At 37.3% G+C, this 121,786-nt stretch overlaps 1 protein-coding gene across 4 annotated transcripts; it reads right to left on the minus strand.

The window, feature by feature from the left end:
* Positions 1 to 25,544: 25,544 nt before the first annotated feature.
* LEPR (leptin receptor) lies at positions 25,545 to 111,302 on the minus strand. 4 transcript variants are annotated; one of them, XM_047873630.1, is made up of 20 exons: positions 111,058 to 111,302; positions 110,673 to 110,717; positions 94,956 to 95,014; positions 90,257 to 90,586; positions 87,357 to 87,480; positions 70,211 to 70,419; positions 65,465 to 65,610; positions 63,308 to 63,452; positions 56,085 to 56,375; positions 55,810 to 55,927; positions 52,933 to 53,132; positions 50,974 to 51,122; positions 49,571 to 49,730; positions 49,369 to 49,451; positions 47,992 to 48,208; positions 45,661 to 45,843; positions 44,151 to 44,246; positions 42,447 to 42,552; positions 41,204 to 41,279; positions 25,545 to 26,372 (listed from the first exon to the last, which is right to left on the minus strand). In XM_047873630.1, the coding sequence occupies exons 3-20, from the start codon at positions 94,993 to 94,995 to the stop codon at positions 25,545 to 25,547; spliced, it is 3,501 nt and encodes a 1,166-aa protein (XP_047729586.1). In that variant the 5' UTR covers positions 94,996 to 95,014; positions 110,673 to 110,717; positions 111,058 to 111,302. The 4 variants fall into 4 exon arrangements, with proteins under 4 accessions (XP_047729586.1, XP_047729589.1, XP_047729588.1 ...); XM_047873634.1 differs by lacking the exon at positions 25,545 to 26,372 and adding an exon at positions 27,549 to 29,644 and having other exon boundaries at positions 111,058 to 111,299; XM_047873633.1 differs by lacking the exon at positions 110,673 to 110,717.
* Between the last annotated feature and the right edge of the window lie 10,484 nt (positions 111,303 to 121,786).

The following is a 121,786-nucleotide window of genomic DNA, read 5'->3' on the forward strand; positions in this document are numbered from 1 at the left end:
TCATAAAAGTGAAGTGGCATAACGCAGACTTTTGAAAAGTGGGGGACACCTGTAACGTCTGTTTCTAGCCACTTACTTGAGATCATTTCTCATGGCAATGGAAAAAGAGGTTGGAGTGAGGGCGGGGCAATTACGACGGGGGAGGAGGACTAGGGAGAGAGGTAGTGGCAGGAGATCGTGGGTGAGGCCGGAATGAGAACAGGTAGGGACATGAGGACAGTGCCAGATCTCTAGACTCCAGAGACAGCAACATGCCAGCCCAGCCAAGCTAGCGATGGCATTAGGAAGGCCAAAGAGTTCTGCCCCTGTCTCCAGACTGCTGATGTGGGTTGCATTACTGAAACACAGCTGCCCTTTTCTGCCCTCTCATCTCCTGCCTGGGACACCCACATCCATCCTACCCACAGCAAAAAAGTCCCACGAATGTAGGTCTCTGCTTAGGGAACTTTTTTTAGTTAAAAAATATTACACCAGTAATAAATATTCCCTATAGAAAAATATTCTCATCACCCTCAGACAAATATTGTTTGATATTTGGTCTTTTACCAGAAATTTTATATTCTTGGCATATGTGTGAATATATGTATTCCCCAGATTCCGGGTGAAAAGACGATGGGCAGTGTTCTAAAGTCGTTAATGGATAGTGTCCATTAACCATTTCCCTAACTGTTCCTTGAACAATATGGAGTCTAAGTCTGAGAACCCTGCTGACTTCGACGACCCACCTAGCTGAGGCCCTGGTATAACCAGGTCAGCTGCTTGTAGACTCTCTAATGGTACACACACCCCAAATGAGGGGACTTTCTCTTGAGTAAGTCCATGGGCAGAGTTTTAGCCAATGGAGTCCTAGTTTTAGCCAGTAAGAAGGCCCCAAATCCTTGGGACGATTTCAGGCTCTCAGTATGTTCCAAATGGGTGGACTGCAGGGAACAAGCATTTTGCAGGGGACTGGGGTGGCTGGGGGTGGTAAGACGGGGGGCGGGGGGGGGGGAGGTTTGGTGAAGGAGAAGAAGGAAAAAAAGTTAAAAAGTCTCATTTGAAAAATGCCCACAGGCGACAGTCAGGCACAGCTGCACCCCCCATTGAACCATTCACTTCCTTTATTGTTTTTAAAGTTTATTTATTTGGGGGAGAGAGAGAGAGAGAGAGAGAGCGCCCACTGTGAGCAAGGGAGGGGCGGAGAGAGAGAGGAGAGAGAGAATTCCAAGCAATCTCTGCCTGCTGTCAGCACAAAGCCAGATGTGGGGCTCGAATCCACTAACCGTGAGATCATGACCTGAGCTGAAATTAAGAGCGGGACTCAGCCGACTGAGCCACCCAGGCGCCTCATCCATCTCCCTTATATCAGAGGTTTCAAGGACCCAGGGGAGAGGCCTCCCTGCCTGCATCCTGTTGGTGGGCTGGAACTTGAGACTCTGAGGCAGAGGTCCTTTACTCAGAACTTTTCTGAAACACCTGAAGAAACGGACAAGCCAAGGGTCTAAAACAAGCTCCTTCAGAAGAACTGCAGGGGACGCTGCATCATCCTGCTGGCCTGAGCTGGCAGAGTGAGCTGAGCAACGACAGTGTGAAGCTACTTTTTGCCTTGCCACAGACGACCAGCAGGGGGCAGCAGAGCACAACGCAAATCGGGACCAGCCCAGGACGGTTTCCTAAACCCTTGGAGATTTGGAATCCAAGGATCCTCTGTCCTCACCCACAGCCATTCCAGTTTTCACATCCCAGTTAGGAGAGCTTTCCTATGAGAAGCACACTATTTGATAAGCTGCTTTCGATATTTATATGCCTTTAGGCCCGATTCCTTTCCTTACTCAGCCGCTTACTAGTCTTGACTTGTTGGAAAATTTACTAAGCCCCCATTTCCTCGCTGGGGTTATTAACCATTATGAGGATTAAAATAAGAGGACGGTGTTAAGTCACCAGCCAACACTGGCCATAGGAAAGTCCTCAGTAAATGCCAGTGATCTTGCCCCATCCAAGACAACATAAAGTGGGATGAATAAAGAGGTCATCTATTATAAGGAGGTGTGTCATTTCAAATGTTTAAAAGAGAGAATGACTCTCAAGCCAAAGTTTTTTTGTTGTTAATTTATTTTTAACTCCCAAAGCAGTGTCAACACTTCTTTGTCCTAAACATTTCCCTCAAAAATTTTGTTCAGTGTCATTAGGTGAAAATTTACCAAAGACCTACTAGGTACCAGGCACTATCATAGATACTGGAGGTACAAATATAAGTAGAACACTTGATTTGTTAATATTTCCTTGAAGATATTGTGTCTCTATTTATGTTTGTGGTTTTCTTTCCTGTAGTAGCTTTGTCTGGTTTTGATATTAGGGCATTTTAGCCTTTTAATATGAGTTAGGAAGTATTTTCTCCTCTCTTTATTCTGGAAGAGATTCTGCAGAATTGGTACTATCTCTTCCTTTAAGCTTTGTAGAATTCACCAATGAAAACCTCTGGGCCTAGAGGGGTTTTTTTTGTGGGAAGATTTTTAAGAACAAATTCAATTTATTTAATAGATATAGAACTAGTCAGTTAAGTATTTCTTTCTTACTAAACTTTAGCTATTTGTGTCTTTAAAAGAATTGATCAAGTTTATGAAGTCTCCAAATTTTGATTGTGTGCTACTCTGAGCTTTTGAACAGACAGCACAATGGGCAGAAAATAATACCTAGAAATTGGCTGCCTTTGAAATGCACCTGGATTAAGATGTGGTAAGGAGAATTGTGATTCTGAGATTTTTTTTCCCTTGATAATACTGTTTATTGTCCATTGACCAAGTCATCACTCAAGAATGATACAAAGCATGAGAGACATACACAGTTGCTTGTCAATGTTCAACAGCTCTTACGTGTTTGCAGCACAGGAAAGTCACAGACTTCATATTCCAGCAAAAACACATTGCCCAAAAATTAAAAACAAAACAAAACAAAACAACAACAACACAAAAACAAAAACAAGCAAAAACAAACACAATCAAACAAAGCTTTAAATTATGGCAACAAGTCTGATATTTCTTAGTACTTATCAAGCAAAGATTTGGAAATAACTACAATGTAAACTTCATTTTCAATATTTTGAGTTGCATGCATGAAGACAAGAATGGCTTCTGGCAATTCCATATGTATTGTTTGGGGAGGGAAATAATGGACTTACTTTGTTTCAGGCACTGTCCTAGGCATCAAGGATATATCATTGAGAGAACAATACCATGCCCTCCTAAAGCTTAAAAGCTTATATGGTAGTGAAATATACAAACAAGAAAGTAAGCAAAATAAACATTAATATAACTTTAGTTAGAGAATAGTTTTTTTTTAATGAAAAGAAAGAAAATGACCTGAAAAGTCACAACTTTAGAATAGTTTGGTCTTGAACGGTCTCTGAGGTGAGGAAATTAATTCAAGCAGAGCCCTGCCTGAAGTGAGTCAGGGACCCATGCAAACATGGGGAGAACAACATTTATAGTTGACAGGTACTAAGTGAAAACCAGACTGCCATGTTCTGAGAATCTGACTTTACCATGTTCTTATCCAGGTTAATGTATTTGACCTCTTGACAAGGATTTTGGTGTGTACTTCTTTGTATATGGGTTTTCTTTAGCTTTGTTCTCTTTTTAGTGCAGCTCATTTATATATCTACACATTCCTGCCAAGTTGGAAGAAATGTAGTTTTATTTCTACAAAAACACCAAACTTATGAATCTCTACTTTTTTCAGCTGAGAGGAAACTAAAAAAATCTCTATGCTTCCTTATCTATTCTTTCCCTCTTTTCCCACACTTCTCTTTGCAGAAAGCTAACCTGTATGGACTGTATCAACAGAGTTCCATGCCTTCTTTCCCTGGTTGGGTTTGACTAATTGAACCTCTGGGAGGAAAGTGGAGTGAGGGGAGGGGAACAACATAGAGGTAGTTTTTCCTTTGGTTCTCTCCCTGTCTAGAGCTGAAAGGCCTCCAGCTTTCTGTGTCCCTCAACTTCAGTTGAGCTCACTGCTTCTCTCAGAGTGGCTCTTTCTTTTATTATGTTCTCTGGCGGGAGCTCAGTGCACTCATCTTTTGGGGCCCAGGGGTGGTAGCAGTTTGGCTGTTACTTCGTTGACATCCTTCTGAAAAAAGAGAGTCCAAAGTCTTAGAGAAATAGGTAAGCTGGAATGGATCTATTATGTGCAACCTGCTCAACCATCTTTGTCATACCTTCCTCTAAAGACCAGAGGATACTCCTTCACCAGTTAAAAAATGTCTACCTGAGGTGGAGGAGCCAAGATGGAGGAACAGCATGGAAGTTTTTTGTGTGTCTCGCATCCATGAAATACAGTGAGACCAACACTAAACCATCCTGCACACCTAGAAAACTGATTTGAGGATGAACACGACAATCTGCACAACCTGAACCACAGAATTCAGCAGGTTAGTGGCACGGAGAGGTGAACTTGGGGAGTGAGAAGCCACAGCAGGTAGGGAGCCGCTTTTGCTGGTAGAGAGAGGACAGAGACAGCGGGGTGGGGAGGGAGGATACGGGAAAAGCACCCCTCCCCAAAAGCAGCTGGAGAGAAAGTGGAAAATTGGAAACAGCCACGGGGACTAAACTAAAAAAGGAGAAAGAAGAAAGGAGAAAGGCGAGGGTTTAAATTCCATTAAGACTGTAAACAGGGGGAGCACAGAGTCTGAAACTCCGCAGCTCAGCTCGATACCTGGTGGTGCTCTGGTGGGAAGGGCGAATCCCCAGGAGCAGGAGAACTGGAGGTTCTCAGGACACATGGGAAAAGTGGTTCCACTGGTGGAAGTACATTTGGTAGAGACTGTTGAAGCCACCTGGTCCCAGCAGACCCCAGAAAATGGCCACATTCGCTGGTGCTGGAACAAGGTTGTTAAGGGTGAAGCCTGGTGCCAGATGTGTGTTGTGATCTTCCATAATCCCTGAAACACTGTTGCTACAGTATCTCGCAAACTTTTTCTGGGGCGGGCTGGCACCTGGCCACAGTCTTGGGACACCAGCAGCAGCAGGGCCCTGTGAACTCTCCTGGGTGCGGCCAGCATTCAGCCATTGCTCAGTGAGACCCTCCGCAGAGGGGCGGAACGGGTCAAAGCCGCATTCCTTCAGAAGTAAGGGGCCGGAGAAAACAGCCACATCTGAGACAAAACTTGGGAGAGAGGTACTACCTGGGACTTGGTCATGGACAGTGAAAAAGCGGGGAGTGGACAAAAGCTGAAGACAGGACGGATGTGCGATTGCTAATCGGGGAGAACAGAGTTCCAATACTAGAGACTGGGTAGCTGGGTGATGCCATTTTCACCGCTCCTACGCATGTGCATACGCACCTACCAGTGCTGCAACAATCCACCTCAGTAGGCTAGCAGCGCCATCTAGTGGAGAGTGGAGCCATTACATGGAGTCCCGCCCAACTGGGCCAACCTCGCTCTTCAAGAACACAAGTCTCACCGCCTGCTTAGTTTATGGACTATAAAGCGCTTCATAGTCTGATTTCTACGGGAAAACAAAGTAATTTCAGTCATATTTGAATCTGTTACCAGGTCCATCTGTTGAATTTTCTTTTCTTTTTTTTTCCCCTCTTTTTCACTTCTTTTTCTTGAATACAGAAAGGGAAAAATTCAGTTTTATTTTCAATTTTTATTAAAAATATTTTTCTTTAATTTTTTTACTATATTTTTTACTTCTGTGTAAATTTTTTCAAATTCTATTTTACTTCCATCATTTTATTTTAGTCTACTACAGTGTATTCACTTTTTCAAATTTTCAAATGATTCCCTTCTTTTTTTCTTTTTTCTCTTTTCATTTCTTTTTTCTTGACTACAGTAAGAGAAAAAATTCATTTTCATTTCTAATTTTTATTAAAAATATTTTTCTTTAATTTTTTCTACTATATTCTTTACTTTTGTGTAAATTTTTCAAATTCTATTTTACTTCCATCATTTCACTTTAGTCTACTTCAGTGGAGTAAATTCTCAACTAATTTGAGAATTACTAAATTACTAAATTCTCAAACGATTTCCTTTTTTTTTCCCACCTTTTTTCTCTAATCTGTCAAACCACTTTCAACACCCAGACCAAAACACACCTAGGATCTAGCATCATTTATTCGATTTTGTGTGTGTGTTTTTAATTTTCTAATTTTAATATTTTTTTTAATTTTAATTTTTCTACCTCATTAATTCCTTTTCTCCCTTCAAAATGACAAAATGAAGGAATTCACCCCAAAAGAAAGAGCAGGAAGAAACGACAGCCAGGGGTTTAACCAACACAGATACAAGCAAGATGTCTGAACCAGAATTTAGAATCACGATACTAAGAATACTAGCTGGAGTCAAAAACAGACTAAAATCCCTTTCTGTGGAGATAAAAGAAGTAAAAACTAGTCAGAATGAAATAAAAAAATGCTATAACTGACCTGAAATCATGGATGGATGCTGTGGCAGCAAGGATGGATGAGGCAGAACAGAGAATCAGCAATATAGAGGACAAACTTATGGAGAATAATGAAGCAGAAAAAAAGAGGGAGATGAAGGCAAAAGAGCATGATTTAAGAATTAGAGAAATCAGTGACTCATTAAAAAGGAACATCAGAATCATAGGGGTCCCAGAGTAGGAAGAGAGAGAAATAGGGGTAGAAGGGTTATGTGAGCAAATCATAGCAGAAAACTTTCCTAACCTGGGGAAAGACACAGACATCAAAATCCAGAAAGCACAGAGGACTCCCATTAGATTCAACAAAAACCAACCATCAACAGGGCACATCATAGTCAAATTCACAAAATACTCAGGCAAGGAGAGAACCATGAAAGCAGCAAGGGAAAAAACGTCCCTAACCTACAAGGGAAGACAGATCAGGTTTGCAGCAGACCTATCCACAGAAACTTGGCAGGCCAGAAAGGAGTGGCAGGATATATTCAATGTGCTGAATCAGAAAAATATGCAGCCAAGAATTCTTTATCCAGCAAGGCTGTCATTCAAAATGGAAGGAGAGATAAAAAGTTTCCCAGACAAACAAAAATTAAAGGAGTTTGTGACCACTAAACTAGCCCTGCAAGAAATTTTAAGGGGGACTCTCTGAGGGGAGAAAAGATGAAAATATAAACACATACATACATACATACCGAAAGAAACAAAGATTAGAAAGGACCAGAGAACACAACCAGAAACTCCAACTCTACAAGCATCATAATGGCAATAAATTCATATCTTTCAGTATTCACTCTAAACGTCAATGGAATCAATGCTCCAATTAAAAGACACAGGGTAACAGAATGGATAAGAAAACAAGATCTATCTATATGCTGTTTACAAGAGACTCACTTTAGACCTAAAGACACCTTCAGATAGAAAGTAAGGGGATGGAGAACCATCTATCATGCTAATGGTCAACAAAAGAAAGCCAGAGTAGCCATAGTTATATCAGTCAATCTAGACTTTAAAATAAAGACTGTATCAGGAGATGCAGAAGGGTGTTATATCATAATCAAGGGGTTTATCCACCAGGAAGACCTAACAGTTGTAAACATTGATGCACCAAATGTGAAAGCACCCAAATATATAAATAAATTAATCACAAACAAAGAAACTCTTCATTAGTAATACCATAATAGTAGGAGACTTCAACACCCCACTCACAACAATGGACAGATCATCTAATCAAAAAATCAACAAGGAAACATGGATTTGAATGACACACTGGACCAGATGGACTTAACAGATATATTCAGAACATTTCATCCTAAAGCAGCAGAAAATACATTCTTCTCCAGTGCACATGGAACGTTCTCCAGAATAGACCATATACTGGGACACAAATCAGCCTTGAGCAAGTACAAAAAGATCAAGATCATACTGTGCATATTTTCAGACCACAATGCTATGAAACTCGAAATCAACCACAAGAAAAAATTTGGAAAGGTAACAAATACTTGGAGACTGAAGAACATCCTACTAAAGAATGAATGGGCTAACCAAGCAGTTAAAGAGGAAATTAAAAAGAGAATGGAAGTCAATGAAAATGATAACACCACAACCCAAAACCTCTAGGACGCAGCAAAGGCAGTCCTAAGAGGAAAGTATATAGCAATCCAGGCCTTCCTAAAGAAGAAAGAAAGATCTCAATTACACAACCTAACCTTATGCCTTAAAGAGCTGGAAAAAGAACAGCAAATAAAAGCCAAACCAGCAGAAGACAGGAAATAATAAAGATTAGAGCAGAAATTAGTGCTATTGAAACCAAAAAAAAAAAAAACCCAGTAGAACAGATCAATGAAACCAGAAGCTGGTTCTTTGAAAGAACTAACAAAATTGATAAGCCACTAGCCAGTTTGATCAAAAAGAAAAAGGAAAGGACCCAAACAAATATAGTCAAGAATGAAAGAGGAGAGATCACAACAAACACAGCAGAAATAAAAATAATAAGAGAATAGTATGAGCAATTATATGCCAATAAAATGGGCAATCTGGAAGAAATTGACAAATTCCTAGAAACATACACTACCAAAACTGAAACAGGAAGAAGTAGAAAATTTGAACAGACCCATAACCAGTAAGGAAATCGAATTAGTAATCAAAAATCTCCCAAAACCAAGGGTCCAGGGCCAGATGACTTTCCAGGGGAATTCTACCAAACACTTAAGGAAGAGTTAACACCTATTCTCTTGAAAGTGTTCCAAATAATAGATATGGAAGGAAAACTTCCAAACTCTTTCTATGAGGCCATGGTTTTGATTCCAAAACCAGACAGAGGCCCCACTAAAAAGGAGAACTATAGACCAATTTCCCTGATGAACATGGATGCAACAATCTTCAACAAGATATTAGCCAACTGGATCCAACAATACATTAAAAAAATTATTTACCACGACCAAGTGGGATTTGTTCCTGGGATGCAGGGCTGGTTCAGTATCCACAACACAATTGACATGATTCATCACATCAATAAAAGAAAAGACAAGAACCATATGATCCTCTCAATAGATGCAGAGAAAGCATTTGACTAAATACAGCATGCTTTCTTGATAAAAACTCTCAACAAAGTAGTGATAGAAGGATCATACCTTGAGATTATAAAAGGCACACATGAAACACCCAACGCTAATATCATCTTCAATGGGGAAAAACTGAGAGCTTTCCCCCTAAGGTCAGGAACAAGACAGGGATGTCCATTCTCACCACTGTTATTCAACATAGTATTGGAAGTCTTAGCCTCTGCAATCAGACAACACAAAGAAATAAAAGGCATCCAAATCCGCCAGGAGGAGGTCAAACTTTCACTCTTCACAGATGACATGATACTCTGTACGGAAAACCCAAAAGATTCCACCAAAAAACTGCTAGAACTGAATCATGAATTCAGCAAAGTTGCCAGATATAAAATCAATGCACAGAAATCAGTTGCATTCCAACAATGAAGCAACAGAAAGAGAAATCAAGGAATCGATCCCATTTACAGTTGCACCAAAACCCATAAGACACCTAGAAATAAATATAACCAAAGAGGTGAAAAATCTATACACTGAAAACTATAGAAAGCTTATGAAAGAAATTGAAGAAGACACAAAAAAATGGAAAAAGATTCCATGCTCCTGGATAGGAAGAACAAATATTGTTAAAATGTCAATACTACCCAAAGCAATCTACATATTCAGTGCAATCTCTATCAAAATAACACCAGCATTCTTCACAGAGCCAGAACAAATAATCCTAAAATTTGTATGGAACCAGAAAAGACCTCGAATAACCAAAGAAATCTTGAAAAAGAAAACCTAAGCAGAAGGCATTACAATCCCGGACTTCAAGCTGTACGACAAGGCTGTAATCATCAGGACAGTATGGTACTGGCACAAGAACAGACACTTAGATCAATGGAACAGAATAGAGAACCCAGAAATGGACCCACAAACATATGGCCAACTAATCTTTGACAAAGCAGGAAAGAATATCCAATGCAATAAAGACAGTCTCTTCAGCAAGTGGTGCTGGGAAAACTGGACAGCAACATGCAGAACAATGAACCTGGACCACTTTCTTACACCATACACAAAAATAAACTCAAAATGGATGAAAGACCTAAATGTAAGACAGGAAGCCATCAAAATCCTCGAGGAGAAAGCGAGCAAAAACCTCTTTGGTCTTAGCCACAGCAACTTCTTTCTCAACACGTCTCCGGATGCAAGGGAACAAAAGCAAAAATGAACTATTGGGACTTCATCAAAATAAAAAGCTTCTACACAGTGAAGGAAACAATCAGCAAAACTAAAAGGCAAGCAACAGAATGGGAGAAGATTTTACAAACGACGTATCAGATAAAGGGTTAGTATCCAAAATCTATAAAGAACTTATCAAACACAACACCCAAAAACAAATAATTCAGTGAAGAAATGGGTAAAAGACATGAATAGACATTTGTCCAAAGAAGACAGCCAGATGGCCAACCGACACATGAAAAAATGCTCAACATCATTCATCATCAGGGAAATACAAATCAAAACCACAATGAGATTCTGACTCACACCTGTCAGAATGGCTAATATTCACAACTCAGGCAACAACCTCATGGAGGTTCCTCAAAAAACTAAAAATAGAACTACCCTACAACCCAGCAATTGCACTACTAGGCATTTACCCGTGGGATACAGGTGTGCTGTTTTGAAGGGGCACATGCACCCCCATGTTTATAGCAGCACTATCAACAATAGCCAAAGTATGGAAAGAGCCCAAGTGTCCATTGATGGATGAGTGGATAAAGAAGTTGTGGTATATATATACAATGGAGTATTACTCGGCAATCAAAAAGAATGAAACCTTGTCATTTGCAACTAGATGGATGGAATTGGAGGGTATTATGCTAAGTGAAATTAGTCAGAAAAAGACAAAAATCATATGACTTCACTCATATGAGGACTTAAAGAGCCAAAACAGATGAACATAAGGGAAGGGAAACAAAAAGAATATAAAAACAGGGAGGGGGACAAAAGAGAAGAGACTCATAAATATGGAGAACAAACTGAGGGTTACTGGAGGGGTTGTGGGAGGGGGGATGGGCTAAATGGGTAAGGGGCACTAAGGAATCTACTCCTGAAATCATTGTTGCACTATATGCTAACTAATTTGGATATAAGTTATAAAACAAAAACAAAAACAAAAAAAACCACTGTCTTCCTCAAGGGGCACCTGCATCTGGAAGAGCTGTGGTGACTGTTTTCTGAGGCTGAGGCTGGAAATGACCGTACAGTATGATGCAATGGAATTGGGTTCCTGATTTACCCACATGCTTACTAATTTATTTGATGAAGGATACTGGCGTGGGAGGGGCTAGATGATGGCACTTAAGAATCAGTGGTAAGGTGGCACAAATAAGGAAGGTAGGAAAGACAGGAAGTTAATCAGAGTGTTTAAAAGTAGCCTTAAACTAGCCAAAGAAAGAAGATAGATAGGAAAATAAAGAACAAAAGAATAAAGATTAAAGCATGAGAATCAATATCTTTTTTCATTGAATTTGGGAGGAAAGCTGTCTACATTTTGTGCAGTCATCTACTTGGTTTGAAGGACTTGGGTGGGAGCTGTCACCCTTCTGGGAGACCATCAGTTTCTAGAGGATAAGAACCCTCAGCTTGAGATCTGGTAGGAATACCCACTGCAGCTCCCAGGTGGTTAATGGTGGCATTTATCTTTGCAGTTGTCCTTAGATGGTGGAGGAGCTCCAAGGGCTTCCCCTTGGCCTTTCCAACCATAATGGCCCCCACTCCTTGGGACAGAAAACAAACATGGTGATTCTGACAGTTACAAACAAAGTCTATTTTCACTATATAATCTGGGACTGGGTAAAGAAGCACAAGATAAATCTGAGGCTCAGGCCAAGACTCCACCTCTCAGTGATCTCCATAAACTCTATCTTGTGAGACACAGGGGTGTTTCTGATCTCTGGGAATCAGTGTAAATTCAGACCCAGTATATAATCATCCCTGGAAGAACTGGGAATTTCCCTGTCCCCATTGCACCATTAATTTGATAAATGGCTACAGTTGTTCTCAGTTGGGAGTCTTTGGTTCGGCAAACTGACTTAGTTCTAGGAACTTGGTAAGAAGCTGTGAATCTCTACAGTGGGTCCTCATGTCTTCTCAGCAAACCCCCAATTTTCTTCCTATATATGTCAAGCAACACCTTACGAGCTTGTCCATCTACTTCATTTTTAGAGGCCCTGGGATCAGTTATCCACGACTGCAGAACACTGTGGTTAGAACAATCTGGCAATTCTATATTCCCTATCAAGTTAGCAGGTATGATACCACAGAAGAGGAAAGAATATTTTTGGTTAAAGATCTGAGGATGAGCTCATTCTTAGGCTAGAACATGAGAAATGCCTGAAGATTATTAGAGGTCCCACTATTTGGGTTTATTGATTTCTAGGGAGAGGTTATGAATTTGTGATAAGGATTAAGGTTTACATTGTAATGTCTATATCAACAAAATATTTGCAAAGTTATCCTTTCACAGAGAAATTTCTCCTTGTGAGTTAGTCAACATCTTTATTATTGTCTGATACAGTCAGTTTACCCACATGCTTACTAATTTATTTGATGAATCTCACTCTGTCCTGTGTTCCATTTCTTTCTTATCAGTATCATACGGTGGTTCCTCCAGTGAAGGTCTATGCATGGTAAACGCTAAGTACATTGTTATTTTCTCTCATGACACTACAGATATTATTCTATTCTGGTTTCCACTCTAGCTTGTCTCTGTCATTCTTTTATAGATTGTTATTTTTTCTCTGGTTTCTTTTAATATCTTTTCTTTGTGTTCATAGTTTGGAAGCTTCATCAGATGTCTGGGTAAGGATTTAGTTTTATTAACAATTAGGGCCTGTGGTTCCTGCATCTTAAAATTCATGTTTTGCATTTCCCAACCATGATGCATGAGCACCTACCTTAGCCAAGTCCTAGGGAATCGACACCGTGTACAGGCGAGTTCGTCTAGAGAGCTGATGCATACCCTAGCTATGATAAAGCAGACAACACAAACCTATAAAAACACCGTCCTGACCTGATTCAAACCAGGTCATCCAAAGCTAAATTTCAGCTTCCACTAACATTTTGCCATTACTACAGAGCCAAAGGCTACATTTTGCAATGTGTACATTCCTTGGCATATGCCTCCCAAAAGATGTTACTCCTTAAGTACATTTCACAGGTAATTGATCCTAATTTGTTAGCTATACAGGATTAACATTACATATTTATAAGGGATTTTTACTTTATAAAACTAATTTTCTCATGTGTAATGCATTAGAGTCATATATTTTTCTGGCTTTAGGTGTATATATTTCTGACCACGTTAAGGGTGACACAGCTGACCCACATCTCTTATACCCCCAGGTACCCTCTGGCATGAATCTCTTCCTTCTAGGCCTGATATTTCTCCCTAAAACTTTTCTCTCTCTTCTACTGCGCTGTAGTCCCCACAGCCATAGCACCTCTGTTAATCTCCTTATTCTCCAGCACTCTTGGCCTATACATCTGGCTGAGCTATTGACTCCAGCTGTAAATCTCAACTGGGAGCAGTTTGTTTGCCAAGACTTTATGACCAGAGAATGCAGCACAGACAGTGTTGTACCAGGCAGTGCTGGGCACATTTTGCTGACTTTGCTGCAAGGAAAAACGAGGGAACTGGAAGCTGTTGATTTGCTACAAGAACTCCAGTGGGTCAGTTGCCCTGGAGAAAATAATTAACATTTTTCACCTTGGGTGCCCTCTACTGCAGATGTATCACATCCCAGTTCAGGAAGAATAACCACCTCCCATGAACCTCTCATCCACTCATCCACTTCACCAAGATTTCATTTCCTTACAGCATTTTTCTACTTGAATGGCCTCATTTATGAAATAGGAATCATCCCTTCCTCAGATGTTTTGACAACACTGGGAAGTTTGAAGGCTGTAATGATGTTGTATGTCAGGGGTCTGGGGATGCTGTAGAGCAGACGGCACTCAGGAGGACCTTCTACCTTAAGTTCCCTCCCACTCCTATCCCAGGGAAGAGGCAACAGGTAATTGTTTCCATGGTGAGAGACAGTGACAAGAACCACAGGCATCTAAGCATAAAGACCAATAGTAGTGCTGGAAATTACTGAAACTAATTACTCTCTTCTTCTGTTGTCTAGACTGGGGAATGCAGAGAAGCGCTTGAATCTACACCTATTCAGAAACAGAGATGCCACAAGAGGCAGCCTGAGTGGGGTTGGGACAGAAATAATGAAGTTACCATCGTCTGGCACTGCCTCAGGCTCCAACTGACACCCAGCTCCAGCTCCAATCTCGAGTGGAAGTACTTATCCAGATAGGTAGGTGCTTGTGGATCATGGAATATGGACTATGAAGAGGGGCTGGAATATGAAGAGGGGCTGACCTGGAGCCCAGGCCCTCAGTCTAAGGCAATTAAGAGTGATTTTTTTTTAAGTAAACCTAAAGTATCCTCATCTGTTTTGTGAAATAACATCAGTTCTGCAGAGGTGAAAAATTTCACACTCAGTTGCAACCAACTCAAAGTGGTGAGTAGGGAAGATTCTAGCACATAAAAATTTCTTGAGTTTGGGAGATTTGTGGTAGGTTTGAAATAGTAAGGTTGATAAAGTGTCTCTCTTGCAGCTTCATTGTTCCCAGAATATTGGGAAACACACCACAGGAAATCTAGCTGGGTAAGGTTATTTTCTGAAAATAAATACTTATTTTCTTAAAATGGCATAAATATTCTTTGAAACCAAAAGAGCTTCTCTTACTCAGAAATATGCAACATATTAAGGTATAAGATGGGGTCTAAGACTGAATAAAGTACAACCCGAAGGTATCTGCATACTTAAAGCAGAAAGTGGGTAGACTAGATATTCTCAGACAGATATCCCACTGCAAAACAGCTACGGTACAATAAAAAATTAATGAAATCTTCAAGGCCAAAAGTCTTGGACATAGATTGAAAAATTCTTGAAACCAGAAAGACATGAAAACCAAAATTTGGATAATAAATTCAGAAAATAAAAATACAGAACACCCAGGTAAATTTGAGTTTCAAGGGAAAAAAATACATATTTGGAGGGGACATGTTCATACTAAAAAAAACTTTCATTATTTATCTGAAAATTGAATATAACTAAGTGGTCTGAATTTTATCTGACAACCCTATCCCAGGGCCAAATGGTTAATGCTTATATGGCACTGGGAAATGAGGCTCTGTCATTGCAAACAATGGGAGCTAATCTGAGAGCTTCAGGAAAAAACTAGGACCCTCATTCTGTCCAAGGAAACCAACATAAAAATTTGCCTGTCTTTCTTACATCTCTAGGTAAAGGAAAAAAATATGTAGCTCTAATAAGTCTCTTCATGAGAGATATGGAACTAGAATTCAAATTTGTACTTACAGTGTGTTGAATGAAACTGTAAGCTGAGAAACTAAAGTTCTAAAAGATTGGTAGTACCCTGATGCCAGGCAGAAGAATATGCAACCCACTCTAAGGAAAGGATCCTTAACTCAGATCTCTTAAAGATTCCAAAAATGAACTACAGCCAACTGATTCCATAATTAAAAACCCACAATTTAAAAAATATATATATAAGAGTAAACAAGTCACTATGAGTTAGAGCTAGCAGAGATAATCAATTTAGAAGAACTAGGACTTCATTTTTTTTTCAACTAGGATTTCAAATGTTGGCATTATCAGTTACAGAATATAAGACAATTACTAATAAGTTACATTAAAAATAGATGTTGAGATTTTTAAAAAATTTTTTGATGTTTATTCATTTTTGAGAGAGAGAGAGAGAGAGAGAGAGAGAGAACAGGGGAGGGGCAGAGAGAGAGGGAGACACAGAATCTGAAGCAGGTTCCAGGCTCTGAGCTGTCAGCACAGAGCCCAAAGCGGGGCTCAACCCCACGAACTGTGAAATCATGACCTGAGTCAAAGTCAGCCACTTAACCAACTGAACCACCCAGGTGCCTCAATAAAACTAACTCACTAACTAACTAACATTGACAAAATATAATGAAAATGACTAAAAATTAATAACTCAGGCAACAACAGATGTTGGCAAGGATGTGGAGAAAGAGGAACCCTTTGGCACTGCTGGTGGGAATGCAAACTGGTACAGCCACTCTGGAAAACAGTATGGAAGTTCCTCAAAAAATTAAAAATAGAACTACCCTAGGACACAGCAATTGTATTAATATGTATTTACCCAAAGGATACAAAAATGCTGATTTGAAGGGGCACATGCACCCCAGTGTTTATAACAGAACTATTAATAGCCAAAGTATGAGAGGAGCCCAAATGTCCATCAACTGATGAATGGATAAGGAAGATGTGGTATGTATATACAATGGAATATTACTCAGCAATCAAAAAGAATGAAATATTGCCATTTGCAACAACATGGATGGAACTAGAGTGTATTATGTTAAGCAAAATAAGTTAGAGAAAGACAAATATCATATGATTTCACTTATATGTGGAATTCAAGAACAAAACAGATGAACATAGGGGAAGGGAAGCAAAAATAAGATAAAAACAGAGAGGGAGACAAACCACAAGAGACTCTTGAATACAGAGAACAAACTGAGGGTTGCTGCTGGGGTGTTGGGGGGGGGGATGGCCTAAATGGGTGATGGCTGATAGGCATTAAGGAGGGTACCTGCTGGGATGAGCACTGGGTGTAATACATAGGTGATGAATCACTAAATTATATTCCTGAAATCATTATTTCACTCTATGTTAACTTGGATTTCAATTTTTAAAAATGACTAGAAGACTTGAAGAAGAATTCCTCAAATTAAAAAATAATGTCATTGAAATTTGCAACTCAATAACCATTTGGTAAGGCTAGGCTACTCTAACAAAAACACCCAACAATAATTCAGTGTCTTAAAGGAGACACGCTGATTTTCTTCTCACATAATAGTCTAGGGGAATATTTGAGGGACACATTAAACTCCACTTCATTTGGCCATTCAGGGACACAGTTTCCTGCTTCATTATCCTCTACATCCTTATTTTCATCTACATTTTGGGGAGTGGGTGATCATGGGTTCCAGCTAGTCAGAAGGGAGAAGAGAGAACAGAGGAGGTATGACTAGATCTTACATTTCCATCCTGGAAGTGGTATACATCTTATCCAATCATGTTACATGGACCAGAACTTTGACTTAAGTATGCCCCTTTGCAATCTACCCTCTCACCTCTCCCAACCCACCCACTCCAGGCAAACACTGATCTACTTTCTCTAACATTACTTTGAATTTCCTCGAATTTTAAATACATAAAATCATTTGGCAAGTACTCTTTTCCTTTTTTGGTCTGGCTTTTTTCATTCAGTAAAATTATGCTGAGATTCACCCATGTTACTGTGTATATTACAGATGAAGTATTTTAACTGCATTTCACAAATTTTGATAGGCAGCTCAATGCTGCTTTAAGAACCAAACCTTTTCCATTTTCCCCTCTGCCCTCCCCAGCATATTGGCTTGGTTTTCTCATCTCTGTGGTTCTGATACTGTCATCTGCTGTTCCAGCTGACTTTCGCTAATGGGGTCTGTGTCCTTGTGTAAGTGACTTTGTCAATAGCCATATGTTCCCTGGAATTTTGATGTCCTCTGGGTCTAGGTTGAAGGTGGATTTACCCAGAGACTATTCATAGTTGCTTCCATGATGTACCTTAAAGCCTCAACCAATCTGGGGCTCTTGAAAGTAAATATTCTGTTTCTTTTTCTGGACCACAGAAGTGGTATAGATTCCAGCCCAAAATCCATGTGAATGAAAATCTGAGGATAAAAATCTGAGTGGATACAAACTTGAGAGTATGTAGCTTTTTTTTTCCTTTTTATCTTTTCAATTTGGTCAGAATCAATGGCTGAGATAGGAATATAAGCCCTACCATCCTTCTCTGCAGGGCATGATTTTACTTCTGAGGTCTTCTATTTATGAAAGGTCTCCCCACTCTTTTTCTTCTGACATGTTTCCCTCTCAAAACTAGGCTATAGGTCATGGAGATCAGTTGACTCCAATGTTAGCATACTCCTCTGTACTTTACCTATTATTCCTTCAATGCAACCATACATTAAAATGATTTTTTTAATCTAGTGATTTTTTTGGATATGCTATAATAGGGTAGATTTCTCATCTAGTGTATTGCTGGATAAAGAAAGCTTTTAGGTTACTTTTGAGGAATAGATACATATATGCAAATAATAGCTATTTGCTAATAGATAGTTGTTTTCAGATGTTGCAGTGGGAGAATTAAAGCAGTATCTTCATGTTCTTTAAAGTGCACCATCATTTCCAGATGTTCTATACCTGAACAAATTTGATAACCACTGGTACATTAAAGAGATAAAAGCAACAGTGACAAATATTGTCAGAGGGCTAGTCCTTTATATGATAACCATATATTTTGTTTGTCAAAACTAGGACACTTATAAGAGTGAAAGGGGTCATTATATATATATATATATATATATATATATATATATATGTGTGTGTGTGTGTGTGTGTGTGTGTGTGTAAAGGAAGACTTGGACAGGTACAGTGGGATGCATAATCACCCTACTTATAACCCCACATCTAAAGCATGAAGTTTAGAGCACCTACACATTACTATTCCACAGTATCAAAGGCAGATTCTTGAAAGAATTTAACACTGCAGGTATGATATGAATTATTTCTATTATTTAGGAAGATACAAGTAACAGTTTCCTCCCAAAGTTTTTAAATTGACAGGCAATGTTGGGCATCTAAATACCATTGTAATAATACTTTTCAATACTTTTAACTACAGTTGAAATGCCAACAGGATTATTTTTTTACAAAAGCTTAATGACACAAAAATTGCTCAGGAAAGAATATCAATGAAATATAATGAGCAGGGCTGAGGAATCCAGCCCTCCAGATATTAAAACATATTGAGTAGCTGATGGTAATTAATAAACTTGGTACCAGATGAAAACAGATTGAATAGTCAATGAAAAAGAATAGGAAGCCCAGAAATAAACACAAATATACTTGAGAATTAATAAATGATAAGTGTGATGGGGCACCTGGGTGGTTCAGTTGGTTAAGCATCCAACTTCGGCTTAGGTTAATATCTTGCAGTTCATAAGTTTGAGCCCCATGTCGGGCTCTGTGCTGACAGTTCAGAGCCTGGAGCCTGCTTTGCATTCTGTGTCTCCCTGTGTCTCTGCCCCTCCCCCACTCATATCAAATAAACGTTGAAAAAAAAATTTAAATAATGAATGATAAATGTGACATTTTATGTGTGCGGGGCGGGGGGAAGGGCGGGGGGGGAGGGAAGATTGTTCTCCCAGAACCAAATTGTGTTGTGACAACTGAGTAGCCCCTTGGGAAAAATAAAAGCTAGATAATCATTCCATTCCTTATACCAGAATTAATTCCAAATAAGTTAAAAACATTCATCCCCAAATAACAGCACAGAATACCAGAAAAAGTAGTTATTAAGCAGTCAGAGTTGATCCACAGGACAAGAAACTTCTTTAGGATGAAGGGAAATTATCCCAGATGGAAGCACAGAGATGCAAGAAGGAATAGACTGCACTACAAAGGGCAAATTTGAAAGACTATTTACTGCTATAAGCAACAATACAACAACACTTTAGATGTTTATGAAATACATGGAAATAAGATATATGACAAAAATAGCAAAAATGGCAAGAGAGGGATTAGTTAAATATTACTTAAAACCGTCACATATTACAGAAGCACAAACTGAAACCACGAGAAACCGTTATACAACCATCAGAATGGCTAACATTCAAAGGCTGACACTATCAGTGTTGAAACAGCAGGACCCTTCTACATTACCGATGGCAGTGTAAGTTAGTTCAACCATTACTTTACAGTATCTATTAAAGATAAATTAGGACCTAGCCTGCATTCAGCAATTTTACTCCTGGGTAAATTACTCAAGGGGAAATGTGTAAAAAGTCACGAAAGGCTTGTGTACTTTACAGTATATAAGCTGTATCTCAATTAAGAAAAACTAAGATCACATATGTAAAAAATAATTACAAGAAATCAACAAACTGATAATAATTCAATAAGGAATAGGCAAAGAATATGAAAGTAGAGAAAACCGAATGGCTTATAATGTGAAAATATGCTCAACTTCATTCAAGATGAAATTAACACATCAAAAAGATACTCAGACAATTTGAGTTGATTTCTTACACTTGCAACCAATAGTCCTGACAAGTAGATTTGCAAAACTATGCCAAGGCAATTATATACACAAATGTTCACTTCAGCATTGCACATAAAAAAAAATAGTAAAAAACAAAACAAAACAAAACACAAATGTTTGCCAATTGTACACTGTTTACATAAATCATCGTACTTTGATACAGAGGGACAGTATTAAACCACTACAAATAATGAAGTAGGTATATGTGGGTTTATATGGAAATATCACCAAGATATATTAAGGGAAAGGGGTAATTTTATGACAGCAAGCGAAATACAATTGCAACTCTATAAATTTTTCAAAAGATATGTGACTAATAATAACAGGATATTTGGGGGAATAGGAACTGAGGGTTGGGAGGGGAGAGACACTTATACTTTTTATCTTATAGTTCTCTGTACTGTTTGAAATTTTTCCAGTGTGTATTTTGTTCTATTCACATTTTAAAATCAGAAAGCAGGAAATAGAATGTATCTGAATACTAGCCCTCAAAGTGGTTAGAAATTCAAATTGCTTGAAGTCTAAATGACAAATATTCACAGATCACTAAATCAAGATTTCTTAAGGAAATAAAGAATCGAAACAAAGAGCTCTTTATGTTTAAAATGAGTAATTTGTTATCACAAGTGGCTATGATGCCAGGAAAAATCTTGTGTGGGGTGATGTATTGAGTAGATACCAGAGACGGTAACAATAAAGGGAAATACTTGCATCTAAAATGTTTTCAAACCCCTTTCAAAGCCAAGGCATTATATAAGTATTTTGAAGATATAAAGGCTAACAATGTATAAAAATTTTATATTAACTATTGACATAAACTACAAAGATTACTTCTTTATATTTTCAAATCTTTACTAAAAGCAATCATACAATAGATGAAGTAATTCTAAAATAACTTAAATTCATAATAACTCTATTTGGACTTTCCATTTCTTAAAATTCTGACATCGTTCATGACTTATAATGATAAAAAAATGAAAATATTCACAGTCGTAAATTATCTTCCTTCTTTATGACTTTAGGAACATAAAGGAGAATTAGACTAATTACATTTTATAAAATGATTCTCAACACTTACAACATTTATTAAAGTACCAATGGTGACTAAAAGAAAGTAACTGATACCAACTTTAATGACATGTTTTTATTTATTTATTTTTAATTTTTTTTCAACGTTTATTTATTTTTGGGACAGAGAGAGACAGAGCATGAACGGGGGAGGGGCAGAGAGAGAGGGAGACACAGAATCGGAAACAGGCTCCAGGCTCTGAGCCATCAGCCCAGAGCCCGACGTGGGGCTGGAACTCACGGACCGCGAGATTGTGACCTGGCTGAAGTCGGACGCTTAACCCACTGCGCCACCGAGGCGCCCCAATGACACGTTTTTAAAGTACAATATCTGCAATCTAGGTATTTCACTACAAAATTAGATATTTTCCAAATTCTTTCTCAGTTCCAGGGAATGACCATTATTTAAAATATCCTGTCAAGGGCCTCACAAAATTGAATTTAATGCCAAACATCTGAAGTGTAGTTAATTTTGAAAAATAGACATCTTCAGCAGCTTTCCAAAATAAATACTGACTGATAAACTTTGTATAAAAATAATTTGTGCAATATAAACACCCATGGAAACCATTTTTGATGCTCATACAAGCAACAAGTAACATGACTCAGTCCTAATGAAGACCTTTGTATTCTAAATTGCCACCCCCCCACAACCTTGTGACTGCGTGCAGGCGTGCTTTATTGTTTTAATTTAGTTGTGCGAGATAAGGCAAAACTACTGACTTCTCTAGTTTCCTTTTGTAAATGCTTCTTCACATTTTCTTTGGTGACTATGTTTGCATTTTTTTCCTCAAACGCAGTTTTTCATAATAGAGTGGACAATTTTGTGTTTTACATCTGACAGTGTGGTTTCTCAATAATAATCACTTTAGAAGGGTCCTTAACTATCAAGATGACCCTCAAAAGATGAACAGTGGAGCACATTTCTTTTTAAAACTACAGGAAGGAATTTGGAAAGAGGTCTTTTTCCATCCATGTCTAGGTGACATATGGTTGCAGCATGTCTTGATCCATTTAGCACGTTGTCCAACCCCACGTGGTCCCCATGGGCACAGCTCTGATGGCCTAGCCTGTATCCCATGCCAACCAAAGTAGTTTTGGAATCTGGCATCAGTTTGTGAAGGAAGTTTCTCTTCTCTCAGCATTTGTGTAGTCAAAGTGAATATTTCTAAGGGAATGTGACCATATGTTTGATATTTGGAAAGAGGGAGTTGGTTTTATTGGAAAGGGAAGAGAGAAGATAAACGCAGCTCATGCTTGGTGCCATAAAACCTTATTATAGGTCCAGAATCACCCACTGGTTTGCAAATTTCATCCAAGTCCTCTTACCACTTGAGACGAGGCTTAAACATAAAAGAATATCTGTTCCTATTCCTCTTGTCCATATGTAGCCCATCTCCAAATGGGAACACAGGGCTCCGTGGGAGGCCCCTGCTGTTACTGATAACCACATCTTGATTTTTCTTCTTTGTTTTAGGGGGTTTAACATAGGAAACGTATAATCTCATTAGCCCTGGCAAGTGATTTGTCTTATGTTGAACCTTGAGGCCATATCCCAAATTATTAACTTCTGAATTTCTTTTCATCAAGTTCAGATTTAGAGAGACTGGTAACTTGTGTTGCAATTCAAGGCCTTAAGAGAAATACTCCAAATTCCAGATTTATCCTAAGTTTAAAAGTGCAAATCCATATTTCAGCTCTTCTCTCCCTTAAAAAAAATTTTTAAGGAACCTTTGGAAAGAAATGGAAAATATCAGACCATCCTGAAGTATAAAATGTTCTAAATTTACCTATATTTTTATTAAAACCCACTACTTAATGACAGACAATTTTCATAAAGACCCAATAATGTATAGTGATTTATGCAGTGAAACAAACTTTCAAAAGTGAAAATCAGAGCCCTAACACACTGACAACAGATAGGATCTAAATCTATATATACCAACAGGCCAAACTCTACCATTCAGCCCTCTCCATGAAAACAACTCCCTTGGCATTTCACTACTTGAGATGTTTTCATTTGTTTTTGGAACTGTGCACCGGGATATCAATGATCTCGTTAATATATTGTTACTAAATTCCTTTAACTCAGACCTGCAGCACTACACTGGTGCTGGGACTTCTGAATTCACTGCCACATACACATAGCATGGTGAAATCATAGGCTGTTTGGAACATCTGTCACTTTCTCTTCCCCATAGTCATATAGTCATGGGTCCCAGGCCCAGGAGAATGTTGTGTCTCAGTGGACATGCTCATTGTTTAATCTCTAACTTTATGCAGAATGGAGCAAAATGTAATTCTTCTATACTGTATCCTCAATACAACTTCTATATTCTATGAGCAGCATTAAAAATAATGGCCAATTTTGCCAGAACTTCCATACATGCAATAATTTCTTTCTGTTTCTGAATCTGTAAACCACTTAAAACATCAGTGAAAAAATGTATTCTCTCAATTTATCTTTGTATAGAACTAAGGCTTTCATACCACACTCAAAATTCAGTGAGTTGATGTGAGGCCTCTACCATTCTCTTGTGAGTCACCTATCTGTTGATGAGTATGTGAGATCCTGAGATGTCTCAACAATCCTTATGGCATGAAACAACTTTATTGATTTCTAATTGGCAAATGATCATGAAGTGTGAAAAAAAATACCTGTTGTTTGGGCCCTGAGATCTTTGTCACTGTCTAGAACTTCTCATTTCATATGGCCACAACTAGAATAGAGATGGAGTGTAGGATTTTATCTAGGGTAACAGTAAAATCAGCAGGATCCTCTCTCAGGCCAAGTATGAAACTGGCGATGCTTAGCAATCTAATAGGCATATTTCTGAGTACTAAGGTATGTATTTTGATTATACTGATCATCTTGAAATTCTGATTTATTGACACTCAACATCTATCTCTGCAGGTTTCTTGATTAGTTTGTTGCTCAAAATGCTGTCTCGGAGTTTTCTTGCCATACCAAAAACTGAAACAAACAAGAAATATTAAAGTCTTTAAAGGCAAAAACAACATCTGTGTGATTCTCACTTCATTTTCACCCAGGATTATATATCCACTTAACAAATTTTATCTGCTTGTGGGTCATTTTTTTAATGGACGGCAACGTAAGGTATAGGTTTAAAACATAATCACTAGCATTAAAAGATCTGAGTTTAAATCTGGATTCTGGTTCCATTATACACTAACTCTGTGTCCTTGGGAAAATTACTTAATCTTCTAATCTTTAATAAGGGTGTTATAGTAGTACATGTCTCATACAATTATTTTAATAATTGATTGAGATAAAATATGGAAAGCTTTACCACAGTGGGTGGTTATATGAAAGAGAAGTGAGAAAGAAAACAGCGTACAAGCAAGTTGGAATCAGGGAAGACAATAATTCCAGAGTGATATACAGTAGCATTTAGTCATCTAACTGTATCAGAAAGCAACCACTGCAACATCTTTTATAGGGAAGCGTTAAGACACACATTACGTTTTCAAAATGCTTTTGTTGTCATCAAAATAGTTTGTATTCTAGTATTTCCATTCTGATAGGTAGTATCATTGCATGGTTATATTCGATACATAAAGATCAGCTTACTTGTCAGTCTTCAGAAGTACATCCCCCAGGCCAGACCTAAATCTGCAACATTTAGCAGACTGCCTACCACAGAGTAAGTGCTCAAGGCAAGTTTGTTAAATTGCAAAATCTTAAAATCATGCAGTCAAGTGGCACAAATACAAATATATCACATACTTCAAAAATATACGAGGATGCCTCTTATGTATAGACGTGTGTGTGTGTGTGCGCGCGCGCGCATGTGAATCAGCTGAAAACAAAGACAACTCAAGATAAAACAACCATACCTTTGAAACAAGTTACATCCCACAGTGTCTTTCAAACTTAGGTATAATCGAGAAGATTAGCTCTTTCTACACAGGTCTAATGTTCGCCAAAGATGGTATTTGTTGGGTTCATTTCTAGCTAGAAACAAGCCATTGGAGATCTTCCTAGTGTAGCTTGTTAATGAAATCATTAGAAGAGTCAGTCTACATTGCCAGGCTCTTGAAGACTTTCTCTCATTTTTTATCAATATTACTGAGCAATGACAGATACCTTTAATTTGGAAACACTCACTTTCAAGTTTGACTCTGACAGTTTTGCTTCCTCTCCCATATCCACAACGATGGTGGACTGTATTACATACACTTCATATGATTCACTGTAACATACATCTGAGATGTTTCTTGAATGAAATTAAACAGTTAGGTCACACATTGTGTTTTCCATTATCTTCCGAGTCTGAGTAGAACAAGTCTGAAACTGAGGCATGTAAGATACAAAAGTCTTCTGACCATTAGTTCCTAAACTGAAATGATTTTCTACAAGTTGTGAGCAAGTGTCCTGGAGGATTCTGATGTCAGTGAGTAAACAATGGGCTGGGAACGGACACAACACTTGTGACTCGTCAGTCAAAAACACACCACTCTCTCTTTTTTTGATTGAGGTGACCCCTAAATAATAGACAGACCTCTCACCATTATTTTCTTCAGGGAAATTTCCCTCAGGTTTCAAAAATTCATCCAATCCTTCTGAGAACGGAAGGTGTGGTGAAATTATATTGGGATGCTGATCTGATAATATAAAAAATGCCTGGGTTTCTATCTCCCATGAGCTGTTAGAGAAAGAATCCTTGGACAGAGAATTTTTGCTAGAGAAGCATTTGCTGACTGAACTGTTTATAAGCCCTTGCTCTTCATCAATGTCACTTGATTTAGAGCTGCTGAGTAGGGTAGCATATCTAACAGAGGGCTGTCTCCTGTTTTCATCCTCATAGGTTACCACGCTGCTCTCAAGCTCAGAGAAGTCAGCACTGTTGTGCTGGTCACTGATACAAATAGAACCCTTTTCAAGATCCGGAGTTGCCAAAAGTAGAGAGACCAGAGTTGTTGGCATCATGTCATCTTTATTTTTCCATGTTGTGTCAACACTGACATCTTCTGAAATAGCTTCAGGCTCCAAAAGAAGAGGACCAAATATCACTGATTCTGTATGCTTGACAAAAAGATGCTCAAACGTTTCTGGCTAAAAGAAAAGACACATTTTAACGCTCAATTGTATTATTATTAGTAGTATTTTTCTTCACTACGACATCATTGCAGAAACGAAAGTGTAAAAGGTTTACTACCAAAGGACATAAGTCAAGCACACATTAACTAGTTTTGGACTGAAACGGATATGTCAAAAATCATAAGGGAGAGACATATAAATTAGTGTTTAAAGTGGGATGAGATAGACTTTGGTTTGAGTCCTTCCACTTCTATGACCATGGACAAGTACATTAACTTCTTTGTCTTTTGGTTTCTTCATCTGTAAAAATGTGTTCTATCAATATTTACTTCCTGGCATTGCAGTGAGGAATAAATTAGAGAGGGTCTGAAAGTGCTTAGGTCTCAATAAAGATTGGTTGCTGCATATCTTCTGAAGAATTCCTCATGTTTTACAGCAAATTAGGCTTCCACAAACTGAAAAATTTAAACCTCAAATGAAAAAGTAATTGAAATAAAATCAAATGAACAAACCCTCTAGTCCAAAGGTAATTAGAGTATCTACGCCATGACATAAGATATGATGTAAAGGCGAACTATTTGTGACTGTTGAGACTAATCTGCCTTACACGATACTGAAAATCTACTTAAGATTACCAGAAGACAGGAACTAACACCAATTTGTTGAAAACAATGATGGTAAAAGAGATGATCACAGACTCTTAAGTCACCATTCCTTATAGATAACTTCACACAAAAATACACACGGAACATGTGGAATGAAGACAAAGACACAAAACAAATGCACATCGTATCTTTTATAAGAATGCTGGTTACATCACAACAAAAAAATCCTGCCAAGCAGCTACAAATCAAGAATCTGTGTGTAAAAAGCTCAACTCATACAATGTAAACATATTGAAAAATAAGTGCAAAATAAAGAACACTGTGGACACATCACATTGAAAAATTAACACAACTAAAGGACGTGCTACTGAAAATGTGTTCAATTTGTGAAACATACATATGATTGACCTTTTGAATTTTACAATTATTTTTTTATTTTTTTTTATTTAAAAAAATTTTTATTAATGTTTATTTATTTTTGAGGGAGACAGAGACAGAGTGTGAGCAGGGGAGGGGCAGAGAGAGAGGGAGACACAGAATCCAAAACAGGCTGCAGGCTCTGAGCTGTCAGCGCAGAGCCCGATGTGGGCCTTGAACTCACGAACTGTGAGATCATGACCCGAGCCGAAGTCGGACGCCCAACCGACTAAGCCACCCAGGTGCCCCTGAATTTTACAATTTTTAAACTACCAGAATGAACTCAAATTTATTCCCTGAAATAACAGTATCCCCAACTATTCTTCATAATGGCAAATATATTTCATATAAAAACATAATTCATTAGCACAGTTCTAAATTCTTAAATGAAATATATTTGTGATTATAACCATAAAGAATAAATATACCAAATGCTAAATATGATAAAAAATGGAATACATTTATATAGATATTAAAATCCTACATAATGACAAATATCATGTTAACACAACCTTCTCTGTTATTTATGAACGTAATATATGAAAACTGTTCCTATGCCTTTTTTTCTGACAGAAATTTATCATTAGTTTTATGATTTGCTTCAAATATTTATTTTCTCATATTGTTTTTTCTTAAACTTGCTACTCTGTGTGTCTTGAATTTCTTAAAATTTAAATGAACCTAGAAAATAAGATCACCAAATAAAGGAATTACATGCTATCAACATGAAAACAAAAAATACACACAAATAGCCAATAGCACGCAGACTCATATATGTTCTTCAGATGATGGCTCTGGCATATTTCATGTCCTCTAAAACCTTATAACTGGTAAATAATTATTGGTACCAAATAATTTACATGTCTTCAAATGCATCCAGATGGAAGATAATTAATAAGAAATCACATACCCATATATTATTGAGGTATATTTCATCAATGGGTCACAAACATTTATTAAAAGTATGTTCATTACAAAATCGTAATCATTATATGCACCTAATTTTTAAAGATTTTAGAACAGTCTGGGAACATATTAAGTATGTATTCAGCTGGTAGGAATTAAAAAATATTCTTTCATAATTTCACACTTTGATTTTACATTCTAATGATACCTATTCAAAGTCAATGAAGGGGAAAAGGACACATTGCTCCTCATTTTTAGTGTCTTTTTTGGTAACCAAATAAAACTCTGAGTGAAATCTAAATGTTAGTGATCTGTCTTTACCTAAATCTGAATATTATTTAGGTTCATCAAACAGAGGCTTTGGTTTATTTTGAATGTGAGCAACATAACACACTTAGTATGCTAGTATCATAGAAACAGCAAGGGTCTTTTTTCCAGGGAGAAATGTCCTACCCTTGCCATGAACTTGTTGGAAAAGCTCCCTATTTGCATCACTGTGTACTTCTATGCCTGCCAGAAGCTTTGGGTGGTTCAGTGTAAATAAATTTAAGAAGGAATTTCCAAAGAGGCTGAATTGGAGAATGATGTGTTTTCTCATCTGGTCAGTCTGACCTGGATATGTCAGGTCATCCTGATACAAACTGTAACTTCCATTGGCCTGTGACCAGCACAAGCCCTAACTTCTGGCTTTCTTTGAACTGAAACAGAAGTTAGCACGTAAGCCATTTGCAAGGATACCAACGATAGAAATCCCCAGATTGACCAAAGTTAGACATAAAAGCTATAAGACATTCAAAACAACACCCAAGTGGGTCAGTTTATAAGCTCAGATGTCTAGAGAAGAATATAAAATGGAAAATTTGGGATGTGAAAATATTAGCTAAATAGTTTTACTGTATTTTATAAATAGATTCATTGTGTTTGCAAAGTTATGTGTCAGAAGTTGTAGCTTTCATCTAGTTACATCACTGTCTACTACATATCTGATAATATCTAATAGGCCCATGGGAAGAGCAACAGTCATAGTTTTTAACATTTTATGACCACCATACAAATGATAAATCAAAAGCCAGACACCATGAATATTACTTGTTAAACTTCATGTGACCTGAAAAGTAAGCATATATTCAAAATGCAGTGGACTGAGACCTACATCTTGACCCCAAATTTACCCTTCTATTTAAGTTCTAAATCAGCATCATCCACTATATGTTAGTTCTCAATAGTTCAACCAAATATTTTTTTAGATTTGTCTCCCCTTCTTCAAAATGTAAAAATCTTCTAATACTCTACAGAATGTTGGGAAGAATTGGGTTCATCAGTTGTGATCATGATTAAGCTTCAAAGAATATCCATTCTCTGTTTAGATAAAATAAAATAAGAAAGCAAAACAAAAAATCAGAAAGCAAAAGATAAAATATTTCAAAAACATTTTCTCTCAGGCATGGCTTCTGGACTATCAATTCTTCTGTGATACTACAGTAATGTACCTTTTTAGGAAAGAGTAAAATTTTGAACTAAGGTAGCCTTTTCTATTTCCGTAAAGCATGCCTTAATATCACACTCTAAGAACAGTCTTGGTGACCCCAGAAAAGGAAAAACTATACAATAATAACAGAATAAGGAGAAAGAACAAAGAGCTGGAAAGATAAATAGGCGGGGAGAGTGAGGAGCAGGAGAAGTATTAGAGAGCTTGAAACAAGAAAGAATAAAAGAGTAGAGGAGTAAAAACAAAAGTTCAAAAATTAAGAGAAAGAAGAGCTGAAATAATGGACCATTATCATGATTTTTCTAATCTAGGAAATCTAATCTAATCTAGAGGGAAAAAAAATCTAAGAAACCATCTGGTCCATGAGTCTCCCTTTTTCTTTTTTTTTATAAACAAATTGGGGCTTAAAGTTACAGAGCTAATTAGAGCAGAGTGAGGACCCCAACTTAGTTCTTTATTTTCTTCCAGTCTAACAAACTTTCTATAAAACAATGGAAAAATGAAAAGAGATGCTAACTGCAAACAGGCAGGAAAACATGTTATTTGTTTTGCTTTTTCTACTTGCTGTGTTAGATTTCAGCCGATTAATTCAGTCTCTCCTCTGGCTACTTATAATTCATGGGCATATAACAAATATGAAGAACAGGAAAGTAAACAAAACTGAAATCATATTTTAGGGGAGTGAGATAGGTATTTCTAAGCCCAGTAATGTGTACTCCTAAATAGAACTTCCAACTCAAAACCACACCAGCTCTACCCACTTCTGCAAGACCAATTTCAGAGTTGCTCTGCCTCAGATCTGTGAGGCTGGTATTCTGGGAAGCTGCAGGTCTTTGAGCTTCTGCTTTGGAGGCCTAGAGCAGACTGAGGAATCTTGGATAGTCTTTGAATCACAAGGGAAAATCTATTTGGCTTTAGCTTTCTCACTTCTAAAGTAAGTTGTTAACTGGAGTACACTCTTGTGAAGAAGACAACAAAGAAGCGGGGTTAGATCCCCCTCCACCCAAAAAAATTACAGATGATTTAGATTTAGAGGAAGAAAATGATAGATTAGGCAACACTGCTAAAGAGAAAGGTAAATAACCAAATTGGTTACAGTCTTGTAAACACTATGAAATTTGCATTAGAAGAAAAAGCAAGTCTATTGTGTCATTGTATTTTCCTACAAGAATTCAACTTTTGTTTAAGATTCTGATTTATATATTTATTTCTATTTTATTTCTATTTTATTTATTTTTTATTTTTTATTTTTTTAATTTTTTTTTCAACATTTATTTATTTTGGGGACAGAGAGAGACAGAGCATGAACAGGAGAGGGGCAGAGAGAAAGGGAGACACAGAATCAGAAACAGGCTCCAGGCTCCGAGCCATCAGCCCAGAGCCTGACGCGGGGCTCGAACTCACGGACCACGAGATCGTGACCTGGCTGAAGTCGGACGCTTAACCGACTGCGTCACCCAGGCGCCCCTCTATTTTATTTTTAATTTGTTTTTAAGATTCTGACTTTTAAAGTATGAAAAGAAATGGTGTAGCACAGTATTCTGGTTCAAGATGGCAGGTTGAACACATTTCTCTCTCATCTTTGTAGAACTCTGTCACAATAAAAGTACACAAACAACAAATATATACCCACAACACAGAAGATAACCTGAGAAGGCAAGAGGGAATAAGATTTTGAATTCACTTCTAAAAGATGGAAAACAACCAGAAGAGTATAGACCAACGAGGATGAGCAAAGAAAGCTACAAACCAAAGTATCTCCAGAGCAGGCTGTGGCTGAAGAGAAAGCCAGTTTGCCCAGTTGAATCCAGTTGAGATGGTGAGTGACGAAATGGCAGGTAAAAGTAGGTAAATGAGTGAGTTGAGTGAAGAAATGAGTGAAGAAATGGCAGGTAAAAGAAGATATGAAGGAATGGGGCTCTTCCAGTTCTCTGTTGTACATGGAAGAGCCTTTATATTAGAACTACCTTCCACACCCAAATTGAGGTTTTGTTTTCAAAAGCAACTAAGGAGGTCTCCTGGGAGTTACTAAGCAGCTGTGGGGTAGTAGCGACTGTGAGTACACTTTTTCCTCAGCTAGCCAGAGCCCTATCTACCCACCCAGAGCAATAATCCCTGCCTATACACATTGGGCTCCCAATCAGCTCATCTACAGTTTCATTCTAAAGCATTAAAGGAAACAAAATAATTACTAGATATTTAGGGAAAGTCTGAGATTAAAAAAAAAGAAAAGCCAATATAAACAAGAAGAAAATAGAATCCGGGCAGAAAGGGAATTCAGGGAAAAAGGAAAAAAGAATTTTTCAAATAAACAATGATCCTTAAAATGGTCCTTCTAGTAAGATTTAAGAAAATATCATATATAAAACCAGAACAAAATACTCTGAAAAAAAAAGCTTGCAAATTTACAAATGTAATAGTAAATAAAAGTTCAACAGAAACACTAGAAGAATAGAATATGGCAAGGTCTCAATGTAAAACAAAACACAACAAAAGAACATATTAAAGTGATAAGAAATATAGAAGATCTATGCAAAGGGCTGAACATCTAACAAATACATATTCTAGAAAGAGAAAACAAAAGAAACAGGAAGAAAGGAAATCACAAAGAAATAATATAATTTCTTAGATAAGACAGAAGGCATGGAATTGAAAGTGTCTTCAAATGGTGACCAAGTTAAATGAAAAAGAACCTCCCAAGATCCATCGCTGAAATTTTAGAACACACAAATGGAGAGAATTTTTAAATGCAAGAAAACTGCAAGTAACCAGTGAGGAGTAAAAATTAGAATGGCATCTGAGTTCTCAGAAGCAATGCTGAGTGCTAGATGATGAGACAGGAATTGCTTCAAAGTTGAATTGGAAAGGTTTGTCCAATCTGGAAATGGCTACTCCACCAAACTAACGATCAATGAAGGCACAATGAAAAGAATTTCAGGCATGAAGAGACTCTGACTTAGCACATAACATTTCTTAGGAGGTTACTTAAGGATGTAGTTAATCAAGAAAGAGGAAGGAAACGAACTTAGGAAGCAGCAATCACTAGAAACCAGTTAAGGAAAAATTCTGGGTGATGGCTCGTAGAAATTATAGAAAACACCTTATCCGGACTGAAGTAGGAGGATATAGGGTTTCCTGGGCAGAGTACACTGGGAAAAGGTGTCCAGTGAAGAAGTTTGTATAATAGCAGCACACAGACATTCAAAAACACTTTGAAAGAAGCTATTAGCAGGCACCTGGGTGGCTCAGTCGGTTAAGCATCTGACTTTGGCTCAGGTCATGATCTCACCATTCATGAGTTCAAGCCCCGTGCTGGGCTCTGTGCTGACAGCTCAGAGCCTGGAGCCTGCTTCAGATTCTGTGTCTCCCTCTCTGTCCCTCCCCTGCTCACCCTCTGTCTCTCTCTCTCAAAAATAAACATTACATTTTTATAAAGGCAATTAGAAACACTAGAAAAAGCAACAACAACCCCATAAAAACTAAAAACGAAGTCAACTAAAATTTGGCACAATTCTGACCAACAGGTGAAATATTTCTAATATTTTTTAAAAAAACATTCTCCTGTGACATTGGAACTACCAAGAAATGTCATCACGTATATTACTTGTTCTTCAAGGAACAGTGTTTACATACCCATAGCCACCTAAATGCAGTTTACTGACTTTGTGTTTTTTACAATGATTATAGGACAAAACATGCTATCAATCCTGACTTAAAGCGAAGAGTTCTATTTACATAGACTGGGAGGTGGAGAGAGAAGGCAAGAGTGCTAATGTCTTTATTTAACAATAAAGCTCCCTAGAAGGGGAGCTCCTACAAGTGGCCTCTATTGATGGAAATAAATGGAATTTAAAAAGATTCTTCTGAGGTTGCAGAGTAATTACTGACAAAAATGGGGAAAAGGCGACAACACAGTATGTCGTAGGAGCGTGGGGAAAGGAGAATGGAAGGAAAAGTATGTGTATCAATAAATATTCATTATAGCCAGAAACCAATTGATCATGTCTACATTCCGTAGTGGTGTAAGCATATTATTTTTAGAAATATAAAGGTGACTTGCCAGAAAAGTTAAAAGCAAACCAGTTTAAAGTAACGGTATTTGGAAAGCAAGACTAAGGGTAGGTAGGGATGGAGGAGGATACTCTACTTTGCAACAAATGCTCTTCCATACTATTTCACTATTAAACCATGCACATTGATCACATGCTCATGCAAAAACTTATCTTTTTAAATAATGGGACATATACATCCCCAGAGAACAAAGAGATATTAACAACCATGTTTACAGCAGCATTGTTTGTAATGAATAGAAAAAGTTTGCAAACAACTTAAATATCCATAGGGGGAATGGACATATGAATTATGATATATTTATAGGATGGAATACAATCGGCCAGTCCACATAGCTGAACTCCGTTAATGGCATCAACATGGAAAGATATCAAAAAACAATGCTTAGAACAAAAATAATTTTTGAATGACATGGAAGGCATGATAACATTAATTAATTAATGCCAAAAGTATTATTGTTCATTGGTCATGGATACACATATACAGATACAGTAAAGTACAAAAGCACAAACTAGACAAATACATACTATATTCTTGAAAGTCGGTGCCCCTAAAAAGGGAAGGAGGGACCAAAACGAATGAGAGGAATAAGCAGAACAAACTTTATCTTAACTTTTATCAATAAAAAAATATGAGGCAAATATGGATTTTTGATTAATTATAAACAAAAGGGAATGAGAATGATAGCTTAAAAAATGGAAGAGATTACTTTTAGGGAATATTTTAGAAACCAGGTTGGATATCTAAAGAATTACAAGTATAGATTACTTTCATAAAAACCAATGCTCAAAGTAATCTGAATGTGAAGAACAAATTAAGGAAAATATTTCACGTAAAAAATTATCTCCTTAAAAAAAATACTGTCATTGTTTTTAACAACAATGGACTACCACAGTATGTTTGCTTTGCAACACGTTGTGGGTTTTTTGTTTGTTGTTTCCTTTTGTTTTAGAATTGGATATATCACCCTTTGCTTATCCATTCAGCATTTGATGGATATTAAAAAATATGGCTTGTTGCCACATTTTGGCCATTATAAACAATGTTGTTATGAACATTCATGTATAAATCTCCATGTAAATACATGATTTCATTTCTATTGGATACATACCTAGCAGTGGAATTATTGGGTCATATGGTAACTCTATGTTGAACCGTTAAGACCATTTTCCAAAAGGGCTGCATCATTTTTTTTAAGTGTATTTATTTACTTCAAGAAAAAGAGAGCATGAGCAGGGGGAGGGGCAGACAGAGAGAGAAAGAGAGAATCCCAAGCAGGCTCTGTGCTGTTAGCACAGAAAGGGCTGCATCAGTTTACTTTCCCACTGGCAGTGTATGAGTTCTAATTTCTCCATGTTCTCACCAACACTTATCATCTTTTTGATTATAGCCATTCTAGCCAGTGTAAAGTGGTATCTTGTGTTTTTGGATTGTATTTCCCCAATAGTTAATAATGTTGAACATATATGCATTAGTGCTTATTTTTCACTTATATGTCTTCTTTGCAAAAATGTGTATTCAGGGGCTCCTGGGTGGCTCAGTTAAGCGTCCGACTTTGGCTCAGGTCATGATCTCACAGTTCGTGAGTTCGAGCCCTGCATCAGGCTCTGTGCTGACAGCTCAGAGTCTGGAGCCTACTTTGGATTCTGTGTCTACCTCTCTCTCTACCCCTTGCCCACTCACATCTGTCTCAAAAATTAACATTTAGGGGCGCCTGGGTGGCGCAGTCGGTTAAGCGTCCGACTTCAGCCAGGTCACGATCTCGCGGTCCGTGAGTTCGAGCCCCGCGTCGGGCTCTGGGCTGATGGCTCGGAGCCTGGAGCCTGTTTCCGATTCTGTGTCTCCCTCTCTCTCTGCCCCTCGCCCGTTCATGCTCTGTCTCTCTCTGTCCCAAAAATAAATAAACGTTGAAAAAAAACATTTAAAAAAAAAAAAAATTAACATTTAAAAATATTTTTAAATGTCTATTCAGATTTTTACCCATTTTTAGAATTTTGTTAAAATATATATAAGATTTACCATTTCAATTATTTTTAGGTGTACAATTAATGGCACTAGTTAAATTAAGTAATACATTTGTTAATATGGAACTGATGGCAAGGGTAGCAGTTTGAGTCCAATGGACTGGGGTTTAACGAAGGTTTATACAAGTACAGGATAGATGATCAAGACAAGCCACTGAACCACTCTGAGACTCAGTATGGTCATCATAAAATTTAAGACGGTTAGGCCTATGAGAATTAAATAAAATAAAATATGAAAGTGAAGAGCCAATAGTAAATTTGCCGTACCGTTTTTAGAAATTAGTATGAATTACACTATATTATTTTTCCCTATTAGACTAAAAACTATTATTTTTAGTTATTTAGGAGATAAAGTAGAAAATGAGATTTTTCTTAAGTTATTGAATTTTAGAAGATTAAATGTTTACCATTAGTAAAATCCTTTGAAATTATATTCTTCACTCTTCAAATATCGCCATTATATTCCAAAAATTCCTTTATTCCTGATTATGTTTTCTGTGTACCTATTAATCCCTAGAAATAAATTATGCATCTTAAGGACTAGTTGTGCTCAAATAATATCTTATAAGATTATATAAAGTCAAATATCTGCAGAGGGGGGGAAAATCGGTCTTACAAATAAGGATATTCACAACCACTTTAAGTATCCTAAAAATTCTTCACATTTCTTTATTTTACCAGAACATAGGAAATTTTAGTGGTATTTCAGTCTCCTTGTATATAATGTCTGTCAGATGATCTGCTGCAGCTTTGTGCTCATTTTCATCATGTCCATGTGAGACAGGGGAGCACATAGTCTACAAATATTTACTGACCCGACCTCTACCCATCAAGTGGTTCCTTTGCACACACCATTTTCTGGAAAGGAAAAGACATTTGCTGCAGGCTCAAACTGCATTTGCTGAGATGGGCCTGATCACTTCCCTGCTCTGGTAAACACTTAGAAACCATTTTCATGGTGGTGCATAGGGAAGATTTCAGAGCTTCACATGTTGAAGACAGAATATTTTAGCTTCCCTTAAAGAGACAGTGAGATGGTTATTCTCTGTATTCATATATACTTGTATAGTGAAGCTTTAAAATTTTTGCTTATATAGGTATTTAGTTTTTCTGACCAAAAAAAAGCTCATATTAAAAGAAAGAACCCTTCATATTTAAGAAAATTAAATATTACACTGTAATTAAAAACTACACTGTCTTTTAATCTCCCTATTTTCAGTTTGTGAATGTGCTATGATCCTTTCTACCTCAGGGCTTTATATTTGCAGGTGGCTTTGCCTGGGCTCTACCCCTCCACCACAAAATCTATTTAATGACTACGCATCTTCCAGAGCTTAGCTCAATTGTCGCTTTCCTATCTTCACCCTCTCGTCCCCATCCATCCCACACACTAAGTTCAGCACAATGGATCCTTTTCTTTAACATGTTGTTTATAATTATCAGTATATCATATAGATCATATATATATTATTACTATTTTCATTATCATTGATTAATGCTTATCTTCCCCACTAGACCATTCGCTCCAGGAGTTTCTGTTTTCTGGTCATTACAACCTGAAGATATTGCATAGTGACTAACACAGAATAGGTATTCAATAAAATTAATGAATTTTAAAATGAATCAACTATTTTGGAGATGGTAAAGAAGACAAGTTCTTTCTATTCTGTTTTCCACCCAGCCACTCCTTTATGATCTATCTTATTTCCCAGATACTAAGGAAAATCTCTTAAAAGTTTGTTTTCCAAGATCCAAGCAATATCCTAGACTTACATATAAATACTCACTATGTGCTTATTGAATGAATGAATGAACGACAAATAAATATATATGGCTGAAATATCACTATAGCTACAAAAATGTTACTATATGAATTTACAATGGAAGACAGAGGAGAGGAATAAATATTTTACAAATTAAAAAAATATCATGACTTCTGTTTAATGAAAGGGGAGTAAGGGCTTACAGCAAGTAAGTGCATAGCTGAGAGAGGTATGGGGCTAGATGGACTCAAAACAAAGTGAAGTTTCTATAAAGAGAATGATCATCTTTAAAACTAGTGCTACCTGGTCTGAAGATAAGACAGTGTCATAGACCAATGGAATAGAATAGAGACTCCAGAACTGGACCCACAAAAGTATGGCCAACTAATCTTTGACAAAGCAGGAAAGAGTATCCAATGGGAAAAAGACAGTCTCTTTAACAAATGGTGCTGGGAGAACTGGACAGCAACATGTAGAAGAATGAAACTAGACCACTTTCTTACACCATTCACAAAAATAAACTCAAAATGGATGAAGGACCTGAATGTGAGACAGGAAGCCATCACAACCCTAGAGGAGAAAGCAGGAAAAACCTCTCTGACCTCAGCCGCAGCAATTTCTTTCTCAACACATCTCCAAAGGCAAGGGAATTAAAAACAAAAATGAACTACTGGGACCTCATCAAGATAAAAGCTTCTACACTGCAAAGGAAACAATCAACAAAACTAAAAGGCAACCAATGGAATGGGAAAAGATATTTGCAAATGACATATTGGACAAAGGGCTAGTACCCAAAATCTACAAAGAACTCACCAAACTCCACACCCAAAAAACAAATAATCCAGTGAAGAAATGGGCAAAAGACATGAATAGACACTTTTCTAAAGAAAACATCCAGATGGCCAACAGGCACATGAAAAGATGTTCAATGTCACTCCTCATCAAGGAAATACAAATCAAAACCACACTGAGATACCACCTCATGCCAGAGAGACTAAAATGAACAAATCAGGAGACTATAGATGCTGGCAAGGATGTGGAGAAACAGGAACCCTCTTGCACTGCTGGTGGGAATGCAAACTGGTGCAGCTGCTCTGGAAAACAGTGTGGAGGTTCCTCAAAAAATTAAAAATAGATCTACCCTATGACCCAGCAATAGCACTGCTAGGAATTTATCCAAGGGATACAGGAGTGCTGATGCACAGGGGCACTTGTACCCCAATATTTATAGCAGCACTTTCAACAATAGCCAAATTATGGGAAGAGCCTAAATGTCCATCAACTGAAAAATGGATAAAGAAGATGTGGTTTATATATACAATGGAATACTACTTGGCAATGAGAAAGAATGAAATCTGGCCATTTGCAGCAACGTGAACAGAACCAGAGGGTATTACACTAAGTGAAATAAGTCAGGCAGAGAAAGACAAATACCATATGTTTTCACTCATATGTGGATCCTGGGAAACTTAACAGAAGACCATGGGGGAGGGGAAGGGGAAAAAAATTACAGAGAGGGAGGGAGGCAAAACATAAGAGACTCTTAAATACTGAGAACAAACTGAGGGTTGATGGCGGGTGGGGGAGAGGGGAAAGTGGGTGATGGGCATTGAGGAGGGCATCTGTTGGGATGAGCACTGAGTGTTGTATGGAAACCAATTTGACAATAAATTGTATTTAATATAAAAAAGACTGTAATTTCTGCTGAAAGATTACACAATTTAATTGTTTGCACTGTTATATCTACAATATTACATATTTGTCCATTTGTTTCATCGATAAGCTGTAGAGCAGTGTTTTTCTAACCTCAAGTCATAGGCCATTAGTATGTGAAATCAACGTTCTGGGTTGCAATCAGTATTTTTAAAACAAAAGAATTTTGAAAATAGCACTGCATATAATAAAATCACTTTGACATCTTTTTTCAGTTTTGCATATCTATGTCTGTGCATGTACTGGGCTGCAAGGTAAGGCGTATTTCTTACTGTGGGTCATGGTAAAAAAAAAAAAAAATTGAAAGCCACCGCTAGAGAGAAAAAGAACTAATGGAGCAGGCTCCACTGTGAGACAAATAGGCAAGCCAAGCCAGGTTCTAAAATAAATCACCTAATCACTATGTGCTTCAGGTTTTTTCTTCTATAAAATGGAGATAATGATACTTACCCCACAGTGTAACTGAAAGAATAATAATTTAAAACATCTAAATATGTAAAATAATGATAACTAATAGTTATTGAAACTTAACTATGTTACAAGTACCATCTTCTTCAATCCCCAAAACAATCTTATGATGTAAGTTCTATTAAACTTCATTTTACAGGAAACGAAACTCAGATGCTGCAGATTGAAGCATATACGACTATGTCTCAGTGATTTGCACATATATAAGCAGACACTCTTATGAATTACCAGCAATGCTTTACTGAATCTTCACTTTCATACTTCACATGCAGCAGGAAGTCAGTCAATATTTGTGAGGGGTAAAATACTCCCCAGGAATTCAGAGAACTTTTCACAAAAATTAAACAGTAGAATGCTCTGGGAACTTAGAGGGGGAGAAATTCTGAACTACTTTTGTTAAAGGAAGGTTTGGGGAAAGGGGCCTAGAAGGGCAAGGTCTTCACTGACATGGTGGGGCTGTAGAGGTAAAGGGAACAGTAAAGGCATGACCAAGGCCCAGGGACAGAAGAGATAGGTTATGTAAGTTGATAACAGATTGCAGACAGAAGTCATTGAGTGCTAGCTTAAAGGGACTGTACTTTATCTTGTAGCTAAAAGGAAACCAGTGAAGACTTTTCAACAGTGACTAATAATAAAGATGCAATCATTGAGACTGCTTAATAACCTCCATATGACTGATATTTAAAACAGCATGTTGATATTTGGACATGAAAACTGAATTCTATTTTCTCAATTTTATGGGTGGAAAACCAACCTGGCTTCAAGGGAAACTATAAGAACTAATGAAATATTAGTTAAACACTAGAGGTTTCTAAGAAATTCTATCATAGATGTAAGTACAAATTATTTTATTGTAGCTAATTCATAAAGTACTTTAGCTTGAAAAAAAACCAATGTACTTAAATGTAAGTTTTATTATGGTAATTATATTTTTCAGGTTGTGGTGTTTGAGGCCACAATTATTTTTATAGTTTTTAATTGATTTAAATAATTATGGAAATAATTACAGGGATTAAAAATATTGATTCCAGCTTTTACCTAAAGACAATCAATTTATACCAAAAAAGTATATCCAAATATCTGTTCTTCATCAGATTTAACTCTTAATATTCTAATATTTATTTTATTATATACTGTGATACAGATATATATTTAATGCCCACATGATAAACTACCTACTGAATTTTGTTTCATGCTGGTTTTAAATCTCTGCATCTTGCTATTCTTAAAAATATGTAATTAAAGAGAACCCATATTTAAATGAATACAATAAGACTTAAACCGTACCCTTAAAATATTTTAAACCTTAATAATGTTTGAAGCTATATAAGGCATATAGCATTTAAATGCAATCTTATATATTTTGGGTTAAAAAAATTAAAAAAGGGACCTTCTGAAAATTAAGTCCTTGTGCCCAGGAACAGTTCTTGGGGTTTGGAACATCTTCCCAAAACATCTTTTTCATTCTGCAAAGGATAAATAACAAAACATTCATACTGAAAATGTTCACAGTTAATGAGTGCACAAACTAGAAATTAATCAGCTATGTCTCAGTACGGCTTGATTCATTTCAGATACTATCCCATGAAGATTTCCACAACGTTCTGTCTAGATCAAATCTAATAACCAGTATAATAATAAAAATAGCCAACACTATTTGAAAGCTCTATGCCAGGCACTGTGCTGAACACTTGGCATGGATTTTTTTTGGAGAAAATAATATATTAAAAGTGGCCATCGATTGAATTTCAGAAACAATTCCACTTGATATGGCCTCATCAGCTCACTTGACTGAAAGATATATTCATATTCTAAAAACCTCCTGTCCCTCTTTTCTGCTATAAGACAAAAGTTTCTGTAGAGATTTGGCATGTGTGAAATAATATCATTGGTCTGGACCTCTCAGCACACAGTGATGGGGCACCCACAGAACCACAAGAAATTCAAGGTTATTTGCCAAACAAGGCTATTTGCCAAACTGGGGAGCCGTGCAGTGCTGATTTTTAAAAATGAACTGTCCACTCCAGGTAAATCTTCATCACTAAAAGTCCTCAACCCAAAATCTACAACTCTAAAAGTCATTTTTGCTGTATCTGAGAACATACTGCTTAGGATATCCTGTTATAAGCCTGTTATTTCCTGAATGTATTTACATTTTAAAAATGAATTTCTGGGGTGCCTGGGTGGCTCAGTCATTTAAGCGTCCAAATTCAGCTCAGGTCATGATCTCACAGTTTGTAAGTTTGAGCCCTGCATTGGGCTCTCCACTCTCAATGTAGAACCTGCTTCAGATCTTTGATCCTCTATTTCCCTCTCTCTCTGCCCATCTCCTGCTCATGTACACTCTCCCTCTCTGTCTCTCAAAAATAAAGATTAAAAAATAATAATAAATAGATAGATAGATAGATAGATAGATAAATAATGAATTTCTTCCATGATGTTTATGTGGTACTAGAAAAACAGAATGTGGTTTCCTGAAAACAGGCCTTTTCTTTTTAGGCTATCTTAATTGTATACTGAATATACATAAACATATCTAGCATACTTTAATGTTTCTGATTTGGGGTTTAAATTAAGGTTTAAATATTCTCAAGGGCTTTTTTCATAAAGATTTTTCACATCAAATACATTACCTTTGGTGTGATATTAATAATGTTCCAAGCAATAAGATTGAAGAGGAAATAATTATTGGCACAATTACATATAGACCTGCATCATTCTGGCGTTTTTCAATATCATCTGAAAAAGACATACAATTCACACAATTCGGAAGCTTGAGAAAATAATGACATCTTTCTGTATCAATAATTACAATAGACTTTTTTTCTGATTTTATCATAAATCTGTATTACTTTAAAGATATAAAAATAAGAAAAAGATAAACTATAATTATGGTCACATTAATAAAATTATTATTTTGTTCAGAATTATGTTTACTGTAATTTAGCAAAACATTTTTTCAAAATTATTTCTTTGCCAATTCCATTTGATCACCTTAGGTTATATAAGTCAAAGTACCAATTAAAGTTCTGATGACTCTGTCTCAGCATCTGCTTCTAGAGAAGCCTACTTACAACACCTGCCAATGTCTACCTTGTTCACTACAAACATTGACCTTGTTTTTCTTGAGCTACCAAATATACTTGCTCTTCAGAAACCTTTCACTTGCTAACCTTTGCCTGAAATGTCTTCTTTTGTACTTGCAGGTCTTGACTTAAATGTCATCTGCGCAGAGAAAAAGACCAATTCTGGGCATCCTAACTAAAGCAGCACTTTTTAAAAAATGTTTATTTATTTTTGAGAAAGAGAGAGAGAATGCATGAGCAGGGAAGGGACAGAGAGACAGGGAGACAGAGGATCCGAACTGGGCTCTGCGCTGACAGCAGAGAACCCTACACAGAGCGCACACTCACAAGCCATGAGAACATGACCTCAGCTGAAGCCAGACGCTTACCCTACTGAGACCCCCCCCCCCCCCGCAACAAGGAGCCCCTAAAGAACCACACTTTAACTCATCTTACTTTTATTTTGCTTCATGGCACTCACTTCTATCTGCTGTTATATTATACATGATTTGTTTACTGTCATTCCCATTAGAGCACTGGGGTTTAAGCTCCATGAGTACAGAGACTGATGTTTACTGTTCAATCCCCAGTTCTTGTGCCCAACATGTATTTGTCAAATAATGAATGAATTTTTATAATTATTTTAATTCTGAAACCAGGCAAAATATTTCTCTCTTCAACTTCATCATTAGGTTGCTTCGATTTGAAGACAATGTGAACAGTAATAGCAAAATCAAAATGTTAATACTCCAACCATGGTAAGATGAATCAGAAATTTAAGAGGAACAGTAAATTTATTTCTATAACTACCTTTCTAGTTTTATTTTTAGGGAACAAAATGTTTCCTTTAAAAGACTGATTAAAATTTAAAGGCTCATAAGTATATACCCCCAAACATATTACTTGGGGTAGATACATTTATATGAATTGTACAGAAAAGTCCTATTTTTCCAAGTAGTCTTTCTGATGATGTATTTTATTGTACAGCTGCATATCTCCCTTTATTTTGTTTCCATTAACTTTTTATCCAATTTGAGACTGAAAAATGTAATTTCCAATACGAGAATACAATACCATGCTTGGCTGTTTTCCTTCTTACTACCACCAGGGAACCATACACTCCTACTGCAATCACTCCCTGACACATCTATGTAAGACTCTGGACTCTTCCATGACTTCATCAAAAAGAATATAATCAGATGGCAATATAACTGCTAACTGAGCAGGAAACCACACATCTGTGTAAAAAGAAACCAAAAGGAAAAAATTTACCTGGGGTAAAACTATTAATTATCTTCGGTTTCCCCACTCCTTCCATAAATACTGGGTAAAGACTGAACTGATACTTCTCGATGGGGATAAAATGATCTGAGGAGAAAAATTTATTGAAGGGTCATTCCCACTGAATTAATATTAATGACTAAAACTTATATAAAAAAATTTTAGGTGACTCTCCTATATTTCCACACCTAGAAATTTAGTTATTTATGGATCAAAACTGATGACTAAGCAAGTTTCAAAAATAACCTAAGTATTCCAAATTCTCCTAGTAATGACAATACTTTGTAACTAATTTTTGAAAATATTACCCAGAGACAGAAGATTGTAATTTTCAAAGGCACGTTCCAATGATTACCAATTTGTTCAAGCTCATAGGATATGAGCTTCCAGTTTCCCTTTCTAGGACAATATGCCCTACCTCCTCTCCCATATCCCCAAGCTAGCAACATTCCTCTTTCATATGCATTTAGTTTACTTAGTTTCCCTATTCAAGGCAGCTGTGAGACTAAAGTCTTATGAAATGCAAAGTAGGGGCAGGGACCAGGAGTCCCCTTGCTTATCCAGCCCCCCACCCCGCCCCCCATCAAGGGAACAACGGTCTGTATAACAAAGCTCAAAACAAATCTATCAGTGATGTATCATTTTTACAAATGTGATAATATATAAATATTCCACAAGGGATCAATCTCTTTGAAGCCTAAATTATATATTCCCATAATTTAAATAAAAGCACAGAAAATAATCATCTGGACCACAGTGGTAATGAACTGAATTTAGTTCTCTATCAATCGTTTCTATGTGCCCTGATGCTAGGGTCTTTGGAATGCAACTGAAGTATAAGTCTCTGGAGTGATACTGTATTGTCAGATCATGGTAATCATTAGCTTCCCTACTTCAACCTTACTCAGACTTGGAGATACTGTATTATGCAGTTTAATCACCTCCTGGGGCAACTGGTCTACTCTGGGGAGTTTATATTGCCTACATCACCAAGTCCTACATTTTTAGACCTTCAGTCTGGCATTCCCACTCTCCACTAGTGGTATTATATGTTGGTACACATATTTGGGAAAACAATTTGGTGGTAGATAGTAAAAGCCATTAAAAAAATAGTCTAGAAAAAAAAAGGTAAAGCTAGAAGCAACATAAATGTTCTCAAAAAAATAAATGGTTTAAGTAGACTTTAGAATAAGATGCTATATGATCATTAAAAATATGGTTAAAAGGATTGGGGAGAAAAGAGAAACATGCTTGTGATATATCAAAGGAACAAATCAGAAAAAAAGTTGATAGATGATATGATTACAACTGTGTAAAATATTTTAAAAGGATCAAATGAAATAGAATTGAATGTTTATGATAAAGGGATAGAATTATATGTAGTAAGATGGCAGTATCATCTATATTTTTTAAGTTTTCATTAACTGGCTATGTTATTTGAACTAATAATCACTCTCCTACTACTCCATAAGAGAAACTTATTAAAGTACAGCAAACTTACCATGAATATAATACTTCTTAACGGATGAAGGGATTCTAAGCCATTTAGTTTCACTGTCTTCATTAAGAATTTTCCACTCAGTAATAAAATACATCAGAGAGTAATCACTGGGTGATAATTTCCAGGAAAGAAACACACAACTGCTGTTTAAAGGATAAGCACTGAGTGACTGCACGGTATTTACTGAGGGGAAAAGAAGGAAATTTGTTTTTAAATTCAAAATTAATGTAAAAAATCAAATACCCTCAAGGCACATATAACCTATTAGACAAAAGGAGAAGGAAGAGAAGGCTGACATTTATATAAATAAATATAATACAATTATTTTTGTACCACAGAGTCATGTATGCAGAAAGATGTGGGAATATATGCTATTGAGCAGAAACCAAAAACGGGATTTTGGATAGAGTCAAGGAAGTTGCTCGCCACTGGAATACTGCCCAAGCTTATTAATCATCCCCTCTACTTCTCTCCAAACTCTTCTCTCCTGCTGATGGAGTTGTGCTTTCAAAGAACAAATCTGATCATTTAACACCCTCCTCACAGAGTCTCACTTAAAAGCCTCCACTGGAGGGGTGCCTGGGTAGCTCAGTGAGTTGAGCATCCGACTCTTGATCTCAGCTCAGGTCTTGATCTCAGGGTTGTGAGTTCAAGCCCCACAATGGACTCTGTGCTGGGAATGAAGCCTACTTAAAAAAAAAAGCCTCCACTGTATTTCCATATGTGAGGATAAAATTCCTTCATGTCCTCTCCTATGCCACAAGGACTTTCGGTCAGCCTCTTCCTCTCTCAAGAGCCAATGCTCTTTTGGGGAAGTTTCATTCCTATACTGCTTGCTTAAGAAAGCCTCTCTAATCCTCAATACCAAGTCAGGTTCCTATTTTATTTTCTTTTATAAAATTATATTCCTCTCCTGGGAACATTTATCCCAGTTTGTAAATAAGCATCAACTTGTATGATTATTTGATTATTTGTTAATTAAATAATCAAAAAGTTGATTTGGCTCTGTGGATACTGAGACCATTTATAGTTTTTCTCACATTGGAGTTCCCACCACCTAACACAGTGCAGCATTCAATAAATATTTCTAGAACATCTTGATGGAAAATATTTTTAGTGTAAAACATTGTGTAGATGCTATGGAACTTACAAGAAGCTTACACTATACGTACAAAACTAATCATTAATATAAGGCAAGATATAAAATACCTTAAGAAAGGTAGGAAGCACCCCAATTTAGGACATACCTAATCAAAGCAATAAGCAAAGACTTCATGGAAAAGATTAGTAGAGATACAAGAGATTTGAATTTTCCATTAAAAAGTTACACGTTGAATATGTAATGCAGATTGGAAACTCCTATTAAAGGCAGTTCTCAATTCTCTAATCAAATATATCAAAATTAATTAAAGAAGGTTCATAACTTTTTTTAAAAGGGTATTTATTTATTTTGAGAGAGAGCATGGAAGAGGAGCAGAGAGAGAGGAAGAGAGAGAGAATCCCAGGCCCCATGCTGTCAGAGTGGAGCCTGATATAGGGCTTGAACTCATGAACTGTGAGCCAAAACAAAGAGTTGGATGCTTAACTGACTGAGCCACCACAGAGCCCCAGTTCGTCACTTGTATTAAATGAAGAACAGGGGTGCCTGGGTGGCTCAGTCGGTTAAGCAGCCAACTTTGGCTCAGGTCATGATCTCACGGTCTGTGAGTTCAAGCCCCGCGTTGGGCTCTGTGCTGACAGCTCAGAGCCTGGAGCCTGTTTCAGATTCTGTGTCTCCCTCTCTCTGACCCTCCCCCATTCATGCTCTGTCTCTCTCTGTCTCAAAAATAAATAAAAATGTTAAAAAAAATTTTTTTAATGAAGAACAGATTAATTTTCCAGTCTGAACAATTACTTGCATCCATATGTCATACTATTACATATGTATGTAATAAATATAATACACACATGTACCTGTACTTACTTTTACACACACACACACACACACACACACACACACACACACACACACAGAGGCAGGGAGAGAGAGATTAATTCACGTACAACTTGCATTGATCCAAAAGGTTTAGGTATTAGATTTACTAGAATATTCTCATTTATCATAATATTATTTCAACATGGTTCTACCACATGAAAACCCAAGGACCATATTATATAACCAGGGTACAACCTGCTTTGCTGTTTTTCAGAAAAGAAGAAATTAAAGACAGGAGACAGACTTACAGATTCAGGGAACTGCAGGCTTCTTGGAAGATCATTTAGAATGGGAGGAGTTTGTAAAAATTAAATATTGAAAGGGGCACAGGTTTACCACCCTGTACCCTTTCTTACCTTTGCTCATAGGCCATGAGAATGTTAAATTAAAATTCACAAAAGAAGCACCAATTGAATTGACAGCCAGAACTGTAACAGAATGTGCTTGCTCTGTCCACAGGAAAGTGAATTGAGTGTGATTTCCCACATCTTCTGACCATGTTCCATTGCGGGAAGTATGATGTTTTACCACATATTTTCTTACACTACACAATGAGTCATTTTTCATCAGAGGCTGTAGTAAACATGAAAATTGATTAGTTTAAGGGCTCCCGTGCTTTTTATATCAACCAAGCTCATGAACTCTTCTTATACGTTTCCCACTGGGAGGCAGGGGCAGACCAGGGCAAGCCCTGTCTAGTTCAAGGCTGAAGTATGGGGAGGTGAGGTAGGAGAGGGCTGGTGTCTGACAGAGACACAATGAAGTCATCGGGATGGGTATACAGCACAGGAAACTTATTTTTTTCCTTAAGACTCAGGGAATAAATCATTTAAGTATAATTAATTATGATACAATTAGGACACTTTTCTACTGAGAAGTTTCACACTAATTTTAGAGAAAAGAAAGACTGGCAGAGAGTCAAGAGTTTCCTCATCTGAAAAACCAACAACGAGTAACCATCTGGTTCTGTAAAGCAACAACAAGAAAGAGCTGAAAAGATATTAATCATCATTTATGTTAACCCCAGTGTCATTTGTTATCTCTTCTTCTCTTAATCGTTGCTAATTCAAGTAACGGAGGCTATCAACGGCATCCCAGAATTTCTGCCCGATCATTTAAAAAAAAATCATACCAGATCACTGATGATTCCATGTAAAATATATATCTAGTCCAATTCTGTTCTTCCATTCTACAGAGCATTAACAATACACCCCACTTCCTCCATTACTGCCACCTGTTTCAAATAAGATTCAGTGCTGCCAATGCCTTACAAACCCATCGAAAACGACTCTATACAGTTGACTGGAAGTGTTTCTCCATATATTTTTTTTTGTCATCGAGATTCCTCAAAATCAGAAATAACAGAAAAAAAATAAACACCAACACATACACATGTATGCCTGCGGGGTGTGGAACAATCTGGGTAGGTGGGGAGTAGAATTTTATCAGATATCATCTAGTCCAGCTCTACATTTATACAGATGAGAAAACTGAGGCTGAAGCATCTAAGCAACTTTGCCAAAATAATGCTGACCTAGCTGTAATATACTCAGCTGAGAACAGAATGAAGTTCCCTAACTCCATGCCAGCACATTGTAGCTCTCTGCAATCACATCTCAAAACTGAAATGAAATATTGGACTGCAGAGCCTAAAAAATGACAGGATTATGAACAATGAAGTCTTTCATAAATATAAAAATAAAATTTAAGGGTAATATAAAAAGCAGGAATACCTTCCAAAGTAAAGTAACATTTCTCTCTTTTTTAGTGGTGTCTTCATTAATTATTCTCCAAACTTCAGGTCCTCTGGTAGGAACTGCAGAAGGACAAGGAGCCCAAGTTGTACATGTGCTCTCAGAAGGAATAATTTTTAGTCCTATTGGAAATGCACATCCTCGTGCATTTTTAAGACACATTTACAAAATCTCTACAGACCTTTTATATCTGTGACAACTGTGTAGGCTGGACTACTCCAATTGCTCCAATATCCCAGCCCATCCAGCCTCTTGCAGCGCACCTGAACAGCATAGACAGCACACAGATCTGGCACCAGGACGCTGGCAGAATTGGATTTTGCATCACGCACCTCATACATCTGTAAAATAAACTCAAGCATTAGAGTAATCATTACCAACACCTATGTAGCTAAAAGGGCCCTGAAGTGCATTCTATTTAAAACCTTAATACTATTCCAAAATTAACAGAGGGCTGACTTTGTGTTTTCTGGCTATAGAAATATGTGACTTGGATCTTGAGCTCCTTCAAGTGAAGGATTATCTTAGTCATCTGTGGTCTCCTTCTCAGGCCAAGATTTGGACTGACCTATTTGCAACCTCACTCTCAGCTGTTCTCAACTCTATTACTAATCTCTGTCCACTAATCCTCTACCCACAGAAATTCTTAATAATTTTAACTGAGTGGTTACATAGTGATATCTCTGATAGTCTCTTCGATAAGATGGTAAACTGTCACATTCCTTTCTGCTAAAATCATGATGATCTAAAGGCATAATTAGGGTTCCTAATATTCCTGGGTCTTTGCCAGCTGCCATCTGAAAACTGATGTGGCCTGTCACCATATGCACACTTGCCACTACGGGTGTGGTTTTAGTTGTTTGGTAAAAGCAGCTTCTTCTAAAATGTGTCCCATTGAACATAAGTGTACTAAGGAATATTAGATGTTAAAGGAAAAAGAGTTCCTTGGTAAATTGAGTTTGAGAAACACAGAATAAAATAAAGTCACAAATATTACTTTGATGCAGGACCTCTCTAAACCTTTAATATGTAACCCAGTGCAGTTCTGTACTAGGAACACACAGTGCTACAGGGGTTCCTACATTTATTCATCCATGCAATCTTTTTTCAAGGAATATTTCAATATTCTGTCAAACTCATTTTGGGAAATGATGGGTTACAGGAAATGTCATAACTTTAAAGGGTTAGACCTAGGGGTGCCTGGGTGGCTCAGTCAGTTAAGTGCCCAACTTCAGCTCAGGTCATGATCACATGGTTCATGAGTTTGAGCCCCACATTGGGCTCTCTGCTGCCAGCGCAGAGCCTGCTTCAGATCCTCTGCCCCTTCTCTCTCTCTCTGACCTTCCACCACTCATTGTCTCTCTGTCTCTGTCTCTCTCTATCTCTCTCAAAAATAAACATGAAAACAATTCTTTTAAAAAGGGTTAAACCTATAGAAATATCTACTTAATAAAAACAGCTACAGAATACAGGAAGATGTACATTTGTGCCAATAAAATAAATCTTATGCAATAAAATTCTTAAACACTTATAAGAAATAACATTTAGTGAGGCAAGCTGAAGACATTTCTAGGTAAAATGTACCTTCCACTGTACTTCTTTTCCACTTAAGCCGTAGCGAATCTGGAATTTAAGATTATTCTCTGGAAAGACTGGCTTTTCCCAAGATATTTTCAATAATCCAATTTTTACAGTAATTTCCACTTTCACACTGGATGGAGGCAGTGGTTTCACTAGAAAATTTAAAAATAGTACTGTATAACAGTAATTTAAACAGTGAGAATATTTTTAAAACATTATCATGATGTTATAATCTTTTATACTCTATAAAGCAGTATCTCCTTCTCAAAGGAGATTAAAAAAAAATAGTACAAGTCAATGTGCAAACTCAGCATATTTGGGAACTAAAAGTCCCAACATCCCAGCACAGTAATATGAACTCTGAAGCTCTGCACTTATAATACCTTAAGACTGTTGATGACCAAAACCTCTAAACCTTTTCATTTCTAATGTTTCTCATGCTTATCCAATTCTTTATATATGAAGAATACATTCTTGACCAACAGTAAGAAGACATACATTTCAACTCCTGAAAAGTTAATTCCTCCTCAGAAAAGGAAGTATGAATATGTGAGAGATGCAAAGACATTCAATCTGTGACCTTACTTGACTGAATCATATGGATATCATATGGATATATTCCATGAATATCTAGTTTGCAGAAAGGATACTTTGAAGTACAAGAGTTTGCATGATCCCTACAACATGCACAGTGAGGAGGAAGGAGAAGCTTTCCACATTTTATGGGTGATAAACTAGTCACAGGGCACTTACATGTCTACCCCATGTTTACAAAGCTAGTAACACATGGAACTGGCATTTGGATCCTAAAGTTGAATCTCCACCTTGTTTTCTAGTACTAAGTAGGCAGTATAAGCCTAACTTAAACTTCTTATTTTAGTACTGAAAAGAATAACATCAAAGGTTGTTCTGATAACATAGAGAACTGAATTCATAGTGTCATATATTACATGTGAAGTTATTAATGTGCGTGTTTGTGGGGTAGAGAGTGGTAGGAGGGTTCCATGCTATTCCAAGATACTTAGTACCAGAGAAGTACTCCTTACAGTAAAATCCCTTTAAGTGGAACCAAACTAAATAGTATGTGTGTATGCATGTGCGTGTGTGTGCACATGCGCGCACGTGGGGGAGGAAATCAATTAATTGGGACTCTATGGTAATAAAAAAAACCCTAAATATTATGATTTTATCATACATTTAACAAAATATAGGTTTTAATTCAGATGTGTACTAATTATTTGAAAATATAACGAATCAAATACTGATTTTTGCATAATTTCCCAACAAAATAGTATATAGGACCAAAGATATTATTTTACCTCTATTGCATAATCATAAATAGGTCATTTCTCAAAGATTTTGCAGCAATATTGGAGGAATATATTATACTTTTCAATATATTCTTTCAATATATTCTTAATCCTTTGTAATCAGTGGATCTTTTTTAAGCGTATTTTAAAATGTCATGATGGATATCTTCTTTATCTATTTTTTTCTTGTTCAGTGTAGTCATTTTGAATCTTTCGGTAGCCTACACAGCCTCACGAATTAAACTCTCTGGTTATGACTACTCAGATTACAAAATCCATCACAATACCCAAATTAAATTTCTAAATTAAAAACACCAAATGTTTTCATAAGTACATTGGGAGAAAAACAAAGCAGTGCATTATTTACAATAATATTACTGCTACATTTTATTACCAATGACCAATATAACTTATCAAATTATATGCTGAAAGTATTCCTATTACAAAAACATTGTGCTATAAGTAACTTAAAAAAATAAAAACAGTAAAACTTTGTAAGGTTGATTGTCTTTTCAATTCCACTAAAAACACACACAAAATTTTGTTTAAAAATAGTGTTATCTGAAAATGGTAAAACACAACAATTACCATGAATCAACCTGAATCCAAATCTGCTAATAAAAATGAAGACACACAACACAGTTTGACATACCCACAGAATCAGGAACAACACACGTTGGTGGAGAGTCAAGTGAACCCAAAGAGTGATTGATTCTAATCCACATTGTATAGCCGGACAATAGAAAGATTGGCTGAAATACGCATTCATAAAAACCATCTCTCTGCAAATGGCAATCTTTAGATTCAGATATGGGATGAATAGATGGAACATCAGAGCAGTAAAGGCTGCTCCTTAAAAGATACGAGAACACTCAGTTAATATACAACATTGATGAAAACGGTAAGATATATGAGAGAACGCCATAGATTTTATTCCACTTAAAATAGATGTTCTTATTGGAAATGCATTTTTGATTTCCCCACTGTATCACAATTTTATGTATTTCCATAAAAATGACAACAAACCTTATTAAATATTTTATTAGATACTAAGTGGAAATGCAAATAAAATAATTGGTATTCCTTCTCTACGGATCCAAGTAGAGATAGAACCTACGACACTGAAAGTTAACATTATATTTAAGTGATTATCATTTTTAAAGTATAGATCACAAGTAGTATTGGAGCATTCCTGAGATGGGAAGGAAGATAAATACCTTACACTTTAAATATGGATTAAATTCCACCAGAAACTGAAGACATAACTTATGATAGTAAATTATAGCTTAATTGACAATGTCCTAGTATTTTCCAGTTTGGAGCATTACAATGAAAACAATACCAATCTTTGATTTATATCTGAATCATATAGTTAAATATATAACGCATTTTCTCGGAGAAGAAAATTAAGAAAGCAATTTTTATAACTGTGTCCCCAATCAACACTCTACCTCAGAACATACGAAGCATTTTTCCTTTTCTTTGAAATAGCCCTTCTGCCACTAGTTGCTCTGAACATGGTATTTAAGTGGTTAAATTAGCATTTTCTGTTTCCATAAAAATGGAGTAAGGAGGTTACAAGAAAATGAAAAACCTATATTCTTATGTTTCTCGTTCTATTTTTTGTGACATTTTCCTGCCTGTCTCCTCAAAATTACAATCATTGGGGTGTCTGTGTGTGAATAAGTGCTAGTGGGGAGAGGGGAGAGATGAGAACAAGGCATGGGGAGTCATCTGCGGTAAAAAGAACCGTGACCATGTACAGAAACACAGTAATGCTCCATTTGGAATGCAAAGGTTATATCTTTGTCATCATGACAGCAATAGCCATTTACTGAATATCTACCAGGAGAAATTCTATCACTTAACTATAATTAAATGGAATTTATCATTAATTCTCACAGAAACCTTGTAAGTCTTATTATTCACTCCATTTTACAAACAAGGAAATCGAGGCTTAGAGAGGTTTAAAAAACTCGCCACAGTACATGCAGGAGTTTCATACTCTTCTGTAAATATTAGCGATTTAATTGAGGTACAGAGCTTATGTGATGATCATCCACAAACACCTTTTTTAATGTGAAAATGTTATGGAAGGAACGTGAAGACAGATTATAGAAGTAAAATGGCATCCCATGAACATTCTATTGATTTTAAAATGCTACTATCAAGTAAGATGAAGTCAGCTATTATTCCCATGTAAGAAATGTAGAAATTGCCCCATTTTTCTACCACTACATAAGAATAGACTGGTCATGGGGTGCCTGGGTGGCTCAGTCGGTTGAGCGCCTGACTTTGGCTCAGGTCATGATCTCCCGGTACAAGAGTTTGAGCCCCATGTCCAGCTCTGTGCTGACAGCTCAGAGCCTGGAGCCTGTTTCAGATTCCTTGTCTCCCTGTCTCTCTACTCCTCCCTTGCTCACACTCTGTCTCTCTCTCCCAAAAATATAAAACATTAAAAAAAATTTTTTTTTAAAGAATAGGCTAGTCACTTTAGGGACAGAATTCAGATCACAGTATTTGAGGAAGGGGATTTGTTTTTCACGTAGAAAATTTAGATTTTAAGAATAAATGAGTGGGGTGCCTGGGTGGCTCAGTTGGCTAAGCGTCTGACTTCAGCTCAGGTCATGATCTCACAGCTCGTGAGTTCAAGCCCCGTGTCAAGCTCTGTGCTGACAGCTCAGAGCCTGGAGCCTGCTTCGGATTCTGTCTCTCACTCTCTCACTCTCTCTCTCTCTCTCTCTGCCCCTCCCCGGCTCATGCTCTGTCTCTCTCTGTCTCAAAAATAAAAATAAAAACATTAAAAAAAAAGAATAAATGAGGACAAGGGATACAAACTGGAAGGCCCCAGTATGAACACAAATTGAGACAGGGTGTTTGAGAGCAGTATATATCACTGAAAACTACTAAAAGAGATTATAAAAATAAAAATGTATCTACCTCCTCCTAATCAAGAGTTCTATTACTTCAGATGATACTACAGGAAGATGATGTCTTGGAATCATTTCAAAACAGGGAAGCACAAAAATAAACAAGCATAAATTACTCTTTATCATAACACTTCACTCCTTATTAAGCGTTTCTTTCCTAATCTTTCCTACTTCTGAAAGCATTCATATTATCTCTTAGAATCTTTGTGCAACAACCTCTGACTTTTTTCCAAGATATTTATCTTTAGCAAATGATACTGGACCTCTATAATCATGGATATTCTCCTCTGGCCAGTTCTCTAAGTCAAACTAAAATGTACAGAAGCCAATTCTTCCTGGATTTCATTCAATAATTAAAAGGCAATTATGGAAAATTAATTGATTATCAGAAAAATAATTTGAGGTAAAAACAAGTTATATTTTTTCTATCAATGTAATTTTTTTCAAAAATCACCTAATCCCTCAACAATTTCCTAAGTATATAGTACCTTCCTCTATTAGGAAGAACGTCTACTAGACTACTGTTCTGATGATATTTCTATAAAAAGTTTTATCTCACCATATCCACAGAATAATAACACAGCAAAAATAATACATACCTATGATACCTCAACTGCAAAGTACTTCCCACGAGTGATTGGATTGCATTGGTTGACCATCTGCAAGTCATTTGAGTTAAGTACCCATCAGTTTCACATGATATATTGATATTGACATCTATTTAAAACACATTAAAATATTAATACAAAGCAAAATCACCACAAATTTTTTAATGAAAATAAAACTTCCTTACATTATCAATGGGACTCTAATATAGGGTCCATAATAAAAATCTGTCTGTGGAAGGAAATGAAGAGAAGTTCAGTATTCTTACCAATCACATATAATTCAGCATAGCGATGGTGGCATTCATGCTCATTGCAGCAGTATATTGCATCGTAGGTAAACTTCCCTCGAGGTTTGGTTGCCTTCAAACTGCGAAAAGTAACTTTGCTAACATGGTCACCCACGACATGATACTGGCTTTGAGGAATTTTCTCAGCTAAATTCATCCACCAAATAATCTTTTTTGAGGAAACAATCTTGTTTTCATTTTTATAAATGCAGTGAAAAGAAACGTTAGACCCGACACTTGTCAGAATTTTAGGTGGAAAGTATATGACATCTGCAATAAGAGAAGAAAGGGAGGATATCAGATGAAGAACAAAAACATCCTGTATGGAATTTATGCTACATAGAGAAGATTCACAATGCAATCAGGATCACACTGCCAAAAATAAAATGAGTGCACTAAGAGACTGTATAACTTGTACTGCCTGCTTACGTACAATTCTGTAGTATCCAGGCATTCCCATTTCCAAATCACTTGAACTTCCAAAAATGTCTCAGTATTTTCTTTAAAAAAATTTTTTTAATGTTTTATTTATTTTTGACAGAGAGAGAGAGAGAGAGAGAGAGAGAGAGAGAGAGAGAGAGAGACAGAGAGACAGAGCATGAGTGGGGGAGAGCCAGAGAAACACAGAATCTGAAGCAGGTTCCAGGCTCTGAGCTGTCAGCACAGAGCCCAACGTGGGGCTTGAACTTATGGACTGTTGAGATCTTGACTTGAGCCAAAGTCGGACACTCAACCAACTGAGCCACCCAGGCGCCCCTGTCTCAGTATTTTCTAAACATAGAAACTTATTACAAAGTGTATTTAGTGAGTAATTGTCACTTGCTAATTGACAGGCAGAAAATCAATTTAAATGAAATATAACCTAATTCCACAATGACATGTTTTCATCAGACTGTGCCTTATGAATCAGTGAAACCTAGGCTGAGTTCTTGAATCAAATCACTGTAAAGGCAAAATTCTGAAGAATAAATGGGGGTTGCTATTGTCTCATTTGGATATATGAAAATTTCAATCAGCAGGTAAAGCTGAAAAATAAGCTTTAAATAAGAGAACTGGTTAGGGACAGGGCACCTGGGTGGCTAAGTTGGTTAAGCATCCAACTTTGGCTCAGGTCATGATCTCATGGTTTGTGAGTTCGGGCCCCACATCTGACTCTATGCTGACAGCTCAGAGCCTGGAGCCTGCTTCAGATTCTGTGTCTCCGTCTTTCTTTCTCTTTCTCTCTCTCTCTCTCTCTCTCTCTCTCTCTCTCTCTCTCTCTCTCTTTCTCTCTCTCTCTCTCTGCACCTCCCCTGCTCGCTGTCTCTCACTCTCAAAAATAAATAAACATTAAAAAATATATAAATAAATAAATAAATAAAGAGAACTAGTTAGGGAATGTAAAATCAACAATGCCCCAATGCACCAAAACAGGTAAACCTTAAATACTGGTCTGTAATGTTTTAAAGTTATTTAATGCCAGTATGCTGTGGTTTAGGATAAGAGGAACCAATATTTTTCTAAAATATTATTTTTTAATGCCTCTACACTATTCCATACTACTTTTTTGGTCCCCTATTGTTGGAAACAATATACTTTTATTTTTAATAAAATAATCTATTGTTTACATAATGTTTATATATTTTTATTTTTAATAAAATTATTATTTAATAAAACAATCTATATTTTTAATTAGAAACAACAGAAGTGTTTACATAAGAAGAAATCATTTCTGCCACAGTGCATTACAAAAACAGTATATTTCAGTTGTACAATTCACAATAATACATTTTCTTCTGAGAGAATATGAATATGTTTCTATTCATATCATCTGGATTACCCCCCAAAACAAAAACAAAAACATTCATTGATTTTTATTATTTTATATCATCTGGATTACCCCCCAAAAACAAAAATGAAAAACTTCATTGATTTTTATATTTAAGTTTTTTCTTTTTTGCAATAGCAGGCTAAGCTCCATGGTCTTTGTATTTAGAATCCATACAAAACATTTGTATTTTGTACGTTTGCAGTCAAGCATAAACAAGAAAAAAATTAGTAGCATGAAATCACTAGACAGAAGACAGTCCATTAGATTTTTAACCCTAGCCTAGGATGGCACTCAAGCTTCGTTAGTACATTACTTACTGCACGCAAGTACCTAGCACAGATTTGAAAAATCATTAACCTATTTTCAATATGCTCCACATGTCATTACTGAATGGCTTCAAAACTTTAAGAGTAATTTATTTTTTTAAAGAGTGCACATTAGATTTCAAAAGCTAAGCTGAATCTTTTATGTTTAAAGATAATGAAAAACTCAAACCATTTCACTTCAAAATTGAATGCCTCAGTAAGGCTTAATCAAGAAATGCAGTTAAAGTCATAGTATTTTGACATGATTAAATACTAAGATATTAGCTTAAAAAAAGAAAAGCAGGTTATTAAAAACCAGATGATGTGTAAAGTTTACATTGAATATACAGAAATTGATATGAAGTAAATGAATATTAAATTTTTAAAATAATATAAATATATATTTTATTCTCATGTAAGATACTCCACAACATTTAATTTGTAAAACGAGAAAATAATAATTTTCTTCTGATGACCAGGTACCAATACTTTTTGTAAGGTCTAAAATAATGAATTTCATTAAAAGAGGAAAATCTTTTGATAAATATTAGTGAATTACCTACATGAACATAAATCACGAATCAAAACATTATAGTTAAAGTTATTTTACAATGTGTTTATTATAGCTCCAGAAAATAGATTTTTAAATTTTCAAAGCAGACTTCCTATTTTCCTTTGAGGGGAAAATATTTTCTCTAGCACATTATAAGCACTGCCAAGTATGAAATGAAGAAATTATCTGTTTCTCCTCTTCTTCGGCAGCACAAGAATGTAATTAAGAAAGGTACTACAAGAATGAGCACTTCTAAACTTGTTTTAAGTGTGTGGCATAACTCAACTGCAACGTTGTTAGCCTTCCTAAGTTCTGCGAGGGCCTTGGGTTTTCTTCTCAAAGTCCAAGGTCTCCCAATAGCTACAAAGAAAGAACCTAGCCAAATCATTTTCAAAAAATCTGTAAGAATTCCTTGATTAGAAATGGTCAATGCTTCATTAACTGTGTACTTGGTAGGTACAGCTTTAATAAATCAATGACTACAAAATAGTAACTATAAAGGTACTGATAATTAGCATTCTGTTTGCTCCAGCAACAATACATCAGACAACCTCTGTTAAAGAAAGAAAAATCAATAAAATCCAAAGTGTTTGGAAATGATAAAGCAGGTATGCTAACTCACTCATGCTAAATAAGTTAATGCCTCGGGGCGCCTGGGTGGCGCAGTCGGTTAAGCGTCCGACTTCAGCCAGGTCACGATCTCGCGGTCCGTGAGTTCGAGCCCCGCGTCGGGCTCTGGGCTGATGGCTCGGAGCCTGGAGCCTGTTTCCGATTCTGTGTCTCCCTCTCTCTCTGCCCCTCCCCCGTTCATGCTCTGTCTCTCTCTGTCCCAAAATTAAATAAACGTTGAAAAAAAAATTAAAAAAAAAAATAAGTTAATGCCTCAAACTTACAGAATACTTCTGTTCGGTGGATGTCATTGTAGCACCTAGCAGTGAGCAACAGAAGATAATCTAATAATATTAAATACCTCGATTTAAGGGAAAAGGATCCAAATCCTTTTACATAAGAATAGGAAGCTCCCGAGTTTGGAGAAACATACTTCACTGCTGCACAGCACTCAAGAACAAGCCTCCAGTAAGCACCGTGAGGTGTGGAAAGTGCTGTGAAGGTAAACTCAGCAAAACTAAAACTTGAACAACCTAAGCAACACTGAAACCTCATTTATCAGGAACCATGAAGGAAATGAGAGGTCCCACTAAAATGCTCGATGTAAGTTTACTGCTTATTAGTTCCCAGTATCAATTTTTAGTGACACCAGAAATCTTGCATAAATATACATCATGCACTTAATCACTGTATTAGTGTGTACAAACATGAGCACTGGGATTGGCCTGCCAGCTCTAGATTGTGCCAACTTTTACAAGTTACTTAACCTCTCTAAATCTCGACTGCTCTGTTTGTAAAAAGGGAGTATCAGGGAGACATAGGTGAATACCCTATCTCACAGGGCATCAAAAGGATAAAATGATAATACATGCAAAGCACTTAGAGCAGTGCTTGAAACACAGGAAGTACCCTGTAACTGTCATTACTATTATTATTATTATTATTATTATTCAGTAGGGAAGTATGAACCTAGTTGTACCTTTGATTTATGATTCAGCACCCATCATTACATCATTACAGAAGATGATACTGTAACACAGAAATATGCTTGGGAGCTACTGAAGTGTGTAGGCTTTTCTCCCCACTCTTGGTGTCCCTAGTCTACTTTCTATTTGGCAAGTTTCTATCTTTCCCTTAATATTTACCTGGTACCACTCACTGGCAACTAAGCCATCCAAGTCTGTTAAACTAGTAAGCTACTTTTATACTTATTGCTAAATCAACAAATTCTGCCCATTGGGGCAGCTGTTTACTCACTGTCTGGCTTTATTTTTAACTTATTTTCAGACATTTCTGTTTGGGATGTCTAAAGTCACTAGAGGGATACACCTGTGGTGAATAAGTAAAAGGATAGGTGTTAATTGTAATACTGTTAGAGACTGTACAAGCAAATAAATTGGTAAAGTTTCTTCTCAACAAAACATATCTTTATTACTGTCAGGTACACAAAACACTAAATATATGCAGAGGGAAGGGCATATATATGCCTATGTGTGTGTTTTATAATACATATTAATAAATCTTATAGTATGCACAAAAGCATAAGAATATGGTCCAACATATTCAGAAACCAAACAAATTTAATCCTGCACATAATGACCGTGAACTAAGAAAGTAATAGTAGTATGAAAGGATTTTGCACAATGTAAAGCAGAACTAACCCTATGTCCATCCAAAGGTCTAAAAAACCTGAACAATCTAAAACAAAATCTTACATGAAATATAACACAAATAACTATCACATCATAATCGATCAAAATGTTCATCTTTAGGGGCACCTAGGCGGCTCAGTTGGTTAAGCATCTGACTTAGGCTCAGGTCATGATCTGACGGTTCATGGGTTTGACATGAACTGTGCTGACAGTGGGGAGCCTGGAACCTGCTTCAGACTCTGCATCTCCCTCCCTCTGCCCCTCCCCTGCTCTCACTCTGTCTCTCTTTCTCTCTCATAAATAAATAAATACATACATACATAAAATTTTATTTTAAAAAATATATTTAAAAAAATAAATAAATATTAAAAAAATTTCATTTTAGTCCCACTAAAAACATAACATTGCTAAGAGCCATTATTCTAAAAAGGCATAAATGTATGAATATTCAAAATGTTGAATATTAGCAAGCTTTAAAAATAACAATGATTCTTTTAGAATTTCCCTCTTCTTCAGAAAGCGTACATTTTCAGATCTAATTAAGAAGTAAAATCATAAAGAAGAAAGCCATTTTTTTCTCAAAGAGAAACGTTTCACCAGAAGGTAGTTAAAGGGGCCACAGGGTCACTCAGAGTAGGTTTCCAGACCACTTCTCTCCTCTTCTACCCACTTCACCCCATCCCACTGTTGTAAAAACTTCCATGGGATAGTCTTTAAAATTTGATTTATAATTCATTCCTTGCTACATAACTCACAGCTGGTCATTAAGTCCTATTAATCAACAATAAATAATTGAAGGTAGAAAAGTTGACCTTCCTTGGAAATAATCCCAAAGCTGAGTTGTCAGCACCATATTTACACACATTACTCAATAATTATTTGAGGAAAAGTGATGAGAAATTCATGTTTTCTAAATCTGTTCCCACAAGGTTCCTGACTTTCCTAGAGAGAACCAATCCTTCCCGTTGCCTAGCACTTGGTCAGCTCTTCTGACAACCTTGCTCATGCAATTAGTTATGTATCATGTCAACCTCTCACCTTTATTAGATGCTGAGATTTTGAATATCGAGTTGTGGTTTATAAACTATGGTTGCATCTACTATTTACTGAGTGCTTACTAAGAGTCAGGACAAGAAAATATTAAGGGCAGCTTTCCAAATCCGTAACAGTGACCTCACTTATTTGAACTATGCTCAGTAATACAATGAATGTCAATAGAAGTAATACATTGTGAAGCAGGGGCTTTTTTTGTTTGATTTTGTTTTTTGTGTTTTTTTTTTTTTGCAACTTTGCTGTGTGAGAATCCTCTAATTCAGTGCAGACGTTAGGCGAATTGTGCCATTCTATCATATAAAGACATCTCTATTTTGCAGATGAGGAAAGGAGGCATAGAAAGGTTAAGAAACTTTCCAAATAAGTGGTGGGGCCGGGACTTCTATAAACTTGTCGGACTCCAAAGTCAGTGCTCTTAAACCACTAATGCTACAGACTTTTTGACTAAGCAATGCTTTTTAAATAGTAAGCAATCAATACATGAACTTATTTAGTTAAATGTGTTGACTATCTTCTCAGTGATTTACACAGCACTTGTCTCTATATATCCACAATCAACCTGCATGAGTTTCAGTAGGAATAATTTTGGTCTTTTGATGGATCAGACAAGTAGGCAAAGGTCCACAAAGTGTCTTCCTATGGTCACAAGTTAGCATGTGACAGGGTTGCACTATTCTAAGGCTCCCGGGCCCCAACTTCACAAGGTAGTTCTGAATAAATCACAGTTTTTCTGATGTTAAGCTTAACTTTCAAAATATGCAAATTAACAGTGAAAACTCTCAAAAGCAAGTATCTAGAGTGGAAAAAATTATTTTATTATGTTATTATTATGTAAAATATAATAATTAAATAAAATTTGAATATTTGAAATCTATGTCAAATAAACATATCTGACATAAATAAACATATACCTAAATGTAACTTCAAAAAACATCAATAGAGGTAAGGTTCTGAATTTGTATATTTGGAACCTTTCTATCTTTTCTATCTATCTTTTGAGTAAGAAAGAATAATTCGGCAAGACACTACTATGGATGAATGTAAACTTGGGAACCTTTACACAAGTTTTCATTAACAAATTAACCTGTCAAAATTTAAATAAAACATTAATATTGCATTCCTCGTTGACTGCCACAAAGTTTAAGATGCTTATAACAGGCCAAAGAAAAAATCAGGAAGCATATTCTCCTCTCAGTAGGAGCCACTATTAGCAATCCTACCTTGTGTGGTAAAGATCAGAGGGGCGCTCCAGTCACTCCAGAGTCCTGGGCCATCCAGTCTCCTGCCCCTCACTTGAACTTCATATGAAGACCCAGGAAGCACACTGTCTACCAGCAGAGATGTAGCTGAGACAGTCTCATCAGCCTATTAAATATCATTTGAAAACATCAGAGCATCAAGTTGATGTGGAACCTTTATCAAAATTGATGACAAGCAGTCTTAGCAAATTTCAAAGAATTAAAATCTTACAGAATAGTTAGCAGGCCCCAGTGGAATTCATTTGCACATTTGTCAATAAAAGTTTAAAGAGCCCATGAGTCCAAGAAGAAAATCACAGTGACAGGAAATATTTTTACCTGAATAATAATGAATATTGACCTTTCGAAATTTGAGAGACACAGCTGAAGTCAGTGGAGAGCTTTAAGCCACCACTGACATCTCTAATAAACACACACGGTAGGAAACAATGAGCAGGGGTGGACAGAGAATAACAAACATTCCTAGAATAAAACTTCACAGAGAAGGGCACGAATAATTTAAAAACCTGAACTTGATGATAAGCTACAGTGAATCAAAATATAGTTTATACACTAGAGAGCAGAGATCCAAGAGACTTAATTCTGCATAAGACAACCACTACTAAGAACTGCTTAGCAAATGAATTCAGTTTTCCAATGATGTACTCCAAAGCTACTGAACTCCCTGGCCTCTTAAACTGGGAAAGGGTGAAAAGCGCTAGGAATGTATTACACAATAGCAGATCACTTATATTTCAAATTCTATTATCTCCGTTTTATAGATGAGGAAGCTGAAGCCCAGAGAAGCCTTAACTCTGCTTTTCCCACACGTGGCACTAAGGATTCCTTTTCTGCTCTTCATGAAAATAAAGTCATTAAAAAACTGGCCCAGAGTTAAAAAGACAGTTTTTATATCTAAATTATATAACAATTCATTTCATAAGGGAAAATGCCAAACTCCATGCACAGTCCACGCTCCTTATGACCTCCTTCTTCTCCTCTCCTACTCCTCTCTGATTCATCCACTGCTACTCTTGCTCTCACTCACTCCCCGGGCCTCTAGCTTCTCATCCAGCTTATGGCCTCTGAATTGCTGTTTCCTCTATTTGGAAACGAATTCCCCCATATATCTCCATCACGAACCTCCTTCAAATCCTTGCCCAAATGTCACCTTCTCAATGAGGTCTTCCCCACCTCCACTTAATGCTACAACCTACCATCTCCACCAGCACCCTCAAGCTCCCCCTCTCCAGTTTGTTCTACCACCAAGTGCATCCTGATGCCCGTAGAACAGTTCCTAGCACCTATTAGGTATTCAATAAACACTGAAACGATGCAAAAGGGATTTGACACACTTTACACTACAAATGTATGCACTGCATGTAAACAAATATGTTGAGCAATAAAAAAAGTAAGTTTGAAGTGTAAAATCAGAAAGGATTATGATCATGAATCCAAGTTTCTGTAACTGGACTTTCTATAGCCCTTTAGCTGTGTGTGCGTGCATGCGTGGAGGGAGAGGGAAGAGACGGAGAAAGATGGTAATCTATACATAAACTCTTTTTGGAAGTGGAACTTTCTCTGGGACTAAATTCTGGGAAGAATTTGTCATACCCCTCAATATATAACATGGATCCATACATAAGAGATACTGTGCAACATCAAACAATTTTTCTAAAAGCATTTTACCAAAGATGCAGACATGCTGTTCATATGGTCATTTCCTAGGCTGATATTAAATGAAAGCAAGTATAATATTAAATTACAGCTGGTTCTGCTCCAGAAGAGCCATGTACATTTGGCAAGCAAAGGGCATTTGAGATGGGACTTGGAAAGCGCCGTATCTTCAGTTGCTTCTCGATGTTCCATTTTGTTTACTAAAATATACTTACTGGGGCACCTGAGTGGCTGCCTCCATTAAGTATCAGACTCTTGATCTCGATTCAGGGCATCTTGGCTCAGGGCATGATCTCATGATTTCATGAGTTCGAGCTCTACATCAGGCTCTGTGCTGTCAGCACAGAGCCTGCTCGGGACTCTTTCTCTCCTTCTCTCTCTCCCCTTCCCACATTAGATTTGTCTCACTCTCAAAATAAATAAATAAACATTAATTTTTTTTCCAATTTAAACTATACTTACTTTTCTCATATTTGTTGAAGAATTCTCTGAATATTTCACTTGATATTGAAGTTGAAATGGTACCAATGTTGGGCTGGACCAAGAAATTTTTAAATTGCCAGTGTCTGTGATTTCCATATGTAAACCTAATGGTGGATCAGGCTTCACTTAAGGAAAAGAGAATATTTTGAAGTCAAGCAATTTTCATGATAATCATAAAATAAAGTCAAAATGAATTTTTAGCAGATCCTAATCTTTTAACTACTTAAAAGGTAACCTTAAGCAAAGGCTAATTACAGAACCAAAATATTAGGTCTCCTCCTTGTATCTTTCCATAACAATCCACACATCTTCCTTTCCTTCTCCCTAAATGGTAAAAACTGTAAATCAGTAAATGAGGTTGTTTTGATAAACGTGAATTCCTGCTGTAAAAAAGTCTGTTAACTTTATTTAAACTGGCATTCCCCAAACTTCTTTGAAGCTTCTCCCTACCACACTCACCCACTGTTTTAGTGGGTGACAAAGAAAAACAGCATTTTGCAGAGCACTACTTGGAAAATGCATACAGAGTTTTCAGGTAAAACTTCACACAAATATGCATTCAAACTTCAGCAAACCTATTAACTTTGAAATACAGTAATCTAGATGCACCAATTCAAATAACTCACAGCATGCATACTTTACATGCAATAAACATAGCATTAGCAGGCCCTGGCTTGTCACCAGAAATGGGCATAGAGTTTCATAGTCTAACAATGTGTTTAGCTTAGTAAATGATTTGAGTTTGTATGTATACGCATGTGTTTATGTATGAATATGCATTTGTGTATAGATTTTGTGTGTGTGTGTGTGTGTGTGTGTGCGCGCGCGTGTGTGTGTAGTTTTAAGCACACATAACCTTGGGACACCTGGGTGGCTCACTCAGTTAAGCATCTGACTTCAGTTCAGGTCATGATCTCACAGTTTATGAGTTCTAGTCCTGCATCAGGCTCTGTGCTAACAGCTCAGAACCCATCTCCCCTGTCTCTGTTCCTTGCTTGTGTGCTCTCTCTCTCTCCCAAAAACAAATCAACATTAAAAAGAAAAATTAAAAACACATAACCTTTAAATTATTTGTAGAAACAATATAAACATCTTACAATAAAAGACTGGCTAAAGAAATAATGGCTCATCCCTATAAGGGGCTCTATATAGCCATTAAAAATGATAATGGAGAAGAATATTGAACATGTTTAATATTGTTAGTATTGTAAGTTTATTGGGGGTGCCTACGTGGCTCGGTCAGTTAAGCATCTGACTCCTGACTTCAGCTCAGGTCATAATCTCACGGTTTGTGAGTTCGAGCCCTACATCAGGCTCTATACTGACAGCGCAGAGCCTGCTTGTGATTCTTTCTCCCTCTCTCCGTCCCTCCCCTATTTGCTCTCTATCTCTCTCTCAAAATAAATAAAAATAAATTTTTAAAAAAGTTTATCAAATAACATCTATACTTGGATTCCTGATTTTTTTTAATTAACAAAAGAATATTCATAAGTATGTATTATAATTAGAAAAAATGACAAAATGATGGAAAACAGATAATGAATTTGTCCTTTTTGCACATCTCTTGTGTTTTTAAGATTTTAACTAGCAGAACTTACATACATAGAAATAGTCATTACATTGAAACACTGATTTGCATTTCATTTTCAAGAACTAAAATGGCACATTACTGTTTTTTAACACACTGTATTTTCTTTTCATTTTTTTAAAATGTTTTTATTTATTTTTGAAGGAGAGAGAGAGACAGAGCATGAGCAGGGGAGCACCAGAGAGAGAGGGAGACACAGAATCCAAAGCAGGCTCCAGGCTCTGAACTGTCAGCACAGAGCCCGACACGGGGCTTGAACTCACAAACCATGAGATCATGACCTGAGCCAAAGTCAGACACTCAACCAACTGAGCCACCCAGGCGTCCCTTAACACACTGTATTTTCAAGAATTTAGACATAGTTTTTCTCTTTTCCTTGAATCAAAATTAATAAAGTTTTTACTTTATGTGACATATTACAAATTTTAATTATTTTAAAGCAGGGACAGATAAACACTAAAGTCTAGAAACAATAGGTGAAACTCACTGAGTTCTCATGACCAAAAAGAAAACAAAACAAAGCCATCAAACAGAAGAGAAATCATAAAATTATAAACTATTGTACACTTCCTGCCTGTATAGATACATTCCTTAATATTAGAAATCTAAAAATAAATCTTTCCCTGAACCACCTATGTCCCCAGTCTTAGATATACTGCCACCTACCTGCTTCTTTCACAGCAATATCTCTTGGAAGCATTGGCACTACTCATTCCGCCCACTTTGTGTCCCATCTTCCTAACCAACCTACTCTGATCAGGTCTACCCCCTCACCAATCCACTGAAAGCGCTCTCTCTTATCAAGATCACCACCCTTTTCCAAATCCAGTATCAGCTGTCTGATCCATTTCACTCCACCTCTCAGTGGCATTCCACATATCTGCTCACTGTTCCTGCATGGTTCCAGGCCACCATGTTCTTTTACTCCTCTATTCCCTCTGACTGCCTCAGTCTTTCCCTCGCTGAACTCTAAGTGGCTGATCTTATTCAATCCCATAAACATCTATACACCAAATACTCCTGTATATATCTCCCTTGAACTCTAGGATCATATGTCCAAATGCCTATTCAGCATCTCTTGGGTATCTATAAGCATCTCAAAATTAATGTGTCACACCTGGTCCTCCCCAAATCTCCCCATCCCAGTACATGGTACCACTATTCACTGGCATGCTCTGGTCCTAGCCTGAGTGTTATCCTTGGCTCTTCTCTTTCCTTCGTACCAAATCCACTAGAAATCTCAGATAACACCATCTCCCAAATAAATTCCAACTATGACCATTTCTTTCTTCTCCATTGCTACATCCCTAAACCAACTAGATCATTCCAATAACCTCCTATCTGAGCCCTCTGATTCCACTCTTGCAACTATCCTTCCTCTTTTCCCCATCAACTTTCTTCTCCACATGCAGAGCAAATTTTAAACATGCACACAGACACACATACCTGACCATATCACTCTCCTGGTTCAAAAGCTTCCAGTGCAATTGGGATAAAATCCAACTCTGTAACTCTGGCCTACGATATGAACCCAATAACTCTCCGACCACATCTCCAGATATTCCCTTACCTCATTCAGCCCAAACATAGAGGCCTTTTCTTTGGTTCCTCCAACTGCCAAGCTCATTCCATCTCAGAGGTTTCATGGGTGCTATTTTTCCTGCATGGAGCACCTTTTGCTCTGGAATTTTACACAGTTTTTTCTCTTTCATTTAGCCCAACTGCTATCTCCCAAAACAGGTCTTCTTTGACCTCCATAGCTAAAATAATAGTCACTACACCTGACACTCTCCATCTCTTACTTCTTTTATGGAACTTAAAATTTTGGGACATTATCATATATGCCCAAGCATACGGAAAGATTTTTTTTTTCTCAAAAATCATTGCTGAAAAAAACCAAAACTCTTTCTAAGTTTCTTATAAAGTCTATCATAGAACTTCATCTTAACTTTTATTTTTTTTTAAAAATATGCAATTCAATTCTGGCTCCAGGTGCTTCTAAAAATCACCTGAGAGAATTAGTTTTAAAAAGAGAACATAACAGTATTTTATAAATATTTTGTATATTTTTTCCTGTGGTATAATTTCATGATGGAATTGTTCAGGCATCATCATAATTATGTTGTAGAGACCAAAAATATATCCCTAGAAGACAAGTTATTTGAAAGTCCTAATGTTAAAATATGATGTCATATGCATTCATGTATCATATGTCATATGCAAATCTACATATGCAGATGTCATGCTCAGTAACTTAGAAAGAAATGAAGGTGAGGCTATGTGAAAAACCGTGTGAGATGCCTGGAAAAGTGGCTCTTGTGATGTCAAAAACAATGATGCAATGATGCATGTAAGAAGTTTGTATACAATGCTTTCAAGAAATACAAGTGGAAAATAGTAACACTGTTACATTACATATTATATATATGTACATACACAAAACTGGGTTAATAAACACATTAAGTGAACACTTGCCTATCTTATTCACATTTGTAATTATATGTTCAAGTGAATCAAAAGAAACTTTGGGAATCTTTGCACTAAAAATCTGGGCCATAACCTATTACTTGAGTTTTTCTTATAATCAGATTTGTACAGCAAATTATTTAGTTGTTTACTTTTTTACTATCCCTGTCTGCTTAATATTGTCTCTGATCTATGAGGCAGAAACTCTGTCTCATTCACCACTGTTTCCCCGGCTCCTAGGTCAGTGGCTGACACACATGAGCCTCTGAGAAATATTTATTGAAGGAAGAAATCCAGGTAAAAAACAAGCTTCTGATTATTTTTTTATAATTATTATATAAGTGAAAACAGGAATAACCAAACGACACGTATCCATTGCACAGATCCAGGATTTAAGAAAAAACGTTTTTACACTTGATCTTAGCCAAAAGGCCGAGAAGCGATAAGAAAAAACGTTTTTAAGAAAGAATTTAACAACTTCAGAGATATATATATTGTGCTTAAAACATTCTAGAAGCTACTCTTAATAGTTCCTCATACCACATTTACCATCCTTACAGCTCTGGTGAAAGCAAGATAAACTATTGAAAAAAAAAACATTTTGTGAGCAATTTTTAACCTGCTTGTGTGACTGATGTTTAGATCTATTATCTCTTTTATACACAACTTACCAACATTTATGGGCTGAACTGACATCATAGGTGACTGAAAAATTACTCTACCAGACGTGATTTTGAAATACATAAAAAGAGTGTGGTTGAGTTTGGCTGTGGGCACAGGCACATGGCATTCACAGCTGTCACGAACACTGCAGTTACACTGAAGAGTCAGAAAACTGCCCTTTTGGGGGACCGGAAGTGACTCTTCTAACACTTCAGGCCTATGTGAAAAAAGAAGAGATAAATATTAGTGTAGATGTGGCATGTACTGGATTTACTAAAAATGTATGACAAAAACATCTGCGCCTCCAGCTTAAAAGGCATCTAGGGAAAAACAAAGGATGCATTATATCAGAGATACAAACATAAGAGTTAAAGCAGGTTAGCCATTAGAAAGAATATCAGCACAGGGGCACTTGGCTGGCTCCATCGGTAGGGCATGTGACTCTGGATCTTGGAATTGTAAGTTCGCACCCCATGTTGGGTATAGAGATGACTTAAAAATAATAAAAAATCTTAAAAGAAATAATACCAGCAACAAGGTACTGAAGCAATAGTGAAGTACCAAAAAGGAAAGAGAAACTGTGATCCTAAAACTCTATATCCAGAGAAAATATCTTTCAAAATAAACATGAAATAAAGGTTTTTTTCAAGCATACCAAAACTGAAAGAATTCGTCACCCATCAGGTGTGTATTATAAAAGCTGCCAAAGAAAATCTATCAGGCAAAAGAAAATGATAACAGATGGAAGACAGGTTTCACACAAAGAAATGAAAATAACTTTAAAAGGGTATTTACTTGGGAATGCAAGCTGGTGCAGCTGCTCTGGAAAACAGTAGAGAGGTTCCTCAAAAAACTAAAAATAGAACTACCCTATGTCCCAGCAATTGCACTACTAGGCATTTATCCATGGGATACAGGAGTGCTGTTTCGAAGGGACACATGCACCCCCATGTTTATAGCAGCACTATCAACAATAGCCAAAGTACGGAAAGAGCCCAAATGTCCATCAATGGATGAATGGATAAAGAAGATGTGGTATATACATACAATGGAGTATTACTCGGCAATCAAAAAGAATGAAATCTTGCCATTTGCAACTACATGGATCGAACTAGAGGGTATTATGCTAAGCGAAATTAGTAAGAGAAAGACAAGTATCATATGACTTCACTCATATGAATACTTTTAGAGACAAAACAGATGAACATAAGGGAAGGGAAACAAAAAGAATATGAAAACAGGGAGGGGGACAAAGCATAAGAGACTCATGAATATGGAGAACAAACAGGGTTACTGGAGGGATTGTGGGAGGGGGGGTGAGCTAAATGGGTAAGGGGCACTAAGGTAATCTACTCCTGAAATCATTGTTGCACTATATGCTAACTAATTTGGATGTAAATTTAAAAAAATTAAAATCAAAATTAAAAAAAAATAAATAATAAATATGGAGAACTGAGGGTTACTGGAGGGGTTGTCGGAGGGGGGATGGGCTAAATGGGTAAGGGGCACTAAGGAATCTACTCCTTAAATCATTGTTTCACTATATGCTAACTAATTTGGATGTAAATTTAAAAAAATAAAAAAATAAAATTAAAAAAATAATGTGGAGAAAGTTAAAATAGGATTTTTGAAAAGCCTATACACATTTATTTTTGTTCTGTACTGAAAATAAAGACAAGGAGAATCCTTTCCAGATCAAGTAATGAAAATTCTCTAGTTTTTAGAGCCTCTACTCCTTTACCATAGTTTTCTAAAAAATGTAATACCTATTTTAGGATCAATACTTTGTCTAAATTAATGTAAGGAGGATTCTGTGGGATGAAGTTTAGAATTAGCAAAAATAAGAAGGGTTTATATTTTTCCAAGAAAATAGAAAAAAAATCACTGGAAAACAGATTCTTGAATTTTTTCAGTTATTCTAAAATGTCTTGTCTGTGGAAACTATCCAGTTTTCAAAACAACATTATCCTCAGATCTTTGTAACTAGAGCATATTTATTAGATCATGATTTTTTAAAAAAGGGTATTTACTGACTGCTTAAAGCAAAAATAATAACCATGTAGTGTAAGGTTTATGACAGATAGAAGTAAAACATATGACATTGGCTCCAAGCTTGGGAGTGCGGGACATAATGTAAGTATGCAGTTGTAATGTTCTCATGTAAGTATAATATTCCTCGGAGGTACATAAGTTAGACTGTGATGAGTTAAAAACCTGTATTACAAATCCTAAAGCAACCACTAAAATAACAAAACATGAAGTTATAGCTTTGGAATCACAATGGTCAAGTCAATAGAGTATTAGTATAGAGAAAAATAGATGAATGGAACAGAATAGAGACGAAGACCTATATGGACAACCAGCTTTCTAGAGAGGTACAAAAGCAGGTCTGTGGAGAAGGGTGGTGAGCAATGGGACATCTATACGCAAAACAGATTTCAATCCCTACTCACACCAGATTCAAAAATTAATTCAAAATGGGTCATCAATTCAAATATAAAATCTAAAGCTATAAAACGTCTAGAAGAGAACACGGGAAAAAAAATTTGTGACCTTGGGTAAGGTAACATGTCCTTAGATGCAACACCAAAAGCATGATCCATAAAAGAACAAATTCAGATTGGACTCTTCTCAAGATTGAAAACTCCTCTGAAAGAAAGACACTATGAAACAACAAAAAGACAAGCCACAGACTGAGAGAATACATTTCCCAATCATCTATCTAATAAAGCACTTGTCTCCAAAAGATATAAAGATCTCTCAAAACTCAATAATAATAGGGGCTCCTGGGTGGCTCAGTTGGTTAAGCATCAAACTCTTGGTGTCTGTTCAGGTTATGATCTCACGGTTCGTGGGTTCAAGCCCCATGATGGGCTCCACCTGCTGGGGATTCTCTCTCTCTCTCTCTCTCTCTCCCTCTCTCTCTCTCTCTCTCCTTCTCTGCTCCTCCCCTGCTCTCACTCTCTGTGCGTCTCTCTGAAAATAAATAAATTTTAAAAAGGTTAAAAAAAACCTTGCAAATGGGGAGAGAGTATTAATATTTAGACATGATCACTGCCTTCAGAAATCTTGCAGCCCTTTTGGAGGGAAAAACTGTAAGTGATAAATATACAAATTCAGTGCAGGGAAAGCAATGCTTTAGAAACTCTGCTAACTAGCACATACCTGAAAATTCAGATATAAACACAACATGAAAGAAATGGGCCTGAATCGTTCATACATATACCCCTAGTATTAAATGTTGTGAATTATGATAGATTTTCATGTTTCCTGAGGTAGACTTTAGTATTACTTTAGACCTAAAAGAAATCAATCAAGAAACAACATTTCCAGGCCTTTTAAGGTGCAAATCAGTCTATTGGGCGCTGTGTAAGGGATAATCCTATTGTGGGAAGCACACTAAATTAAACTGAGACCTAAAATTAAGTCCTGTTTGCTTATGAGCCATAGTCAGAGAGTTCCTTTTGTGAGCTTTGGTTTCCACAATCAGTAAAACAGAGAAAAATGCCTGCACTACTCACCTTTACAAGGCTATTGTAAGTATTAAAGAGGATAACATAAAAGGATTTTTGAAAACTTTAAAGTGCTATATACTCATAAGATACCATTTTGGGGTTTTTTTTAATATGAAATTTACTGTCAAATTGGTTTCCATACAACACCCAGTGCTCATCCCAACAGGTGCCCTCCTCAATGCCCATCACCCACTTTCCCCTCCTTCCCACCCCCCATCAACCCTCAGTTTATTCTCAGTTTTTAAGAGACTCTTATTGTTTCCCTCCTTCCCTCTCTGTCCCCCGTGGTCTTCTGTCAAGTTTCCCAGGATCCAGATAAGAGTAAAAACATATGGTATCTGTCTTTCTCTGTATGACTAATTTCACTTAGCATAACACTCTCCAGTTCCATCTACGTTGCTACATAAGGCCATAATTTATTCTTTCTCACTGCCAAGTAGTATTCCATTGTATATATAAACCACATCTTCTTTCTCCATTCATCCACTGATGGACATTTAGGCTCTTTCCATTATTTGGCTATTGTTGCAGGTGCTACTATAAACATTGGGTTGCAAGTGCCCCTATGCATCAGTACTCCTGTATCCCTTGGGTAAATTCCTAGCAGTGCTATTGCTGGGTCATAGGGTAGATCTATTTTTAATTTTTTGAGAAACCTCTACACTGTTTTCTAGAGTGGCTGTACCAGTTTGCATTCCCACAAGCAGTACAAGAGGGTTCCCGTTTCTCCACATCCTCGCCAGCATCTATAGTCTCCTGAATTGTTCATTTTAGCCACTCTGACTGGCGTGAGGTGATATCTGAGTGTGGTTTTGATTTGTATTTCCCTGATGAGGAGTGACATTGAGCATCTTTTCATGTGCCTATTGGCCATCTGGATGTCTTCCTTAGAGAAGTGTCTATTCATGTCTTCTGCCCATTTCTTCACTGGATTATTTGTTTTTTGGGTGTGGAGTTTGGTGAGTTCTTTATAGATTTTGGATACTAGCCCTTTGTCCAAAATGTCATTTGCAAATATCTTTTCCCATTCCATCGGCTGCCTTTTAGTTTTGTTGATTGTTTCCTTTGCAGTGCAGAAGCTTTTTAATTCATGAGGTCCCAAAAGTTCATTTTTGCTTTTAATTCCCTTGCCTTTGGAGATGTGTCAAGTAAGAAATTGCTATGGCTGAGGTCATAGAGATTTTTTCCTGCTTTCTCCTCTAGGATTTTGATGGTTTCCTGCCTCACATTCAGGTCCTTTATCGATTTTGAATTTATTTTTGTGAATCGTGTAAGAGAGTGGTCTGGTTTCATTCTTCTGCATGTTGCTATCCAGTTCTCCCAGCACCATTGGTTAAAGAGACTGTCTTTTTCCATTGGATATTCTTTCCTGCTTTGTCAAAGATTAGTTGGCCATGCTGTTGTGGGTCCAATTCTGGAGTCTCTATTCTATTCCATCGGTCTATGTGTCTGTTTTTGTGCCAATACCATGCTGTCTTGATGACTACAGCTTTGTAGTAGAGGCTCAAGTCTGGGATTGTGATGCCTCCCGCTTTGGTTTTCTTCTTCAATATTACTTTGGCTATTCGGGGTCTTCTGTGGTTCCATACAAATTTTAGGATTGCTTGTTCTAGCTTCAAGAAGAATGCTGGTGCAATTTTGATTGGGATTGCATTGAATGTGTAGATAGCTTTGGGTAGTATTGACATTTTAACAATATTTGTTCTTCCAATTCATGAGCATGGAATGTTTTTCCATTTCTTTGTATCTTCTTCAATTTCTTCATAAGCTTTCTGTAGTTTTCAGCATACAGATCTTTTACATCTTTGGTTAGGCTTATTCCTAGGTATTTTATGCTTCTTAGTGCAATTGTGAATGGGATCAGTTTCTTTATTTTCTTTCTGTTGTTTCATTATTAGTGTATAAGAATGCAACTGATTTCTATACATTGATTTTGTATCCTGCAACTTTGCTGAATTCATGTATCAGTTCTAGCTGATTTTTGCTGGAGTCTATTGGGTTTTCCATGTAGAGGATCATGTCATCTGCAAAAGTGAAAGCTTGACTTCATCTTTGCCCATTTTGATTCCTTTCATTTCCTTTTGTTGTCTGATTGCTGATGCTAAAACTTCCAACACTATGTTAAACAACAGCTGTGAGAGTGGACATCCCTGTTGTGTTCCTGATCTCAGGGGGAAAGCTTTCAGTTTTTCCCCATTGAGGATGATGTTAGCTGTGGGCTTTTCATAAATGGCTTTTATGATCTTTAAGTATGTTCCCTCTATCCTGACTTTCTCAAGGGTTTTTATTAAGAAAGGATGCTGAATTTTGTCAAATGCTTTTTCTGCATCGATTGACAGGATCATATGGTTCTTATCTTTTCTTTTATTAACGTGATGTATCACATTGATTGATTTGCGAATGTTGAACCAGCCCTGCATCCCAGAAATGAATCCCACTTGATCATGGTGAATAATTCTTTTTATATGCTGTTGAATTCGATTTGCTAGTATCTTACTGAGAATTTTTGCCTCCATATTCATCAGGGACATTGGCTTGTAGTTCTCTTTTTTTGCTGGGTCTCTGGTTTGGGAATCAAAGTAATGCTGGCTTCATAGAATGAGTCTGGAAGTTTTCCTTCCCTTTCTATTTTTTGGAACAGTTTGAGAAAGATAGGTATTCTATGTCTCATAGAATTCCCCAGGGAAGCCATCTGGTCCTGGACTCTTATTTGTTGGGAGATTTTTGATAACTGATTCAACTTCTTCACTGGTTATGGGTCTGTTCAAATTTTCTATTTCTTCCTGTTTGAGTTTTGGAAGTGTGTGGGTGCTTAGGAATTTGTCCATTTCTTCCAGGTTGTCCAGTTCGTTGGCATATAATTTTTCATAGTATTTCCTGATAATTGCTTGTACTTCTGAGGGATTAGTTATAATAGTTCCATTTTCATTCATGATTTTATCTATTTGGGTCCTCTCCCCTTTCTTTTTGAGAAGCCTGGCTACAGGTTTATCAATTTTGTTTATTTTTTCAAAAAACCAACTCTTGGTTTCATTGACCTGCTCTACTGTTTTTTTTTTAGATTCTATATTGTTTATTTCTGCTCTGATCTTTATTATTTCTCTTCTTCTGCTGGGTTTGGGGTGTCTTTGCTGTTATGTTTCTATTTCTTTAGATGTGCTGTTAGATTTTGTATTTGGGATTTTTCTTGTTTCTTGAGATAGGCCTGGATTGCAATGTATTTTCCTCTCAGGACTGCCTTCACTGCATCCCAAAGCGTTTGGATTGCTGTATTTTCATTTTCATTTGTTTCCATATATTTTTTAATTTCTTCTCTAATTGCCTGGTTGACCCATTCATTCTTTAGTAGGGTGTTCTTTAACCTCCATGCTTTTGGAGGTTTTCCAGACTTTTTCCTGTGGTTGATTTCAAGCTTCATAGCATTGTGGTCTGAAAGTATGCATGGTATGATTTCAATTCTTGTATACTTATGAAGGGCTGTTTTGTGACCCAGAATGTGATCTATCTTGGAGAATGTTCCATGTGCACTCGAGAAGAAAGTATATTCTGTTGCTTTGGGATGCAGAGTTCTAAATATATCTGTCAAGTCCATCTGTTCCAACGTATCATTCAGAGCCCTCGTTTCTTTATTGACCATGTGTCTATATGATCTATCCATTTCTGTAAGTGGGGTGTTAAAGTCCCCTGCAATTACCGCATTCTTATCAATAAGGTTGCTTATGTTTGTAATTGTTTTAATAATTTGGGGGCTCCTGTATTCGGCGCATAGACATTTATAATTGTTAGCTCTTCCTGATGGATAGACCCTGTAATTATTATATAATGCCCTTCTTCATCTGTTGTTACAGCCTTTAACTTAAAGTCTAGTTTGTCTGATATAAGTATGACACTCCAGCTCTCTTTTGACTTCCAGTGGCATGATAAATAGTTCTCCATCCCCTCACTCTCAATCTGAAGGTGTCCTCAGGTCTAAAATGAGTCTCTTGTAGACAGCAAATAGATGGGTCTTGTTTTTTTCTCCATTCTGATACCCTATGTCTTTTGGTTGGCACATTTAGTCCATTTACGTTCAGTGTTATTATAGAAAGATATGAGTTTAGAGTCATTGTGATGTCTGTATGTTTCATGCTTATAGCAATGTCTCTGGTACTTTGTCTCACAGGATCCCCCTTAGGATCTCTTGTAGGGCTGGTTTAGTGGTGATGAATTCCTTCAGTTTTTGTTTGGGAAGACCTTTATCTCTCCTTCTATTCTAAATGACAGATTTGCTGTGTAAAGGATTCTTGGCTGCATATTTTTTCTGTTCATCACATTGAAGATTTCCTGCCATTCCTTTTTGGCCTGCCAAGTTTCAGTAGTGAGATCCATCACGAGTCTTATCGGTCTCCCTTTATATGTTACAGCACGTTTATCCCTAGCTGCTTTCAGAATTTTCTCTTTATCCTTGTATTTTGCCAGTTTCATTATGATATGTCGTGCAGAAGATTGATTCAAGTTACGTCTGAAGGGAGTTCTCTGTGCCTCTTGGATTTCAATGCCTTTTTCCTTCCCCAGATCAGGGAAGTTCTCAGCTATTATTTCTTTAAGTACACCTTCAACACCTTTCCTCTCTCTTCCTCCTCTGGAATACCAATTATGCATAGATTATTTCTCTTTAGTGCATCATTTAGTTCTCTAATTTTCCCCTCATACTCCTGGATTTTTTTATCTCTCTTTTTCTCAGCTTCCTCTTTTTCTCAGCTTCCTCTTTTTCCATAATTTTATCTTCTAGTTCACCTAGTCTCTCCTCTGCCTCTTCAATCTGAGCTGTGGTTGTCTCCATTTTATTTTGCAGCTCATTTATAGCATCTTTTAGCTCCTCCGGCTGTTCCTTAGTCCCTTGATCTCTGTAGCAATAGATTCTCTGCTGTCCTCTATACTGTTTTCAAGCCCAGCGATTAATTTTATGACTATTATTCTAAATTCACTTTCTGTTATATTGTTTAAATCCTTTTTGATCAGTTCGTTAGCTGTTGTTATTTCCTGGAGATTCTTTTGAGGGTAATTCTTCCATTTCGTCATTTTGGATAGTCCCTGGAGTGGTGCGGGACTGCGGGGCACTTCCCCTGTGCTGTCTTGAATAACTTGCGTTAGTGGGCAGGGCCACAGTCAGACCTGATGTCTGCCCCCAGCCCACTGCTGGGGCCACAGTCAGACTGGTGTGTACCTTCTCTTCCCCTCTCCTAGGGGCGGGATTCACTGTGGGGTGCCGTGGCCTGTCTGGGCTACTTGTACACTGCTAGGCTTGTGGTGCTGGGGATCTGGCGTATTAGCTGGGGTGGATCAGCAAGGAGGGGCAGGCTCAGCTCACTTTTCCTTCGGTGATCCGCTTCAGGAGGGGCTCTGCGGCACCGGGAGTGAGTCAGACCCTCCGCTGGAGGGATGGATCCACAGAAGCACAGCGTTGGGTGTTTGTGGGTGTTTGCGCGGTGCAAGCAAGTTCCCTGGCAGGAACTGGTTCCCTTTGGGATTTTGGCTGGGGAATGGGCGAGGGAGATGGTGCTAGCGAGTGCCTTTGTTCCCCACCAAGCTGAGCTCTGTCTTCCGGGGCTCAACAACTCTCCCTCCCGTTGTCCTCCAGCCCTCCCGATCTCCCAGCAGAGCTGTTAGCTTATAACCTTCCAGATGTTAAGTCCTGCTTGCTTCTGAACACACTCTGTCCGGCCCCTCCGCTTTTGCAAGCCAGACTCAGGGGCTCTGCTTGGCCGGCAGGCTGCCCCTCCGCCCCGGGTTCCTTCCCGCCAGTCCTTGGAGCGCGCACCGCCTCTCCACCCTTCCTACCCTCTTCTGTGGGCCTCTCGTCTATGCTTGGCTCCAGAGAATCTGTTCTGCTAGCCTTCTGGTGGTTTTCTGGGTTATTTAGGCAGGTATGGGTGGAATCTAAGTGATCAGCAGGACAATCACTTAGCATCCTCCTACGCCGCCATCTTCCTCCAGCACCTGCTCGCAACAAACTCATTATTTTTTTAAAAAAGCATTTCCATTCAGAAATTTCCCAAACTACCACAACAGATAACCCCATCATGAAACTCTAAAAATCAATCTAAAACTAATTCTCAAAGTGTTCTATACAGGGGTGAGAAAACTACAGCCCACAGGCCAAATAAACTTGTTTTTTGTACAGCTTGTGAACTAAGAATGGTTTCTTACATTTTCAGAAGGTAAAAAAAAAAAAAAAAAAAAGAGGAAGAATGTCCTGTGATACAAGGAAATTGCATAAAATTCAAATTTCAATGTCCATTAACATTCTCAAGTTTATTCATTTATATATTTACTTATGGCTACAAGGTTGTGACAGGGACAGTATGGACCACAAAGTCTAAAATATTTGCTATCTGGGGGTGCTTGGGTGGCTCAGTTGGTTAAGTGTCCAACTTCAGCTCAGGTCATGATCTCACGGTTTGTGAGTTCCAGCCCCACGTTGGGCTCTGTGCTGACAGCTCAGAGCCTGAAGTCTGTTTCAGATTCTGTGGCTCCCTCTCTCCCTGTCCTTCCCCAATTCATGCTCTGTCTGTCTCTGTCTCTCTCTCTCTCTCTCTCAAAAATAAATAAATATTTAAAAAAATTTGTTTTTAAATATTTGCTATCTGGCCCTTAAAGAAAACATTTTTCAATCCCAGCTATTGGCCAAAAACATTTTGTACTCCTTACTGCTGGGTACTTGAAAGGCAAAGGACACAAAAATAAAGAATCCACATTAAATATATCATCAAATTTCATTATATAGCATATTTACAATTGACATAAAAACAGCTAGAGGATCATGATCTAATTCAACTTTTCAAAGAAAAAGTAAGAAACTGAATAAGAAACTGAGGCTTGGAGACCATACAGACCTGAAACTCATTTGAAGCCTATGCTTACATGCTCACTGCTCACTTCATTATGCCCAACATATCTTATTATCACAGGAGACATTTCACTGCTACTGTTGCCATTTTATTTAGGGGATTCATAGAGACATCGGTAGCCACAACTAAAAACTTATTATAATCTGAATCGTCTCAATATTTCTATAGATCAGAACTTTAAAGAATTAGAGAATTATTTCAAATTACTTTTTCCATGAGGAAAACATTAGATATTTCTCATATGTGTGAGAGCATAAGCTTTTCAAAGTTTGTGTGAAACCTGGAATACATGAGCCTTGTTATTGTCAAAGCCTTTGTTATTTGTCAAAGTCAGCATAAGAACTTCTTTTACCTTCCAAAAGAAGTTTGAAGTTATTTGTGAACATCAAACAACACTCTAAATTTTGATCATTTTAATGTATAAGGATTAAAATGATGATCAAATTTTTAAAGTAAGAAAGCGATACTTTGGCTTAAAATAACCAAAACTTAATAATTTCTGAACTCCTTGAAAACTTTTTATGCAGCAAAATATCTTATATCTTGCCAGTACACACATAAATTCAGTGCCACTATTTATTTAATCTCTATATGGGAGTAAACTTTACTTAGAAGTGAAAATAGTAAAGAAAAATTTTTTTTCTCAAATTTTACATTTGGCTAATTTGCAAATTTCATCACTTGGGCAATTTTTCTACTCAGAAGTTAGATATACAAATATTTATTACTGAAATTTCATTTCTGGTAGCCACGGTGGTTTACAGAGAACACATTCTGTCCTCTGACCTTCTGTCAAATTATTCATTCCCAGAATTACTTTTCCATGAATTTATTAAAACTTCTCTAAGCAATGATCTCCACTAAGTTACTACAGAAATAGCATCAAATGGTGCCATCCAAGTTCCTGACTGTGACATAAACTGAGAGCAAACTACAGTAGACAAACCAATACATAGGAATTGTTTAAAACAGTATTACTTTTATATATCATTTGAACAGGTCACTTTAAATCTATACAACTTTTACCAAATCTATACAAATGTTACCCAAAAAATCTACTTTGCCAATCCCCAAAATTTCAAAGACCAGGTTAGTGTTCCAGACTGGTCTTGTCATCATAATCACCTGGACACTTGTTAACACTACATTCCTAGACCCTCCATGAAGAATTCAGTAGGTCTGGTGCTAAAGAATCTGTTTTCAAGAAGTCATAGATCAGTGGTTCTCAAAGTTTAGTCCCAAACCAGTAGCATCAGTATCACCTGGAACTTGACAGAAATGCAAATAACTGGTTCCACTTTATATCTTGTGAATCAGCTCCAAGTGAGATTAACAGCCTAGATAAATCTCATCAAGGAGACAAGTTTAAGAAGCATTTTGTAAAACATGAAGTATTCTTCAAATGTAAGATAGTGCCAAACAAATGGAAAATCAACAAGGATAAAAGAGACGAAGAAAAAAGAAAAAGAAAAAGAAAAAGAAGACTGAAAACAAAAACAAATGAACCTTAATGTATATCAAATTAACAATACAACCATGTGGGTAGAGGGGGAGGGATATCCTAATTAACTTTGGAACACAGTATTTTGACCTTGTAACCCTTCGCCTTAGCACAGGCAAAATGAGTGTAAACAAATACTAGCAACTCTAGTTAGCATGCTTGTTTTTCACAGTGGTATAGGTTACCAATTCCAAAACTACTTTACATGTATTCCACGACTGAGCAAATGGGTTATATATTGTGGGAAATGGAAGCCAGGTTTCTTACTGGTGGAAGAAAGAGAAGAAAGAAGGGCAAGGAAGGGAGAGGGAAGGGGAGAGAAGGAGTGAAGAAAGGAAAAAAGGAAAAGGGAAGACTAGAATGTATCATATGGTTTGGGGCTAAAATGGGAGATATTAGGGGCACCTGGATGGCTCAGTCAGTTAAGCGTCCAACTCTTAGTTTTGGCTCAGGTCATGATCTCAAGGTTCATGAGTTCAAGCCCCACATCCGGCTCTACGCTGAAGGTGAAAAGTCTGCTTGAGATTCTCTCTCTCTCCCTCTCTCTCTCCCCCTACCCCTGCTGATACACTCCCACTCTCTAAATAAATAAATAAACAAACTTTAAAAAGTAATAAAATGGGAAATGTTAGTATGAATACCTACTCTTAATATATGTATATACAGATACAGAAATATAGATTTGTGTATATTATATATAAACCTTGCATATATTGTGTACATACATACATGTATCCAGTACATACATACACGTATCTGAGAAGGCCCAGATGTTTCAACAATGCCACTCAAGTAACAATGAGCATCTAGCTCCCAGATACTGCTTTGTAAATACCATTCTCCAATAAAAAGGAAGCAGGGCTCCTTGGAGAAATGGCTGACTCCAGTGTTACGGCAAGGAAAGTATAAAATCAACCTGAAACATCCTGTAGCACTAAAGAGTAAGGAAGTCCTTCAAAAAAAAAAAAAAAAAAAAGGTGGGACAGATCAAAATGACACAGGAGCCAGCTTCAATAAGTTCCCAGTGGTCAAATATGGGGCAATTTGACCAATAATATAAAAAATGAAAATAACTGAATATAGCTTATAAAATAAAATGAGAATCCATGAGGGGTGCTGGGATGGTTCAATAGGCTGAGCATCTAACTTTTGATTTTCACTCAGGTCATGATCTCATAGTCATGAGTTCAAGTCCTATGTTGGGCTCTGCACTGACAGGGCAGAACCTGCTTGGGATTCTCTCCCTCTCTCTCTGCCCCACCCCACTCATGCTTCTCTCTCTCTCTCTCTCTCTCTCTCTCTCTCTCTCTCTCTCAGAATATATACTAAACTTTTTTAAAAATGTGGGAGTGGCTTTAGAATCAGGTGATGCACAGGGGTTAGAAAAATTTGGAGATGTGTGATAAAGAAAGCCTAAATTGTCTTGAATAGACTGTGAGTGGAAATGCGGAGTTTGATGACAGTTCCAGTGAGGGCACAAGAGGAAGTGTGTAGCAGACTGGAAACTGGAGGAAAGAGAATGTAATGTAAAGGCAGACAGCTAAGTCACACATCCACAGTTACATGGGAAGCACAGTCTACCTACTGAACTGGGTGATCTGCTGCAGGAAATTTCCAAGCAGGTGTTGAAGGTGCCTCTTGGTTTCCTCTTGCCACAAGAGGAGAGGTACACATTGAGTAAAGGGTGGTTAAATAAAAGAAACCAAGACTTGAGAGCTATGAGATGCCTGGCCTCTCCAGAGGGTAAAGATGTTAACACTAGGAAATGGCTTCTAAGCAAAGACCAGGGCTTAGAGATCTGTGGGCTTTTGTCTAATGGGGTGAACCCCAGTGAGAGCCACAGAAGGCTGTATGGTCTTGTGAGAGAACACAGTAGCAGACACACTGCTAGCTTAGACTGAAAGGATACAAAATGAAATGGACCCATTGGACGTCCAAACTTGTGCTGACAGGAAGCATATGAGAAAACTCCCTGGCTGCAGAGATATGCAGCCTTTCATGAAAAACAACCTCAGAGGACAGAGCCAAGAAACATGGAGAATTAATTATTCCTGAGGTTGAGGTAATAGAGGGAATAAGCCTAAGGTGAGGAGGAGGGGGGATGGTCAAAGAGTGGGATCCTTGAAACTGAACTTATAGACAGAGCATGCTTACCAGTAATGACAAGGTCTACAGTAGGTCCACGAGAATGGGTGAACCAGGTCAGGTGAAAAAACAAGAATAGTGAAAGAAAAGCCTTTAAGAAATTGATGATCATCCATATAGAAGTGGAAATCACCAAGAATGGTGACAGGGTAACAGTAAAGAGACAAGGTAAACTAGGTATTAGCAGTTACAAAAGTCTAAACACCTTGGATGACCCTTACTTATTCTTCCAGTTCAATTTCTCACCATCCCCCAGCTTTACAACCCAACCACACTTAACTTTTCTTGTCCACAATGTCCAGATGTGACTGTGGGACTTTGCAAATGCTCTTCATTCTACCTGGTTCATTCTCTGCCCCCTTGTAACCCAGGCAGATAACTTCTAGTACCTGTATATGTTTTCACAAGTCCTTATGTTTATTACATCACAGCACTTTCAAATTATTATGTTCTCTGTCTTTACTGTTAGCTCCAGAAGGGTGAGGGCTGTGTCTGAGTTGTTCAACATGGTTCCTCATACTGAACTCAGTGGCTGGTGCACACAGTAGGATTTCTCTCCCAGGTCAAAGGTAAAGCGTTGAAAGAAGTAGCCTATTTCTATGGTATCTCTCCTTTGGATTCTTTGACAAACATTAATATCTGAGCTCAAACAATGCTTTCCCTTAAGGGACATATTTATAGGGCTTTAAATCCCTTATAAATGTTAGGTTTTGGTTCCTTTTAAAAACCATTCTTATTTACACATGGAAGCATTTGAAAGATTTCTCTCATGAACTCTAATGTCTGCAGAAGGGCATTTTGATTAAAAACTCTTCTTACAGTAACCACCTTTATGGGTTTTCTCTTCCATGGAAGTCTTATTCATTAAACTGACCATCTCTTCCTCATGATTTGAGGAGTCTTATTTAAATTATTTAGAGATACAGTGCTCAGAGATGCAGACAACACAGAATTTAAGGCAGAAACAGCATTGACAATTGGTAAAGTGGATATATTAACCCAATCATACAAAGGAGAAAACAATCAATATGGCAAAAAGGAGTAAGAAAAAAACCCACAATGTTCCTCCAACTGCATGCAATTATGACAAGTTTTCCTGTACTGATATTTTTAGAAAATTGAGTTCAAAATAAAAGCAGGTCAAAAGAATCTGCTAAATGCATCATGTAAGTTGAAAAATCTAGTTAATTTATCATAATTTTCTCATTTTCTGAGTCTGACCCAGAAAAACCATCATGTAATGAATAGACCAATGGTTACCTGGCTGACTGAAGTGAAGTGAAAATTCTCAACTGTAGCTAAGTTACTATGCAATTTTGTAATGTTCCAATATATTCATGTATATTTTTTTCTAAAAATGCAGACCTCAAGACTTAACTATAGTCTATACATAATAGTAAGATTTTGATAATAACAAAATGTAAATACTTGCACATGGTCACAGAGCTCTTAAACCAAGCATGCTGCCCTAGCTTGCTGACAATATCTGAAATTCTCTTGAATGGGCACCCAGTGAGTTTTTGATCACCATCCAAAATATTTAGGTCATCGTAGGAATGTGCTACATTGCAAAGTAATTCTTTTCTGTGAGCTAAAACCTATTTTGCTCAATAAAACAGGAAATTTTCTGTTCCAAACTTCAAATATATCTTTATCTATCACAGTGCTTCCTTTCTTTCCTCAGTACTCAAGGTTGAGGTGAGCTTCCTTCATTTTAAGACCAACCTTTCACCTGTGCTTTTTTCCTGGAACTTGTTTATTTAAATATTCATACTCTGTTATAGATCTTCAATAGTCCCCCTTCTACTATATCTTCAAACTTTCCCTCCCTGCTGGGTCATTATCTAGAAGCAAGCTCACTCTCTCCTGTCCTTTAAATGCCCACCCTTGGCTGTGCATTACCCATTATTCCTCTGTCCTTCCCACTTTACAACCTCCACTACTTTGGGGGACTTTAGAGGTTTATAGCTCAGTCATTTCTATTTTGCACATTTTTCTAGGTTTCCTGGCTGTCCAGAATTTTGTGCCGCTGAAACACTGGCAGCTAGGGCACCTTTTCACCAATCAGATAGTCCCCTTCAGGATCCTCGCCTTAATGTGAATTGCACAAAGAAGCAAAGGCTAGCAGGGCCTTCTACAGTCACCTAGAATTAGAATTCAGCTGCACAAGTTATCCCCACCTAAGGCTTCCACAACAATCTTATGTTCCCATGGCTTCATGTGCCTCCCAAACAGACAACAGTAACCACTAAAACTGAAGCCCTATACCTATCTGCCCCAACCACCAGCCTGTGATGCCTCAAAGGCAGAAATCATTACTATCTTTTTTTCTCAGCATCTTTAAGTTTCTTTCTTTTCAAATTATTTTTATTGGGGTAAAATATACATAAAATTTATCATTTTGAGTATACAGTTCAGTGACAGCAGTACATTTACACTGTTGAGTAATATAAATCCAATTCCAGAACTTTTCTCATCTTCCTCAACTGAAACTCTATACTTATTTAAAGAGGACCTCCCATTGCCCCTACCCCTAGTCCCTGGTAACTACTATTCTATTTGACTCATGTTTATATGGACAGTTTCTAGCATGTCGCCCCTCAGTGGTATGATCCCAATAACTGCAGAACTGAAGGAAATGAGTCTCTTTCTCCTTGAGCATCCCACAAAAGGACAAATTAGAAAAAAAATTTAAAGAGCTAAAATTTACAGAGGAATGATATGTATTAACACTGGAATTATTAGAACACTTGAATGATGTGTTAGCTAGAATTCTAAGTGTATGGCTATCTCAAACCACCATCTTGGCTCTCTAGCTAGCACAAATAAATATTGAGCACTTCTATTTTTAAGCGAATAAAATGATCAAATATGAAGGAAAAAATCTACCTGAAAAAGAAACGTGTAACAAGTTTTTCCCCTCCACTCAAATGTCTAAGACCCCTGAATTGAGTTCATACTTCTTTCAGAATATATTCCCATAGATACAAAAGGAAATGTAGGGATAGGAGAGTTTTCATAATCCACTTCTGTGTATGGAAGCTCTTGCATTTAAAAGAAATTATGTCCTAGAAATTTCCAAATTAATTTATTTGGTACTTACAGAACATATAAAAGATGGACCTTAAGGTCATAAGCCTTGAAAGGATTCTTAAATAGTGACTCCATATAGCAGATGAATAATTCCAAGTCCTCTTTCGTCCAGCACTGTATGTTCCAGTTTGCACCTGAATTAAAAATAAACTACATTAAATCTGAAAAACATTCTGAACAACTCAGTGAAAGAGAAGAACTAAATTAAATTTACCAGTGTTCTGATACAACTTCCACTGCCTATTCTGAGAGAAAAAGAACCGGCTCTAACCAGTGGTATGTATCTGCCCAAGTGATCTAGTCCCTTAGGACTTCAGTTTCCTTTCTGGTAAAGTAAGAGACTTAAATTCAATTACTGCTTCTCAAACTCTTCTTATTTTTTTAATCTTGAACTACTTAAGTAGGACAAAAGACCTCAAAAGTCACCTAGTTTAGTTCATGCTTGCTTTCTAAGAGAAAAGAAAATATTCAATATCAAGATACGAGCACATGTGGAGCAGTATTTATGTGTCTGCTTTAGCAATAAAAGCAAAGTGATTCACATGTGAACAGTGATTCATGTCTTAAATTCTTGTTATTGTAAATTACAGGCCCCAGATATAACTGATGCAGGCATACTTTCACTGTGCACTGAAAAACTCACCTGGCAATAAATTATTGGCGGGTTGTAATTTAAAAAGCAAGAATAGCAACAATCATAAATAATGGCTCACTTAGACAACACTAACGTATTCCCCAAACTTGAAGGATTTCTAGCTGGTAGGGATTTTACAACAGTGTTGAACCATTATGAAGTAAACAGCATGCGTGGCAGAATAATCAGCTGAAATCCTCGGTAACCACCACTTAACCTACCGATTTCAGTTACAAAAATTTAAAGTGAGAAGTGACTAGTTATGCAAGCTTTATTTATGTGTAAAACTGAAATCTACGGCATCATAGGGACACCTGGGTGGCTCAATCTGTTTGGCTCAGGTCACAATCTCACGGCTTGTGGGCTAGAGGCCCTTGTTGACAGCGAGAAGCCTACTTGGGATTCTCTCTCCCTCCCTCTCTCTCTCTCTCTACCCCTCCCTCCCTTGCTTCAACACACACCTGCACGTGCTCCCTCTCTCTCTCTCAAAAATAAATAAAATTAAAAAAAAATCTATAACATCATAATCATTTCTCTTCAAAAGTGAAGAAAGTACTAACATTTTTTTGATCATTTCAAAGCTCATCACAAAGACCCTGCCTTAATAAGTTCATGCTTGGTATATCCATTGAATTGCTGGAATGGCTAGTTAAGTTCCCCTACAAATTAAAAAAAAAATGCTTCAATTAAAATTAAGTGAATGTTATGTGGCGCCTGGCTGGTTCAGCCAATTAAGCATCTGACGTTGGCTCAGGTCATGATCTCACGGCTTGTGGGTTTGAGCCCTGCATTGGGCTCTGTGCTGACAGCTCAGAGTCTGGAGCCTGCTTCGGATTCTGTGTCTCCCCCTCTCTTCCCCTCCCCCACTCACATTCTGTCTCTCTCTCCATCAAAAATAAATGAACATTAAAAAAAGTTTGATATTAATAAAAAATTAAGTGAATTTTATTAATCAATGGTTATGGACTCCATTGGAGACACTGGGAGTTATTACTACTAACTTGTTTTAAAACTCTGATTTTATTGCATATTTATACTTTGTTCTTAAGCTGATTTCAATAAACCAGAGTGTTTCTTCGATCTAATCAGTGATGCTCAACCAGTGGCAATTTGGCCCTCAGGGGCATCTGGCAATGTTTGGAGACATGTTTTGATTGTCACAACTGGGCAAGGAGCTACTTGTATCTAGGTAGAAGCCAGGGATGTTGCTAAACATCCTACAATGCACAGAACAGCCCCCCCCCCATACCCAAGAATTGTCAGGCCCAAAATGTTAATAAGGTTGAGGTTGAGAAATTCTGATTAACCCTTAACAGAAGTGCTATATTTATGCTTGCCTTTACTTTCATACTGTAGGTCTCTTTGTATTACTGAGTCAATGGATGCTGTTCTGTTAGCTTTTCCAGAAGGCTTGGAAATAATTTTGTTGTTTAGATTTCCAGATGTAGAATTATTAATTATGCTAACTACATTCAGTGTACATTATACTTGAACAACAAAACCCCCTTGATTTAAAACATGGATTGGCTGCAGAGAGATTCTTTCCTTGAACAAATATTATTCATAAATGCTTTAAAATTTAACTACTTCTGATGTGCCTGGCTAGTTAAGCCTGTAGCACATGCAACACTTGATCTCGGGGTTGTGAGTTCAAGCCCCATGTTGGGTGTAGAGATTACTTTAAAAACTTTTTTTAATCTTAAAAAATTTTTTAACTAATTCAACAGTTGAATGTTTTGAATATTTAATATATTTAACAAAATAAGGGGTGATTTTTCTATTTTAAAGCAAATTTAGTGGTGCCTGGGTGGCTTGGTCAGTTGAGCATCCAACTCTTGGTTTTGGCTTAGGTCATGATCCCAGGGTCATGGGATTGCACCCACATTGGACCCTGGGCTGAGTATGGAGCCTGCTTAAGATTCTCTCTCCCTCTTTCTCTCTCTACCCCTTTCCTCTACACATGCTCTCTCTCTAAAATAAAAAATAATAATAATAAAATAAGGCAAACTTAGAAGATTACAAAAAACTGACTTACAGGTTATAGGTAAGAGTTCCCTCATTACATTTTTCTTTTATTTTTATAACATATGAAATAATTTGGGGCTCATTAGTTTGGTCACATAACGAATCATAATTTTATTACTAATATAAAATGATGATATGTGTTAAGAATCCCATCCATAAGACATCTATTTTATACAAGTTTCAGAAAACGAAAACATTTTGTTTAAAACAGTTAAAATAACATCTAATGCTCACAACATTAAAATACTTACCTATTTGTTGGAAAACTAAAGAATTCACTGTTGCAACAAATGCCTTCCCTTCCACGTCATCTGCATGTACAGAACAGTTTTTATCTTCCTCGCTCCAAAGGCAACAGTGAAAAGTTGTTTTGGAAGATAAATTAGAAAAGTAGGTACTACTTGAATTAAATTTAGCTTCAACAACTGCCTCATAATGTTCATTCACATTTGAAGTGTTCTTTGAGATTCCAGTAGGCAAGAGAAAGTCATAGGTTGTATTTGGTGGCATGCACGACAACTTAAATCTCCAGGGAGTAATTGGGTATGCCAAGTTAAATGCAGTTATCAAATAAATAAATTCTGTCAGGGTATTAAAAAAGACACATAGAAAAATAATTAATCACTTTGACTAAGACATAAATAGGAAGTATCTAAGATTAAACCATGTAGTGCTCAGTAGTATTTAACTTAGTGCCCAATCCATGCCTAATGCACAGCTCTGGGTTTCCATTACACAATGTATTATACATTAGTTCATAGAGATAACTTCACTCTTAGCACCTCTTTTTGGAAATTCATGCTTCATTTTCCTCATGAATCTAGCATTCTATATTTATATTTTAATTAAAAAACTATAGCTCAATATTTCAATTACCTTTTCTAAAAAAATATTCTAATGAACTTCCAGTATAAGAGAGAAATATCTGAATATGCAATTATATAAACAAGTATTAAAGTTCTGTTTTAATATTTTTTTATTTTTTTTAATGTGTATTCATCCATTTTTGAGAGAGACAGAGAGCATGAACGGGGGGAGGGACAGAGAGAGGGAGACACAGAATCTGAAGCAAGCTCCAGGCTCTGAGCTGTCAGCACAGAGCCCGACGCGGGGCTTGAACTCGCGAATCACAAGATCATGACCTGAGCTGAAATCAGACATTTAATGGACTGAACCACCTAGGCACCCGTTTTAATATTTCTTAAAGAGAATAATACCAAAATGTTAGCACTATGAGTGCTTTTCAAAGAGTTTGCTTTCAACATCAGGACAGCTGGATGATCTCTTCTGCCCATGATCCTCAAATATATGACATCATCGAAGGCATGTCCTTAATGCACTCTCCAAGAATCAATGTACAAAGACAGAAAAATTCCATTGCTGATTAAAGACAATTCTCACCTTTTTAGACATAAAAAAAATTAAGAATAACCATATAATCCCATACTCAAAAACTCTCAAAAGTGGTACTTATTTTTTAGGAATTGTCTGAAAATATAATAATAAATTCTCAATAATTCTTTCTTTTACAAGCTACTCAAATAATACAACAGCTGTGTTGCCTCATATACAAACTAATGCAGAATGAGAATTCTGAGAATTTAGCATGGATTTGAATGGAATGAGAATTTTGAAGAATTAGGGTAAATGTAAAAATGTAAGACAATAGCAATTTTTAAAAAACAAATTCACAAAAACGATGTTTTAAACTATAAAAGTAAAACATGTAAAAATATTTAAGCAATATGTAGGTAACAACTGTTAAAGTTTGGTTTCTAAACTTTTCCATAAAAATAAATTAACATAAAAATGTATCAGATGTAGGGGCACCTGGGTGGCTCCTCAGTTAAGCATCCAACTCTTGATTTCAGCTCAGGTCACAATCTCATGAGATCCAGCCCCACTGCTCAAGATTCTCATTCTCTCTCTCTCTCTCTCTCTCTCTCTCTCTCTTCCTCTGCTCCTCCTCCACACTCATACACTCATTCTCTCTCTCTCTCTCAAAATAAAAAAAATTTTAAATGTATCAGATGCAAAAAAAAGATAAAATAAGAATATATCAGATGCCTAAATTAAGCCAAATATGACTGTGACCCCCTCATTACAATTGTGTTCCTTTGGACTTCAATCTTTCTAATATATGTTTCTGAAATCAGAACATGTTAATAAAAAATAAAATAGGTTATTTCTTTGGTTTTACAAAACCATGAATATTTGTTGGTATTAATTAAAAGCATTATTTTCTAGCTGCATATGGAAGATTCAGTTGGCTGAACTGAAATGAGCCTAAAATCCTCAAAGAAGTCTTTGAAATTTAAAATGTAATAATGAATGTCATAGACATAATGACTGTTGAATCAGCTTAATTAAAAGATGGTTCTATTTTTGCATGCTTGTTTTGCAAATAATATTTCTTTCCCTCCAGATGAACCCTAAACAACAGAAACCAGAATTTATTTCTGAAGGCATATGTTATCATGGTAACAACGTCCCAAGAACTCTTCTGATTCACAAGACTTCATCAAACAACAAACCTTTTGGAAAGCCAATGTGAAACACGTTGAGTGGAACCTAATAAAAGCTAGAGAATATAAGAGAGAATGAGTATGTTGCTACTTTTAGATAGTCCCTTGTGGCATAGTTGTTTTGTTTTGTTTTGTTTTGAAATCTGTCAACAGTGGGGTTATCCTGGGTATTTGCTGTAAATATACAGATGGAGACAATGAGAAAGAACAGTATGCACAACAAGGAAAACTAGTAGAGAAGCTCATAAGAGTGCCTTCAGTTTGGATTAGCCAAGGAGATGCTCAGAACTCACTGACACATAGCTGGACAGCTTGAGGAGCTCCCAATATGGTTGCCAGATAAAATGTTTTTTTTTTAAATAGCCTGACTTTAATTTTAAAAATGGAACATAACCTAAATTAGATGATTTGGGGTTTTTTTTAAGTCAGAATATCTCTAGGGTGTGGTCAGAAACAAGTGAGAATAGTATGCTCAAAATTCATTGGCAATATGAGTGACTAATTTCAAAAAGAAGCATACTATTAGTTAAAATCAAGACATTTTAAAAAATCTATAAGCTTTCTCTTGAGGATATTCCTGCAATGGATAGGAGGGAGACTAGTATACATTTAAACTCTGAAAGCATTCTTCTGGTGGTATTCAGGATGGAAATTTTAAAGGTATACACCATCCCTTGGTAATATCCCTTTATAACATTATACTTGTCATTGTCTACTGGAGTTCTAATGTGAAATAACATTTAAAATGGCATGTTCCTTCCATTTGAGAATAAATCCATTATTTTGTCATAGTCATATATTTTAAATATTATCACCATGTTAAACAGCTCCTTGATAGAGAACTAAAGTTTTGACTATCACCTGATATATAGACATTCATAATTTAATAACACTACATTTACTAAATTAAAATTAAAACATTTAAGTGTCACTGTATCTTTTTTCTACACATGCATAAGGGTGTTAGTATGCATACATAAATTTCTGTACCATAAAAAAAAACAAAGTTAAAAAGCAAACAATGGGCAGGAAGAAAAATTTGCATAATATTAATAAATAGTTACAGGCTTCTGATGATTAAGGTTATGTGTCAACTTGTCTAGGTTCATGGGGTGCTCGGTCATTTGGTCAAACATTATTCTGGGTGTATCTGTGAGCATGTCTGGATGAACTTAACAACTGAATCAGTAAAATGAGTAAAGCAGATTGCCCTCCGTAAGGTAGACAGGCCTCATGATGGATTGGAGACCTGAATAGAGCAAAAAGGCTGAGTTAGAGGGAACTCCTACTGCCTGACTGACATCAGTCTTTTCCTTCCTTTGGACCCAAACTGAAACATCAGCTCTTCTTGCATCTGAAGCCTTCCAGTGTCCAGACTGGAACTTGTATCATCAGTTCTCCTGGGTTTCCACCCTGGCAACTACAGGTCACGGGACTTCTCAACCTCCACAATCTTGTGAGTCAATCCTTATAATAAATCTCTTTCTCTCTATATATAACTCCTACCGGTTCTGTTTCTCTGGAAAACCCTGACTAATACAGTACTAAATATCAATTACATTTTAGAAAATCCTAAAAATCACTAAGACAGAATCCTACCACAAAATGGCCAAAGTGTATGATTTAGAAAATCACATAAGAAATATAAATGGTCCATAAACAGTGCTCAACCTCACAAACAGCCAAATAAATAAAACTGAAATGGGATGCTATGTTTTGCTTATATGACAGAGCAAAAAGACAAAAGAATGATAGTATACATCTCTGACAGAAATGCAATGGGCTGGCGTTCATATATCTGTGGTGGTACCACAAATGCTACAAAGCTTTGTGGAGATTTCACAGTATTCATCAAATTTTAAAATGTGCATACTATGTAATAGAGAATTCCTCCTTAACAACTAATCAGCAGGAATATTCTTCCAAATATACAAAGATATAGATACAGATACATGGATTTCAATGCAGCATTATTTGCTACAGTAAAAGAAATGTCTATCAATGGGGAATTGGTGAAATAAATTAATAAAGTATATTCATACAGATCATTGTTGTGCAACCATTAAATGAATAAGCATATCAGTAAATACTCAGTAAAAAAATGTTATCATAATAAATTGAAAAACTATTAAGTAGAAAAAAACAAAAAACAATATGTATAGACCAATTCTATTTTTGTAACCATAGATATGGATTGTGTGTGTTTGTATGTGTTATGGTTCTGGAAAGCTACACATCAGGTTATTCCCAGGAGATTGGGAAGTGTTTTTATTTTCACACTTATGCTTTTGTTTGGTTTGTATTTTTAATCATAAGCATGAGAATTCCGAACTGTGGACAGGAAATTCTGCTAGCCAATAAAAGAAACAACATCTCCAACAGCAAAATCTCTTATATACGGACATTTAAAAAGCAGATAACTTACCCCAATGTAACAAAGCCACACAGAATTTTTGACAAATCATCTTACTTCAGAGAGTAGACCTGAAAAACAGTACATCGAAAACAAATACATACACACACACATGCACAAAAACACCTGACATCTATATAAGCTGTCTGGGAAAATATAAAAGGAAAAGGATTATGAACGAGTCTTTAAATTTAATCCTCTATAATACTCTGCATCAATATCAGAGAAGTGTCTCGCATTAAAGTATAGCTACACATTAAAGGTTTACTCCTGTGTACCTATCTTACACAGTTAAAATATAAGCTACATATTCATATACAGCATAATCAAACATTTTTCAATGTTCCTTTATGCCATGACAAATGAGGACAGGCATCAAAGGATAAGACTATATTTTTAACTGAACAAAAGTGTTCATAATGTTAATTAAATATGTACTACCATTAATAGCAGTCTTTTTTTTATAGCTCAGTTCTTAAATTTCTCTTATTTTCTAAAGCCTTTATCTTTACTATGATACTACAAAGTCAAACAGTTATAGCATAGGTAATCACTGTACATTTGTTTCCAAAAAAAGAGGAGGAAATTTTCCAGTATGTTTTTGGAAACTCCCACCATTTATTTGCAGATAAAGCAATATTCACATTGGAGAGTTATTAGAGTAATTCAAGGAAAGGCTGACGGCTTAATATATCCAAATGATAGGGTGACTTCAAGAGATAAGCTTTCCCATGAAGTCTCCTCATTTTTAAATACATCATGAATGAGATTATTCTTACCAGTATATCATGAATGGTAGCATAATTTTAGTATATTGGGATTCAATTTGTAATGAAACCATAAAGGCTTTTGTTGTTCCAGGGTTTTTTGTTATCTCAAACTGGGGATTCAGTTCACTAAACAAAAGTTAATCTGAGTTTAAAAGTTCTGAATTAGGTGTCAGGAGTCTTGAATGTCAATCTAGACTCTTTGACCAGCTGTAGGACTTGGCACTTCAACACTCTAGACCTCAGGTTCCTCATCTACAAATCCTCCTGATGGATGAGCTCAACAATCCCTTTCAGAGATGCTCATGATTCTGAGAGATTTTATTTTAAAATAGAAATCACAGCTTTACACAAAGATATTTTCAAATATCAAGTAAGAAAGATGTCTCATAAGTCATTACTGACAATTGGTACCACGTGATGAGTAAACAGAAAAACGTACTTGTTTAGTTCACAGCTTAATAACTCTCAGGAGGAAAATGGATGAGTATAAACATTTTGTAGTCTGGTCAATTTGTTTTTCAGCCTCTTGTTTTTTCATCAGAAGTTTGGTTCTTTATATACTGACATCACAGTGTGTCTTCAGGATTTCTAAAAATCAGTTTAGTGTTTGGAATCCTCATTATCTAATCATATGATTTTTTTTTTTTTTTGCTACCTGTTTCTGGTACAACATTTTCTCATAAAATAAACCCAAGAGCAAGTTTTATAATCAGGATGTGTCATAGATACAACATATCATTTAACTAAGTGTTTTGAATGAACTGACTGGTGACAAGTAATTCAGTCCAACAACAGATTTGACTCACTTTTAACTCAACTGATCTGCTGAGTCAAGTGACCAAACAGACCAGGGTTTTTTTGCTTATATAAGACAAGCATTATTTTCTTTAATGTTCCATGCAAAACACAAACTATTCTGATGGTCTGAATTCTGGTAGTCAGGTTTCACTCTTACATAACAGAGAAATAATCACAGATATGAAAAAGGCATAGATGAAACCTTGAAGAGAGTGTGAAAGGTGGTACCTTACACAGACCCAATGAGACATATATTTAAATGACCGACACTGTACCAGAAATGAATAATAAGGAGATTTGCAAAAATACAAATAATACAGAAAAAAGGAACAGAAGTTTCTAAACTGTGAGAAAAAAAAATCAAGTAAAGGGAAAACTAATGGTAAGGTGGCCAAAATAAGTATAATACACAAAATGCCATTAATTTGAATTCGGTTTTTAAAGATGAGCTATTGGGGCACTTGGGTGACTCAGCTGGTTAAGTTTCGGACTTCAGCTCAGGTCATGATCTCACTGCTCATGGGTTCAAGCCCCACATCAGGCCCTGTGCTGACAGCTCACAGACTGGAGCCTGCTTGATTCTGTCTCTCTGTCTCTCTGTCTCTCTGTCTCTCTCTCTCTCTCTTTCTCTGCCCCTTCCCTGCTTGTGCTCTCTCAAAAATTAAAAAAAAGTTAAAAAAAATTTAAAGATAAGCTACTGATTTCCCTTATGCTTTCTTACGGTCAAATTGGTCAATTACAAATTCAGAGTACTCAAAATAAAACGTAACCAACAGCTTAGGGGAAATGTTCAAATAATCCTAACAGTAAGAACAGAAAGAAATTTTGCTTGAGTAACTTCAAAACAGGTAACATCCTCATGAACACTCTCACAGTACCAGAGTTTCATGTGAACCTCAAAATCCAATAATTTGTCAGCCCCTCCATTGCCAATACCCTATTCTAAGTCACCATTATCTCTTCCCTGGACAGTCGGAAGGGCCTCCTAACTGGTCTCCCTGCTGTTGCCCTTACTCTCCAGTTCAGTCTATTCTCAATGCTGCAGCCAGAGTGGTCTTGTTAACACATAGGTCAGATCATGCCTGTCTTACCCCAAACACGGTCATACTCTCCTTTTCACTCTGCGTAAAAGTCTGAGTCCTGCATAGAACTACAAGGTCCTGGATCTCTACTGCCTCTCTGACCTCATCAACAACTGCTCTTCTCTTTGTTCAAGTCACCTTCTCAGAGGAGCCTTTCCTGATTAGCCCATCTACAATTTCAACCCAGCATGTCATATCTGCTGAATTTTCTTATTATTATTACTTCGCACTGTCTAATGTGAATATGACTTGTTTTTCTTGTTTATTGTTTAACTCTCCCCACTAGAATATAAACTCCACTAGACCAAGGGATTTTTTTTTACTATCCTTTCACCATTATATCCTTCTCACATAGAAGCCTGCCTCTCACATAGTAGGGGCTCTCTATACACTCACTGAATGAGTGAGTGAATGAATGCATGATATGACTCTTTCTTGATATATTCTTAAAAATAGGCTGGTAGCATCATACCAAGAAAATAACAGCAATCTTTAAAAGAGGTGTTCTGTGGACAGCAAAGATGTGATACACACACACACACACACACACACACACACACACACGAATATTATACAACCATAAAAAAGGATGAGATCCTGCATTTGTTACAACATGGATGCTAAGTGTAGTAAGTTAAACTGGGAGAGACAAATACCATATGATTTCACTCATGTGGAATCTAAAAAACAAAACAAATGAATACACAAACCAAAAGTAGAATAAGACCTCTAAATACAGAGAACTGATGTTTGCCAGGGGGGAGCTGGGGGGATGGGCAAAATGGGTGAAGGAGAGTGGGAGATATAGGCTTCCAGTTATGGAATGAATATGTCACAGGAATAAAAGTCATAGCATAAGGAATAGAGTTAAGGATATTGTAATAATGTTATATGGTGACAGATGGTAGTTACAGTTGTGGTGAACATAGCATAATGTATAAACTTATTGAATCACTATGTTGTACATCTAAAACTAATGTAATTTTATGTGTCAACTATACTCAAATTAAAAAAAAAATTAAAGAGGCATTCTAATAAAAACCCATCTTTGAGAACCAGATTTAATTCCAGAGAAAATTTCAGAATGGTGATTCTTAACCATTTTTAAATATGCATCTTGTTGAGAAGTTGGTGAGAGCAAGGTACCAACTGCCAGGAAGAGACACATATATACAAAATTACGCCTATAATATCAGAGGGTTAACAAATTCTCTGAAATTTATTCAAAGCTCCCACATTAAGTCCTGATGTAGCTAAATGAACAGAGTTCACACTCCTCCATCAATCCTCCATAAGTATAGCTCCTATGAATCGAGCCATTGATAGACACCGAATTGTGAGGAGTTTGAGATAATATTGCCTAACATTCCCCCTGGAATGTAGTCATTCTATGTTGACAGTTAAAACACTTAAGTGTTTTATTTGAAATCTCCATAAAGTATACAAAGATTCATCCACAGTCTGATCTAAATGATCCCTCCATAATACCTGAATGTGCAGTCAGTAATTCAAATTTCATCTTTTTCTATAATTTTTTAATGTTTATTTTTGAGAGAGAGAGAGAAATAGAGACAGTGAGAGTGGGGGAGGGGCAGAGAGAGAGAAGAAGACAGAATCTGAAGCAGGCTCCAGGCTCTGAGCTGTCAGCAAAAAGCCTGATGCAGAGCTACAATTCATTTACCACAAGATCATGACCTGAGCCAAAGTTGTACACTTAACTGACTCACAATACAACAGAGTAAGCATATTATATCACTAACTCTTCAGCTATTACTATCATGGAAAATTCTTTGTGTATTTTTATGTATAAAATTCTACTTAAATATAAAGCAGAATAGTCTCAATTAATGTTTGAATGAGTGGGAAGAAAAAGAAATTATTTACAACTTGCTCTAATGATCTCACCAAGTCTCTAGTTTGTAGAAAAGTTTATGAGTAAGAAAAGCAATTCTGACAATTCTGTTGTCTTGATGAGTAAACTCAATGAATTCCATCTGCCACTAATTCTTGCTTTTACTTTCTGCTAGAGAGGCACCCATCTTTCACTTAAAAAACAACATTTAAGTATTTTGTTTAAATATAAATGAAAAACACTATTTCTTCAAGTGTCAAAATAAATATAGCTTGGTCTAGCTCTACTAACCTTGTTATCTTAGTTCTGTTTACTTTTATTTCTTCACTTAGGACAGAAATTGGTCATGTTATTCCTTCCCATTACGTAGTTGTCAAAGACTTAAATTTTTCTTTAATTTTTATTTATGTATTTGTTCTTATTTTAGAAGGAGAAAGAGAGTATGTGCATGGGGGTAGAGAAACAGAGGGGAAGAGAGAGAATCCCAAGCAGGCTCCACACTCAGCATGGAGCTCGATGTGGGGCCCAATCCCACGACCCTAGGATCATGACCTGAGCCAAAACCAAGAGTGAGTCACTGAACCAACTGAGCCACCAGGGGCCCCTGCTCAACTTTTAAAATCAAGCTTAGAAGATCAAAACATAATATAAGAGTGCCTGGGTGGCTCAGTCGGTTAAGCATCCCACTCTTAATTTCAGCTCAGGTCATGACCCCAGGGTCATGGAATTGAGCCCCATGTTGGACTCCTGAGTGTGGAGCCTGCTTGGGATTTTCTCTCTCCTCCTCTGCCTCTCTATCCCCAGCATGCACACGCATGCTCTCTCTCTCTCTCCACCTCTAAAATTAAAAAATAAAAAAAAAAAACTTTCATCATCTTGGCATAAGCATTTGTCACTTTGAAAACTTAATTTCAAGTGTTTTAATTTCTAATGACTCTAACTGTGTGATCTTGTTGCAAATTAATTCCTTGAAAATGAAGAGGGATGAGCTATGATTCGCAGACTTAAGTGCCATAAAGTCAACAAAGTTCAGTCAGAATAGGCATCTTACCTACAAAGTAATTTAAAAATCTCTATATAAATTAACTCATTTAAATATTAACTAAATATTTGGTAAAATATGTTACCACACAGGGTACTAGAAATATAAAAATAAATAAGAAATCATCATATACTTTAACAAGTAACATTGTTTTATGACCTTTTTACATGTCAAATTTTATAATACCAATATGAATAAAGTACCATGGGACTTCAGATTCAAGACGATAAACTGAATAAACTGATTTTCTTATTCCTGAGATGCCTTTAGAATTACAGAAAGTAAATCATTATCAACCCACTAGAACAGAGAAAATGAGAGGGGACCAGCAGCAAAAAAGAGATTTAAACACATTTCTGGAAGACAAAGAAAAAGTAGAATGATCGAAGTGACTACCTAGGATATTTGGGGAAAGAGCTGTCATCAATGAAGAAACAAATTTATTTAGAAAACTCTGGAGGTGTTCTGAATTGTAAAGGGCAGGGTGACGTGGGGCTGAAAGAAGAGAAGGCTTTGGTTTGTAGATGTAATATCTGACTTCTTTATCTCCTTATAAACAATTCACAGCAGCCAAATCTAACTCCCTATAATTGTCAGAGGAGTGGTTTATAAACAAGCAGGGTAGTTTAAATAGAATAAAAAATTATTAAAGATTATTGGGTACCTCACTGAGCCTCAGTGAGATCCAGTAAACCTAATAAAGCATTCAGCCAAGAACCACACCCAAAATCACACGTAAATTGCTCTAGAAAAGACAGCTCTGCCACCACGCCAAGGCATTGCACGTTATTACTGAAATCTCGATGCCTACTACCTCTGAGTTCCTCTGAGGCCATCTGCTCCTCCATATCCCACACTTCTGATCTAAGATCTGGCATGAACACCTCTTATTGATAAAGAATAGTTCACAGTCTGTGTGTAGGCAGCCAGGAAATTTGGGAAAATATGGATTTATAAAGTGAGGAATTCCCCAAACATAGACAAAATACTCAAAGATGACAAATAGCCAAAGGACAAAAACTTGTTCCGTATACTTCTATATGTTAAAGAGCTAAAATGTATAAGTTATTTGAGGATAACTTGGGCTTTTAGTACAGACTTCACACCACACACACAAACTTACATGTTGTGACATTTAGGGGGACAGGCCTTCAGCACAAAAGGTAGCTCCCCACTCAAGTGCTTAAAAGAAAGCCTAACAGTTGACAAACACTGCCCATATGCACAGAATTCACATTCCTCCTACTTCTCTCCTTAACAGTTATGCTGAATGGAGACAGGAAGACATCAGCATCATGGAAAAATTGTGTAAAAAGAAGGAAAGAAAAAAGAAAACCTACCACAGGGACCTAGATAAATCAGAACAGAAAAAATAGCTTTAACAAATGTTCGTGAGTGTCTTCAAGGACATTTCAGAAGACCTTGCATCCACAATTTCAAAGATTGTTCTGACAAAGGAATCATCAGAGGAAGAAAGAGCTTAGCTGTGAAAACATTTTTCAATAGAAATCTTAGAAAACACATTTGCATAATTAACTCTTCCCCCAAAATAAATAAAGAGAAAAAAATGTTTTAAAAAAAGAAAAGTTCAAATGATCCATATCCAGTCAGCAGTATTTCTAGAAAAAGAGAATAAAGAGAAAATGATCAATGAAATAACACGGAAAACTTTTCCAGAGCTGACAAGAGACACAAGTCTTCAAACTGAAGGTGGGGGGGGGGGGGGAGGAAAAAAAAAGAAAAGTCCACCAAGTCCAAAGAGAAGGAATAGAAAAATACCCATTGCTAAATATATCACTAAGAAATTGCAAGAGCAAAGAAGATAAGATAGGAAACGTTTCCAGAAAAGAAAAAACCTCTAAAGGTATGAGAAACAGAATGGAAGCAAATGTTTCATACCAAAACAATGAACAGTAGAAGATAATCCAGTAACACCTGATGTAAAATGATTTACAGTGGAAAATGCTATTAGCCCGTCAAGCAAGTATCAGAGCACAGCAAATATATTTTCAATAACACAATGACTTAGAAAATTTATATTCTATAAATCTCTTTCTCAGAAATAATTTTATAACATAGTCCAGCAAAATGAGAAGTAACCAAGAAAAAGGGATTCAGGGACTAAAGATTCAGGAACTCATGAGTACAGACTTGACAATGACCAGTACAGATAGCAGATGACTCTCGAAAGTAAACAGCCAGAAGGAAGGCGGGAATTGAGACAACTCAATACATCATATGATTCTGAAGCGGCAAAATTTGATTTAAAAAACAAAACAAAACAAAACAAAACAGGGACGCTTGGGTGGCTCTGTCAGTTAAGAATCCAGCTCTTGATTTTGGCTCGGGTTATGATCTGACAGTTCGGGAGTTCAAGCTCCACATCAGGCTCCACGCTACCGGTGTGGAGCCTGCTTGGGGTTTGTTCTTTCTCTCTCTCTCTCTCCCCCTGCCCCTCCCCTGCTCTCTCTCAAAAAATAAATAAACTTTAAAAAAAAAAAACCAGAAACACAGAATAGCACAAGGGGAAAAAAGGAAGTCCTATTTCAAAATTGTAGCCACTAGGCCAAATAAGAATATGAGTTCATGGACTTCAAAAATAAGAACGAAATGGATTCCAAAAAAATAAAGAGAATGAATAAAAAACTGAAAAATTAAGGATATAATAAAGTAGGCCCACCTACCTTGTCCCAATAAGAAAAACGTTTATTGGAAAAGGCTTACAAAAAGTCCTGATCTAAATATGAACCAAAATAAAATATGGCATAATTTTCCTTTTTAAAGTAAGCTCTACACCCAATGTGGGGCTTGAACTCACGAATATGAGGTCAAGAGTTGCATGCTCTACCTACTGAGCCAGCTAGGTGTCTCCAAATGGCATAATTTTGATTAAGCGCTGGAATTAAAGAGTCCATTTGAAAGAAGGAAGAATGGCTTCAACCTTGATTCTAGGAATATTTGCCTTTGGGTAGCTAAGCAGTGATATTAAAATGAAATGAATCCTGGAACGCTTCTTGATTCTGTAGTGAGTAATATTTACGAGGTCATAATAACATTAATGCTATTTATCAATTTTTCAACTGTTTGGCTCAGCCAATACACAAAAACAAAAGATTTAATTAATTACAATACTAAACATGAAATATTAACAATATTCTCACTATACAGTTTCAAAACTTGGGTGGCATATTTATATAAGGAGAGATAGTGGGAAGGCTTATGAAATATGAAATATCCCAACCTCATACTGTAGGAAGTCAACAGAAAATGTCTGTAGTGAATAGAACAGAAATAGTGGAGGGAATTACAAATGTAACCAATTAAAACACTCAGAAAATTAATATAATTATATGTAGGAATGAAGAAAGAAAGAAGGCAAAATTAGTAGGCTAAATTCTCTTCCATGATGGTGTCTGTTTAAAGTTGATAAATGAAAAGAAAAGAAGTCCCTAAAAGAATATTATTTAGCCCAGCATAGGTACTCAGAGGTCTAGGAACCAAAACCAGAAATGGATCAAGTTCGTTGTTCTCAAGGTCAGCGCTGGCACAGTGGGGGTAGAGGGGCAGGGGGACTAGAACTTTTTTTTTATTTCAGTAGGTTTTTGTCACCATGCGCATGGATTATTTTCATGTATAATTATTATTTAGTCCTTTCAATTAAATAGAGGGCTATGAGATTTCAGAGAAAATAGCTACTAACAAAGTCCTAGGGGCCAACAAAAGGTTCACAGAAGTAAATTTTAGTTGAACTCCAACAAATACAAAAGAAGACAGGAGTGTTATATTTCTTATTTTAAGGTTCACAATATTTTAAAACCTCCCACATCAAAATCTTTGTTAAAATCAATGTCATCTCACAACTACCGATAGCCTAGTAGCAGCTGTGATCTAGTTGTCATTGATTGCCTACAAACTGGGGCGCTTTCCTCCTGACAGACTTGACAATTTTAACCCATCAATATTTCGATCAACAAACTATTTAAAGGCCATTTGAGGAAGGAATAGGAGCCCTGAGCATTGTCTGAAAACCTTATGTTAACATCTTATGGGAAGATCATATAAAGAGCCAGCATAAAATCTGCAAAATGGACCACACTGGTAGAAAATCTAAGAAACAACAGTGAAGCATTGTTTTATAAAGTGCTATATCACAAATACTCTTGATAACCCAGAATATGCTACCGTTTAGAAAAATATTGATATCAACAGCACTGAGTTGAAAAGCAATTTTTAAAAAAACCCACCAGAATCTGAATATGAAAAAGAATTCCTTAACCAATTTCTTTGATCTGTACTTTTCTTATGAGAGTGATATGATTTAAACAAAAATCTTTATTTAAATAATTCTAAAAGAGCTCTTCCAGTAGACATAAGACAAAAATTCTAAAGAAAGAGAAAGCATTGTCAAATATATAGGCAGAGTCTTTTCTTTCTTGGACATACAAAAATGGTAGTATATCTTAAAAATCCATGATGTCTAGATTTACAGAATTACAACTATCTAGACAGAGTGGTAATTAGGAGAGATCAGACAGATTACTTCTTGTGTGGAGAAATCATAACCAGTGCCACAGAAGAGGGTCAAGTTGACTGCCCCCTTGAAGAACAGGAAGGCATATGAAACATATTTTAAGTATTAGAAGAAAGATACCCACAGGACCTATGGTCCGTAAAAACAAATAAGCCAAAGAATATCAATCACAGACAATAGGAACTCCTATGTGAGAACTGATTTGCACATTGAGAATCAAAAGACCAAGAAACTGCCTGCCCAGATGACTGTTTCACACAGAAAGAACATTTTTTTACATCCTGCTTGTTCCGTGCAAAAACCTTCTCTCCCCGCAAATCAAATCTGTGACTAGCAGTGCTGTTATTAGACACTCAGCTCACTAGAGATACAGCCAGCTACCTCCTGCATATGTCTAACATGATAGGTATATGTCATAATTCCAAAAGATAGCATCTTAATAATATAGCAACTACAATTACTGGGTGTGTATTATGTATACGTCAGTATGTTTTCTCTCTCTGCTTAGATAGTGTGTGTGTGTGTGTGTGTGTGTGTGTGTGTGTATCTATGTGCGCTTATAATTTATTTTCTCTCTCATCTCCTGACCACTGACAAGACTGGTTCAGAAATCTTGTTGGTGCATACAAAAATCTAATTGTTCAATGATCTCATGTTCATAGTTTCTCAATTTTCATAGGTTCAGACACCCAAATAACAGCTGCTAGTTAAAGTAAAATGAGAAAATATAATTCTGAGAAAAAACTAAGTTGTCCTATGCCTTCACAAAACAAATATTAGGTAGCAGCTGTTCTTAAACATGAGTTCACATTTTTAAAGCCTATTATAATACCAATATAGAAGCTCCTGAAGCTCTATTTATCTCAAATCTTTAGCCACTATCTAGTAAAAACAGATAAAAATGTTTATGTTCCCATAAACCTTAAAGAAATTATTGGCCCCGGAGTAAAGCCTCTCTCTCTCTACCCCCTACTCCTTCTCTTTCTCTTTCTCATTCACCATTATACCCATATGAGTACACATTTATAAGTCTATATTGTTTCTGGATTTCTTCCCATTAATTGGCAAAGACTTTAAGATGAGTAACACAATGCCCCTTAAGAGAGTCTCTAGTTAGGTCATCTTCTTTTGCTAGTCCATAGTACTCTAGTGTGATTCAAATACATGACTCTCATCTTCAGGATCATCCACTCGCCCACCAGGCAGGGGCTTCCCAAGCTCTGTGCACTCCTGGGCAAGTCTCCATGCTGTGCTAGCCAGGGCCACAGCTCACACCCAGTGGAGCAGGTCACTGAGAGACTGCACTAACTGAAAGCAGACTATATTGACTTTGGGGAAGACTTTACTTGGTACCCATAAGCCTACTAAGTTAATAGAAGAATGTGTGACTTGCTGACTTTCATTCAATGAGAATCAATATCCACAAAAATTTCTTATAGTCTACCTTGAACATAGTAAGTGTTCACAGTTCTGAAAAAGATTTTAAACTTCCAAGCCCATGAAACTTAAATTTGACAGTAATTTTCACTACGTATCCACTATTGCTATGTCTAATGAGCTTGGCATGTTGGCAATGTAGATTCAAGGGTCACACTGCTGGCGGAATATAAAAGGATGAAAGCTGCTCTGGCATACAGTTTGGCAGATCTTTAAGTGTTAAACATAGTGTTGCCATATGACTCAGCAATTCCACTCATAGGTATATACCTAAAAGAGATAAAAACATATATTCACATAACAATGTGCACACATATGTTAATAGCAGCATTATTCAAAATAGCCAAAAAGTGGAAACTACCCAAATGTCCACCAACTGATGAATAAACAAAAAGTAGTATACCAATATAATGGAATATTATCTGGCCATAAAAAAGGAATGAAGTACTGACCCATGCTACAGCACAGATGAACACCGGAAACATGCTCAGTGAAAGAATTTGGTCACTAAAGGCCCCATGATTTTATTTACATGAAATATCCAGAATAGACAAATCAGTAAACACGGAAAGTAAATCAGTGATTTTGAGGGATGGGAGGAGGGGGGTTGGAGAGTGGGTGCTAATGGGTACAGAGTTTCTGCGGGGAGTGATAAAAATGTTCCGAAATTAGATAGTGGTGATGGTTGTATAAATCAGTTAATGTATTAAAAACCAGTGAATAGTATCCATAAAAATATGATTATGAATGTGAATTACAGTCCAATGGAGATATTATTTTGAAAATCTGTTTCAAGGTCAAGTTTATGTCTATCTGGCATCAATAAACAGACAATGAATGTTTTAAAGATACGGTTTAAAGTAATTTTTTAAATATGTGGTTCCTGTAATAAAGAAGATGTTCAAGAACTCCTAAGAAAAACATCAGACAAAATTTACATTTCTTATATCAGAGAAGACCTATTATACTAGGAGACAGTCATGGATTCTAGGACCAAATATTTAAGAGACATCAATTTTGGAGCACCTGGGTAGCTCAGTTGGTTAAGCCATCCAACTCTTGATTTCGGCTCAGGTCATGATCTCATCGTTCTTTAGAGGAAGCCCTGGGTTGGGCTCCACACTGTCGGCAAGGAGCCTGCTGGGATTCTCTCTCTCTCTCTGCCCCTCCCCCCCCAAAAGAAATAAACTTAAAAAAACAGTTTTTGCTTTAAAGGGGAATGAAGACATGGCTTAATCTCACAAAGACATAATGCAAGAGAATCCATGAAAGAATGCCTCTTAAGTGAATACAACATTTTTTTAAGGTAAAACTAAATTTGTGATCAGGAAGAAACAAGCAAGAAGTTTCTAGATGTTGGCATGTTCTCTCACTCATGATAAGGTATTTGCCTTATCATCGTCTGTTGGAATGATGTGCTATATTGTCAACCAGCACATTTTTTATGTACCCCTTCTCTCTATATATGTCATATATATATATATTCAAATGGTTAAAAAATTAAAGATGAATAAGATCACGTGTGTGAAAAGACAACAGATAATATCACCATTGCGTCACAAAAGGTTTAATAAAAAGTATGTGAGAGGAAATATTCCAAATTATAACCAAGCCAAATTTGAATTGAACCTCCAAAAGGTTACATGTACTAGGTCTGTCCAATAGGCAAACATTTGTGCCTTTCTGTTTTAATTAAAAGCGGAATTTGTAAATCACATAAAATCTTAAGAATTAGAGGAGACCATAAGCCCTTTTCTTCATTTTCAACTCCACAGGATATGGTTTTGGGTTTTTCTTTTCTTTTTCGTATGTGTGTTTGGTTCTCAGTATGAAAAAATGCAATACAGTACCTGCCAAGACAAGTCTTTTTTTTTTTTCTGGATATTTTAGAGTTTTATTTCCAAGGCCCCAGAGAGATTGCTTTTCACAAACAAAAACCATTTGATTATATAATAGTGATCTAAGTGTAAAGACATGACTGGTTTTTTTCTTGGTAAATTCATCACAAAAGATGAACAGCGCTTCGGCCAACCATGGGGACGCTCCCAAGCTGTGAATGAATTGGCTGTAGACCTTAAGCAGTCAGATCCACCTACTGTTTTCCAATAAGCGCCTAGAAGGCAGGGTATTTGAGTTCAACTACTCTCTAGTCATTCAACAACCAATTCACGTAACTCTTTGAGCATCTCTCTTAAAGGAGATGATCATCTACTTCACCAGAAAATATGAGGAAGACAAATGCCAGATTGACAGATGATACTTCCAGCCCACAGGGGGAAAAGCAATGAAAATAAATGGCTGTGTTCATAGAAGAACAGTGTACTTCAAATCCATTCCACTCTCCCAAACTACATGCGCAGCACAGGCTGGGTGGGAACACATTATTTTATTTTACATCAAAGCCGCCAAAAAGAGGCTGAAACACTTTTAAATCTATTCTTCTTTTTTAATTTTTTGTTTTTACATTTATTCATTTTTGAGAGACAGAGTGAGACAGAGCACAAGCAGGGGACGGGCAGAGAGAGAAGGAGACACAGAATCTGAAGCAGGCTCCAGGCTCCCAGCTATCAGCATAGAGCCTGACGCGGGGCTCGAACTCACAAACCATCAGATCATGACCTGAGCCCAAGTCGGATGCACAACCAACTGAGCCACCCAGGCGCCCCCACTTTTAAATCTAACTACTGATGACTGCATCTCCAATAATTTGATATTACAAGTAACAACAAAAGCCCCTCTTTCTCACAGCCTCTGTGCGCTTAAACAGACCAACGGCTGTCTGTTGTTTGTTTTTATCAAAAGTAAATAAAAGGCTCACTGACACTGTAGCACACACTTCTCTGACAACTGTATGTGTGTGTGCGCGCATGTGTGTGTGTGTGTGTGTGTGTGTGTCAATTCCTAATTTCTGGTTTATCTATTTAGTTAACCTTTGCTATTTTCTGGGCTTCATTCCAAGACAACTAAAGTGCATTACTAAAATTGGCATCTCTGCTATTGAGCTTAATTTCAGAGAGGTTCTGAAATGGCCTGAAACCATTTTTTTAATATTCTGCACACAACTTTATGCTAAAAAGTAACAAATGTTGGTCAAGACGAGTAATTGATAGGAAAGGTGCAATTTTGTTTTCCTCCAAAACAATTTTTACTTCCTCCAAATATACTGAAAAGAGAGTAAGTGCAGTGTTAAGGCCACATGTTTCAGTTGCAGTGTCATAAATATTGCTTTCAAGTTGAACATAATTACTTAGAGTGAGAGATGATCTAAATATTTACATATAAACCATACATTTCTGAACTCTTTTATAAGCCTTTTCCTCTTTTTTTCAAGTTTATTTATTTTGAGAGAGACAGTGAGAGCTCTCTCTCTGAGAGAGGGAGAATCCCACGCAGGCTTGCAGGCAGATCAGTGGGCAGAGCCTGAGTTGGGGCTTGAAACTCATCAAACTGTAACATCATGACCTGAGCTGAAATTAAGTCAGGCGTTAACCAGTTGAGCCACCCAGGCCCCCCAAGCGTTTTTCTCTTGATTTGGGGTGGGAAAACCCTAAAAGCACAAGTCATAAATGCATATAAACAAATGCTCATGAAATTGTGAATCTACTAATGTTTGTGACATGTTAAAGAGTCACAGAATTATACATTTTTAAGTTGGAAAATACCTGAAGTATTTTAAAAGGCCCCTAGAATATTAACTCAACCCTCTAATTTGACAGATGAGGAAAATGAGGCCCAGAGAGGTGAAGCTAACCACAGCTGTCACGGATAATAAATGGCAAATCATGTCAAAATCCAGATAGTCTGACTCTGAGAGAGTATTTGTTTCAATATACCTTAATACGTACAGAAATTCGTGTTAACAGAGGGCATTCCAGGCAGCCCCTCAACAGAAGGAACTCTCAGGCTTAACAGAGCCAGCCTGTTTGCAAACACAAGTTCTAGAAATAGCACCAGCAACAACCGATTTCTTAGACGGCCTCACCGTACCTGGGGTTCCCAATGATTCCTCAGTTAGGTCTATTTTTCTCACCTCTACGAATCCCTTTAAATAAGTGCTTTGGTCGGGATTGGGTTTATTTTGTTTCGCTTTTTACATTTGCTTGCGGAGAGCGGGAGAGGGGGAAAAAGAGAAGCTGGCATTTAAACCACCCCTGAAGCACAAGTTTGTTCTTTGGGCAGCCAAACCAACAAACCCTTCCCCGAGCCCCAGGGCTTACTGGTTTATGTCGCAGTCCTTTCAGTTTCCAAAGTAGGAAGGAGACCTGGAAAAGAAGTTGGCTGGGTGGCGCAGCCTTTCGGTGGCGCCTGGCAGGTGCGCGCCCACGTGCGGCCGGCGACCGACAGCCGCGCGTCCCTGTCTTCCGCCCGCCCCGGAGCCTCCCGCTCCCCGGCCCGCGGGGGGGACCCAGAGCCCCTGCCGCCCCTCCCACCGCCCCCGGGCGCAGGCCCCTCCTGGCGCCGCCGGGCTGTCCCCTGACTCCCGGCCCCCAAGTGGCCCGCGGGCTCCCCGCCGGCCACGCGGGCCCCAGCTTCCCGCTCCTCCAGTGTCCGAGAGCGGGAAAGGTGGCAGTAAGGGGTGCAGGAGAGAGAAGCGCGTCCCACCTAGTTGCCGGGGTCCAACCCACACAGAAGGCAGAGATGGCGGCGGAGGGGCTCCGGCCCCTGCGTCGCTCGCGCTGTGCGGGCCGCGCGGGCTCTGCGGCGGGGCAGCTCCGAACTCCTCGCCCAAGGTGCCGGACAACTCTCCGGAGGGCGCAGGGCAGCGGAGTGTGGGGAGGAGGGGCCGAGGGGGAGCGCGTGGGGTGGGGAGAAGGGAGGAAAGAGCCCGCGGCCGCCCGCGCGCGCCCCGCGCCCTGGTCCCCAGCTCCGGGTCGGGGGCAGCGGACCCCAGCGCCGAGGGCGGCCGTGCAGGTGACCGGAGCTGCGAAGAGGAACGTTGCTGCGCGTGGCCGTGGGCCTGGGGCTGGAGCAGCGACGAGCTTGAGAAGGAGGACCCCCTGCCTGAGGGAGGCGGAGAGGCGAGGCGATCCCAGCAGGAAGGCGGCGCCGCTGCTACATTTAGCAGTTAGCTGCTGCGCGCCCACCGCAGCCCCAGCTGGGGCTTCTCAGACTCCCGGCTGGGCCTAAGGGGTTCCAGCGGGGTTCCTCCCACTCCCAGACTTGCGGGCCTCTGCTGCATCAGGGGCGCAAAATGCTACAGCAAAGATTGCAATAACTGAGAGGGGTGGGAGAGGAAAGCAAATTGGCAAAGGGCGGAGGTAGTGAGTTTCCTGTCACCAAGTCACCAAGGATGTTCCCGCCAAGCATGTTGGTCATGCCTGTCAGGAAGGCTGAAGAGGGCACTTACGCGTCTGTGTGAGGCTGGACTAAATGACCACTTTACTTCTCTTGCAGTCCTGAAATTTAATGGCGTTCGATGTAGCAAGCAAAAAAACCAAGCAAACAAAATCCGTCCTTGAACAGAATACAGCCCCTAAGTAATAGACATTTCATAAGTCTCCACTCAAAACGTTCACTCCCTAATCTATTTATTAATGCACTTTTATTGAAGGCCTACTATGGGTCAGACAACATCCTACATACAATTATGATGTTCCTTCAACTTGGACTAATGACAGACTATCAAGTGTTCATAACATTACCAGTTATGAGGGGTGATATGAAGGAACCCAACGGGGAGAGAAAGAAAGAATAAAGGGAAGTGGACATACTCTGGATTGGGTGGATGGTTAATTTTCAAAGGTTTCTAGAAATGAACTTGCCTAATACCCTCATAGGAAGATGCATCAGAGACACAGCGAGAAAGTAGCCCAGAGATGGGTAGGGCCAGAAGCAATGTGTCTTGGCTCCTGGCCCAGCCGCTTTATCAACTTGTGAGCTTTGTTAAATGAAACTTGACCCATAGGAATATCCTCTCAGAATCAGTGACACTTTTATGAAGAGCATTTAGATCTCTAGACCACTTGTTGAAGCCACTTCATTCAGAAATTTCCTATTTGTGGGGTGCCTGGGTGGCTCAGTCGGTTGGCTCAGGTCATGATCTCACTGTTGGTGAGTTGGAGCCCCACACTGGGCTCTGTGCTGACAGCTCAGAGCCTGGAGCCTGCTTCAGATTCTCTGTCTCCCTTCTCTACACCTCTCCTGCTCACGTGCTCCCTCTCTCTCTCAAAAGTAAACACTAAAAAATTTTTTTAAAAGAAAAGAAATTTCCTATTTGCGCCCTGAATGGACTTTCTGGGGCACGGTGGTTAGAAGCATTAACCTTTGGGTTTTATCAAACCACGAAAAAGAGACAAATGTCTCCATTAGATAGAGACAATAATTGGAGTAGAGATACTGACTTCCCCAAATTATTGTGAAATGAAACAACACAACAGAATCCTTAATTAGATAATCCCTTATGAACTAGCATATTCGTTTCCTAGGGCTGCCTTAACGAACGACCAGACTTAATGCTTAAAGGAAATTTATTCTCTCACTCTTCTGAAGGCCAGAACTCCAAAATCAGGTCCGCACTCCTTCCCAAAAGTCTAGGAGGGAAACTTCCCTTGCCTAGTCCAGCTTCTGGTGGCTCCAGGAATTCATTGGCTTATGGCTGCATCACTCCAATCTCTGCCTCCATCTTTGTATGGCCTTCTCCTCCATGTCTTCTTCTCTTCTGTCTCCTACAAGGACACTTGTCATCAGATTTAGGGACCATTCACATAATCCAGGATGATCTCAGCTCAAGATCCTTATTTAATTACAACTGCAAAGACCCTTTTTCTAAATAAGGTCACATTCACAGGCTCTGAGATTTAGAATGTGGACATACTTTGGGGGGGGGGAGCCACCATTCAACACACTAACTAAGAGGGACCACATTCATTGTCTGCTGTGGTATCAGGGTGTCATTTCAACACCATTATACAAAATCATATTTATACTAAGTATAATCTATCCTTTCATTGCAAGCTACTGAAAATAAGTATCATCAAACCCGAGCATTACGTGGAATAACTACCATCAGGAAAAGAAGTACAGAGGCCCAAGCCCAAAATTCATGTTTGAGTCACAGGTGATACTTAAAGGCCAACCGTGGCTCTCAGCAGCTACCATTGTTAAATTACTACAGAAATACACCCCACATCTGTAGGTATGGATTTCTGATAACGTGATCCAATACTGAATGTCTACTAGGCCGCAGGCTCTCCATCAGGGGCTCCTATGGAGCTTATATTCTAGGTTAAGGGGCAACTTTGAGTCTCATTCCCTCTGGCACAAAGCCTGCTGCATATCTGGAGCCTGATAAAGAGCTGTTGAATGAGTAGATGGGTATAAATAAATCACTACCAACCTTTTAGGCAATTATTACCACACTGAAAAACATGTCTATAATAAGATAGGATTTACTAGAGAAAACAGATTAACACTCTGACTCATTCAGCATTTTCTTGAGTGAAGAAAAAGTCCTTAAAGGAAAAATTTTGATTTGAAAAAGAAAATAATGAGATATCTATCTATTTTCTCTTTTTTAATCAATAATATGCCTATTTACACAGAAACAGATCCTGCTGGGAACAGTCAATCATGACTGAAGTAATAGTTACTTAAAATGAATAAAATATTTTGTCTAAGTATTTGGTTGATAGTTTCAAAAACAAACATTATTCAACTAGTAATTTCATAATATTGATGCATCACTTCTTAAAACTCTTGCAATGATTTCAGTGACTCCACTCTCTCCTGGTTCACCTCTTCCCTTTTTGACTTCCCTTCTCACTTTTCCCCTCTTATAATTTTAGACAATCAACCAGCATATTAATAGGTACCAAATTGAGTCTTATTCTTGGGCTTCCTTGGGTCATAGGTCCATCCCTGCACCAGTCATAGTGGCTAATGAGTTGGAATATGATGGCCATCCAGGTATGAGCCACCTGTGCACTCCTGGAAAACAGGGATTGGGAGGAGAGTTGATCTCACTCACCCTAACCAAATAACTTAGAATGGGGAAAAGTGGTATCCCAAAATAAAACTAGGGTGCCCTTACTGAAGAGGAAGCAGGCAAAAAAGCACAGATACTCAATACAATAGACATTCAAAAAGGTTTGCTGTTAACTGAATGTAGTTTTAATTAAAACAGTACTTCACCCTTTCTACGGTGTGCTAAATGTTTCTATAAAGCTTTTAAAACTGAAGTGACAATCATAACTATTGATTATATGTGTAATTACCACACAAATCTTTAACACTTACATTTATAAAAGACTGTGAAAAATATTTTTGTATGCATCCAAGGCCATATAGCAAGTACATAGACTCTGGAATCTAATTGCCTGAGTTGGTTTTATTTTTTATGCACATTAATTATGAGAATTTGAGTAAGTTCTCTACCCTCTTTCTGTCTCAGTTTCCTTTTTTGTAAAATGGAGTTGATCATAATTACCCCCTCTGAAATCTCATGAAATGCAATGAGACAATAACTATGCCTTTATAACGGGACTTGTTACCTAGTACTCTATTATGTTTATTTATTGTTAACCACATTTATCTTTCACAGCATCGCTGGAAACTATTTTGGGTAGTCATACTCTGAGCATTTACTTTTCTCTTAACAAATAATCAGTATCTATTATGTTATCAGGTACAATTACCAAGATAAACAGCATGGGTCCTTTATACCCTCAAGGAGTCAAGGGAGGATTCCCATAGTTCAGCCAGGTTGGTGTAGGGCACTCCATTCAGTGGAACATAGAATGGAAAGAAAGGCACAGAGAAGAAAAGGCATAGCACCTTACACATCACAAGGTACTACAATCACACCCAGTAGTGTAGCCCTGGGTGTGTTCAGAAAAGTGTACCTGGAAAAGTACACAGAAGTCTAATAGGAAGAACTTTGAAGGCCATGTGGATTTTGAAGGTCATTTGGACTTTAACCTCTATGTATGATGAAATATTGAAAACTTTTAGACTCCAGAATTATTTTCAAATTTGTAGAAGGAAAGCACATCCTGGGTATGTGAGGTGTGACAGAAAAAGGCAAATGTCAGGGGTAAGAGTTAAGAAACTAGGCAATTGCAGCAGACCAGTGTTTCTCAAATTTTAACGTGCACCTGAATCAGATGAGAGCTATTTAAAACATATATTCCGATTCAGTAGTGCTGGGGTGGGGCCCTAGAATCTGCATGTTTAATAAGCTCCCAGGTGATGTCAGTGCTGCTGGTCTCCAGCAAGTCAAGAGACTATTAAAACACTGCCAGTGCTGTTTCCAACAAAAAGAAATTTATATCTAATGTACATTGAACTTTTAAGTCCTCATGGAGAAATAACTTGCAGCTCATAAAGCTGTCACCACTAATTGAAGAACTATTGTGTGCCACAAGCCAATAAAATAGAAATATTTTATCTTGATTCTTAAGATATCTCTGAGAAGAAATCCCTTTAAAGCCTGAACGCCCAAGTGAAAATTACTTTGTTGTGTGTATGAGGAGGCAGTTGTGGTGAGTGAAAAAAGTATAATATAGGATACTGTGATGGTATTTTTTTTAATTTTTTTAAAATATTTATTTTTTTTTTAATTTTTTTTTTCAACGTTTATTTATTTTTGGCACAGAGAGAGACAGAGCATGAACGGGGGAGGGGCAGAGAGAGAGGGAGACACAGAATCGGAAACAGGCTCCAGGCTCTGAGCCATCAGCCCAGAGCCCTACGCGGGGCTCGAACTCACGGACCGCAAGATCGTGACCTGGCTGAAGTCGGACGCTTAACCGACTGCGCCACCCAGGCGCCCCTAAAATATTTATTTTTAAGAGAGAGAGAAACAGAGCACAGGCAGGGGAGGGAGAGACAGACAGACAGACAGACAGACATGGAGACTCAGAATCCAAAGCAGGCTCCAGGTTCTGAGCTGTCAGCACAGAGCCAGATGTGGGGCTCAAACTCACAGACAAGGAGATCATGACCTGAGCCGAAGTCAGATGCTTAACCAACTGAGCCACCCAGGTGCCCCTGTGATAGTCTTTTTGATGTTGTTAACTTGACTCAGCTACAGTGTCCAGTTATACAATCAAACACTAATCTAAGTGTTGCTATGAAGATATTTTGTAGATGTGATTAAAGTCCATAATCAACTGACTTTAAGCAAGAGAGATTATCCTAAATAATCATGGAGGGCCTGGTTTAGTCCATTGGAAGGCTAAAAAAGCAGAGCTGAGGATTCCCTGAAGAAGATATTCCACCTGTGGACAGAAGCCTCAGACCATGACTAGTCCAGCTTGCCTTTCCTGACAGTCTGCTTTCTGGATTTTGGACCTGCCTAGCTAGCCCCTACAACCACATATGCCCTGCAATAAGTATCTTACTATGTATCTCCTACTGGTTCTGCTTCTCTAGTTGAACTCCAAAAGATTTTAGTGACTAAAAACAGAGTGCTGCTATAACAAAAACTCAAAAAATGTGGTAATGGTGTTAGAATTAGTCAGTGAGCAGAAACTGGAAGAATTTTGAGACACATGATGGAAAAAGCCTACCCTGTCTTAGACTATTAGTAGAAAGAGTTAACAACTCTGCTAGTGAGGACTTAAAGGAAGCAGGGAGCGTGTTATTGGAAATTGGAGGAAAGGAGATCCTTGTTATGTAGTGGCAGAAAGCTTAGCAGGATTGTGTCCTGCAGTTTTGTAGAAAGCATAACTTGGATACAATTTAATTGGACATATAGCAGAGGGGATATCCAAGTAAAATGTTGAAGGTGTGTCCCGGCTTCTTCCTGCTACCTACAGTAAAATTTAAGAAGAAAAAATAAATTGAAAAAAGAATTCTTAAACAAAAAGGAACCAGGATTTGATGATTGAGAAATTCTTGGCTCAGCCAGTCTCTGAAAGGTACAAACATTGAGAGATTTGTGGCCAGGAAGGCCAAAAATATGGCTGGTCAACCTTTTGCTAATACTTCCGAAAGAATAAAAAAATCAGAGTATTCAGTCACACAGTGGCTCTTTGAAGAGATTAAGTATGTGACTCATAAATTCCCTCATATCCCCCAAATAGAAATGGTATTATCTAGGGAAGATCTATGGATAAGCCTCTTCTTTTCTGGAGTGAATTCCTTGTAACATATATAGGACACCTATAAGGTTCTTGAGAATTTTACACAGTGGAAATTCTGCCAGCTTATATTTAAAGAGATAGAAAAAGCTGCTGGACCCCCAAATTCTAGGTACAGGAAACAGGCTGATAAAACTACACAGCTTGTACTACAAAACAGACAAAAATCCTGGGGCCCATCGTAGACCTAACGAACAAAAGTCTCTGGGGTAGGGAAAGAGAATTCTGTGCTTTAACGGGCATGCCAAACGAAATCAGAGATAATTAGCTTTTGGAGAAAGGCAAGAATGATAGTTTACTTCCAACACTGAACAGACAACGATGAAGACGTGATAGATTTTTCTATATAGACCCTGTAAGCCAACTAAAATCAGCAAGTGGAAAGCACAGGTAGCCAGATTTAAACCAAATCAAAGGAATCACTTCCAGCTATCATAGCCATTAGAAGCAGAGTGGGCTACCAGTGAGACAATGAGCTCTTCATCAGTAGGTATTTTTAAATAGAGACTAAAGGATTGTCCATCAGAAATACTGCAGGACGACACTGGGTAGGAAAGACCTTAGATCAGAATTATGGTAATTAGGGCTGCACATATCAAAGAATCTAAGGCTTGGAGCTGCAACTTCAGAGTATTTATGTGAAGAGGTTTTGGGCTGTAAAAAGCAAGTTATGTAGTAAAAATGTTACCTACTATCCAGGGAGTTGATTCACCATTCACAGAGCATGAACAATCCCTCCAAAAATGAGGATTCCTTTACCTATTGCATCTGCTATTTTTTTTTAATTTTAAAGTTTATTTATTTTGAGTGAGAGAGAGGAATTGCTTGGAGGGGAGGGGCAGAGAGAGAGAGAGAGAGAGAGAGAGAAGAGAGAGAATCCCAAGTAGGCTCCATGCTGTCAGCACAGAGCCTGACATGGGGCTTGATCCCACAAACCATGAGATCATGACCTGAGCCTAAATCAAGAGTCAGACACTTAATCGACTGAGCCAACCAGGTACCCATGCCTGCATCTGTTTTGTATTGCAATAAACAAGTAAATAGAAAGTGTGTTTGTGTGTGTGTGTGTATGTGTGTGGTGTGTGTGGTGTGTGGTGTGTGTGTGTGTGTGTGTGTGTGTGTCTGTATCTTATTTTCAAGACAATTTGGGGTGAATCAGTAAATCTGAAACAGAAAAATTAATTGATGTGGAGTGTTATTTAAACATACATATGCATGTTTGACTTTAATGAGTTCAGTTAAGCAGCCAAAGAACTACTAAGTAATTTGACAGCTTATAATGTATATGCTCTGCTGTAACTTTCACATTAATTGTACATAAATCCTTTAAGTTTGGGGCACCAGTACTCTACAGGAACCATTAGTATCTATGGGTATAGGGGTATTTAGCAAATTTACCTTGATATTGATCAGTTATATATTCCATATCCTATTAGTAATGTCAAAGAGATATGGAATACTCTAGTAGTAAAAAGCAAAAAACACTTTAAACATTTAGAAATGAGACTGAAGAACAAATAAAGAAAATCTGAGTTTCCAAATATTAATAAATAGGACAATGAGTATCGACTAGTGAAGTTTAGCTATTAGAAATGCTAGTAATTTTATCTTGAAAGGAATGATATTCAAAACTCCTCCTACTAAAATGCTATCTCCAGGCCCAGAATTTAGTCCAAATTATCCAGAAGACAGTTTCTATAATCCTTATTATATAATACAATGTTCTACTCATAAAGTTGCTCCATAAATGTTTTTTGAGTGAATAAATGATTTTATGAAAGACAAAGGGAACAAATATATACAGAACAAATGAACATTATGTTGTCAAGCTATAAATGATAAGAAAACAAATACTCCTAATAAGGAAGTTTAGACATTAAAATACTTCAGTAAATTCTTATGCTCTTCTTTTTTTTTTTTACTTCTTTAACAAACTTTTTATTTTAGAATGATTTTAATTTTATAAAAAAAGTTAGAGACAGCACAGAGAGTTCCCATATACACCATAACCAGTCTCCCCTATTGTTGACATCTTGTGTTAGTATGGTACATTTGTCACAACCAAGAAACCCAATATGATGGATTACTGATTCACTAGTCATTACATTATTTAGATTTTTAACATTTTTTACTTAATGTCCCTTTTCTATTCAGGATTCTATCCAGGATACCATGTTAATATAGTCATCTTGTCTCCTTAGCTTTCTTTTAGCTGTGAAAGTTTCTTAGGCTTTTCTTGCTTTTAATGACCTTGACAGTTTTGAAGAGCACTTTTTCAGTCATATATTTTTTGGTCACGTACTTTGTGGAATGTGTCTCACTTTGGATTGGCTGATATTTTTCTCATGATTAAACTGGAGTTGTGGGCTTGAGGTTTAGAAAAAACCAGAGTTAAAGTGTCATTTTCATCACATCATATGAAAGGTATATGCTATGAACATGATTTTCCACTGTTGGTTTTAACCTTGATCATCTGGCTGTAGGTGTTTTTCAGCTTTCTCCACTGCTAAATTACTCTTTTCCCCATTTCCATACTGTACTCTTTTTAAGGAAGTCAGTATATTTAGTCCATAGTTACAAACTGAAGAGTTATTCTCCACCTTCCTGAGAGGGGTGTGTCTATGTAAATTATTTGGAATTCCACACAAGAGATTTTTCTATTCTCTCCCATTTTAAAATGTATTCAGTCAGTTATTTATATCAGTATCAGTTCATGGTATATATTTTATACTTTCAGTTATAATACAATATACTACATTATTTAATATTTTATTCAAATTGTTCTAGTTTGGGCCATTGGGGGCTCTTTCACTTGGCTCCTGTCCTATCCACAAAGCATCCTATCCACAAAGGGAAGGTGAGTGCTATCAGAAACCTCTCATCACACTCCCAGCTGGCCAGGGTGGCCTCTGCCAATTCTGTGGTGAAAAGTAGAGCAAGAATCACAATAACAGCGAGAGACAAAGGGTGACAGTGCATCACAGTAAGGAAACAGATATAGAAAATATGGACAGTCTATTTGTTCCACCAGACTATCGACTCCTCAGGCTTTTGCCATGCGTGGATTAGTCAGCTTCCAGAGTGACTAAAGCAGGGCTGCAGTCTCCCAGAGCCTCTGGAGTTGCAGATTGCTTCTTCTGTATAGTCAGCTTGCACAGCCTTGATGGACCAGGAATGAACTCCCAGTTTTGAGACGCTGGCTTCACTCTGCTGTGGTGAATCCAGGGACCCACCTCGGCCACCTTTACTGCCATTAGGGAACAGGGATGATGACCTTGCTGGCTTCTTCAAGCTGATAAGGGATGGTGTGGGGGTACAGCAGTTAGAGTTTACCCAAGGGTCGGTTGAGTGGCCCACGGTATGGTTCTACAGGAAGGCTTTCTGGTTCAAACAGTGCTTCCAAGGTAACACGTCTGCAAACCACCTTCCATTCCTGGGGTGTCCATTGATTTTTTTCACACTTTCGATGGGAAATACACTCCAGAATTCTGGCAGCTTCCAGGATAGTGGTAGGAGCTAAGATGGGAAGCCGTGCTCATTCTTTTCCGAGGCCCATCCGTCATTTCCACCCGTGCAGCGCCCAGCTCTTCCCTGCCCGCTAACGCTACTTATCCCGGGAAAGCTCGCGCGGGGCGGTGGAGCAAACCCACAGACTAAAAGTGAAACTTGAGCAGCGCTGGCCCGGCTGCTGGCTGCTACCTTTCCCCCTCCTGCCTCCCCGCCGTCGCCACCCTTATGCTCTTCTAAGAGTTCTAAACAAGTATTCTTGGGGTGCAGTGAGAAAAAAACATAACTACAATTTACATTTTTTAAAAAAGATATTTTTCTAAATATCTAAACAGTTTCTAAATTTTCCAAACAGTTACCTGAACACCTACCTACACCCAAATGGCCATATATCATTCCGTGTAGGAATTTTAGGTCTTACATAATATTCTTAAGATACAGACTTCATCATTTTATGGACTGCTCAGAAGTATCTGTGGTTCTCCTCTGCCTACAGTTTAAAGATTAAACTCACTCTGGTATTCAAATTCATTCTGAGATTTAATTGACCAATATTTTCTCCCACTATTAAAGACAACTCCTAGTTACCTAAACACACTTTTGCGCTTTTTTTTCCCACTTCTTGCTTTTGTTCATGCTGTTCCATCCTAAATGTTCTTACTCCATTCCGCAACACCCCTCTTTCAACCATCACCCATTACCATCATCCATCTGCTGGGCGAAATCTTAGCCAATATTCCAAG

Source organism: Prionailurus viverrinus, chromosome C1, assembly GCF_022837055.1.
Source record: "Prionailurus viverrinus isolate Anna chromosome C1, UM_Priviv_1.0, whole genome shotgun sequence".
In the NCBI taxonomy this organism is placed as follows: Eukaryota; Metazoa; Chordata; class Mammalia; order Carnivora; family Felidae; genus Prionailurus; species Prionailurus viverrinus.

Coding starts and splice junctions, on each gene's coding strand:
- LEPR (XM_047873633.1), bottom strand. CDS start 94,995: ATGATTTGTCAAAAATTCTGTGTGGCTTTGTTACATTGGG. Junction 56,376..63,307: donor TCTGATCTTTACCACACAAG/GTAGGATTGCTA, acceptor CTCTTATTGCAG/ATGTCATATACTTTCCACCT. Junction 53,133..55,809: donor TTGCAGTTGAGGTATCATAG/GTATGTATTATT, acceptor GTATCTTTTAAG/GAGCAGCCTTTACTGCTCTG.